This window comes from Panicum hallii, chromosome 8 (genome assembly GCF_002211085.1).
Source record: "Panicum hallii strain FIL2 chromosome 8, PHallii_v3.1, whole genome shotgun sequence".
NCBI classification, from domain to species: domain Eukaryota; kingdom Viridiplantae; phylum Streptophyta; class Magnoliopsida; order Poales; family Poaceae; genus Panicum; species Panicum hallii.
The window spans coordinates 43694221-43816116 of NC_038049.1; the positions used below are offsets into that span (position 1 = coordinate 43694221).

Below are 121896 nucleotides of genomic sequence, written 5' to 3' on the forward strand. Positions count from 1 at the left end.
AGAAAAAGAGAGCGTTAGATGGACAACCCAACAAAGGAGCAGGGCTCTCTATACTGAAAATGCAACAACTAATAAACTAATGCTCAACAAGTTTTGTTCATACCTTGTCGCTCTGACGCCCATCAAACCGGGTGTGTCTCATGTTCGAGGCCATGTGTAAATGTCCAGTGTTTCCCCATGAAGTTTTTGGCACTGCTCTTTGAGCCCAGGCACCCAATATGAGGAGAGGGACTCCATACCCTCGCCCAGCCACAGCCGCTCCAAATTGCAAAGCTCCTCAACACGCCTTAAATTTGGGCAGCGACTTACCCGCAGCTCCCTCATTTTGGGAATATTGGAGACCCTCCCTAGGCCTTCACATCCGGCAATTAAAAGTATCTCAGAGAGGAACGGGAGGTTCTCCACCACCTTAATGCTATCCACATCTCTTAAGTGGAACACCTTCAAGCTGGTGGCCTCCAGTCCAAGCTGCCGTGGGAGAGCTCTCAGATTGGGGCAGCGTGTAAGAAACAACTCCTTCAAACGTGGCAGCAGCTGCAGCCTTGGAGGAGGGGCTTCCCACTTTTGCTCTGCAGCAGCTCCGTCCTCTCCCCCTTCCTTACCTGCTGCTGCTGCTGTCGCTTCTTCTTCATCTTCAACAACAAAGGTCCACTCCTCCCAGTTGGGCATATCCTTGATGTACAGCGTTTCAAGCTTGGGGAAAGCAACTGCCTGTGCAGATCCGGGATTACCCACCCCGTAGCCAGCAAATTCGGGTCCAATCTTGATGACTGCAGTGGCTCCGTTGATTCTCAGATATTTCAGGTTGGGGAGCTGCCCAATTGGAGGAAGATGCACACATGATTTGCAATCAAGAAGATTCAAATACATCAATGATGGAAAATGTGTAGCAGTATTAAGCCAGGTGGGAAACCTCCGACCAAAGAAATCTACAATAACTATATCTTCAATGCTCTGTGGAGGGATTAGCTTCTCAAACGCCCTCTCTATATTGATTATATCCCTTTCACTATATGGTTCATCTGTACGTTCAGTACAATGTAAACAGAGTAGTTTGAGAAACTTTTTGTCCAGTAACAATGATTCTGTGCTACAAGGAGATGCTCTCTCCAATTTATCCATATCAAGCTTCCTCAGCTCAAAAAGAGGACCCAGCTCTTCTAGGCTCCATCCATCTTGCGTTCTGGCACTATTATCACTGCCACCACCAACCGGAAATCCTCCAATATCATTCAGGAGCTTCAATTTAGCAATCCCTTTTGGAACCTGGTTTATTGGTGTTCCAGCAAGACCAAGGCGTCTCAAGTTGCACAACCGAGTGATTCCTAAAGGGAGAGTATGCAAAGCATGGCACCGCTGCAAGTTCAATATCTGAAGGTTTATGAGACAACAAATGGACTCAGGAAGACAGGATATGTCAGTTCCATCAAGATCAAGTAACCGTAGATGGATCAATCTTCCAACACAATTTGGAATACTTTGTATAACTGACCCAGTTAGATCCAAAACTCGAATATATGGAAGTCTTCTAAATATTGTATTATCAACTCTCAGTGACTTTTCATAAGATGTTCTCCAAGCTCTAACTTTATATTGATCCTTATCCATGCTAGGTAGCACCACTATATCCTTCTCAGTGACTGCTGAAATACGTCTAAATTTACTCAAGACACTAACTCTTATTGATCCTGGATCACCAACAAAACATTCTTCTCTAGATAAATGACAAGCAAGCTGCCTTAATAGGTCATGCACTCTGCATCGACTAAGATCAGGAAATACATAATTTGGTTGGAGGAGATTCCGATATATCAACTCATAATAGTATTCTTCAGCTGTATCTTCCAATAGTTGGCCACCTAGCTCATCAATGAAGCCTTCAGCCACCCACATCCTGGTTATATCATCACGGTAAATAACTGCATGTTCAGGAAACATGGCACAATAGAGAAAACACGGCTTCAAACAGAGTGGTAGCTCTTCATAACTTATATATAAAGCACTTGGTATTTCAAGTTTGCTCACGGACCAAGCATCTTTTCTTGAAAACTTGTTCCATTCATTCTCAGTTTGTTCTTTCCTGGATAAAACCCTTGCAACAACCTTAATTGCAAGAGGAAGACAGCCACATCTGCGAACAATATCTATTCCTAAGTCTCGCAGATTTTGCACTTCTTTTTCTTGGTTGATTCCCATGCTCTTCCAAAGCAACTCCCATCCTACGTCCACCGACATTAAGTCAACTCGGTGTGTATGGTCCACCCCAATTTCTACAGCAACAGTGTCGAGTCGAGATGTCAACAGAATTATCCCTGTGGCTGCAGCATGCAATGGGGTGCTCAGTAAATTTTCCCAAATGTCAGACTGCCACGCATCATCCAACACAAGAAAGAAGCTCTTCTCTTGGATGGCTAATTTTAGCCTGCTTTGGAGCTCATCAATCGATTCATCTTGCATGTACTGTACTTCAAATTTTCGAAGAATCTCCTTCAGAATAGTAACCTCGGAGTAATCTTTGGAGACACAAACCCATGCTTGTTTGTCAAAGCACCCGTTTATTTTTTGGTCATTGTAAATTTTCTGTGCTAGTGTTGTCTTACCAACTCCTCCTGTTCCAACAATGGCAATCTTGTAAGACCTCTTATCCTTATGTTCAAGTAGCAAATCTACTAGTTTTCTGCAAGCATGTCTGACCTCCTTACCCACAAGGTTGGGTTCAACAAGGTTGGAACTTCTTATGTGTTTCGGTGCTGAAACTTTTTCAATAGATTGTCTACTTGCCAGTGATGAAAATACTTCATCCTTTGAAATATTGTCTATTCTTTTGTTCAGGCTTCGAATCTTAACAGCAACCTCATGACGTGTCTGGATATTAGAAAAGCAAGAGGAAAGGGAAAGGCCGGTGCATGTACTTGATTTGCTTGATAATGACAAAGAATGATCCGGCAATAGTTTGCTTCCTTTAGATCTAGCCAAGTCAATAACATCATCGGCGTCATACATGGCATCTCTTAGCTGATTGAGCCAATTATTAACAGCTGATTCTTTTGTGCTCCTTTGCTCCGCATCATTAACAAAGTGTCGTATTTGCTCCATTCTTCTCTGCAGTTCTGTGAGCTCTTCTTTTACCCCTAAAATTAGTATGGCCTCCTCTGAAATGACATCTTGCAACTTCTTAGCACACGATCCAACTAAAGATTCTAGTATGGTTGCCATCAGACAAAGATGCTGAAAGAGATTCACCAAATGAGTTGCAGGCTGGGAAATAAATGTGCAAATGTGTTAACTTGGGCTAAAAATTTGAAAGGGCTCACAAAATTGAAATGCGTATTGAAAGATATTAACATATACCAGTACTGATTTGTGGTGTAATGTTTACATGGCATGTAGGCTACTAGACATCCAAGAGACCAAGACGCTGGGGCACCTTGTTATTAAGCTAAATATCACTAAATTCTCCTTTATATCTTCAGTAAACATTACATAATGGCATAATGCTATTCCATATGGCTCAGGAACTAATAGACTTGGACAAGATGTTTTTTAGCAAATTGAGTAGTACGGTGAGGTATTGAGGTATAACTCCTGAGTTAGCTTGTACCTTTTTGTTTGAATTGCTAAATGTTGTAAGCGAACATGGACTGGATTGGATGTTATCAATTGGGAAAATATTTGCCATCATGCACAGAAAACCTAAAGAAATTCTGCCGGTAGTCAATTTTTTATCTGCTAGAGCGCAATGATTGTTTGATTCACCATTTCAACTTTAACACTAGAAGATTTCTTATTTTCTACATGCTACTATAGAAGTCACAATTACAGTAACTTAAAGGAAATGAAGATGCAATATAGCAGTAGCCTTGGAAGCTTACCTATTAACAAGAGAATGACTTATGACCAGATTCAATGTTAGTTATTTATTTGTTGAAAGAGACTAATCAGATGATAACCCATCAAGACTTCAAACATCCAGCAGACTGCGCCCAAGCTAGGAAGATGAAAAGTAATGGATTCTAAAACCCACTTTATAATGTGGATAGCAGAAGTTATCAGCCAATCACCAATGTAGAATCACAAATAACAGAGCTCATTAAACCTGCAAAAGTTTGAAGAAAGAATGAATAGGTTAGGTTTGCTCATCGAAAGAAAGGTTGTTTAATCACAGGCTACAGCTAGAATGGTTCAGCGGAAGAATTATCACTGAATTAAAGCCATGCTGGTGCATTAAGTACCTGCTTACAGGTGCATTGGTAAGCCTCTGATCAGATCACTACAGAAGAAGATCAGTACGTGTCAATGCAATTATTTTTTCTCACAACACTCTCTCTTTAATGAGAGTTTTCTTGATAAACTTAATGAGAGATTGAGAGGTCCACAGAAATTGGTCCACAGAGCATCAAGCTTCTGCTTACCAGGACATGAAAAATCTGAAGCACAACTCAAACCATCTTCCAAGAAGCATAATAGTCTCATAACAACCAATAGTAATCTTCTTGAACAAGCAGTTTGTTCATCAGATCATTACCCATGAGTACTATCACTTTATCGCTAGGAGAAACGAGAACCAGCAGATCCTACAGCAACTACTGCAAAAAGCGGGGACAACTAGAAGAGCTTAGCAGGTTAAATGACAGCCCGGGTTGATCAACACCTATAACTAGAACAGCTTAGTAGGTAATATAATTAGCAAGAAAAATTACTGCCCAAACTCAGTATTTCCATATCTATTAGAACTAGAAAGGGTACCTGAATACTAGAACAGCTTAGCAGGTAATATAATTAACAAGAATTACTGCTCATCTCAGAATTTTCAGATCTATTAGACTAGAAAGGGTACCTGAAAAAAGGTCAGCTGATAAGACACTGATTAGAGTGCTGCATATGGAGATTTGTATGTCTCAAGGCATATTATTTTGCTCCCAATAGGATCTCTTGAATCAATGATCCACGAGAAATTTGCACACTGCCAGCATAGCTTCTGCATGATTAGTCAATTCTTATGAGAACAGAAAGCTATGGTGGAAATCAGAACGTCTTCTTGATTAACCTGAGGCCATGAAGCTTTACATATCCAAAAACATACCTTCAGCAGAGCAGGGCCGCCCCGTGCCGCGCGGGCGCGGCCGCACTCGGCGCTGCCGCGCCGGGCGGCAGGAAGCGCGGGCCGCGGTCGCGACGCCTTGGCGGAGGGAGGACGTTGGCGGCCGGCCGGCGGGAGGAACAGCGAAAGGGGGCGGTGGCGCACAAGGACTCGGGGAGGAGCTTGTCGACGATGATGGGGACGGCGGCGCCAAGCCCGAGCGGCACAGGGAGGAGGGGGAAGGACCGAGGCGGCGCACAGGCCGGAGGAGGAGGAGAGGGGCGGCGGGCGGCGGCGCGCAGGAAGGGGAGAGGAGGACGAAGACTGGGTGCGGTTTGGCTGGTGGGATGGATGGAGATGGAGTGGAGCGGCAGTAAGGGAATATACCGTATGAGTTCGTTCCGAAAAAAGAACGGTTGGACGGCGTCAGCTCCTTTCTCCTTCCTCCGCGCCTCCTTCGTTCCGCGCTCGGTGCTCCACACGCGGGGGTGGGCCACGAGCAGGGCGGACGGCAAGCCGGAGGACAGCGAAGCTCTCCGCTGTCCGCTCGTCCGGCGCCGCAGAAATGGAGCGTCCCTTTATTGCTGTCACCGGCGGCGCAGGTGACTTGACTTGGATTCTGCTAATTGCTTCGGTAGAGAGAGGAACAGAGAGAGTGAGTGGCGCTAGCTGCTGTTGTTTGTTTCACAGGGGGAGTGGGCAAGAAGAAAGCTAGCTAGCTGGTAGCTGCCGTCGCCGATTGGAGAAGAACGGAAGAAGAAGAGCTGCTGGTGGAGGAGATAGATGGTGGCTGGTAGTGCTCGATGGAGAGAAGCAGCTAGGCTTCCGTGGTGGCGTGCTGGATTGGAGAGGGGAGACGGATGGTCGGATACACGGATGGACCTTGAGCGGCGGCTGTTGCGTGGATTCCACGACTAACAGGCGGGCCCCACAATAACAGTGGCTAACGGAGCTGTTATCTCGTCGTGCAAATTATAAGTGCATCATCATCTGTCACTGTCAGGCCGCGCTGGCTGAGCAGAGGAAATACCAAATCGCCAAGGCCGACCACCACGCGTGCATGTGCATCTGTCAGGGAGGGTTGGTGCGTGTGCAGGCCAGAACACTAAGGCCTGTTTGGTATCCTGCCTAAGGCGCCACAACTTGCCTAACCTTAGTCGTCCAAATTGAAGAACTAACCTTAGGCAGAAAAGTTAGGCAAACTGTGGCACCTTAGGCAGGATACCAAACAGGCCCTCTGTTCGCCATCTGCGCGGTTGCTCGGCGCCGGCGGGTTCCAACGCCATCGTGACGGCGCATCCTATGGTCGCTGCAAGCGGGGGATGGGCGGCACCACAGGGGGTGCCGGTGGACGGACCGTCCACCCCTTGGGTCCCCTTGCGGCCGTCCCATCGGCCACGGGCGGTCCGGATCGATTTGGAAAGATAGCAGCCGGACTTGGCGGCTTCCTGGCTCGGGCGTAGTAACCGAGCCGCTTCGCCTTCAAGACAAAGGGCCTGTTTAGATCAAAATGCAAAAACGCAAAATTTCACTGTAGTAAAAGAATCTTGCTAATTTGAAGTACTAAATGAAGTCTATTTGCAAAACTTTTTGCATGGATGGGTTGTAAATCACGAGACGAATCTAATAATGCTAATTAATCCATGATTAAGCAATAATTACCGGATGATTACTGTAGCATCACTGTTGCAAAACATGGATTAAGTAGGCTCATTAGATTCGTCTCGCGATTTACAGCCCATCCATGCAAAAGGTTTTGCAAATAGACTTCATTTAGTACTTCAAATTAGCAAGATTCCTTTAGCATCTTTGCGTTTACAGCTTTTTTGCGTTTTGGTGGCAGGAACTAAACAGGCCCAAAAGCGGCAGTGTCCGCCGCCGAGCAACTCCAGGAACTCGACTACTCGAGCCGGCGGCAGCGTACCTAACCTGAACGCCCAGAATCGATGGCGCCGTGGTTCCCAAGGGGCCGATTTGGATCGATTGTGATCGGTAGACGTCTAGACGATGCGTCGCAAGTAACGCCAGCTTTTATTTCACAGAAATGTTAGTGGTAGTTACAAAACAAGAGCTCACTTTTTTCATGTATAATTGTATATCCATAATAGCAACAGAAGGCATGCAACAGCAGATGCGGTTTCTTCACATTACATGTTCACAAACTACTAAAAGTCCAAACTCACCACAGAGTTATTCCAGAAACTCAAGTAGCACATGTTTTATTCAGACATGCACACTAGCCAAACACTTAAACAAACATTAAAAACGAGCCTTCCCATACATCAGCTCGTGTTGTGGTTCTTGATCAGCCATCCTTAGTCCATCGACGGCTCGAGACAGCCATCCAGGTCCACGAGCAGGCACTTACGTCGTCTTCGAGAGATGTCGCACCTTTATGGAAGCAAAAGAGGAAATAGCTTGTCAGCGGCTCATGACAATTAAGAAAACAGAGCACGAACGAAAACCAGGGGAGAGATAAATATGTAACAAAAGCCATCTAGGCCTTCACATGCAGCAATTATAAGCACCTCAGAGAGGAACGGGAGGTTCTCCGCCACCTTAATGCTATCCACATATCTTAAATGGAGCGCCTTCAACAAAAAGTTCTCTAAGTTTCAAAACCGAGTTATACCTAATGGCAGACTATGCAAAGCATCGCACCGCTGCATGTTTAATATCTGAAAGTTTATGAGACAACAAATGGACTCAGGAAGACAAGATATGTCAGTTCCATCAAGATCAAGTAACCTTAGATGGATCAATCTTCCAACACAATTTGGAATACTTTGTATAACAGACCAAGTTAGATCCAAAACTCGAATATGTGGAAGTCTTCTAAATATTGTATTATCAACTCTCAGTGACTTTTCATAAGATGTTCCAAGTTCTAACTTTATATTGATCCTTATCCATGCTAGGTAACACCATCGCATCCTTAATAGTGACTGCTGAAATAAGTCTAAATTTACTCAAGACATTAACTCTTATTGATTCTGAGTCACTGTTGTCGGTCGAAACCCACCGGCGAGCAGCGACAGGCAACACGAGGAGCCGGGAGGCTCCCGAGACTGCTGGTGGACCCTGGTACCTCGGTCAACGGCCCGAGATCCGGCACACGTCCTGGCTTTTAGGTTGCTAGGCGTGCCACCTGACCTTGTACCTGATCAGGAAGGTGTTATATGTTAGTTTCCTGCATGCACAGACACGTATAAACATTAGTCCGGACTGTGATTGGCTCATCAGATGTTTCCCGGTATCGGCTGTAAAGGGCCGATTGTGTTCAGTACTGGATTGGATCTATAAATAAAGCAAATATGTCCAATGGTAATATAAATCTTGCTCTGTAAACATTAAGCTAATCCAATCTACGGCGATTAAAGCTTTCACTGTGTAATCGGAATATCCTGCATGTAATTGAGCCTAACAGATACGGAAGGTAATGAAACAACAACCTAAACAGAGGCCTAAAAACCAACCAAAAGCCGATTCCCGGAACAATCCCTTTTTAATCTGTTATAAAATACCAAGCATACTGCCGGAACATTCAACCCGTTTGAAGGGCCTAATCAAGCAGATATTAAACTAAATCTTCGATTGATGAAGATTAACCATAACAGATTAGATCTACTAAACGAGAACAGAGCAAAGCGCTGCCCTTATACCCGAAAATCGAATACAGGGACAGCTAGACGTTTACAGATAACAAGCAATGCATGATTAAAGCACGGAAAAGCTGATGCTACTCTATAAACGTCAAGATAACTAGTGCTACTCGTCATCAATAATGCTTCAGAATGAGAAACACGAAAGGTAAATAAGCAAAGACAATGCTACCCCGATCACGCGGGCCGCACGGCACTTATCTGAGAAACCCTAGAACAGGGGTGGCGATGCGCCGAGAGTTGTTGACGAATGATAGATTCGATTCCTTTATTATTTATCCAGGGTACACATTTATAGTCCGTAGACTTACCTTCCCTAACCAATTCTAACTAAACATGACACAAATCTTAGCTATCTCTATCTAAACTGTTTAAACACATATGCCTTCCTAGATACACGGCCAACCTTGGCCTCAAACACCTGCAGAAGGTCCGATTCGCAAGCCCATTATGGCTATCCTTCGAGCCTATCTTGCTTCTCGGCCCACCTTTCTGGTCTGCCTAAATTATGGCGATAACACATGCCCCTCTGGTTTCGGCAATAATTATTTCGAAACCATTTTCCTTTTAATCGCCTCGCCTCTTCGACTTCCGAAATCCGTACAGGCGTGCCTCTTCAACTTCGAGGGGATGTGACTGCTCTGCATCAGGCTCCTTGGAAACCGTTATGGTCCCGATTCACCTTCCACTTCGTCTTTATATACCTATCCCCGGTAACTTTCTTTTAATCATCTTCTCCCTTCAGCCATTAGCAACCATACCTAGCACAATTTTCTTCCTCTCATAATGGCTTCTTCCTCTTCCTCTGCTTCTTCCGCCATCTCCTTCGAATCTGAATCCACTCGAGAGCCTACTCCAGAACATGACCCTACAGCCGCCTACGAAATCCTTGCCCCCCGCATTGGGATGCAGAGGAATAGGACTTCCAATCTTGGTTAGAGGATGATGACTCCCTGACCAATGGCGAAGACCTCCTCCTACTCCTTGGTGATGAGCTGGAAGAAGATGACGAAGACGATGCATCCTGGGAAGAGGACTTCTCCTCTTCTTCGGAAGAAGAAGAAGCCGATTCCTCCTCAACCGAGGAGGATTCAGTAGTAGGAAACTTCCTCCTTGGCGGATCATCGGAAGATGATAACGATGAAGAAACCGAAGACAACAGCGGCTTCACCAGCAGCAGCAGCGGAGATGATAGTAGCAACGACGATGGCAGCAGTGGCGAAAGCGACGTCAGCACGGCTCCACCAACCAAGCGCCGCAAGACCTCCGGCGTCTACTGGTGGTAGACTGTAGCATTAAGCCGATAGATCGGCTCTAGGAGTAATCGGCTCCCCTTTTGTACTTACTCCCTATCGTAAATAAGATCTTCTTTTTCCTACCGCGACTCATTTAAAAGCCGATCCGTTAAGAGCCGATGGCAACGCATCCGGACCTTTCCTCAAAATATGCCGATCCGGATTCAAACCAGTTCTTCAATTCATTTTATTTTCCGCTTAAATCCAGATCTTTCCCCAAAATAGATCTCTGAAGATTCCCTGAATCCAAGTTATTCTCCAAAAACCTTTTGCTCATAAACCCTAGCCACAAAACTCGCACCTGAGCTTTGAACACGAACTCGATCTTGCGCCGCCGACCCTAGATCTATCCCTCAAGTCCCCGATCTTCATCAGGGCTTCCGATGGTGGAGTCTTCGAACACCGATGCGAATGTCTTTGATCTGAAGGTAAGACTCCCACCCTTGCTAATTTAATGCAGCAATTACCAGATTCCCTGCGCCATTAAATGACCTCTCTCCGATTATTTGGCTTTCGTGGTTTTCTTCAGGTTTCCGATATCCTCTTGCCGCATCCTTCTTCCCCCAATTCTTTCTGTCTCGGGCCTCATTCTTACGAGAAACCCGTAGATCTGATTTCTTGCGAGGCCAATCGAATTCCATTCGTGAGCTAAAACATAGATCTAGACTCCTGGTCTGATAGCCTCCATGCCTGGCCGAACCTTCCCGAGGGCTGGGTAACTTAGTATAACAGAGTGGCGAACGCCTACCAGCCCATATGAGAGTCCATAGGGATAGCCGATGCTCTGTCCCTATCTTTATTCCCTCTTGAAAAGGATGAGAAATTTCTAAAGACAATCGGCTACTTTTGGTCCGACGCCTTGAACTGTTTTCTCTTTGGTCATGGACCGATGACTCCAACCCTTCTGGACATGATGATGATCATTGGTGTGGACATATCATCAACCTGTCCCTCTGCCTACAGACTACCTAAAGTTCCTTTCAAGTTGTCTTCCTCTCTGGAAGGGCCAACTGTCACCTCGTCGACTGTCAGTCTTCCTCCAAAAGGGGCGCGCCTGCAAGAGCCGACCGCTGCTTCATCGGCTGGTACTCCTCCTTCTGAAAGGGTAAGTCCCCAAGAGCCGATCATCGCTTCTCCCGCTGTCATCGCTCCTCCTCCAGAAAGGACGCGTCCTCAGGAGCCGATCATTACTTCATCGGCTGTCGTTACTCCTCCTCTAGAATAAGTATGTTTTATCACCAGATTGTTTACACCTTTCCTTGTGCTGCCCTACTCACATGCCTTCTTTCAGGGCCTGAACCTCTCGGAGTTGCTTGCATTTGATCCTGCATCTATCGGCTCGTCCATACTAGAAGTCGACGATCCTCAACCGGATTCGACCAGTGTTGCCAGTCAACTTCTCCGTGTGAAGGACCCTCTATCAGCTCAGATCGACGCCTTGGTCTAGGACTCCAGTGCAGTAAGGTAGATTCTCAAGGAGATTAACTCTCAACTACCTGTAGTTCTTCAGATCAAGCTCTGGCCGACCGGGCACCTCTCTTTCTTTCGGGCAAGAGTAGAACAGGCTCGTCACAGGATTGAGACCCGACGCTCTCAAACCCCCTTGAAGGCCAACATTGCCGAGAGGTGCCGGTCATTTAACAAGAAGAAGGCGGTTCTGGATGCCAAGACTGATACATCTGTGCATTCTCAACGGCTTCATCTTCTGGAAAAGGAATTAGAAGACCTCAAGGCTAGGGTCCGGGCCACCGAGCAGCGCATCCAAGAAGAGAAAGACCTTATTGCCAGCTCCAAACGGGAAGCAGAAGCCCTGACCGCTCAACTGAAGGTGGATCTTGCGGAGTTGAGCGCTTTGAGTAGGCAGGTGGTGCCAGGAGTGGCAAGGAGGATGCAGCAGTGATTGCTGAAGTTGATCGTGTCCGTCTTGAGGCCATTGCTGTCATCGACGGGTTCTCTCAGTAGGCTTACTTCTAACAGATAAACCTGCATATATATATTTAAAAATCTAAAGTCGATGGTCACACATCGGCTATTCGATCGACTCAATGTGTTAGGTACGAAGTACTTTTCTTTTTCTTTTATATATGTGGCCGACTGCATGCATCAGCCTTCTTTCCTTGTTCCTATCTTGGCACATATCATCAGCTCCGTCTGTACGAGCCATCGGGTTCTGTCAGCTCATATCCTTCCGCATAATTTTGTCTCTCTCTTATTCGGGCCCGTTGTTCATATCAGTTTACAGCCTGATGTGTAGCATCGGCTCTACTGCTCACCATCCCACGTGCTCAGGAAGTACTTCTTGAGATGTTGACCGTTGACCGCCACTGGGAACTTGACACCATCTAACTCTTCTAGCATATATGCATTCCCTAATAGGACTTGGTCAACCCTGTAAGGCCAGTCCCAGTTTGGAGACCATTTGCCATACGCTACATCTTTAGTCCCTAATGGTAGCACCGCTTCCCAAACCAGATCCCCGACTCGAAATTCCTTTGGCTTGACTTTCTTGTTGTATGCGCGGGCTACTTTAGGCTTATTTTCTTTGATCTTTTCAAGTGACCAAATCCTAAGCTCCGTGAGGTCCTTCACATTATCATTCATCAGTGTAGCATAATCTTCTGCTGTTAAGTCATTCTGGAACTCTACGCGCCTCGTGCCGGCTGTAATTTCCCACGGTAAAATAGCCTCCTGTCCGTACACTAGGTGATAAGGAGAAGTTTTCATCGCTCCATGGCAAGAGATACAGTAAGCCCATAATGCATCTGGTAAGACCTCGTGCCAACGCCTAGGATATTCATCAATCTTTCTCTTGATCAGCTTGATAAGGCTCTGATTGGATGCTTCAGCCTGTCCGTTTGCTTGGGCATAATATGGAGATGACCACATCAGCTTGATGCCCATGTCAGTGGCGAATTTTTTGAATTCCTCTGAAATAAAGACCGAACCTCCGTCTATTGTAATGGTCTGAGGGGTCCCGAACCTATAAATGACATGTTCCTTGACAAAATTAATAACATCTTTGGATGCTACCGACTTCATAGGGACCGCTTCTACCCACTTGGTAAAGTGGTCCATTATGGCCAAAATAAACTGGTGGCCTTTGCTGGATGGAGGATTAATTTTGCCGATCATGTCCATACCCCAGCCCCTGAACGGCCACGGTTTGATAATAGGGTTCATCACTGACGCTAGTACCATCTGAATCTTCACGAACCTCTGACACGCTTGACATCCTTTATAATATTTGAAGCAATCTTCAAGCATGGTGGGCCAGTAATACCCTGATCGCCTAATCAATCACTTCATCTTGTGAGCCGATTGGCGAGTCCTACAGGTTCCTTTGTGGACTTCATGTAAGAGCCGATTGGATTCAACCGGCCCCAGGCATTTGAGCAGCAGTCCTTCTAAAGTCCTGTAGAACATGTCATCTCCTATCAGGACATATCTCATAGCTTTGTAGCGTATCCTCTTGGGTGCCCCCCGAGCCGAATCCTTCAAGTAATTGAAGATATCGGCTCTCCAATCTCCTTGGTCCAGTAGGTGTACCTAAAGATCGGTTCTGTCTGCTACAACCTTGTACCCCGAAGCCATCTGTGCCAAGTCGTTGGCCTCAGAATTTCACGCCCTAGGTATCCAATAGAAATTTATGTACCTAAACTGGACCATCAGCTCTTGACATTGTACCCATAACGGGAAAAGCGGGAAAAGCAACTCGCTCTCACATCTGTATTCTTCTGTGAGCTGAGAGATTACCAATTTTGAGTCCCAAAAAATTTCCACTGCTTCAGCTCCGGCCTCCAGAAGCAATTCCATATCTTTACGCACCGCTTCATGTTCTGCGAGATTATTGGTGCAAGCGGTAGGCAATCTGATTGAAAAAGAATACGTTGCCCCCCGAGGCAATACAAGCAAGATACCTATGCCACATCCATCTCCGCAAACTGACCCGTCAAAGTACATGGCCCATGCACGTATGGAAATTGCTACTATGTTAGTGTTGACCCTTTCTGCAATAAGATCCGCCAATGCTTGCCCTTTGACCGCCTTCGCGGGTTGATATTGGATGTCAAATTCTGACAATGCAAACATCCATTTCCCAATCGGCCTTTCAACATAGGAGCCGATAGCATGTGTTTAATGATATCCGATTTGCAGATGATAATTATCTCAGCTGATAGCAGGATATGATGAAGCTTGGTCCATGTAAAGAATAAACAAAGGCATAACTTTTCGATATCAGGATGCCTCATCTCCGCTTCTAGCATCCTTCTGTTGAGGTAGAACACAACCCTCTCTTTGTTGTCATGCACTTGTATCACTACAGACACGATGGAGGTGTCACCTACTGATAGGTACACGTAAAATGGGCTATCTTGTTGAGGTGGAACAAGCACAGGTGGTTTGGATAGATACTCCTTGATTTCTTCAAATGCTCGTTGCTGCTCTGCCCCCTAGTGAAACTCTTCATTGGCTTTAATTTTTACCAACTCCATAAAAGGCTCAATCCGCCTAGAAAGATTGAAAATAAACATTCTAACAAGGTTGACCTTACCAATGAGCTGCTGGAGCTCCCTCTTCGTAGTAGGTGGCACCATGGTTCGCACAGCTTCTTAGCTTTTTAGGCCAATCTCGATTCCTCTTTCATGAACCAAGAAACCCAGAAACTGACCGGCCGAAACACCAAAAACGCACTTCTTCGGATTCATTCTAAGCCCGAACCTTCTAGTTCGTTCCAGAACTTGTCGTAAGTCCTCCAAGTGCCCTTTAACCGACGCAGACTTCACCACGACATCATCAATATAAATTTCCACTAGCTTGCCGACCAAGTCATGAAAAATGTAGTTCATGGCATGCTGATACGTTGTGCCAGCATTCTTCAACCCAAAAGTCATAACCACATATTCGAAAAGACCCACTGCCCCAGGTACTCTGAATGCAGTCTTGTTTATATCTTCAGGAGCCATAAAGATCTGGTTATAACCGGCGTTGCCATCCATGAAACTCAAGATCTTATGACCGGCAGCCGCGTTAATTAACGTTTCTGCAACAGGCATCGGATATTCATCCTTTGGAGTAGCCCTGTTGAGGTCTCTGAAGTCCACGTAGACTCGCCATCGGCCGTCCTTCTTCTGCACAGGTACAACACTTGAAATCTACTCGGCATACCTGCAAGGCCTGATAAATCCTGCTTCTAGCATTTTCTCCACTTCCTTTTTAACTTCAACTAAGACCTCAGCCTTCATCTGTCGCGCTCGCTGGCCGAAATCCATTCTTGAGAGGGAGCCGATGCTCGACTATACTCCTGTCCAATCCGGGCATCTCCGTGTAATCCCAGGCGAAACAATCTGCATATTCCTTTAGCAAAACTATCATCGGCTCTCGTAAACATGGGCGTAATTTTTTGCTGACAAATGTTGGTCGTGGCTTGTCCCCAGGACCAATATCTACTTCTTCGAGTTCGTCAGCCGATGTAAACCCATATCCTAGTTTCCCATCATCTGTTAAATCAACACTGCAGATGGACAAAGAAGATAATAAAAAGAATTTCGGCTGATCGTCGAGATCGGCCGCTTTACATCCTTCATTGCTTTTTGAAACTTTACAACAAGAGTATGGCCGGCTGTCAAAGCGGGCCTTCGTGTAACTGCTATGTACAACACTTGACATCAAAGATTTACACTTCATTTCTTGGGGCCGATTGCGGGGATCAGCCTCGTTAAGTGCGTCAGAGCAGTTCGTTCTCCGTGACTCATCTCCTCCGCATCCCAAATGCTCATAGCGGCATGTGAGATCTCAATCGAGTCATCTGCATGAACCACCTCTACCTCATCTCCATCCCACTGGATTAGACATTGGTGCATTGTGAAAGGGATGCAGCAGTTGGTATGGATCCAATCCCTGCCAAGTAGGATGTTGTATGTGCTCTTGCTGTTGACGATGAAGAAAGAGGTCGGGACAGTCTTGGTCAGATCCACACTGAGGACACCTTGAGCTTCCGATGTCTGCCCATTGAAATCACTTAGCGTGACGTTAGTCTTGATCAGATCTCCAGTGGACCGCCCCAAGCGGCGCAGCACTGAGTATGGCTGTATATTAACTACCGCTCCTGTGTCAACCAACATCTTGTTGATGGGTTGGCCGTTTATGTAACCCTTGAGATATAAAGCCTTCAAATGCTTGTAATTCTTTGCTTGTGGCTTCTCAAATATTACCGGCCGCGGCCCCAAGTCAAGCTGGGCTACCGATAACTCCTCATGGGCTCGAGCGTGGAATTCTGCAGGGAGCACAAACACCATATGCGTATCAGCCGATGTCTTCACATTGGCTCTTGTTGACTTCGGCCGCCACTGCTTCCTAGGAGGGCGCGACTCCCTTTTCTGCATATAGTGGACTTTGTCCGCTAAATCCGGGCGCGCCTTCCTTAGTGACTCAAGATATCTGGCCTCAGCTTCTTCCAGGCTGCGTAACTGCTGTACCTTGTGTTTCTGAGAACGGTTAAGTCTATCAGGCACCAGCGCAGACGGTGATATTTATCCTCTTCTTCTTCTTCGAAGTCCACCTTCCTTTGTGGTGGTTGAATCTACTCTTGCTGAGATGACACAGGACACAACCGCTGGAAAATCGAGACCCCCTTTGCATCTTGCTTCCCAGGTCCGCACTCTGGGCAGTCCTTGGTAGTAGGCAATCGACTCATGCCGGAATCCCAACAATACCTGAAGAACGGGCAATACCAATGATCACGTGCGTCTTCCTGTTTCTTCAAACGCTTTCCAGTACGGCGCTCATACTCCTCTTCCTCTGACTCATGCCGAAGACGCTGTTGGTACTGATATTCGTACTTCTTGAGGAGATCAGAAGCAGCCGGCCGCTGATTCCTGACATGCCTCACTTGTTCCTCTGTGATACATCCCTTTTCTTCTTTTTGGGGCCGATCGCAAGGATCAGCCTCTTCATTCTTGGTTTGGCGGCGTGATGCAAACCCTGCCATATTGATGCCGAGCGCGAAATCCAATTGCCGCCTCGCAGATCGGTCATAACCTTCCACCATGTTCACACTCGGGAAAGGCTGGGTATCGACCTTCATGGCTGTTTCTATCAGACCCGGGGCCACGGGACTGTGTACATAACGTAGTTTAAATAGGCTTAAGAGATAAAGCCCATCTTATCTCCTATTTATCTTATTTATCTCTTATTTATCCGGTATGAATAGGAGATAAAGCTAGTCAGTACAGAAGGAATCTACTCGAGTTGTATTCGGTTACGATTCCTTATCTAGTATTGGACTAGAATTCTTATAACCCTGACCTCCCAGATATATAAGGAGGGGCAGGGACCCATTCAAAACACAACATCAACACCCAAGAGAATATAAACCACCATACAGGACGTTGGGTATTACGCGCCTCGCGGCCTGAAGCTGTCGAAGATCCACCGGCGAACTCGATGGCATCTTTCCAGTTCACCAGGTCAGTTCCCTCTCAGGGCACGAGATTTGTTTTTGGCTCGTGGATTTGCATCGCAGATGGTGCAGGCAGTTTCCGTCGATTCCTCATCGACAAGAAGCCAAAAACTACCGCGGCGGGTCCTCGCAGCGATCTTGACAAGTTCATTGATGATCTCGACGACTTGTCAATCCATGCATCCACCGCGAGAACTGAGGTGGAGTCTGCTTCCGGTGCGGCTTCATCCGGCGCTGCGGCAACTTTCCTTGGGTTGGAGTTGTTCCAATCTAAGGATTTGCGTAACCGACCACGACTCGGTCCACGCAATTTGGCCACTGGTCTCCAGGAGGCTGACATCTCCGAGCCCCTCTCCGCATTAGAGAAGGACTTGGACTCTCTGCTCCAACTTGGAGGGTCCGAAGCCACCGCACATCGGGAGGCTTTGAGCTATTTTGGTGCCAGCGATCTGATGATCACCTCCACCCCGGAGGGGCATTTTGTGCATTGGAAGGGCATGAAACCTTCTGATCTACTCAAGGCTGAGGATCGGCTTGTGGCCCACCTCGAGCCTTTGCCTTTTCAGGAGGGCAGGCTGTTAGCCACCGTGATGGAGGAGTTGACTGAACTAGTTGACAAGAGCTCTGTGGAGCTCATCTCACGTCAGGTGCTGATGGCGGAAGAAGGCGAGGATGATGGCAACTTGCCCATCAACGAATGTGATGCGATCTCCAAAGACGAAGGAGGGTCAATGAGCGCATGCGATCCATGCATCGTGAGCTTGACGCCGAATTCGCTGCCGTAAGCGAGCGGGGCTTCAGGACTCCGGTGGCCAACATCACCAGGGTTACGGCCATACTCGAGCGCAGTAATGATCCGAACGTACATCAAGCGCTTCGTTACGCGCAGAGGGCCTGGATTCAGCTTGATCAGCAAAACCCGGCGTATACCCTCAGGGAGGAGCGCGTGGGCGAGAGCCGAAGCCAGGCTCACAGCCGAACGGCAGGTGGCCATCCTCGACCTCAGCGCGGCAACAACAACAACCCTCACGGGAGTCAGACTCCTGGCGGGAGGCAGCAGCCACCTCCAGGAGGTAATCCGCGACAGGCCAATCATCGATCTCCTCCAGAAGACCTGTGCCAGCACAACAATGAAGGCCGCGATGCGCGGTCCGTGATCGATTCCAGGCGCAAAGTATGCGAAGAAGTCGAGACGGAAGGCACTGACTGCAGTGACCATTTCCCAGCTTTCTCCGCGCGATTCAGCGACTACAAGTACCTTGAGGGCTTCAAGCTGATCGGCATCACCAAGTATGATGGTAAGCAACCTCCTCAGCAATGGCTACATTGCTACTCCATCGCCATTGATGTAGCAGGGGGCTCCAACATCACCAAGGTTGTCTACTTCCCGATGGCCTTACACCCTGCGCCGCTCATGTGGTTGGAGAGCCTCAGTAACAACTCAATCGACTCCTAGGAGCGGCTCAAGAAGGTCTTCATCGACAACTTCCAGGGGGTGATCGCTCGTGCATGTACTCGTCACGATCTTGCTCTGTGTAAACAGGAATATAACAAGCTCCTACAATCCTACACACGCCGTTTCTTCGATGTCCGTGCCACCATCGCGAATATCTCGGAGGAGGACATCATCGACTGCTTCTACAACGGCATCACCGATCCTGGCATCTATAGAGACTTCAGGCGGAATAGGCTGAAAACTGTTGCGGGGCTGCGTGACATGATGCACGACTGGTACAAGCAGGAGGAGAAGATGCAGGAGCGGTTCCCGAGGCGCCAAGATTGCAATCTGAGGCGTCCAAATGACAACCGCAACGACAAGAGCCAGCAGGACTATTCGGGTCCACCCCGAAAGCGCAAGCCACATGATCTCATCACGGCTGTGGATCGTCCCTCGCGAGGTAAGAAGTTGACGACGCAGGAGTTCGAGAAGCTCATACAGAAGAAATGCCCGTGGCATCCAGGTGCCAATCACGCGGCAATTGATTGTTACCACCTCCGGAGGACTTTCAGCAATTCCGGTGGTGGCAAGAAGAACAACAAGCTAATGGACAAAGAACCCGAAGACGACGACCAAGGGGACCAAGGACGCAACCCGAAGTTTTAGGATGCTTCGAAGACCGTCAACGTCATCTTCGGGGGGGATGGAGACTTCAGTTCCAGGCGGGAACAAAAACTGCTTCTCCGGGAGATCATGTCCGTCGAGCCGGCGGTACCACGACCACTCTGCTGGTCGGAGGTGCCCATCTCGTTCTCCCGCGACGATCAGTGGACAAGCTTTTCGGAGCCCGGTATGTGGTGGCAGAAGTCAGGCTCACCAAGGTGCTCATCGATGGTGGGAGTGGTCTCAACCTCATCTTCGCCAGCACTTTGAGGAAAATGGGTCTGGACTTCACGGACATGCTGGTTCCAAGCAAGTCTCATTTCTACAGCATTGTCCTAGGTAGTGCGGCGCACCCATTTGGTATGGTGGTTCTTCCAGTCACCTTCGGCACGAGGGAGAATTACCGTACCGAGTTCATTAAATTCGAAGTTGCTAACTTCGAATCTTCTTATCATGCTATACTGGGTCGTCCGGCACTCGCCAAATTCATGGCAGTGCTGCATTATGTTTATCTGCTTCTCAAGATGCCAGGACAAAGTGGGGTACTCACTCTCCGAGGTGACCTGAAGAAGTCATATGATTGCAACCAGGAGGCGATCCAATATGCTTCGACTACGCGTGTGCCAGATGCTTCAGGAGAAGTACTTACAGCCGCGCAGCAACTCTCCCAAGCCGGGCTGGAGATTCCTTCAAGAAAGGCCAGCAAGTCGAGTATTCACTCGACTGATGATGTGGCCCTCAAGTTGATCCAGCTCCAGGAGGGTAGGTCATCTAAGACCGTCGTCATCGGTGTGGTCTTAGATGAAAAATAGGAACTCGCGCTCGTCAGTTTCCTTTAGGCTAACCGAGACATATTCGCGTGGAAACTAGCGGATATGCCACGGGTGCCCAGGGAGCTGATCGAGCATAGTCTGAATGTACACCCAAAGGCTGTACCCAAACAGTAACGCCTTCGAAGATTTGCTCACGACAAGCGTGAGGCAATTTTGCGGGAAATAGCTAATCTCCTCGCGGCTGGCTTCATTAAAGAAGTGATTCATCCAGAGTGGATCGCTAATCCTGTTCTCGTAAGGAAAAAGAATAATGAATGGAGAATGTGTGTTGACTACACTGATCTCAACAAGCATTGCCTAAAAGATCACTTCGGGCTACCACGCATTGATCAAGTCGTCGACTCGACGGCGGGTTGTGTACTCCTTTATTTCCTTGACTGTTATTCAGGATATCATCAGATTGTTCTCAAGGAGGAGGATCAAATCAAGATCGCGTTCATTACCCCATTCGGGGCTTACGCCTACAAAACTATGTCTTTTGGTTTGAAAAATGCAAGAGCAACCTATCAGCGTGCTATTCAGATGTGCTTTGCCGACCAGCTGCATCGAAACGTTGAAGCCTACGTGGATGACATGGTCATCAAGACCAGGAATCCCGATGGCCTGATTGCAGACTTGGAAGAGACGTTCGGCAGCCTACGCAGGTTTCGGTGGAAGCTCAACCCAACTAAATGCGTTTTTGGAGTACCATCAGGGAAATTGCTCGGGTTCATCGTCAGCAACCGGGGAATTGAAGCCAACCCTGTGAAGATTTTGGCCATCACTGATATGGGGGTTCCGGCCACAATCAAAGATGTGCAGAAGCTAACAGGCTGTATGGTAGCCCTGAACAAGTTCATCTCCCGGCTCAGGGAAAGAGGACTACCCTTCTTCAAGTTCCCGAAGCGCCAAGACATGTTCCAATGGACGGATGAGGCCGAGCGAGCCTTACAAGACCTGAAGCATCACCTTCAGTCCCCTCCGGTCCTTACAGCACCATTGCCGGGAGAAGATCTACTACTCTACATTGCGGCAACAACTCATGTTGTCAGCAGTGCTATTGTAGTTGAGTGAGGCGAAGAAGGCCATGCATTTGGAGTGCAGAGGCCTGTATATTTTGTCAGCGAGGTACTCTCCGAATCCAAGGTACGATACCTGGTAGTCCAAAAACTTTTATATGCAATTTTGATTACATCAAGAAAATTGCGTCATTACTTCGACAAGTACAAGATCACTGTGATTACGGATTTTCCGTTGGCGGATATTCTCCATAATCAAGACGCCACGGGGCGTATATCAAAGTGGGCAGTGGAACTGGGGGCTTTGTCTATTGACTTCAAGCCACACACTGCAATCAAATCTCAAGCTCTAGTTGATTTTATGGCTGAGTGGAGGGAGAATCAAATTCCAACTCCAGTCGACAAGCTAGAGCACTGGACCATGTACTTTGATGGGTCTCTTAAGCTCGACGGCGGCGGTGCTGGAATTCTATTTATTTCTCCAAGAGGTGAACAATTGAAGTATGTCCTCCAGATCCTTTGGGAGGTATCCAACAATGAAGCCGAGTATGAAGCACTCCTTCACGGGCTATGTTTGGCGATATCACTAGGCATCAAGCGGCTTCTTGTATATGGTGACTCGCTTCTTGTCGTTCAGCAAGTCAACAAAGAATGGGATTGCAACAAGGAGACGATGGACGCTTATGTACAGGAAGTGCGCAAGCTGGAAAACAAGTTTTCCAGCCTGGAGGTTCATCACGTGTTACGAGAGCATAATGTGGGTGCAGATATTTTATCCAAGCTGGGATCTACTCGTGCACAGGTTCCAGCAGGAGTCTTTGTCCAGGAGTTAAAGCAGCCATCCATCAAATCTTCACCTCAGGTAATCACCGATGCGGGCCCTTAACAACCTGATCGGGAGGTTATGATGCTTGGTGAGGACTGGAGAGAGGCTTATATCGATTTCATCCGGGATCAAAGGCTACCAGCGGGGATGGATGCAAGGAGCGCAGAGGCAGTTCGTGTCATGCACAGAAGCAAGGGTTTCATCCTAGTCGACAATAAGCTCTACCGGCGTGGCGCTCGATCACGCGTTCTCCTGAAGTGCATCACGAAAGAAGACGGCTACGACATACTGCGGGAGATACATGAGGGTGTTTGCGGCAATCACGCAGCCTCAAGAACACTGGTGGGGAAAGCATATAGAGCTGGTTTCTGGTGGCCCACTGCAGTGTCCGATGCTGAGGATCTTGTGCGGAGATGTCAAAACTGCCAATTCTTCGGCAAGCAGTCTCACGTCCCAGCTCACAGTCTCATCACCATACCACCATCCTGGCCGTTTGCTTGCTGGAGCCTGGATATGATTGGGCCCTTCACAACGGCGCCAGGCGGCTTCACCCATATGTTGGTGGCTATCGATAAGTTTACCAAGTGGATTGAGTACAAGCCGATAGCCAAGTTCACACCAGGTCGAGTTGTTGATTTCATCTCCGATATCTTGCATCGCTTCGGCTTCTCAAATACCATCATCACGGACTTGGGATCAAACTTCACGGCCAACCAATTCTAGGAGTTCTATGAAAATGCGTGCATCGAGATTAAATATGTCTCTGTTGCACACCCAAGGGCCAATGGTCAAGTCGAGAGGGCGAACGGCATGATAATTGATGGCCCCAAGAAAAGACTCTATGATGAAAACAGCAAGAAAGGAGGCAAGTGGATACACGAATTGCCACATGTCATATGGGGGCTCCGGACTCAGCCGTCCAAAGCCACAGGACAAACACCATTCTTCCTCGTATATGGTTTTAAAGCTATCTTGCCGGCCGACATCATGTGAAAATCCCTAAGGGTCGAAATGTACAATGAAGGCGAGGCAGACGAGGCAAGGCAGTTAGAGCTCGATTCTGTCGAAGAGGCTCGCTGCACCGCTCTTGTTCAGTCAGCCCGATATCTCCAGGGGATCTGGCGATATCACGATCGCAACGTGAGGGAACGGTCATTCAACATAGGTGATCTGGTCCTATGCCGCATCCAAGATGAGTCCGGCTTACACAAGCTCAACTCAAGGTGGGAAGGTCCGTTCGTCATCAAGCAGGTTACAAGACCGGGGTCGTATCGACTACAATACCCCGAGGGCCAAGATGTCCTGAATTCTTGGAACATTCAGAACCTGCGCAAGTTCTACCCATGAGGAAGCGCGCGGGGATAGCTGTTCTCCGGGCACCTAGGTGGCCCTTCTTCCTTCCGAATCAATTTGGAGGCTACGTGTCACAAAATTCGGAATGAATATTTTTCTATTAACAAACGGAGGCTCAGGCCACGTCCATGTTTTATAAATTGACTTCTTGCCATGAGTTGTGACGGAGGCTACGGCCACGTTCATGTTTTATCGACTTCGTGTTATAAGTTTTGACGGAGGCCTAGGCTACATCCATGCTTTATATGAATCGACCTCCGCCGTGACCTTCAATGGTCGCTTGCGATGATGATCGCATTTTTTCCAACAAGTTCGATCTGTTCGATTGGTTTATACCTAACTTGTTGGACGTGCTCACATGAGGAGCGATTTCAACTACACCTAGAGTCGTTGCACCCGGGGTAGTTTCGATTTTCTTGCCATAAGCACGACAGTCATGCGATGATGCTCGCGTTCTTTCCCAACAAGTTCAAATCTGTTCGATTGGTTTTTACCTAACTTGTTGGACGCGCTCACATGAGGAGCGATCTCGTCTACACCCAGAGTCGTTGCACTCGGGGTAGCTTCGTTTTTTACCATAAGCACGGTAGTCTCGCGACGATGCTCACTTTCTTTCCTAACTGGTTAGACCCGCTCGATCGGGATATGTCTAACTTGTTGGACGGGTTCCTACTCGGAGCCACTACGACTACTTCCAGGGTCGTTGCACCCGGGGTGGTGTCTACTACTTCGCCTTCAAATCTGGATGACAATTCAGCTAAGGCACATACAAGTAGAGACATCACACAAAAATATATATACAAGGCAACAAGTACTTGTTTTTACATTCTAATCCTGCAGTACACTTTATACTATTTGTTCTGCTACAGGTTGGGCTTCTTGGAGGTACTCATTGAATTGATCTTTAGTACACTCCGCGCGCCACTCCCTGCGTGAACATTTCTAGTTGAGCTTCCGGCCAAAAGGATTTTACAAAGGTGAGGGCATGGCCGACACACGCGACCGGGGCATCTGTGAGGAACTTGACGACCTTCTGCGGTGCTCCGAGAAGTCGCTCCAGCAAGGGCCGCTTGCCTGCTTCGCCTTCTTCTGGTGGATCCACCATGTCCACAAGCTTTTTGGCGGCTCCCCTGAGGTCCTCCAACTCCTTTTGCTGCCGCTCCTTCTCCTCGCCCAGCATCTTGATCTGCTGAAGGCAGTCGGCGAACAGTTCTTCAGTGTCGGCGACTACCTTCTACAACCTCTTGACGTCATCTGTACGGTGATACAGCATATTCTTCACGTCAGTAAGCAGCTCTTCTTTATATGTTAAGATTTTCCTAAGCTCTGCGGTGAAGGTATTTTTAGAATACAAGATAAGTTGTTAAGTGGAAGTACATGAGGGAAACAAGGGCTTACCTTGGTGCGCCTTCTTTTGTTCCTTGAGCTGCTCCTCGAGATTGCGCAGATCGTTCTTGAGGAGCCATGTCTCTCGAGTCCGCTCTTGCTTCAGCATGTCAAGCTCTCTCTGAAGATAGCAGTTCTTCGTCTTCTCTTCGGATATGCGTTTTTCCTTGGCAGCAAGCTCCTGGTGACCACTCACAACTGCTTTCAACTTCTCGGACTTCTTTTGAGAGTGCGTGATCACGTTCTGCATAAAGGAGGGGATTAAGACAAGCAACTCGACAACGTATCCAAGCCGAAGAGCAATCACGTCTTACCATGGCAAAATCGTACAACTCCTTGTAGGCCTTCTTGAAGGTCTTTATGTTGCTGTCTGTCAGCATTGGATCATCCACCAGATTGGTGATGATGATATTCTGGTACCCGGGCCCGGCCATCAGCAGATCACCAGGACTCCTTGAGTTTCCTACGGCTTCTTCAGAAGGTGGTCGCTGGGCACCTGCAAGTCAAGATGCATTCAGTACATAATGCCCGGGGTCTAAGCAGCTAGCCGTGGGCGGTCAGATACTTACCTGCGCCATCTGCAGGAGCGGCATCAGGGGCCTCGACTTGTTCTTCACCACCAGCTCCGGCTTCGGCTTGTTGGGGCTCGGGGGGTGGCAGGTCGGGCAGCGTCGTGCTTGCCTCGGGGGCTGGCTCCTTGGGTGTGGGCTCCTCTAGGGCCGATGGCTCGGGGGTTGGGGTAGCTGCGGCCGGTTTCGGCTTGTGCCTCACGACGCTTGCAGACCTAATGAAGCAAAGTCAGTTATATCATTACAAGTCGAAAAGGATAGAATGTTCATTATGCAACAAGATGTACACTTACAGCGAAGACCTCTTCATGATAGCCTTCTTCACCCTCATGGCCCGTGGTGTCCCAACCATGGTACTTGTTGCTGGCGGTGGGGTAACTCCAACTGGTGGCGTGGTGCCCGCCACGGCAATGGTAACCGATCCTGTCGCCGAAGCTGCTGGATCTGTTCCCATCTCTTGGCGTCCGGGCTCGGGTGGAGAAGCGGGTGGACTGCAACCGGAAAACGTCAGCGTGCAACAATACTGATGTATGACAACAAGGCAGCATATTCATACCTGGAGGACTTGACTTCTTGCACTTTTCGTTTGCGCACAACTCGGCGACCCTGCGGGACCGAAGGCAGAGTATCGGTCAACTCCACGGATGGTCCGGGGAGTTGCCTCTTCTCACCTCCCTCTCGGCTTCCCTTTCTGCCAGGGGGCTTCGCCTTCAGTGGACTCACTGCCGGGCAGAGCCTCAGCTACTCGAGCCCTCTTCGCTTCGACCGCAGCGCTGGGGAGGAGATGGTCTGGTCGAGGGATGTCGGGTTGTGGAGGGTAGCTGCGGTACAACTCTGTGTGCCCCTACGGAAGGTTTTCAGTCAGCAGTGGCAGAACAGAATTTGTTTTCAACATAAAGTAGTCGAGCACTTACCGGCTTCAGAGGATTTTGCACAGCAAACAGCTGCGGGATGTAGGGAGCCGCATCCACACCCAGTAGTACTCGCCTGATCCGGGTGAGTGCAGCTTCGTCCGTCAGCTCCTCTGCACACATGCGAGATGGATCTTCAGCGCCCTTGTACTCGAATCCAAGTATATGGTGTTGCTGGATTGGCTGGACTCGGCGCTTGAAGAAGGAAAACATCACGGATGCGTCGGTCACTTCCATTTCCTTATGAGCTGCTATGGTGTCTAGCAACTCATCGACTTGATCCATGTCCCCCCTGGAAAGTTTGATATTCCACTCTGCCCTTACAACAGGTGGTTTATTTAATTTTTCTAGGAGTTGGGGGGCATGATTTTCGATATAAAACCAATGATTCTTCCACCCCGGAATGTTGGAGGGGAATTTGTACGAAAGGTACTTGTCGCTGGCTTGTTGTCAAAGTTGGATGCCGGCGCCCCCTACAATAGATGGATTTTTGGAGGTGGGTTGTGGTTTTACCCAAAAAAGAAAGCGGAAAAGATCCTAATGGGGTTCGATTCCTAAGAAGGCTTCGCAGAAATGGATAAAGATTGCAATATGGCAAATGGAATTTTGGATGAGATGATGGAGCTCAAGCCCGTAGTAGTAAAGAAGACCCGAAAAAAGGAGCAAGAGGGGAGGGCCAAATCCCGTTCAGCAAAATGGTAAAATGTGATGATTTTGTCCATATTTCCATGGGGAAAGGTTCGCGAAATAAGGGGCACCAATTGACAAGATTCTTATCTTGGAGCAATCCCTCGGAAACAAGCTTATTGAGGTCGTTGAGGGAGCACTTACTGCACGTCCACTCCTCGGACGGCGGCTGCGCCTCCTTCTTCTTTCCATTCTTCTCCGATCTCTTGGGCACCATTTCTAGATCCGCTCGCCACGAGTTGCTCGGGGGTTGCGGGGAAAGGGGCGGGGAGATTTGGGTGGTTTGGGGTTCTCCAAGAGGATGAAGGCGGAGTGCGGCTCTGTTTGGGGGATTTTGGCGGTTCTTGGCGAATTGCAGATTGGAAGCACAGTTTTCACTCAACGTTGCCGCGGGGTTAAATAACCAGCAGTTGGGGAAAGGTTTACTGTTTTGAAGTTGAAGAGTCGTTTCAGGGAATCTTCGGAAGATGAGGGGTCATTTGGTGGATTGTTTAGATAAAATATTCGATTAATTATTTTTTCAGGGTTAACTTTCCTGAAAAAAGGGGTTTTCCGAATTTCAAATCTAATTTTCATCATTTGTACCATCACACCAGTTATTTATTTGGGGACATTTTTACACTGCATGCCACGACTTTTGGATCCTTATTTCCAAACCTGAGAGATTTGGATTCAAGGCTCGGGGGTTGCAGGATACGTGACATCGATTACTTATTTTTCAAATAAATTTGAAAAGTAAGTAAGGAAGATTCAAGAGTAATGCGACCCTCAGCCTGATTCTCCGATTCAACCTAGAGCTCGGGGGTTACTCTATATGGAGTGCGATTTTTTAATCACACACTATACCAAAGAAATAATTCGGGGCATGAGCACCACATAGCTTCGATGCAGCCAAGTAAGTACTCGAAGAAGAACTTCAAGACGGAGCTTCAAAAGAAGCCGAAGACTACTTCAAAAGAACTCGAGAAGCCTGCAGTACTCAGCTACGAAGAGCTCGGGGCTTGTCAGACTCGGGGCCACGGGACTGTGTACATAACGTAGTTTAAATAGGCTTAAGAAATAAAGCCCGTCTTATCTCTTATTTATCTCACTTATCTCTTATTTATCCCGTATGAATAGGAGATAAAGCTAGTCGGTACAGAAGGAATCTACTCGAGTTGTATTCGGTTACGATTCCGTATCTAGTATTGGACTAGAATTCTTGTAACCCTGACCTCCCGGATATATAAGGGGGGGCAGGGATCCATTCAAAACACAACATCAACACCCAAGAGAATACAAACCACCATACAGGACATAGGGTATTACGCGCCTCGCGGCCCGAACCTATCTAAAATCTTGTGTTTCTTGCACCTTCGAGTTCCTGATCTCGGCGTCTCCTAACCTAAACTTACCATCTTGGGTATATCCCTCGGTGGGCAGCCGGTAAAATACCGACAAATTCGCCCAAGATCAATCGGCCTTGCTCGATAGCCGATTGGATCTGCCGACGGAGTTCCTTGCAGTCGCTTGTGTTGTGGGTGAAAGAGTCATGCCACTTGCAATATGATCTCCCCTTCAGTTCTTGCGCTGTAGGAGGCTTATAATCTTCAGGTAACTTCAACTGTTTTTCTTTCAATAACAGATCGAATATCTGTTCAACTTTGCTCATGTCCAAGTCAAAACCTTTCGCAGGCCCTTTTTGTTTCACCCACTTACAGGACATGGGGTTTGCCCCCCGAGTCCTTTCTGCGACTGCCACTTGTCGTTTGAACTTATCTTGGTATAGCTCTGGGTGGCGCTGCTCATACGTTGTTAACTTCTGTATCAAATGCGCCAAAGAATTAAACTCCAATTGAAAAGCCAGATCCCTAATCGGCTTTAGTAATCCCAAAGATGCCAACTCGACCGCCTCCTTCTCCGAAATCCGGGTCGAGTAACATCGGTTTTTCACCTCTTTGAAGAGTTGGATATATTCCGCCATAGTTTCCCCACGCTTCTGCCGCACTTGCGCCAAGTCGGCAATTCCTGCTTCTGCAACTTCTGAGTGATACTGAATATGAAATTGCTCCTCCAGCTGCTTCCAGGTGCGGATCGAATCAGGGCCTAATGATGTATACCACCCAAAGGCTGGCCCTGTGAGAGATTGCGAGAAAAACCTCACTCGCAAGGGATCCGACATCAAGATCATCCCTAATTGCGCTAAGTATCGGCTCACGTGCTTGATAGAGCTAGATCCTTCTGCTCCACTGAATTTGGTAAATTCAGAAAGCCGATACTTAGGCGGTAGGGGAATTAAATCATAGTCACTAGGATACATCTTAGTATAGCCGATCGCCCTCCTTTTTTGTAGAATGCCAAACTAATCTCTTAAGATGGCACTGATCTGATCTACTGTCTGCGCTCCTGGGGCCGAGTGTGCACTATCGTGACTCGGCACGGCGGCATAGGCAGCTAGCCATGCTTGTTTATCTGCATCCGCTCCAGAAACTCCTCCAGCCGCCCTCTGTACCGAATGTACCGGATTATTGCTATCTGGTATATAAGCACACATATATCCATGCGGGATCACCTTGGGCGGCTCGCTGAACAATTGGTGATCTACAGGATCACCTCCCACCTTGTAAACAACGTAGGCCGGAGAGCCATGTGATTCTGCAGCCGCAGGCGCATAAGGCAATTGTGGCCTAGCCTGGAATGGCAATTCTCCCTTGTAACTCCCCAAGGTAGGTCCCATTGGAGAGTATTGATGCTTCATAATTTCCTGGACCATGCGCAGCGCAACATGCTCGAAGGCATTAACCAAGCTCTCGGAATGTCGGTGTAGCGAGTGGGCCACCACGTAGTTTACTTCCTGACGTAGAGCTCTGGTACGATCTTCTGACGGGGTGGACAGATCCACGCCATCAAGAGCGCCTTCGGGTGAAAATCCTTTCCACCTGACGCAGTGGTGGCGGGTCTTCTCGAAAGAACAGATGAGATCGGCTTCGAAGAGAGCCTTAATCGCGTTGTATTTGTGCTTATGTTCAACAGGCAGCTCCTCGTAGGTGATCGGTTTATCCCTCGTCATCCCGTCAATGGAAGTCGATGGAGTCAAAGAAGATGATGAAGTTGATGAAGATGGTGAAGATGGTGAAGATGGTCCCATTAGGCGTGCCAGAATATGTTGTCAGTCGAAACCCGCCGGCGAGCAGCGACAGGCAACACGAGGAGCCGGGAGGCTCCCGGGACTGCTGGTGGGTCTCGATCCCTCGGTCAATGGCCCGAGATCCGGCACACGTCCACCTGACCTTGTACCTGATCAGGAAAGTGTTATATGTTAGTTTCCTGCATGCACAGACACGTATAAACATTAGTCCGAGCCGTGATCGGCTCATCGAATGTTTTCTGGTATTGGCTGTAAAGAGCCGATTGTGTTCAGTACCGGATTGGATCTATAAATAAAGCAAATATGTCCAATGGTAATATAAATCTTGCTCTGTAAACATTAAGCTAATCCAATCTACGACGATTAAAGCTTTCACTGCGCAATCAGAATATCCTGCATGTAATTGAGCCTAACAGATACGGAAGGTAACGAAACAACAACCTAAACAGAGGCCTAAAAATCAACCAAAACCTGATTCCCGGAACAATCCCTTTTTATGTTGTTATAAAATACCAAGCATACTGCCGGAACATTCAACCCGTTTGAAGGGCCTAATCAAGCAGATATTAAACTAAATCTTCAATTGACAAAGATTAACCATAACAGATTAGATCTACTAAACGAGAACAGAGCAAAGCGCTGCCCTTATACCCAAAAATTGAATACAGGGACAGCTAGACATTTACAGATAACAAGCAATGCATGATTAAAGCACGGAAAAGCTGATGCCACTCTATAAACGTCAAGATAACTAGTGCTACTCGTCATCAATAATGCTTCAGAATGAGAAACACGAAAGGTAAATAAGCAAGGACAATGCTGCCCCGATCACGCGGGGCGTGATCGGGGCCGCACGGCGCTTACCTGAGAAACCCAAGAACAGGGGTGGCGATGCGCCGAGAGTTGTTGATGAATGATTGATTTGATTCCTTTATTGTTTATCTAGGGTACATATTTATAGTCCGTAGACTTACCTTCCCTAACCAATTCTAACTAAACACGACACAAATCTTAGCTATCTCTATCTAAACTGATTAGACACACATGCCTTCCTAGATACATGGCCAACCTTGGCCTCAAACACCTGCATAAGGTCCGATTCGCAAGCCCATTATGGCTATCCTTCGAGCCCATCTTGCTTCTCGGCCCACCTTTCTGGCTTGCCTAAATTATGGCGATAACACAAGGGCATGACATAAATGGATACACATTCTACACCGAACGACAAGATAAGAAAAGCATGTATCAGAATAGTGGTGTACGTGTTGATGCTTACGATGTTAACGGAGAGGACAAAACCGCGTACTATGGTCAGATACAAGAGATATAGGAGCTTGACTTTCACGGTTTTAAAATAGCTCTTTTCCGTTGCAATTGTGTTGATGCAAATAGAGGTGTACAAAAAGACAAGTACGGGTTCAATTGTGTCGATCTTAGCCGTCACAGATACAAGACGGACCCTTTCGTGCTCGCACAACATGTGGCTCAAGTGTTTTATGTTTCTGACACAACAAACAAAAGACTCAAGGTGGTTATACCTGGAAAACGGCGAATCGTCGGTGTTGAGAATGCGGTCGATGATGAAGAGTTTGATTAGTTTGATGAGATACCTCCTTTCGCCACCTCAATGATCAAGCCAAGAACACCATCGGCCAACGAAACTCCCTACTTGCGCAACGACCATCAAAAAAAAGTCAAGAATTTCAAAAAACCAAGGGAGCAACGGAAAGTAGCAAAATGATTGGGCACACAATGTATATTAATTGTTCCTTTGTCAAATACGGTTATTTTGTGACTTTAATTGTTCGTTTGTGAAATATAGTAACTGTGTGACTTTAATTGTTCCTTTGTGAAATATGGTAATTTGTGTGACTTTAATTGTTCCTTTGTGAAATATGGTAATTGTGTGACTTTAATTGTTCCTTTGTGAAATATATATGGTAATTGTGTGACTTTAATTGTTCCTTTGTGAAATATGGTAATTGTGTGACTTTAATTGTTCCTTTGTGAAATATGGTAATGCGTGAATATTTGAATGAAAGTGTTGTGTTTTGATTTAAAATTGAGTGAAAAATTGAAAAGAATTCAGTTTCAGAACTGAATTTGTATGTTCAGTTCTGGAACTGAACAAATTCAGTTCTGGAGACTGAATTGTGTGAGTGGGTAGGGGGGAGAAAATCCGAGACGCGCATCAACAAAGGCGCGTCTTGCGAGACGCGCCTTAGTTGACGTGCGTCTCGCATTTGGTACACGGGGATGGCGCGGGTGTGAAAATTGGACTAAAGTCCCTAGTTGACGCGCGTCTCGCATTTGGTACCACCCCTCTGCCTTCTTGGGACTTTAGTCCAATTAGGGATGGCAATGGGTCAGGTTCGGGGTCGGGTGGAGCCAAAACCCGACCACATCGGGTCGAAAACTAAATCCACACCCACACCCATGGGTGAATCTTTGCACCCACGCCCGAATCCGTCGGGTTTCGGGTCGGGTGTGAGTGCCCATCGGGTTTTGTAATCAAATATGCAAGCAAGAGCGGCGGGGGGGGGGGGGCGGAGTAGGGGGGCGCGGGGCGGGGGGCGCTAGAGCAGGGGGCCGCCGGGCGCGGGGGGTGGGCCGGAGCAGGGGGGCCGCCGGAGCCAGGGGCGCCGGGCGAGGGGGGGCGGACCGCCGGAACAGGGGGCCGCCGGAGCAGAGGGGGCGCCAGGGTGGCCGCCGGAGCAGGGGCCCGCCGGAGCGGGGGGGGCCGGGTGCGGGGCGGGGGGGCGGACCACCGGAATAGGGGGCCGCCGGAGCAGAGGGGGCGTCGGGGGCCGCTGGAGCACGGGCCCGTCGGAGCGGGGGAGGGGGGGCGCCGGGCGCGGGGCGGGGGGGGGGGCGGACCGCCGGAACAGGGGGCCGCTGGAGCAGAGGGGGAGCCGGGGGGGCCGCCGGAGCATGTGCCCGCCAGAGCAGGGGGGCGCCGGGCGCGGGGCAGGGGGGCGGACCGCCGGAACAGGGAGCCGCCGGAGCAGAGGGGGCGCCGGGGGGGCCGCCGGAGCAGGGGCCCGCCGGAGCGGGGGGGGCACCGGGCGTGGGACGGCGGGGCCCGCCGGGCGGGGGCAGGGGGTGGCGGCCTGGCGGGTGGCAGCTGGACGGTGGGCAGGAGGGCAGCTGCGAGTGCGAGGGGGTCAGGGGGCAGGGGGTAGGGAGGAGGGAGTTAGGGTTTGTGAAGGTTTGTTGGGCTGGGCCAAAACATGTAATGGGCTGAATTTCGGGCGCCCGATGGGCATCCATGGGTCTCATTTAAAACCCGAATCCACGCCCGAAATTAAACGGGTCGGGTTCGGGCAGACCCATGGGTGTAAAACAGCACCCAAACCCACCCCTATCGGGTCCGAAACCCGACGGGCACCCGAACCCGTGGACCCGATTGCCATCCCTAAGTCCAATTTTCACACCCGCGCCATCCCCGTGCTCTGCTCCCCCCCCCCCACGCCGCCGCCATCCTCTCGCGCCATCTGTGGTCCCCGAGCCACCATCACTCCCTCGCGGCCGTTGTCCCCGGCCCCGCGGCGGCGCTCCGCTCTCTTGGCGCCGCCCCTAGCCCGAGCTCCCGTCCCCGCGAGTGTCGCCGCCGTCAAGCCTTCCCCAAGCCATTGCGCCGTCGTCCCCAGCCCCGCGGCGCCACCCCGAGCCCTTCCCCGAGCTCCCGGCCCCGCGGCACCCTCCACTGCTGCCGTCCTTGCCCTAGCGCTGTAACGAGAGTTTTCCTTTTCCTTTTCATCCATGTTAGCTAGATCACCTGTGGCAGAACCAACCTGAATTACACCGGCTCAAGTACGCGAGTCCCCTCTTGAGGGCTACCTCGTACTTCAAACGGTATAATTCCTTTGGCCTGTCGGGTAACGTCCCGATAAACCACCGAACGCAGGATCTAACAAGGTACCTCACACGAAGGTGAGTCCAGAGATATAATGCCAACACATTTTACACCACAGGCAGTTATATGACAAGAATATACAAAGTGTCATTAGCCCTTACAAGAAGGAAGATTATTACAACACAAGTTTAAGTTTAAAACAGCGGAGTTTGAAAAGCGTAGACAAATGTACACGTCGTCATTACAGATATTATGCTAGCCCTGGCATAATATCACTCGGTAGGATCTGTGTTGGCCGGGGACGGATCCCACTCCATGGACCAACCATCAGGCAGGGGGTAGGGCCACGGTGTAATAAAAGCTGGCTCATCAGGGAGATTATCTGAGGTGAAGCAACAAAAGCAAGGCTGAGTATACTAATACTCAGCAAGGCTTACCCGGAATTGGGTATACTTTAGCCCATAACTAGACTCATGCAAGCTTTTCAGGTTTTGGGTAAGGTTTTCAGCTGAAAAGCAATAAAGAGTAGGTCCTTATTTTTAATTTTTAACTTTCAGATTCTAGTTGATTAACCATTCTATGTAAGCACCTATAACTACTCAAAACATGGTAGAATTCTTAATCAAACACCATCTTTCATAATCACAAAGTTACTCTTGTTACTCTATGTGGTAAAGGGATCAAGCAGTCTCATACATCGTGAGAGGCGGACGATTCCTGAATCGAAATTCAACCTTGCAAGGATAACCTAACACACACGCTTGGAACACCAAAGGGTCGTTCCGAAGCAACCGTTTGCCTTTCATTCCGACTCGTGGATCAGAGCCACCACAAGCGACTGCAGGTCATACGCACTTCCAAAGTGCAGGACGTACGTCTGTAGCGCGACTACAAAACCCGTACTCCTGGTTGCCCAGCAACACGTATGCCTACACGTCGAATAAAGTAACCAAAAGAAGCAAATACATGTGGTGGGAGGTATGTCCACTCCTCGGGCTGATCGGTTACTAGGCTTACCGCTTACCATATTTCACGGCATGTGGCTAGTACTTTCAAATACTTAACCACCGCTACCACACACTGCGACCTTATCAAATTCATCAAAACAGATGGGGTATTATCTTGACCATGATAACTCATAAAACTCCCGTCCGTCATCCTTATAATGATAACAGGAATGTAAACATCACAATTCCTATATCGCGCGAGTGACAGGAAATCACTCGACTTCTACCGGTCCTATAAGCATAGCAGCTATTCGGACTCGAGTTCTAGTGTTCAATACATAGGTTCCTGGAATTATGCAATTAAGGTTTCCAAACAACTCCTAAGAACGTAATGCAAAAAGACATATATAAATAGTATAGGTTGCAGTGTAATAAAGTAGGGGTTATGTCCGGGGCTTGCCTTCGTTGGTAGGGCTGGGGTTAGTCAAGCTAATATCTCCCGAACTTTGGTTCGGGGCTTCAGAGAAATCCGTGACTGGATTCCCGGAGTCTTCAGAATAATTTCCTTCTTGTTCCGGAATCAGTTGATAATCCCCGTCAGCGAGAGTGGTCGATTCTACATGATGTGCAAAGGTATAACTTATGAAATGCATATACTTTTACTTTACTTCATGATAAAGTTGTAATCCAAATAAAAGAACATTATATTTCGATAAATATCCTAACTACCCTGTACTGGGCAGTCATTTATCGAGTACTAACTATCTTACTTAAGTACATTAAACAGTAAACTTAACTACATTAAGTATCTAACTAGTGACATGGGACAACAGGTGGGGTGGTTTCTAACCACTAGATTAAATGGCCTTCTTCATTGATTACACTAATTATTTATATGAATTTTAAGTTACTCTTATATTATGGACTACCTAAATTATGTTCAATTTGTTTGACATCTAATTCTTGGTTGGGAATTTAATCATATGTCACATTATTAAAGAACAGTATACACAAATATTTTCATGATTTTTGAGCAATAAAAATCTATAGAAATTAATTGTGTAAGATGAACTATACCTCATTTCTAATTTAAATTTGTACAGTAAGAAAATAGTACTTAAATATGGGAATAATTATTTTTATTCAATTCTATATGTTAAAAGAAAATTAACACAACTAGTTTTACCATTTTATCATTTTTCTATGAATTACTATGCATTTTCTAAGCCTACAAGTAACTAAACTTAATATTTAAATTAGATCATCAAACATTCAGAAACTGAAGTTGACTCTTTAAGTAAAGTTGTAGATCTTTAACTGAGGATTCCAATAAAATTTAGTTTGCATTTTTATGATTTTTCGCCGAATAGATACAGAATTTCTAAGTTGACAGCCTTATTTACACGAGGGGGCCCTTCGGTTACTATTTGCCTGGGTCTATGGCTTTGCAGAAAACCCCCTGGACTTCTATTCCTTCTAACCCGACGTCCTTGGCCGTGAACCAGAGCAGAGCAGGGCGGGGGCGGCCGTGTTCCGGCGACGGCGATCACCGGCGGCGAGGTCCAAGGGCAGGGAAAGATTCAGGGGCTTACGGTGGTCCTGTTGCTCCACTTGTCGAGGGCTAGGGTGGCCGGAATGGTAAAGTTCGACGGGGACCCGAAACGGCGGCGGAGGGGTCGACGGCGACGACGGTGTTCTGGTGGTGAACGTCAGTAAAGAACCTGCGCATGCGAACCAGTGAGTCCCGAGGAACGTGTACGTGCAATCAATTGGAGGAAAACATGCTAGATCAAGAGGGATCGACGGAGACCGAAGCGGCAGCGGCGAGGAAGAAATCCGGCGATCATCGGGGAGGCGATGTAAAGCCTTAGGATTCAAATTGATGGGTCGTGGAGCTTCCTAAGGATGTAAGAAAGCTCGAACCGGGATCAATTTGGGCTAGGGAAGGCCGGGAGAGGGAGTTCCACGGTGAGGCCGAAGCGGCGGCGGCGGCGCTCCGTTGGGAACTGGGTTCCGACCGGAATTGAGGAGCTCTGAGGGCTTGATGAGTATCAGCAAGGCACGGGGAAGCTTCTACGGCGATCGGTGGAGGCGAAGGGTGCTCGGTGAGGGCTGCCCACGGTGGTGCAGGGTGCGGCCGGAGCGGAAGAGGACGGCGGCGGCGGAATGCAGCTCGGATGCTCGGAATTGGGCACTGGGAGTAGCAGAATAGAGTGTAGGCGTTGAAGTGGTGCTGCTGCGCGCGCGAGAGAGAGAGTTAAGGCGCCGGGGTGGCCTATCCACGGCGACGAGGAGGTGGCGGCCGGCAATGGCTCGGGGCGTCGTGGCGCGCTCGCGCGAGGCTAGGGAGAGAGGGAAACAGCGGTGGGAGAGCATGAGGCGACACCTAGGCACGTATAGCAGCTTGAGGTGGAACCTAGGGCGCGGCACTGGCGGTGAGCGGCGACGGCAGAGCGGAGCAGAGGGAGGGAAGCGGTGGTGCCAGAGGTAGACGAAGCAGGGGGTGTCAGGGGGACTCGTTTGCAATTCCCACAAAGTTCAGGGGCCCCTCTATAAACTAAAATTTTCCACTAATACAAAATCCTAATGAGAAAAATGTCTAAAGCAAAGTTGTAGAGAATTTCAAATCCTACAAGAATGCTTTAGGGTTCAAGTTCAAAATCTTAAAGCAGACAGTTTTATTTTGAACTTTTGAACACAACTCAAATTATAAACTCTTTGTTATAATTCAAACAAATTGCTTTAATGATTGGGGTCTTTTTGCAAGTTTGCCTGCAGTAATCATGACTAGTCCTTTTTACATTTTAGCCCTTAAGTAAATCTGAGTTTTACTTTTGCCTTTTCACCATTTCACATGTAAATCCTTATACCTTTGTGTTAATTACGCATAGGTCCTTAGTTTCATATAAAGTTTATTCTTCTTAGGTTTTACTTAACTTTCGCACTGTTCTTTTGTATAATCATTTAAGTTTACCACTTAAGAGTATTTTTACACAATTACACTCAAGTTCTTACATAATTCCTAAATTACAATTATACCCCTAATGCTTTGTACAACTTGTATACACCATAACATGCATACATCCAATACATCCAAACTTACTATCTAGTTGTCTAATTACCTGGATATTACATCACCTGTATTTGAATGAGGTATTATATATATTTTCTGAATTGGTAGTCCCAGCATTTCTGGCCAGTGGCCACAATTGTTTAGACTTGGGGTGACAGCAAGGAAAGTTGTACTAAATCTTGCAACTACTGCGACAACCCTATTCCAAATTTTTCATTTTGGTAGTGCCTTTTGCTCTGCTTGCATTCATTAATCTTGTTGCACATTTGCAGCTTGTTGCAGCAGTAGATTGTGCTGGTGCCCTTGATGTCATCGATGACTTGCAAAATTTACTAGTAAGTTATGGAACTTGTTTAGCTTGATCTCATACAATGCACTGTTGATACATCATCTAGATTTTCAATTATAAATGACCATATGCATACAAGTACTCAATTTTTTTACTTAGCTATCATAGAAATATGCTGCATAAGTCACTTATACTATGACAATCCATAAACATTTTGTCTTGTCAATCAGGATACTGATGAACTTGCTGGGCTTTATTGCTTTTGCCATATTCGATATCAGCTCGGGACGTCACTAGATTCAGTGAACAAGTATGTTCTAATAAAGTATCATATATTCAGATACTCAACAGGATGCACATGTTTAACATAGAGACCTTTAGATTGCATGAATATTTGCAAGCTACTGCTAACATGCAAACGTATGTATTTCTGTGCTTTGAACCTTTAACATACATTGTGAATTCTGACTTGGAAGATAAGAATAATCTCTAAGCTACGTAGATAAACTGATTTTCTTTTTTTCTTTCTCGTGTAGCACGATGTCCAGTGGTGAGGACCGTGTGCAGCAACCTACAGACGACAGAGCAGCTGCAGAACGGCCGTCACGGTCGCAGTCAGGAGCTAGCACGTCTCGTACTGGCAGAAAGAAAAGTTCATAGACAACGTGGCCATCAGATGTGAAAAGTTGTGGCCGGGTCAATTTTGAGGCAGCACCCGAAGACCCGTCAGTCAAAGTGAGATTAGGACGGGTTTGTAGCCTCGCTGCCCGGCAAAGGGTGCCACTCACCTTGGAACATTTTGATGACTTGTCTTGGGACGACAAAAAGAATATCTTCGCAAACGATATTCAACCCTATGTTGAATATCCGAGAGAGTTGCACGATAAGGCTACGAAGCATGCTATGAAGATCATCTCTAAAGCCTGGAGGAGCTACATGAACAAGTAAAGTGATGTCACTTACTATTGTCATTTACTGTCATTTTTTCATTATCTACTGTCACTTATGCAGATTTATTGTTTTATTGTGCAGGATTTTAAAGTGTTGGAAGCAGAACGAGAACCCTTTTGACAAGTATGGGGATTTGACAACAGAAGCCTGGGAGGAGCTTGTTCAAAAGTGGTATACTCACGAGTTCCAACAGTCAAGTGAGTATTATCGATGGCTCCGAGCGCAGAATGAGCTTGACCACCACCTTGGCTCAACGGGATATGCTGGAAAGCAACGCAAGTGGGAGCAGGAGGATGAGATGCTGGCAGAGAGGGGCATTGAGAATCCCTATGACTCATTTGAGGGACGGCTGGCACCATTTATGCGTGCTAGGTCAAGGCTCATGGAGGATGGCAGTATCAGTTTCTACAGCACGAGCGCTGAGGAAATTGCTCAAAGGCTTTGATGGAGAGCAGCCAAGGTTGAAATGAAGGAGAGAGGGAGTTTGATGCACTCACCAGGGCTTTAGGAACCCGTGAGCAATGGGGTCGTGTCTGTGGTTTTTCCAGTAAGTTGACCTGGAAGGAGGGGTTCCCTGAACACAAAGGCAGCTACCGAAAGCGGACTCGAGTCTCCTCATCAAAGGTTGACATAGAGGAGATCAAAACGGAGCTGAAGATGGAGATGTTTGGAGAGCTGAAGCCCATCTTCGAGTCTCAGGATTTGTCATTCCCTGATTTGCCGGGGATGAGGATGAGTAAAGAGCGAAGGAGCAGCTTCACTTCTACTGCAGCGGGTGCTTCTCAGAGCAGAGGGATAGAGAGGCCATTAGTGCCTACATCAGTGGAGCCGGATACGATAGATGGCTTGGCTCGTCCGACCCGATGTAGTCTTCTCATGCAGGTCGGAGGATCATCTCGATTAGAGGTCGGGAAAGGGCTTGTGTATCCCGGTGTGTCCCAGCTTGACGATGTCCAGGTCAGTGCATTGGTCTTTACCTCTCTTTTCTTTTCTCCTGTTTCTTTGTTTTTTCCTTTTGGTTTGTCCAACTTGCTTGAGATTTAAAGGCTTTGTTGTTGTTGTTGCAGATCAGTGCTGATTGTGCTGTGGTCAAGATTGACTTACTGCATGAGTTTGCTAAGGATATCAAGCTGGATGTGCCACCAGATGACCTGACCACCACTTTGTGGGATGCAGTTGCGAGAAGGGTTCAATGGCGGAGAGCTGGTATTGATATTGATCCAGCAGATGCAGATTCAGTACGGACCACTGAACCTCAGCCACAGAGTCCTGCGTTGCCACCGACATTTTCTGAGCCACGACCACAGCTGCCGGATCCATGGGAAGCGTTTCCGGATCCGCATCCTCCTATCCCTACTCAGCCTCAGATTACCCCCCTCCACCTGTTCCGACAGAGCCAGCTATCGCTCCCAAGAAGCCAAGCAAGGCTAATCCTATGAGGAAGAAGCAGAGTAGGCCAATGCAGAGGAAGCAGGAGATCTCAGAGGGTAAGAAAAAGGTGGAGGAGATTAAAAAACCCGGTTCCAAGGGATTACACTTCTGAGAATCCAAAGTACAGGGTTGGAAAGGCCTTGCTTAGTTCCTCTGTATTGACCTGCACAACTACTACATACACAATGCCGATAAACTCCAGGATATCATAGTGGCATACAAAGAGCGGCACTTTCTGCAGCTTGAGGGCACTGAAGGCATCTTTACTGTTGCCTTCTCCGATTTGTTCGACCTTTTCAACCTCGATGCTTTGGATCTTTCTCTTGTTCAGTGCTTTGCATTGTAAGTCGATTAAGACTTGTTTCCATTTCAATGCATTTGATATACGTTCAACAATTTAACACATTTCTATTTCAATGCATATGGATCGTGTAGGCACATGCAACAAGAGACAAGGCGTCGAACCGGAAAAAAGTGTGGGTACATTGACCCACAGATGATGACAGTGACACTAATGACTTTAGATAGAGATGGCCTGATCAGGTACGCACATGCAACAGTTAAACTTGTTTTTATTTCAACTTGTAGCCACATGTAGTCACTTGTTTCCATTTAACACATGTAACCGCTTGTTTCCATTTCAACTTGGTCACGTACATGATGAAGTGCATGCGAGAACATGCTGACAAGGAGCACATTGGGGTACCATACAACCCAGGCAACTATTGGCTTACACTCGTCATCAATGTCAAGAGCAAGCAAGTCTTTTACCTTGACTCGAGAATTCCATCAGATGAGTGGGGAAAGCTAAAGATACGTGATTATTCTCTAGTCATCTCAATCCTTGACGAGTAAGTTTGTTGTTTGCTCTAGTTTTTTATCGTTTGCCCATTTCACAATCATTTTTAATATAACATCCGGATGTCTGTGTTTAGGTCTCTTGACAGGCATCTTAGGACCGCAGAAGGATACAAAGAGCAACATCGAGTTGCGTTTACACATCACACCGCGTGGATGGTAACTAATATAACTAAATCGCTTAACTATTACGATGTTTTCTTGGTTCTAAGTGTCGCAAAATACTAATTTCTATCTATCTTTGACATGTAGTGCACACAGCAACCCTCGGGTAACGCATGTGGGTTCTATGTTTGCAACAACATGCTTCTAGTGGCAGAGGTACCGGATTTCACGGTAAGAATTCTCACGTGCTCTAATTAAGTATATCTGTCTTCATCTTGTATTCTAACTGCTTGTAATTATTTTTTGAAGGACGAAGATGATTATTTCAATCATACGATGATTGATAACGTGAAGGATATCCGAGAGAGGCTAGCGGGGTTCCTCACGATCGAGGTGATCAATCCAAAGGGGGAGTTCCATTTCTCACAGCACGGCAGGCGAAATTGAGCTAGTTTGAGACTTGCTTTGCTTTTCTTCTATTGTTCCTGTCGATGATTGTTGTTTTGAGTTAGGTTGAGCCTTATTTTGAGTTTTGGACGAGGCTAATTGATGTGGATGATTGTACATGTGTTATATAATACTATCTTTGCTTGTGTGTCTTGCACTGTGTGAATTGTATGGATGCGTGCGATGATTGCGATGAATTCTGTGAATTGAAATCTTTTACAGGTATTTGATTGCGGCTGCCAAATCCTGGCTAGTTCCAGGATGCAGCCGGGAAGAAAAAAGACCCCTGTTGGGGGTAGACTAATGCGAGACGCGCCTTACTTAAGGCGCGTCTCGCAATTGGCTCCCAGGAAAGCCTGTGTGAAGCAAAATGAGAGACGCGCCTTAAGGGAGGCGCGTCTCGCATCTCAGTCTAATGAGAGACGCGCCTCCCCTAGGACGCGTCTCGCATTTGGCTCCCCCGGCTCGCAGGGGGAGGAAAATGCGAGACGCGCCCTAGGGGAGGCGCGTCTCTCAGGGGAGGCGCGTCTCTCATTTGCGTAATCTGAGACGCAATAGTGGGGGACGCGACCCCTGCTCGTCTCGCATTTTGCCTAGGGCGCGTCTCAGATTAGGGATTCTGGCGTAGTGGGTGTTGCTTGATATACAGTGATTAGTGATTGTCTTCACTGAACGAGCTGGTTGTTGATAAATTAACAATAGTACCCTATTGTCTGAAAAAAAAATCACTGTGAAGATAATTCTGGTACCAATGTTTTTTTAGGATCAATTTAATTGTTAATTTGCTTATAGTTGTCGTAGAAAAAATTGATTTCTTATCATAGAACTGTTATATTTAGCACAGCACCCTCTGCGCCCAAATTATTTACTTCTCGTATATGAAAAACGGATTGAAGTGAAAAAATATGTTGGTAGTTTCATCATTGCTACAAAAATGGCTACTCGTCACACGAAAAAGTGTGTCAGATACCGTCAAGGTGGTCGGTATTCCAAACACCGTCCACCCCCTTCGATGCGACGTGGGCGGGAGTTTGCCGGCGCTCTGCTTCGTCAGAGTAGGAAGCAGACCGAGAGAACAGCTTGGCCGCCGTCGAGAGCGCCACCAGCATCGGCGCTCTTGTCGCCTGCAACCTGACTGGCTTCTTGTCGCAAGCTTCGGCGCTCTTCCTCCTCCCCTGGAGCAGTGGCATGCTGAGCATCTGCAAACAGACTGGGGATCGTCCGTCGTCGTCAACTCGTCATGCTCAGATGTTCGCCGCCGCCACCAGCCAGCACGCGCTTCGACGCCTCTGGCCGTCTGGTCGGAGACTGTTCGTGCTCCATCTGAAGCAACAGATGTTTTCTATTCACCAGCATCGATTCCTCAATCTTGGGTTTTCCTAGTCACAATTTGATGGATAGACCTTCAAAAAGGATATGAAAGCAAGGTTGCAATGTGCAGGAGCGCAGAGGGGAAGAGCCGCCCCAGCACGCCGCAGCCGTTTCAGGAGAAGCCGAGCTGGGGCTGCTGCCTCCATGGCCGCCGGCCAAGAACCTCCATCTGCACGCGCCGCCTTGATTGGATGTGACGCGGATGGTGGGTTTTCTGGCGGCGCGGAGGTCCCCGGCCGCGGCGCCGACATCACCGGCTGCCGTGACGGCGGCGGAGAATGGATTGTCATATTTATAAAATAACCCCCGGATTGGATCGCGATTAACAACCGCGATCCGAATATGTTCAGATAACCCCCTACATTAATAATCGTGATCCGAATATTTGCAATAAGATCCCTAGTATTTTACACATACGCCCCTGGTCGGGGTTGCCTCCTCCTCACGCGCCCACGGTCCAGGGTGACCGGCCCAGGTCAAGGGCTCAAGGCTCGGCAGCCCGCCATTGCCGCGCCGTTCCTCGCCGGCGACGAGGTCGGCCGGTGGCGGACCAGAATGCAGCATGCCAAGGCGCGTTACGGCTCCGGCGCCCATGCCGGCCACGACGGCAAGCCGGCGTTGCGGAGCGACCAAGGACGAGCGCGCGATATTAGCGAGCCCCTGAGCAAGAGGTGCTCACCAGAAATCCATTTTCGGGGTCGGACAAAGTGGAAGGAGGCTGGAGGTGCGTCGGCGGCGGTGAGGTCCAACCGTCCAAGGGCGGCGCTAATGGTGGTCGGCGGCCCGGGATTTGATAGGAGAAGCCATGGACGCAAGGGATTTGATTTTGATGGAGAAGCTCGCCGGGAATTGTAGCCCGCAGCGGTACTGCTCAGTCAGGTAGTTCGTGCGAGAAGGAGAGGGAGAAAATGCAAGGGAGAAGGAGGCGGCCGTCCGGGCAGATTGAAACGCGAGCGAGATGAGGGAGGGACACGGGCCGCGGGCGTGGCTGCGGGGTGTCGCGGCTGCAGCACGCCGGCAGACGACGGCCGCCGCGTGTCGCACGATCCCTGACGAGCACGACCAGAACGAGTCGATTCAGGTACCGTTCGCGTATATCCAAAACGACAGCGTCTGACCAGCCAAAACTCCCATAAATCGTGTATACCCGATCTAAAGGCCAGTCTCAGCAGAAGTTTGACGGAGAATTTTATAGTATTAAATTCTATATCATATTATTAATTTTACTGATATGGCGGAAAGAGAGGAGAAAGTTTTATGGAATGTGGAAGAAGTTTTATCATGATAAAACTTATCTAACACACAGTTACATAATTCCCGATCTTGATAACTGTACCACAAAATTATTATGTACTGACCTATACAAACGTTGTAGCAAAGTTTCAGTAGGGGCACTTGGATCAAAAACGCACGTTTTGAAAGATATAGAGCTCCAAAGTTGGGCAAAAAATATGCATTTTGCTGAAAATTCAGAGATGTGCAGAGAGTGATTTTTTGCAAACTTTGGGCTGGATTCGAGGGCCAATGTGTTGTAGATTATGGTTAAAATTGCTTTGAATGTCAAGTTGGAACATAGGAATATGAGTTGTAGAAAGAAACTTTGGAGAGTTTACGAGCAAAGTTTGGAGAAAAACTAGTGTCTAAGGGGTGGGTTCAGGCTGTTTTCCAGACATGGACGATTTTCAGGTTAAGGCTGAATGCATGGGTCTGACTAGATTTTGACTGAATTTTTGCAAGTTTAAACTAACTTCTCACACGTCCACAACAGAACTAGATCAGAGGATATATGTTGGGCTACAAACTTTGTATTGGCCAAGAGCGAAGTGTTTAGGCAAAATCAATTTTAATGAGCACTCAAACATGGCTCGTTTCAAATATGGCTCTGCAGCTCTGCTCACATGTCAGTGCCACAACAGTCTCCTCCAGCTCTCTGGCTGACGCTGTCAACCTCAAGTCCATGCCTGTATAGCCAATTAGGCCTGCTTAAGGTCAAGGCAAATTTAGTCAGGCATTATGTGCAGTGGACACTAAAGAGGAACCGGGCAAAGTGAGCGCTGGGTGCAATACAGAACTCTGTGACACTGGAGCTCTCTCATCCTCATGAAACAAAATGTAAAACTTTGGGTGCAAATAGCACATCCAGCAACCTGAACAAAAAATAGAACACCTGAGAGTTGGTCAAAATAGCACATCCACAACTAAGAAATATGTCCTACATCATGGGTGCCTACACAAATAACAGATGATATGACAACCATACATGTTCAGACATAGGTGTCACTTTGTTCGGTGGAGATTCAGGAATTCAGCATTGATGCAAACACATGATAAAATCTGAAGAATGCCACAATGGCATCACTGCTGGTCTGGACTCTCTGGAGGTCCTGCGAGCCATTAGCCATCTCGGTTGAGCTTGGGACTGCCAGCCATTTCCCTGCCATGCCCTGCTTCCTTGCTGCAGCTAGCCATTCCTTCTCCCTTCAGCGGGCGGGCGAACAGAGCAATGACAGTGCCTCGTGTTGTACGAGATGGTGCTCCAAGCTGCCGCCGGCCGGCACACAGCTGCAGATGCATTAATTAGGAAGGTGCAGCTCTGCAGAGTTGCTGCAGCCTTTGAGAGACGGCTGGATCGCGCCGGTGCTCCGGCGAGTCTCGTCGTGAAGCGACAGAGTGCGTTTGTCGAGACGGTTCAGGTTGCTAGGTTCGCACGCCGGTGCCCCTGGCCGCCGGCGGAGAGCCGTTCTTGCTCCTCCTGCCTTGGCTGGAGGCTTCCCGGGGCAAGGACCTGCTGCATTTTCTTCCAGCGTAGGGTCGCCGGCGGCAGCGCGGTCGCCGGCGGCGTTCGCAAAGACCTAAGGATTAGATCGCGATATTTGCAAAATGCTCCCTAATTCGAATCGCGACTGTTAATCGCGATCCGCATATTTTCATATACCCCCCTACAATGTACATATAACCCCTAGATCGGGTCGCGATTAATAAACGCGATCCGGATATTTGCATTTACATCCCTTTGCCATATAGCACCCCGGTCGGGGTTGACTTGTCCTCCCGTGTGTCCGCCGCGACGCCGTCCTCCGCGCATGTTCGTGTGTTCGTCCTCCAGCTGGCGCACAGAGCAAGCCACCGCCGGCCGGCACGCGGCTGCAGATGCATTGAGGAGGCGCAGTGGCAGGCTGCCAGCAGATCGAGCTTACCGGGAAAGCTGAGGCCCAAAGGCGTGCGTGGTCCTCTGGCGGGAAGAGTGCGAGAGATGGCCGGAACCCGACGGCGCGACGAGGAGCCGCAGCGAGAGGGCAGAGCCGTCAGCCGTGGCACGGTGGTCCGCCGTCCCATCAGGAGAAGCAGAGCAGTGCTGCCGCCTGCCGACCTGGCCGCCGGCCATGAGCCGCCTCTGCACGCACCCTCCCTGAAGGCTGGCCTGTTGTATGGTGGCACGGAGAGCGGAGGCCGCCGGCCGCCGCGCCGACCTCGCCGGCTGTCGTGAGGACGGCGGAGAATGGCCAGCTGGATTGAATTGCCATTTTTTAAATCGGAGCCGAGAAACAGAGGAGGGTCCGCTCGCTCGCACCAAGAAAATCAGCACGGCTGGTGTTCGTTCAGGTTCAGGTGAGCCCCAACTTCAGAGCTGCTCGAGTACAGATCACAATACATGGAGCAGTGATGTTCAACACAGCTCATCTGAAGCCTTCTCTGCCTGACACTGCCAACCTGAAGGCAATGCCTTTTTTTTTTTAGATTAAGAAGACAATGCCTGTATATCGTTGGTTTGGTCTGCTCAAGATCAAGACAAATCTAGTCGTGCCGTGCATCATTGTGCAGTGGGCACTAAAAAAGAGGAACTGGCAAAAATGAATGATTGGTCCAACGCAAAACTGTGTGACAAAGCCTGACAGTTGTGTTCTGTCCAAGAAGAATACTAGCTCTGTACAAAGAAGCCCATTCTGAATCGTGAATGAAAGAGAATACTCATGGTGAGTTCAATGCTCTACAGAAGAATACCTGCAGATCTTTGCACCTGAGAAGGAAGAATACCACACAAAAGGGTTAAATTTGCAACATCTTTTCCATCAGAAAAAACAAGTAAACAGAAAAGAGTTTGAGTCCGTTTACTGTGGGAAAACCACAAATCCGTTAGGTAGGAGATAAAAGTAGTTTCAAGAAGCCGTTCAGATTTGTAATTAGATTGCCATCTAATCCGCAGCACCGTGCGACGCTAGGGCTACTCGAAAGTCGAAACCCTCGTCGAGGACGGGCAGCCAAGGCTTCCAGCCGGCAGCCCGGCATGGCATCCGGCGATGACAGCGTTGGCGGCGAGAGCTCCCGCTACAGGAGGCACGAAAGAGACAGCGGCTGCGTGGGAGACGATGGCGAGAGCGGCAGCCACAGTGGAGGCGCGATTTCCGGCGACTGTTGTAGCGACGACGAGGATGACGCGTACGACTACGAACACGACGACGGCGGCGGCGGCAGCGACTACGGCGACATCAGTGACGCGGAGGACACGAAGGTCGAAGCCGCCGCACCGAGGACGTACCTTGTTCTGACGGAGGATGAGGTACTGAGGCGGCAGGCGGACGACACGGCCAAGGTCGCGGAGGTCCTGTCGATCCCGCCGGCGTTCGCGGCCTTCCTCCTGCGGCGCTACAAGTGGGTAGCCTCGAGCCTCCAGGACGACTGGTTCTCGGACGAACGGCGCGTCCGGGACGCCGCCGGCCTGCCGGCGGACGGCGGCGTCCCGGTCGCCACGGCGCTCAGCGCCTCGCCGCTCGCCTGCGCCATATGCTTCGACACGTTCCCCGCCGGGCGGACGAGGTCGGCCGGGTGCTCCCACTACTACTGCGACGACTGCTGGCGCGGGTACGTCCGCGCCGCCGTGGGCGACGGCCCGCGGTGCCTGTCGCTGCGGTGCCCGGACCCGGGCTGCTCGGCGGCCGTCGTCCGCGACCTCGTCGACGCGGTCGCCGGCGGCGGCGACGACGGGGAGCGCTACGCGCGGTTCGCGCTCCGGTCGTACGTGGAGGAGAGCGGCGAGCGGATCAAGTGGTGCCCCGGCCGCGGGTGCGCCCACGCCGTGGAGTTCGTGGGCTGCGCCGGCGACGACGCGGCGGACGTGCTCTGCCGGTGCCGGCACGGCTTCTGCTGGAGCTGCGGCGAGGAGGCGCACCGGCCGGTGTCGTGCGGCACGGTGCGCGCGTGGCTGGCCAAGAACAAGTCGGACTCGGAGACAGCGAACTGGGTGCTGGCCAACACCAAGCACTGCCCCAAGTGCCGGCGCGCCATCGAGAAGAACCAGGGCTGCAACCACATCTCGTGCCCGCCCCCCTGCGGCCACCACTTCTGCTGGCTCTGCTTCAAGCCGGCGGGGACGCGGGAGCACTACGCCTGCTACGTCTACAGCCCGCCGCCGCCGGACGCCGGCGGCAAGGTCGAGACCAAGGAGGAGGCGACGGCGCGGCAGGCCAGGGCGTCGCTGGACAGGTACCTGTTCCACTACGAGCGCTGGGCGGGCAACCTCAGGTCGCTGGAGAAGGCGCGGCATGACATGGACGAGCTGGAGCGGCCGTCGGTGCTCGAGGGGATGGCCGCCGCGGTCGGGCTCAACTCCGTGATGGAGCTCCACTTCATTGTCGAGGCGTACGAGCAGATCGCCCACGGCCGGCGGGTGCTCCGGTGGTCGCACGCGTACGGGTACTACCTGGACCCGGCGCGCGACGGCAAGAAGCGCGAGCTCTTCAACTACCTGCAGGGCGAGGCCAACGCGGCGCTGGAGCGGCTGCACAAACTGGCCGAGGTGGACAGGAAGGAGGTCTTCTGCTCCGAGGTCGGCGAGGCCGACGTCGCCAAGAGGTTCAAGGACTATAGGGACACGGTGGTGAACTTAACCGTGGCGACGCGAACCTTCATGGGGAACCTTGTGAAGGCCTTTGAGACTGACCTGTGCGAGGTCTCTATGAGGTGAACTTCTAGCTAGCCTTCTAGCCTTCTACGGGGATCAGAGTGATGGTCTTTGCTAGCACATTAATACATTAAGGATACAATGCAATGTCGTTGGATGAACACAATGTTACCTTCCTCCTCTTGTATCTCTCTATGTATAATGTGTGTCAGACTACCACAGCAAACAACCTGAAAATTTATTTCATTATAATTTATTGCTGATTTTCGCGTCCGTCCCTCCCACCTCATCTGCTACTCCGTCGATGGCCTCCCCGCTCTGTTTCATCAACTTTTCTCTACTGCAACCCCGCTGCTCCTTTCCGCCAAGATCTCTCTCTCTCTCCCTGCTGCTTCATCTCATGTGGATCTAGGTATCTCTCTCTCTCTCTCAACGAGGATGATGGAATCCATGTCTCTCCCCATGACTGGAGCATGGAAGCTTTGCGATGGTTGAGTAGCGACTCGATCCAGTATGGAGGACACCACTTTCAACGTTTGGTTGGTTCATACTTCAAAGTGGATAGTGGACATCTCAATCTGAACACCTAGATCTGCATATGCATGTCCATCAGATGTTGCGACATTCTACTCGATCGAGATGTTGCACGTGTTTGTTTCAGTTTTCTTCTTCTCCTGTTGGGGATATGTGTTCCCAATTTCATCTATATGCCCGCAAGATGTTGCATGCAAATTATCTTATTGTTGCAATATAAACTTTTGTTTGTAACATTGCAATAGTAGAAATTTCCACAGTAGTGATTTCATGTGATATGAGACATGTTTTATAGGATTTTGCTCCTTGGCATGTTGGGTGGAGCAGGGTATTCGTTAACGGCACGAGCACTCAAGACGAAGATGATATGGCGAAAAAAGGAATCGTTTGAATGATGCATCTAAAACGAGTTAATGTTTCAGTGGGAAAATTTTCTAACTACCATCGGATGGTTATAGAAGCGTCCGACACAGTGCCCGGATGTCGGACGTCCGGGTGCTAGCGATTCCAATATTGTCATGGCTTCATTATATTGTACATGGACAAATGGTGAATTGGCACTGTGGACTGTTTCTCTAAATTTATCTGATATTTGTGTTCTTATTTTTTCAAAAAAAGAATATTTATTCACACAAACTGTTTGGAAAGAGGGATCATACATGGCAGGTGAGGCAGCTTTGCAAATTTTTTGCCCTTGTATACTTTTTCATACGGGTACTACCTGCAGGACCCGTATCTGTCTTGAACCATTTTTTAAGGTTATAGTATCACGTTTTGGTAATATTTCTCGGTTATACTATCTCGTTGTCATGGTTGTTGATTTTTAGTGTTGTTTATTATGGGTTCATGTTCCTTGTTTCTTGATGCTGTTTTAGTGTTGTGGGTGTTCGAAGTCCTATTTTTAACGCACACCATGTGATGAACGCACCAGCCTTCAGGAGTTCATATCTTCCTTAATGTTAGAGCAAATTTCAAAAATCTATAATACATGTTGTAGTAGAAACTATACCATCTCCCAAACCTATAACTGTTTTTGATGCTTTGTTCACAGAAACTACAATTTTTGAACAAAATACGTGGTTGACACCATGGGTCCACCTGCTATGTGGCGCAAATACTGACGAGTGGGTCCATAGTTGAGAGGTGCGCAAGAGTCATTGCGGTGTCACTTTGAGAACGGTGGCCGAGGTGTGAACGTCACCCAGTATCATGCTGGAAATGGTCACTTTTGTTTGGAAACAATCACTTAATTTGGTGTGAAAAGGTTATTGTCGCGCTGGAAAATGATGTTGCCTAGCTGTAATCAACATTCATACTACCGTTTTTAGTACCCGTTCTGGCTATATACGTCCGTCTTCACCTCTTTCTGTTTCACCCCCACCATTGCGCCATTGTTAGACATGGCTAACCCACCAACAATTGTACTCGCACTGCGTGCAGAAGCTCCATTAGCCAACACCGTTCATCCTGGTGTCAAGGATGTTGTCGATGTGCCTAAGTGGAGTCCGAAGGATGTCTTGCCAAGGCGGAGCTCACGGCGCCGTCGTGGGAGAGCTGGAGGCCGCTTTCAACCAATAGGGTTGAACTTCTCACTGGAGCTCACGGAGGATGAGATCAATGAGGACATCTACGCCTTGACTGGTGCACTCCCGCACCACCATCTTCGTCAGCGACCGGTCCCTCTGCAGGAGATGCTCAAAGTAAGGACCCTTCCCTTGTTCCCCCCACTCCGCCCCCTCCCCCCTCCCTCCCCTTTCTACTCAGTCTCCCCTTATTTTTACTATAATTCGATTTCTCCCTGCCAACTAATTACTTATATGTTTACCTTATATATTTATATATTTGGATAAATATAAGTATTTTGATTAATTTAATCTAGTACATCTACGACTGCATATAAACTTGAGATAACAATAGCTATGCCATTTAAGAGGACTTTTTTTAACATGCCATTTGGATTATTTGCACCAATTGGGAAGATGGGATATTTTTTTATGCAAATCCCCCTTGCCATAAAAAAGGTAGAAGCGAGAGGAAGGTGATTGTACTATCGAAGGTGAAAGGGAACTAGATGGATTACTGTATGCGTAATCATATTTATGATTTTGCTAATACCATGGAAGTGAGGAATAAACCAGTGGATTTCAAGGTTGGTTGTAGGTGGTACCAGTGCCAGGCCCATCCCTAGGGCAGGGCAACTGCCCTAGGCCACAAATCACAGGAGGGCTCTAAATTAGCAATGTACATTCTTTTTTTTTTGGTTTTACTTTTTTAGATAATGGATAGAGTTCTGACTTTATCCTCTTCGAGAGGAATAAGAGGAATCTGTCCCAAAATATTGCAAAGTATAACTCAAATTACAAAAAGCCTGCCATGCATGAACAACAAACATCACATAGGTTCCACATTTTTGGTCAATCCTAAAACCGGAAGACCATCCATGGGAGGCGAAAAAGCGCATCATTGCCGACTTCAGTTTTCAGCAAACTCCAATTAGCAACTCCTTCTGGTCATCATTTCGTTGTATGATACTTGTATTAATATATGATATACATCCAAGTTGGATTGTTTTGCTTGTATAACCCAAGGCCAGGCAACTGAACCTTAAGCACTTGTGGTAGCAAAAATAAGTGAGGGCATGTTTGAATGGACTAAAACTAAAGTTTAGCCATGGCTAAAGTTTAGATGTCTAAACTTTAGCGGGCTAAAATTAGCCTTGTCCTGTTTGCATACTTTGGCTAAACTTTAGCTGCAGTACTGAGAAAAGTCGTTTATATGTGTACCAAGCTAACGCTCTGAGAGGATAAAGTTTCGGAAGGGTGTCTTAGTATTTTACTATTCACTATCTGAAATTAGTCCTTACGAGCTGGGTTTGAAGGGTTAATGGATCAAATTTTAGTTAGGGGTTGGCCAATTTATAGCCCATGTTTGGATCATCTAGAACTAACTTTTAGCTAACTAAAAATTATCCCCTTAATCCAAACAGGTCATAAACAACCTTAGATCATGATTTCAATGTTTTAGGTTCCCGTATTAACCCCTCTCATATTTTAGTCTTCTCATTCGTGCATAGCTCTTTGATGTAAGTTTATCATCTCACTCAGATTCTAGTACCAATTAAAACTGGAATATGGACTCAAGATGAAACGTAGAGAAGGAATACAATTTGTTTGGAATAGAGAAGCCCGGATATTGATTGAATGATTCTAGCTAATAATAATAACTAGGTGTTAATTTTGTGGGATTTCTTTATTGAAGTGCATATCCACGCAAATACATTTTTTTTAACGCCGCAAATACATATTTTTGGTTTAGCAATAACATTGGTTCTGACTAAATAACTAGGGTTTTGTGGTGGGTTCCCTTATTGAAGAACTCTCCATATACTGACTACGTACTTTTGGTTGGATGATTTGGTTCTGACCTGTAATACCGGGTTCGTTATGTGGGATCTCTTTAATGAGGTGCCTCTCCTCTCAGCCTCATATTTTTGGTTGGAGGTTACAAAACATTGGCAGTAGGGCATAGCAGAATGGAGGTGTATGGGAGAACTACATGCTTCCTATTGATGAAAAACATACACGCTGTCATTATGAATCATCTCTATATTGGGATTATTTGTGAAAATAATTAACTCGTTTTAATTGCAGAAGCTGGTTCCTGGAGGTCCACTGGCTAGTCTGACGCCAGAGACTTACCCGCTGCGTCAACAGGATCCCTAGCTTTGCCTCCTGGCGCACAAATGATGGAGACAACATCTGTTACTGCGCTGCTTGATGCTGCAGCATGTTGTGTACCCGATCGAACTCTGTTTGTTTTATCGCTACTAGTGTTCAAAGAAGCCTGGTTGGGTTAATTAAGAATGCAGTTATGCTTATGGCTGTCACTCCTGGGTAGGAAAAGCGTGTGGAGATCAGAAATGAAAACAAAACATATTATCTGATAATACCGTGTGGTTGTTGTCGACTGTCTTTCAGTCAGTGAATGATTTATTGGTTAATTAGAATGTGTTTGTGTTTATATGTGCTGCTATTTTTTTTCTTTGTAATTGTTTTGTTCCTATGTCTTATGTTTGTCGTTTATGTGCTTTGTCTTACAATCGGAAAGAACAGTGATTGTCCCAACAGTTACCAAATGGCAAGCTTGTGGAATCAGGATCCCGTTGTCAAAAAATTGTTATCACTTTTGGTTGCTGCTAAAGTAAGTTGCTTATATGTGGTATTTCTTTGTGACATTGTGTTGTTTTGAAAGCTACATTCTTCGTGAGTTACATCCTGTCCACGTTCACCATCAAAGTATATACTCCCTTCGCTCCAAACTATAGTTCGTTTTGGTATTTCTATCGTTTCGGTATTTCTAGATTATAGTTTTTACTATGCATCTAGACATAATCTAAATATCTAGGTTTATAGCAAAAAATTATGCACATAGAAATGCCAAAACGATCTATAATTTGGAACGAAGGGAGTATTTATTTTAAGAAGGAAATGCAGTTTATTATATTTTACGGTTCCATAGAAGTCAATTAGTGTAAACTTAACATTGTAGCTCCGCGTATTCATGATGTTGCCAAGTATATAATGTAGCCTTTCAGCTACTTGGGATGCAAGTCAATGGATTTTGATTGATAGAGTAGGATAGCTTCAGGAATTTTTAGAATTTCATGAAAGTAGAATTCCAACAAATAGGCCTTCTTGGAACATAGAGGGGAAGGCGCAGTGTGATCCTGAAACCAAGTAGGCTGAAGAACACAACATACAAGTCGATCATTTGATAGCAGCATTGCGAGGACCAATACTGGTCACCTTTGGAGGATGAGTTATTGACAACGTTAGGTGAATTTGATGAATCTCTTAGCTCGTGATGTGCAGGTGCAGGATGCGATGTGACGTTCGACGGATGTGGTGAAGGTCAAATGAAAGGTTTGTATTAATGGACCAAGGATGGTGAAGAATGAACGCCAGTAGGCTTGGACTGAGGGACCCGAGGAGTTCGAGCAAAGTCACGGGCGATCCACATGGTGCACAGAAGAGCAAGAGTATATAGACATGATGAAAATGTCATCAGTTTAGTCAAGAAGGAAGGCGATGGCAAGTTCGAGTAGGCTGCCCTTGCGATGGGAGTGCAAAAAAACTTGAAGGCGTCATGGCACTTGGCGGAGGTCGGACACATGTCGATATCATGGTCGTGCAGTGACTAAGTGGAAGATGGATGGTTTTGGTCGCAGAACCAACCACCGTGCATGCAGATTTTTTGATTTAGGTCTCAAAACCGGAGGACTGCAATCGGATAGTGGTGATGGAGAGCACGTGGCGTGATCGTGAAGCTTGCGTCGAAGCGAAGTAAAGTCGTGAATGTGGTGTGCCCGTCCGAGGTTTTTATAAAATGATGGACCATTTTGCCCCTGCATGGGTATGTAGCGTAGTTTTTTTATGCAGGGGTATTTGTATCTTTTATCGTGGACCAGTATTTGAAGTACTTTTTAAAACTTTTTCTCTAGCATAGAAAAGGGGTTCGTAGAGATGAGAGAGAAGGAGAGTTGATTCGACAATAAAGGGAGGATGACGGTGGTTTCCTAGCTACATTATAAGATGATCTTTTAATGTCCAATTGGTCGGCTCTTTTGGTGCATCCCGAGCGTTTCTTTCCCCATTTTTGGGTTATTTTCGGATGATTTTTCGTTCTTCGCGTTTGGCCGCGATTTAGGTCGGATTTCTTGAGGGGATTTTTGCTAGGATCTTCGTGAGCGACCTTGGTTCCATCTCCCATCAAATCCATCACTAACTTGGCTCTAATTTGGGTTTTTCCGCAGGACATGTTCTTCGTAGAAGCGTTTGGTCTTTCGCTCGATTCGCAGTGGATACTCAATCTTTTCAGGATTTTTTTCATGGATCTGTGAGCTCTCGGGGTAGTGCATCTACGGTTCCATCTTCGTTCGAATCCGTTCACTTTTGAGGGAGTTAATTTGAATCGAAGTTTCGTTTGGCTTCTTGTTCCTCCTCTTCTGCCTCTGCTCGTGCACAGAACCATCCAGCAGGCTCGCGCACGCGGGCAGGGGGCAGCGGCGGCGCGCGCGTGCACGTGGGCGAAGGCGGGCAGGCGGCCCAGCCAGCGCACGCAGGCCGGCGGCGGGAGGCAGCAGAAGGCCACGGCGGCGAGCAGCCGAGCGCGGCGCGCAGGCGCACGAGCGCTGCACGCGCGGCTGGCAGGCCGGCGCGCGCAGCAGGCGGCCCAGCAGCGCGTAGGTGCGCGCGGCTCAGCCCAGGTAGCCGGCTAGGCTCAGCAGGCCGCTCGGCTGGGCCCAGGAGCGAGGCTGGTTCATGCATAGTGAGTTTTTTTCCTGCTGACTCATTCTATTTTCTCCATGTTTGTTACCTCCTGATGTCGTGCTTAGACTAGTAAATTAGTATTAGCTTTTGTTCTTCTTGCTAATCTCTATTAGATCTTTGCATGCTTAGTTGATTTGAGTCAAGTAGTTCTTTTGGTTAGTCCAGTAGTCCTTGCATGCTTAAGTCAAGTAATCCTGAGCTGCTCTATCCAAATTATTCAGATTAATTAGTATATGCACCACTTGCATAGTAACACAAAGTCATCTCTAAATCGGAATTACACATAAAAGCCACGATCCTCTTTGCAAACTATGCTAAATCTAAATTTATCACCATAAATGCTAAACATTGACGTCCACACTAACAAAGTTGAGCATGAATGCCAAATGAACAATCGACGCTTCATGGCATACCGGTCAATACTTCTACTACAGCTGAATATACATAGCCTTTGACAGAGCGTCGCTACGAAGATACTCCCTCCGTTTCCTTCCGTTTCAAAATATAAGTTGTTTTGACTTTTCTAGATTTAGTAATTCTAAAATTAGTAGACGGAAGATAGAGTCCTTTTAGGTATATATTTCAGTTATATATCCTACGCCTCCTTGGGTTTCACCCACGATTGTTTTTTTTTGAAACACAGCACACACGCACATTCACCTTACGAAGATGCATGCAAACCCTACTCCTATCAGCATCTTTAAGAGACTGAGTAGGTAGATCCTCGAGATTGACAAAGTCACCATATGCGTCTCGCTGTCCACGGGCACGTCACCTGCCATTGAAAAAATAGTGCATGTTGAATCCTAAAATAAATTTAAAAAATACGAGCACCTATGGACATATGCTAAGTCGAGGACTTAACCCAAAACCACCCACCGATTTTTCCTTGCTCCCCGTCACGAAACATGTTGAACCCGCCTACTACTCTAATGGCACTCCATGCACAAGCTCAACTAGCCAACATCATTGAGGCTCCTATAAAATATGCTAATGTGCCTAGCACACATACTTAGGTGGGACAAAAGCTAAGCAATTTTATTTTTCAAATATGGGCCATTGTTCATCTTAATAAAAATCGATTGACACTGAGTGAACTTATATATTACAGGTAGACCATTCTTTAATCCATCAAACAATAGTTTTAGGTTTCAATAATGTCATTCTCCAAATATTAATACTTTATCAATCCTTGGCTGCAGGTGTTGCGTGGGTCCAGGATGGACTGGAATTCAGAATCCGTCAAACGAGGATTGTATTAGTTTAGAAAATCAGATCGCTTTTCACCGAAATTAACGATCTTGGCAAGAGTTCGTTATGCACGGATGCACCAAATCCTAGATTTCAGGAGATTGAGAGCAGATCGTGGATAGGCTTCGTCCAAACCCTCGGCAGGGCTACTAGCGTCTAGCGGCGGCGCGCGGCATGGCCCGAGGCGACGGCGAAGAGGGCGGCCACTGCAAAAGAGGCCGAGGAGCCGGCGATTGCAAGGACAACGATGATGGAGAGAACGGCCCCGACAAAAGATGCCGGGTCGCCGCCGGCTCTACGTGCGATGATGGCGAGGCCGGCGACGACGGCACGGGAGATTACAACATAAGCGGCGACGAGACCGACGGCGACGGCGACGGCAACGACGAGGATTTGATCTACTACTACAGCGACGACGACGAGGAAGCGGAGGTCGGCGCCTCGACGATCCGATGCGACGATAAGAGGTACGTCGTTCTGAGCGAGGATGATGTCCACGATCGGCAGGCCAAGGACACGGCGGAGGTCGCCGAGGTCCTGTCCGTCCCGCCGGGCTTCGCTGCCGTCCTGCTGCGGCACTACAAGTGGGGGAAAATGCGGCTCAAGGAGGAGTGGTTCTCGGACGACCGGCGAATCCGCGACGCAGTCGGCCTGCCGGCGGACGGCATCCCCGTGCCCATGGCGCGCAGCCGTCGGGAGCTCGTCTGCGGCATATGCTTCGGCAGATTCAGCCCCGGCGAGATGAGATCGGCGGGGTGCTCCCACTACTACTGCGATGAGTGCTGGCGCGGGTACATCCACGCCGCCGTGGACGAGGGCCCGCGGTGCCTGTCGCTGCGGTGCCCGAACCCGGCCTGCGCGGCGGCCGTCGTCCGGGAGCTTGTCGACGCGGTGGCCGACGGCGCGGACAAGGACCGGTACGCGCGGTTCGCCCTCGGGTCGTACGTGGACGAGAGCGGCGGCCGGATCAAGTGGTGCCCCGGCCCCGGGTGCACCCACGCCGTGGAGTTCGTCGGCTGCGCCGGCGACGACGCGACGGACGTGCTCTGCAGGTGCCGGCACGGCTTCTGCTGGAGCTGCGGCGAGGAGGCGCACAGGCCGGTGTCCTGCGCCACGGTGCGCGCGTGGCTGTCCAAGAACAACTCTGACTCGGCGTCGGCGATCTGGGTGCTGGTCAACACGAAGCACTGCCCCAAGTGCCGGCGGCCGATCGAGAAGAACCAAGGCTGCAACAACATGACCTGCCGCGCCCCCTGCGGCCACCGGTTCTGCTGGATCTGCCTCGAGCCGCTGGGAGTCGGCCACACCACCTGCCACGCCTACCGGCCGCGGCTGGACAATGTCGTCGTCGCCGGCGGCAACGGCGTGCCCGCGGAGGAGCAGAGACGGCAGCAGGCCAAGGCGTCTCTGGACAGGTACCTGTACCACTACGAGCGCTGGGCTGCCAACCACAGGTCACTGCAGCAGGTGCTCAAGGACATGGCCGCGCTGGATCGATCGGAGCTGGGGAAGATGGCCGACACGGTGCGCGCCTCGGCCACGGACCTCAGGTTCCTGACCAGGGCGTACGAGCAGATCGCCGGCTGCCGGCGGGTGCTGCGGTGGGCGTACGCGTACGGGTACTTCCTGGACCCGGTGCGCGACGCAGCCAAGCGCCGCCTGTTCGACCACCTGCAGAGCGACGCCAACAGATCGCTGGAGCGCCTCCACGGCTGCGCCGAGCGGGAGAGGAAGCAGCTCTGCGCCGTCGCTAAGTGCGCGTCCTCTGCCGACATCGCCGGGAGGTACAGGAGCTACAAGAAGAAGCTCGAGAACCTCACCGAGGTGACGCAGCGCTACTTCGAGAACCTCGTGAAGGCGTTCGAGACCGACCTGGCCGAGGTGAAGCCGGCGAAGTAGGACACTGGTGGATCCCAGTTCCATGTTCTTTCATCAGATCTTGATTTCATCAGATCTATCGCCTCCAAGACTTGTGTCTGTGTGCTTTGCTTTTGATACACTTGTGCTTTGTACTTGTTTCGATCGTATGCAAGCCAAAATGTTCTAGTTGAATACAAGAGGTTGTGCTAACCTTAGAAGGACTTTGTTCAAAGACTGTCGCATAATTGTTCCGAAATTTTGTAGGTAATTCCTATTGATCATTGCGTGCTAGATCATGAAGAAAAAGAAATGGAACAAGAAAATTTCATGGGCTGAATCCATTGTCATAATGGGTCGTGGGATATGGACTACCTGGAACAGATGAACAGAGGAAGGTTATACCAAACATTGGTTGTTCTCTCGCACTTATCTATTGGCAAGAAATAAGTTATATCAAACATGTCACTTTTAGATCCTTGGGAACGAGCCGTAGCACGGGCGGCAATCGCTCTAGAGCTGCCGGTTGTGAGTTTGAGCGCTGCTCGACTCGCGATTCCCACCGGGGTTTTTTCCTAGTTTGTTTTCTCCGGCATGTGTGTACCGCAGCTGCCTCACACATGGATGCGCCATAATGGTCAGGGTGACATGCCCGTCACGTGCGCTACAGCTTGTACTTTAAGGTTGAGGCATCAAAAACATGTCAATTTTAGTTCCAGAGGTCAAAATGCCAAAAACTATTTTGCAAAAAAGAAATGGGAAGTAGAAATAGAAAAAAAAATCTGCTGCAAGTATTTTCTTTAAAAAAAAAACTTGGACAACCTACTTGCGTCAAGAGGGAACCATCCTACAATCTTAGCTAGCAGATGTTCTCATGCCGCACCATAATAAAAATTAGTTAGTTATTTGAAATATAATCCTTTTATATTCAGTTAAAATTTTGATGTATTCATTCTTTTCTATCCCTCCAAAAATTAGTTTTTAAGATCACGATTAAATCATTCACTTAGGAACGTATTGTGTTTCACTTGACAATTTCAATTTATGCAGCAATCTAAATCTTTGTCTTTAAACCGTGTGTTCACTAAGGTTACCGACAAATTAACTAAGTAGAGTGAATGCTTTCTATTGTGCAATGCAAATTTGATGGAAAACTAGAAGTTTAAATAGCCTCTGTTATTTTTTTAGATATTTGCATTATGCAAGCCGGTCCCACATAAAAACTAGTATAAGGCCATGTTTAATCACCTAGAACTAGTATAAGACCATGTTTGGCTCACTTAGAATTAAAATTTAGTCTGGACTAAACTTTAGGTGCCTAGATGCATGTCATATTCGTCATATTTGGTTCCTAGGACTAAAAGGTATATGAGAGACATAAAGTTCGTTTTATTCTTTCTTTCTATGTATGTCAGGAGACAAGGTGGATAGATAAACTGATCATTTCTTGGATGGTTGGCTCCTTTTAGGCTATGTTTGATCAATGGACTACACTTTAGGTCTAAAGTTTAGTCCTAAGGTGATCCAAACATATTGACTAAATGATAGACTCAAAATTAGTTCAACTCCAACTAAACTTTAGTCCATTAATTCTAAAAACTCACCTAATTTGAACTAAAATCAACCTAGATGAGTCAGCAGACCATGAAAAGACCAGAATACCCCCCTCCCTTCCACCTTATCCCCTTGCCCTCATCCGCCCGCACGTAAGGGAAAAGTGGATATGCGTGTATTCCCATGTGTCTACACCTAATTTTTAGTCTTAGGATCCAAACACGTATGCACTAACTTTAATTCTAGGTGATCCAAATACGATCTTAGATATTTTTAGTCTGAATTAGATTTGGAGGACTAATGAACTAATAATTAGTTGGGATAAGACTAAAGTTTAATCCACCATTAAGTCATGTTTGGATTATCTGATGGACTAAAGTTTAGATCTAAAGTTTAGTTCTAGGATCCAAATAGGGCCTAAACTGTTTGTGTAAACAAGAAGGGCAAACATTACTTTTTTTCACATTCTTACATATAATAAATGATCTACTAAATCCTTTATAATATTTTGAAAATCCAAATATATCCACCTACGTTTAATCTAATGTGGAAAAAATGCAAACTGAATGCGAATTCCTTTAAATAGTCACTGCATTCACACGGGAGAGGTGAAGAATTTTATCGCGTGTTCACACCCATCCAAATGTTGCATCAATTGTAAAATACGGATGTCGGCGCCAAGGAAACGGGGTCCCCAAGCCCTGGACAAATCAAGGATAAATAGGCTAAAAGGCTCTTCTGGCCCATTAGCAGTAATGGGCACCAAACAAAGGCACGAGAACCCAAGACCATGGGAGGCCAAGCGCCTTCCCAGGATGGAGCGGTTCCTTCGTGGGGAAGGGATCGCCTGATGGCGCATTTAATGAGCCCGCCCTGCTGCAACCGGGTGAGGCGCGCCTTTCCTGTAAAACCACATAATTAAGGGGCAGGCGTGCTTTCAGACGGCACGGAGGATCGGGACAGAGGGAGCCTCCCCGCTTGGGTCACGTCGTGTCATCTAACGATGGACGGTGGGGTGGCCCCCGCCACTCGCACCACCCGTCACATCAGGTGGACATGGAGAGGAGCACCCACAGCCCCAGGCAACGTACAGGAAAGACTCTGGGCGATGCGTAGAGCCCGGGAGAGACCTTGGAGCATCCCGGGGTCCCCCTTGCAGGCCGGCGTCCCTCATCAGGCGCCGCATTCACACTAAGGCGGTAAGCCTCTTCCCGAAGCCCACGGGAAAGCCTATAAATAGAATGGATGGGCAATGTGTAAAGGGATCGAATCCAATCGACCCAACTCAGATCCAACTAAATACAACTACCGGCTCCATACAAGACATAGGGTGTTACGCTCACACCAGCCCGAACCTGTCTAAACTCCCTTCTCCTAATCGTCACACTGTCAGAATCCTAGTGCGTGTTACACCCCTGGCCGAATCCCTAAACGGGGGTTCCCACGAATCGCTGCTTGCGGTACTCACCCTCCGATAACGGAGACTTCAAGTAACGGAATAGGAGTTATTAAATAATAACAAATGATAAAAATGTACCAATTTATTAGATGAATGTTTATATCTTGATAGAAAATTATCTTCATGATAAATTTCCTCCTCAAATCTATCAAATTTATTAGATTCTCTATCGGACGACTCATAACAAATCATTCCAATATATATAAACTTCTAACCCTAACCTTCATGTTATTCTACCTGTCGCCGCCGTCTCACTCATCTTGTATCTTTCCATCTTTCCTCCACCTCCTCTTCCACTCCTTATACTCATTCCTCCTTATTATATGTGCTATCCCACCTCCGCCGCTATCCCTCCTGCCTTTAGTGGTGCCACCATTGTCGGAGCTGCTAGCCATTGCTGCCGTTGCCAACCACGAGCCACCGCCACTATCCCCATCCAACTGCCGCCGCCTACCACCACTCTTTGCCATCAAGCTCCCCGGCAATCAAATCTAGCCCTAGCCCGTTTCCCCACCTCCGTGAACCCTAACTCTGAGAAGCACTCCTGTATAAATCTTGCCAAAAAATCGTGAGGTGAGGAAATTTGCAGATCTCTCCCCATGAATCTGTGTAAATAGGATTTCTTCCAAAGAAAATCAACAATTTTTCAGAGTTTGTTACGCAGAAAATCCGATTGGTATCTAAACCATACGCAACAAGAGGCGCAACGATCTTCCAAAGAAAACCATACGTGGCCAGGATTGGGATCTAAATCGCCGCCAAGAGTTCGCCGCCCGATACTACCGCCACCGCGCCGCATGGCAAGAGCTGACAGCGGCGACGATGGCTGCGGCCGCCGCAACAAGAGGCGCTGTGGATCTGAAGGCGATGAAGACGACGAGAGCTGCCGAGTTGCCGCTGGCGAGCATCCGGATGCCGGCAACGGCGGGGCTCGCGACGGCTCCGGCGATGACGACATGGACAACGAAGACGGCAGCGACGTTTATGGAACGGACGACGACGGGGACTACGCCGGCGAGGATGACATCTACGACTGCAGCGACGATTCCGAAGAGTATCTGGAGGAGGAAGAAACGAAGGTCGATGAGCTGCCGGCCGCCGCCGCTCCCAAGAAGGGGTACACCGTTCTAACTGAAGCCGATATCCTCGACCGGCAACAGGAGGCCGCCGCGGATGTCGCCGAGGTCCTGTCGATCCCATGTAGCCTCGCCGCCGTCCTGCTCCGGCACTTCAAGTGGAGAACCAGCCGGGTGAAGGACGAGTGGTTCTCCGACGACCGGCGCGTCCGCGACGCCGTCGGCCTGCCGGCGGAGGGCGTCCCCGTGCCCATGGCGCTCAGCCGCCGGGTGCTCGTCTGCGGCATATGCTCCGGCGGATTCAGCGCCGGTAAGATGAGATCGCCGGGGTGTGCCCCCACTACTACTGCGACGAGTGCTGGCGCGGGTACATCCACGCCGCCGTGGGCGACGGCCCGCGGTGGCTGTCGCTGCGGTGCCCGGACCCGGCCTGCCCGGCGGCCGTCGTCCAGGACCTCGTCGACGCGGCGGCCGACGCCGCGGACAGGGACCGGTACGCGCGGTTCGCGCTCCGGTCGTACGTGGAGCAGAGCGGCGGCGACGTCAAGTGGTGCCCCGCCGCCGGCTGCACCCGCGCCGTGGAGTTCGCCGGCTGCGGCGGCGCCGGCGCGCGGGACGTGTTCTGCGACTGCTGGCACGGCTTCTGCTGGGGCTGCGGCGAGGAGGCGCACCGGCCGGTGTCGTGCGACACGGTGCGCCCGTGGCTGGAAAAGAACAAGTCGGACTCGGAGACGGCGAACTGGGTGCTGGCCAACACGAAGCACTGCCCCAAGTGCCGGCGGCCGATCGAGAAGAACCAGGGCTGCAACCACATGACCTGCCGCGCCCCCTGCTACCACCAGTTCTGCTGGCTCTGCTCCGACCCGTGGAACCGCCACAGCCAGTGCTCGCGCTACGACTACGACGACCAGCCGCGGGAGGTCGGCGGCGACAAGCCCGCCGCCGGTGGCCAGGGCAAGGCCGCCAGGCAGGAGGAGATGCTGCGTCGGCAGCAGGCCAAGGCATCGCTGGACAGGTACCTGTACCACTACGAGCGGTGGGCGGGGGGAACCGCGCGTCGCTGCGCAGGGCGCACGAGGACATGGACCAGCTGCGGCTCTCGGGGCTGGAGAAGATGGCCGCCGCGCTGGAGGTCCCGGCGGCGGACCTCGGCTTCCTGACCAGGGCGTACGAGCTGGTCGCCGACGGCCGGCGGGTGATGCGGTGGGTACGCGTACGGGTACTTCGTGGACCCGGTGCGCGACACGGCCAAGCGCCGCCTGTTCGACCACCTGCGGGACGACGCTAACTCGAGGCTGGAGAGCCTGCACTCGTGCGCCGAGCTGGAGAGGATGAAGTTGGCCGCCGGCGCCGCCGAGGAGCGGGCGGACGCCATGAACGGGATGTACAGGGCGTACAAGAAGAAGCTCGAGGACCTCACCAGCGCGACGAGGCACTACTTTGGGAACCTCGTGAAAGCGTTCGAGGCCGACATGCCCGAGTTCAATTTGGTGAAGAACTAGTAAGAAGTAGTAGCTGGGTAGGTGATGGGGAATGGATTCGGTTTGCTACTCATCAGATTGATTCATCAGGACTTGATTCGTGTGCTACAGTTCTGCTTTTGTTTGGATTCCGTGTGCTTGTTACTTTGGACAGGGACAATATTTTCTATAAACATCTTTAAGTTTGGTTCATTTAAATAGGGAAATTTAAATCTGTTTGGTGAGACTGATGTACCGTCTTTTATCATGGCTTTACTTATCTCGGATGTATGGTGACAGAGGTATTGTTTATGCCTCTTTCATCAGATCAATCGCCTTCCTCAGGACTTAATATCATTCATGCTTCAGTTTTGCTTTATATTAGGGGTTATATGTACTTGTGATTCAGCATATCTTCATGTTTGGAGCATTTAATTAGGGAATTTAAATTTGTTTGGTGAGACTGGTACCAAGATTTACCTTCTTGTATCTTGGTGTCTCCTTGTATTTGTGACTGAGCTATGAACTATTGGATTGTAATCGAACCGTCCAGATTAGCCCCTTTTTCCGAGCATGTACCTTGTAATGTGACTTGAACCTGAATTTGCGCAGGTCACATTATTATTCGATTCTGATTAATTAGTTTAAGTGCAAAATTGGCACCTGTATCAATGTCACATTGACTTCCATGCCATTTTACCTATTTTATTCATTTTTATTTCCTTTTTTCAATGCAGGAATGTGGAGGCTGTGGGCATGCAGGAGATTGCGCCCCTGTCTGCCACGACTGAAGAGGATGCGGCAGCTAGAGCTTGTTCAGGGAGACAATGCTTGCAATTTTCAGAATGCACAAATTTGGTGCTTGTGCAGGTGTTTGTAACTTTCAGAATGCACAAATTTGGTGGAATGTGAAAATGCAGATGTCAAAGGTGCTTGAAATGGTGCCATTTTGGTACAATGTAGTATTGACAATGATTCAGTAGATTTGCACATGCCATTGGATGCTTGTGGTTGAGGCATGACACTTGGTTCAGGACTTCCATAAAAAAATAGATCATGCATTGTATACAATGCAGTGTAACATACCATGTTGATCTGTGGAAAAAACAAACAAACTCTGAATCTGATAAGAGAAGAAGGCGATCGGATTTTGAGTCCGCTAGAGGAGGAAAAGGAAAGTAGAACATTTAAACTGAGTCCTTTAAAGAAGGAGCTCATGCGCCGGACCTTACGTTTAGGGTGGTTACTAAGCGTCGACTCGATCTACAAACCCCCCGCGCCCCCGCGCCGCCCCGGGCTCCTAGCAGCGCGGCGCGCGGCACGGCATGGCGACCAACGGCGACGGCGTCTCTGAGAACGGTCGCAGCAAGAGATTCCGTGCTACCGCCGGCTCTACGGGCCACCACGACGACGGCGACAACACCTCTGATGGCACCGGTGAGGACTACGATGCCGGCAGCGACGACTACGGAGGCTACGACGAGGAAACCGTCGGGTACGCCTCCGGCGAGGATTACTTCTTCAACGACGACTGCAACGGCGAGGAAACCTGGGTGACGAGCGTCGTCGACGACTGCGACAGGAGGAGGCGGCAGGAGCGCGTCGTCGTCGTCCTGACCGAGGACGACGTCCGCCGCCGGCAGGACGAGGTGACGGCGAAGGTTGCCGAGATCCTGTCGTTCCCGGCGGGCTTCGCGGCCGCGGTGCTGCGGCACTGCGGGTGGGACGCCGGGCGCGTCGAGGACCAGTGGTTCTCGGACGACCGCCGCGTCCGCGGCGCCGTGGGCCTGCCGCCGACGGATGGCGCCGTCCCGGTCCCTACGGCGCTCAGCGCGGCCGAGGCCCCGTGCGGCATCTGCTTCACCCGGCACCCCGCCGGGCAGATGCGGTCGGCGGCGTGCCGTGCCCACTTCTACTGCGGCGAGTGCTGGCGCGGGTACATCGCCGCGGCGGTGGGCGAGGGCGGCGCGCGGTGCCTGTCGCTCCGGTGCCCGGAGCCGGCCTGCGCGGCGGCCGTCGTCAGGGAGCTCGTCGACGCGGCGGCCGGCGCCGCCGACCGCTCCCGGTACGCGCGGTTCGCGCTCCGGTCGTTCGTGGAGGAGGGCGCCGGGCACCGGATCAAGTGGTGCCCCGGGCCCGGGTGCACCCGCGCCGTGGAGCTTGCGGCGGGCGGCGCCGACGCCGACGCGGACGTGTTCTGCGACTGCCGGCACGGCTTCTGCTGGCGGTGCGGCGAGGAGGCGCACCGGCCGCTCTCGTGCGAGACGGTGCGCGCGTGGCTGGAGAAGAACAGCTCCTTCTCGGAGACGGCCAACTGGGTGCTGGCCAACACCAAGCCCTGCCCCAGTTGCCGGCGGCCGATGGAGAAGGACCAGGGCTGCATGCACATGACCTGCCCGCCCCCCTGCGGCCACCAATTCTGCTGGGTCTGCCTGGACCCCTGGGACCGGCACCGGGGCTGCGTGGGGTTCCGGCCGGACGGAGACGAGGAGGACGCCGCCGCCGACCCCGGCAGCCAGGAGAAGGTGGCGGCGGACCTGAGCCGCCGCCGGCTGGCCAGCGCGTCGGACAGGTACCTGTACCACTACGAGCGGTGGGTGGCCAACTTCTCGTCGCTGGAGAGCGTGTTCAGGGACATGGCGGAGCTGGAGGGCTCGGAGATCGCGCGGATCGCCGCCGTGGCGGGGCTGCCGGAGACGGAGTTCGGCTTCCTGACGCGGGCGTACGAGGTGGTCGCCGGCGGGCGGCGGGTGCTCAAGTGGGCGCACGCGTACGGGTACTACCTGGACCCGGGCCGCGACGCGGCGAGGCGCGGCCTGCTCGAGGACCTGCTGGACCAGGCGAACGCGTGGCTGGAGAGGCTGCACGCCAGCGCCGAGCTGGAGCGGAGGGAGACCTTCTGCTCCAGCGCCGAGCCCGCCGTGATCCGCGAGGTGCTCCTGGGGTACTACAAGGGCAGGGTCGAGAACCTCACCGCCGTGACGCGGACGTTCCTGGGCAACCTGGTGAAGGCGTTCGAGTCCGACGACCTGCCCAAGCTGAGCCATTGATGATCCAACTTGTTATATGTATGGAGGATTATCTCGTTACTTATCGTTTTGGGCATTACTGATGAATTGTTTAGTTTGGACCGTTTGAATTTGATTTTGGCTACTCTTGAAGATCATCTCAGTTTATGGTTGGTACTCAAGGATGCAAGTGGGTACTAATAGTATTTTTTGAATCAGCTAATTAATTAGGATGAAATGCCACTCTAGTTCATTTTTTCTTCCAAATTATTTACACAGAATACCATTCTAGTTCAAATAATCTTTTTTATCGACCTAATGACCCAAAATATATAACTTGCAATCTCTATTTATACTACTGAAAAGAAGGTCATCTTCAACCTGACGCTAGCCACGGTGATTCCAATTGATCCACAACCCTGCTCGGTCGACTTCCTTCGACTTTGACTTTGGTGTGTTATGCCTATATTAAGATTTTTTTTGCTAGAACAAGGCTAGTTTTTAAAACAGTTTGCAATAATTATATTTTTTGAAAGAAGCATTCAACATAATGGTTGGATGTGCAGATACTCTAGATCCCCCTAAACGAAGCAACAAACAATTACTAACTGTGATTTAGTATATTTTTTACGATCTATCTAGAACATAAAAATTTTGAAACTGCTAGCGACGTCCGTCCGGGCCTAGCACCCGGACGCACCACCCACCGTACATCTCTCCTCTTCCTGAATCCCAATTCACTTTTCCTTATCGATTCTTTTCAGATTCAATACTGCACACCGAACAGCAGGATGTGTAACAGCAAAACTAAAATAAAAGTAGGTGACAGCTCTGTCAAAAAACACAAATCAACCTGCAACATCTCGAATCACCAAGTACAACATCAAAAATCAATTGCTGCAACATCATGGATGAAACAACTCGAATCAACCCTGCGACATCAATATCATCTAATACAACATCTAATCAAAACTATAGTAACATGTAAACAATCCCAATGCAACAAATTCAGAGACTTACAAAAACCGTTCCAAGCAACAAATAGAAACAACTAATGAAACAAACTTGTCCAATTGCTGCAACATCCAACTAAAACTTATGCAACAAATCAAAACAAGTTGTCAAATAAAATTTTAAAACAATTGCAACATTCGCCCAAAAATGTATGCAACATCCAAATAAATGCTGCTGCAACATGAACAGGGCATCAAAGGTGCCGATGGTGTCGCTCGTCGCAGATGAGAAGCTACCACCGCCTATGCTAGTGTGCTCTTACTACTTTCATTGCGCCGTCCTCCACCTTGCCCCTTCCGCATGGGCTGGCCAGCCACCAGCGACCATGGTCGCAGCCCTCTCCTTGCACGAACTATGGTGGTGGCATGGATAGGTGTAGGATCGAGATGCTGATGCTTGGTTCTCCCCGTATCCGGATTTCAGCGGTGCCGCCGCTGCATCGCGACGCCGACCCGGCGGGGCTCCACCGCGAGGAATCGCCACCGTTGGAACTTGAAATGCCGATCCCGTCTCTGCCGGGTGGGGTACCACCAGAGCCGTCGACCTCTGTCCCCTCCGCCTGAGCTCAACAAGGAACGGCCCCCCCGTGGAAAACGCCTCCGCTCGAGCAGGACGAGAAGCAGCACAGAGAGCTCGAGACCAGCGGTGCTAAAGGAAATGGATGTCCCTTCGTGCTGCGGCTGCGAGATGAGAAGCAGCAAACGTGTGGACAAGGGATTCCAGTGCGTCCGGACACAAGCCTACGCATCGGACGCCTGAGCCCAAGCATTTCCGTAAAAATTTTGCAGAGGACAGCTTTAACAAAACATTAAAACATAGAAATTTTGCAGCGGACTGCTTTAACAAAGCATTAGAACATAGAATTTTTTCCAGGATAGCTTTAACAAAACATTTGTACGTAGATATTTTCCGGTCTGCATATCGAACTCGATCGAGGAGGAGGGTTGAGTCCAGCATCCAAGGGAAAAAAAAAAACCTCCAGAAACGGCTCCGAATCCATGCCTCGCCGTCGCAGGTGAGCGACCTGGTGGCGCGCGTGCATGCAGCTGCCGCCGGAACGAAAGAGGGAGGTGGCAACGGTGGACGCGTGCGGCGGCGGAGGCGGCACGGTCTGCAGGAGGAAAGACGCCTTAGGCGGTGGCCGCCGGGAGTCGCCGGCGCTCGGGCGAGCCATGGCGAGCGCGGGGACGGCGTTCTCGCGACCCCGCGGGGTGGACGGTGTTTGAGATACCGACCGGGCGGACGGTATTGCAAATACGGTCCACCCCCTGGGTGCCTACCAGCCGTTGAGGAGCTGTCAACGTGAGGGCACCATGGTCATTTTCTCCTCTTATAGTGTCCTTTAGACAAACTATGAATTCACAATGTCCTACACCCAAAATTAATCACATCAGTGTCTTAGAGATGAACTCAATCTCTTCTGGTGTCCTAGAGACAAATATCGGTTCCACTTCCTCTCATAGAAAATATAGGTACATTAGGACATCGACATGGTCTCTAATTTTGTAGTTTGATTAGCAGTATTTTGAAAAACTTACTATACAAAATAGAATCAAACACTGCCAATGTTGTCTTGTTTATCTCTATAAAATTTTATATATTTATTTATATATGGCCATAGATAAAAAAGTCTCACCAGCGGAACAAATAAAATATGTCCGCTAGTCCTATGTACAGTGCAAAGGGATCATGCCTGCTGAAAACAGTTCAGCCAAGGGTTTCTTATCACTGGAATTCATTATTTTTATGTGTAGGACAAGGGGAAAAGACCATTAGGCCCCCTCCCTTCTTCTCTTCATTTTACAAATTTTCTGTGAAAAATCTGTTAAATAAACACACACAAATGGGAATTATTGCACTGCATCATTCATAAAAAATGCAGGATGAGTTATAATCTATGCACGGAGAAAAAAATGTTGAGGAGCTGTGAACATGAGGCCTTAGGGAATCATGATCATTCCCCCCTCTTATACTGACTACTGACAATGCAGACAAAATCATAAATTTACATTGTCCTACAACCAAAATTGAACATAATGGTATCCTAGACATAAAGCCACACTCTTTTAGTGTCCTACGGACAAATATCCCTTCTACTCGCTCTGATAGGAAATATAAATACATCAGGACATTCACATGGTCTCCAAGATTGTACTTGGACTAGAAATCTTTATAGAAACATACTATGCAAAAAAAAGAAAAATTATGTTAGCAATTTGCGTTACCCATCTGCTATTCTACACCTTAGGTGTAGCAGCTCATTCTACACCAATAGCTAAACTGAGCAGAATTATTCAACAAATTTTCAGTATTTCAGTAACCGGCTTGTTCAGTAACATGGTAAATTTAGTTCAGTATTTTAACGATTATTTTTGTTAGTAATAGAAGGTGGATGTAGAGTAGCATTGCTGCTTGCATTATCTATTTCTATAAATTTTTATATATTTATTTATGGCTATAGACTTAAAAAAATTTGACTTAGGATAGTCATAGCTGTCATTTCTGATTGGAGGAAGTAATAAATATGTCCGCGGTATAATGTGAAAAGGGATCATCATGTCATGTCTGAAGAAAAGAGTTGGGCCAAGGATTTTCTAATACATTTGTAAAAGTTTCCACGACTAGTCCCTTCATCTTTCACGTTGCTTTCCATGCTGTACGTGTGGGCCTGACCCCACATGTCAGTGACTCAGTTGGAGCGGCAGTTTCATTTCACACGGTTTGACTTGACCTGATGACGCGGCTCCCATCCACTGCGTTCTGTTTCCTTGCAGAGACCTCGCCATGAGTCTGCAGGTCTAAAGTGATTGTTAGTGACGAACTCGGAATTGGAGTAGTGGTTTCCAGGGAAAAAGGAGTGATTGCTAAGTGACAGAGTCTTGCTCGGCCGCCATCGATAGCTTGGTACTACATCCCAGCTAGAGGAAGCTATTGGTGAGAAGAATAGCCTCCGCTCCGGCTGCCAGAGGTGCCATTACTTACCAGCACAGCTGTTACTGACACTCTTTTTCTGAACAGTGGTTCCTGTGAACCATGTTGGAATCTGGAGCAACTTGCTACATATATATGTGTGTTGTTTCCACATCAAGCTTGAGAGAGTTCAAGTTATCTGAGTTGGATATGATGCTGCTACAAGTAACTTTTCGCATGGCAACATCATTGGACAAGGTGGTCATTCTATTGTCTTGAAGGTGTGTATCTGAATAAACTTATTATGACATTACCTCAAATGTGAGACTATTTGAATTAAGATGTTGGACTTCTTATGATTTCACGAGCTCCACAAATGGAGGCTTCCTTTCCCGATTCTTTTGCTCTGTGACGTTTCTTGAAAACGCTGTTTTACCCCTGCGTGGGTTCAAGCTCAGTGGGAGCTGTAAACAAAATACGCTGTTATGTTTCTGTTGCTTGGAAGAAATTTCAAGCGGAAGCTCGCGAATGCGGGCTTCTAGAACTCTAAAAAATGTATACCTGTTAACGAAAATTTCAAATTAGGAAAAAAAACATTCTTATGAATTAGTAGGATTTTTGCAGAATTTCAAGGTGCTGTCTCCTAATTCATGAATCGTCGTGAAATTGATTAGTAGAAACTAAAAAGAGCAGGCAACCAAAATACAAGACGGAAACACTATGGTCCCATTTTGCATGCCTCTGGCTTCTTAAGAAATGGCCTTGGCTCTGTTTTCTTCAGAAACGGCTTCTCCTATGGAGCAGCTTTTATGGTTCAGCTGCTAAAGCTAATTGAATTTTTCTTGGCATTATATGGGTTCTCCAGTTTTTACTGTAGAAAAAAATCTTGTATTCTAGCTAGTATATCGCTTCAGTCCATGAGCACTCAAGAAGACAACAACCTACTTTATGATTTTAGCCTTAGAATTTAGCCGCAACGTGAACCAAACTGGTTACTGAATGCTAAGAAAACTTACATATTTGCTTGTTGTGTAATACTAGTGTTGCAACAAATATAACTTACGTGGCTTTCCAACCCTTGCAAGTTGCAAGAGTTTCACGGCCACATTCCATCGAGCAGGTCACGGTCGCATTCGTTCTGTGATGACAGGAATGGAGACCAAGAACAGGAGCTCCTACCCTCTCTCTGCTAGCACGCGCGCGCAAGCGGGTGCGGCGCGAACCGAAGGCCACCTTCTTCAGCCGCCTCATCGTGCATCCGCGGCGGTGCCCAGCTCCTGCGTCAGCTCAGGAATAGCAGCTGAGCTGCGTGTTGAGTGTTAATGCAGTTGGCCGTTGGCCCACGCGACGACCGCCTGGAGTTTGGTTTGTAAAAGCGCTACTTTAGTACTTGGATTGAGCTTGGCTCGTGAAAGCTTGTTATGAATGTAAAAAAAAAATCAAAACTTCTTTTAAAAAAGATACAGTACTTGAAGAAGTCCTGAAATTTCCTTGTGTCCGTGTCCTTGGGGAGGATTTGAGAAAAAGAAAAATAAAGTTAACATGGTCCTCGTCAACTCGTCAAGGAAGTCTACGCCCTTCTTCTGGTTCACTGATGCGATGGTACCACATGGGCTGCTCTAGGCTGTCTCCAGCGATATCCTCTAAATCCCATCCTCTACATCCTTCATTTACAGAATTCTCTACAAGATTCTCTCCTCTATATCTCATTTCTCTCCAACAATGTTCTCTAAATCTCGTTCTCTATACATTAAACCCTATATTAGAAACGTATTTTGTTCCAAATTTTTGTACGTACGTATTTATCATACCTCAAACGCTATGGACATATTTTATTTTTATTTAATTCAGTGTCTGAAACGTAAAGAAAAAATAGAGAAGAGGAGAGAGAATCTCTATATATAGAGGAAACCTGTAGCGTTCTCTATTTTAGAGGACCATTTAGAGAACGGTGCTGGAGCAGAACGGAATCTTCCTCTATATATAGAGTACAGAACGCTTTACAGGCTGCCGATGGAGACAGCCTTATGGTTGGAATAATACCCTATAGATATATACTAGATGGAATAGGTGCGGAGGAATTGACTTAGAGGTGATGAATAGGGAAAAGATATTGTTTTGGAGATGGAGTTTAGAGGTTCACGAGTGTAGAGATATCTATGTAGTGTCACACACAGAACCCAAAATAAGTCTCTCAACTATGGGTAACATGCATAGGAGATGTTAAAGTGACATTTTGTATGCATTGGTGTCACTAACGGTAGATTTAACTCTATTTTACAGAGATTATGCTTTACATCCTGGTTCTGAAAAATAATAAAGCTGGGCCTGCCCCTTCGTAAGACCTTCATTCCTTCTCCGACAGTTCATGTGCTTGTGTTCTTGAGAAGACTTGGAGCCCCGTCAAGCAAGTCTCCGCCTCTGTTCCAGATGGCCGATGGTACTGTGCCACTGTGGCAGGGAGACTCCCCGTCAAGCAAGTTGCACTCTAATTTTAACTAGACTCAAATAATGATGAGGTACCCCATGGTTATGACTATAAAGGCATCGCAAGTGCTTAGTGTCTTTCAAAAATTGAAGCTCGTCCAGCATCAACATGCATGCCACAACCAGTCCAGCGCTAGTCCTCCTTTTTTCCATATGCACCACTTTCTTCCTTACCGGCAGTGATGGGAGAAGAAGCTGCCTCCCTGTCGAGAGGGACGCCTTGCTAGACTTCAAGAAGGGCATCACAAGTGACCCCGTCAACCTCCTATCTTCATGGCATGGTGAAGACTGCTGCCAGTGGAGAGGCGTCAGGTGCAGCAACGAGACAGGCCACGTCCTCAAGCTTTCCATCCGTAATCAGAACGCCGACACTCCCAATGGTTGTGAGGATGACAATGCTTTATCCGGCAAGATAAGTCCCTCTTTACTTTCCTTGACACAACTAGTGCACATGGACCTTAGCATGAATTGCTTCACGGGACATGTACCGTCGTTCTTGGGCTCAATGAAAAGGTTGCAATATCTCAACCTCTCTGGTTTAGTATTCAATGGTGAAGTGCCGCCTCAGCTTGGAAACCTATCTAGGTTGCAGTATCTGGACATTAGCTCCAAATATACCGAATTGGACATTTACTCAACGGACATCACCTGGTTAAAAAATCTACCTATGCTACAATACCTAAGCATGTGTGGTGTAAATCTCTCAAGAATATCAGACTGGCCACATGTGCTAAATAATATTCCATCTCTAAAGGTCATTGATCTTTCGTGCTGCGCCCTTGATAGTGCAAACCAGTCCATTCCATATCTGAATCTCACAAAAGTCGAGATTCTTCGTCTCCAAGGGAATTCTTTTCACCATGAAATTGCATCTTGTTGGTTTTGGAAGGTGACAAGCCTTAGATACCTTGATCTTAGATTTAACAAGTTTTTTGGCCAATTTCATAATGCATTAGAAAATATGAGATTCCTCCGAATCCTTGATTTGTCATCGAATCTAGACAACAACATTGAGATGAAAGGAAACTTTAAGAATCTCTGCAGTTTGGAAATCCTATACCTTACTCAGAACTTTATGAATGGGGAGATAGCAGTGTTGATGGAGTGGTTGTCACATTGTGCACAGGATATACTAAAGGAGCTGCATCTTGATTATAATAATTTCATTGGAGCCTTGCCAAATTTGATTGGGCGCTTCACCAGCTTGACCTTACTTGACCTTTCCCATAACAACCTCACTGGGAGTATTCCACCGGAGCTTGGTAACTGTTCTTCTTTGGTCACCCTTGATCTCTCCAACAACAACCTCACCGGGAGTATTCCACCAGAGCTTGCTAATTGTTCTTCTCTAGTCACCCTTGATATATCCACTAATCAGCTGAGGGGTACTGTACCGACTGAACTTGGTGCATATGCTAATTTGACTTCGCTGGTTCTAAGCAGCAACAATTTCACTAGTGTCATCACTGAAGAGCATTTTGCTGGTTTAACAAGCTTAAAAAAAGTTGACCTTTCATCAAACAAATTGAAGGTTGTAGTTGATAAAAGTTGGCTTGCTCCCTTCAGCCTGAATGTTGCACTATTTGGATCTTGCCAGATGGGTCATGTGTTCCCTGCTTGGCTTCAGCAGCAGCTAGAAATAACTAAACTTGACCTTTCAAGATCAGGTCTAGAGGACAACATTCCAGATTGGTTCTGGTCTACGTTTTCACAGGCCATATATATCGACATCTCCAACAACAAATTAGGTGGCAGCTTGCCAGCACATTTCAGTGATATGGCTGTTGAACAATTGTACCTTAGTTCGAACAGGCTTATTGGACCAGTACCACCACTGCCAAGAAATATCTATATTTTAGACATTTCCAACAATTCATTTTCAGGAACACTGCCATCTGATCTTGAAGCGCAAAAACTCCAGACCTTGCTTATGTACTCAAATCAAATTGGTGGCACCATTCCGGGATCCTTGTGTAAATTGGGTGGGTTGGTAGACTTGGATCTGTCCAACAATCTTTTCGAGGGTGAAATACCCCGATGTGTTGAGACTGAATCCAGTCCATCCTTAGAATTTCTGCTGGTAAGCAATAACAGTTTGTCAGGACCATTCCCAACATTTTTGTATAACTGCCCAGGTTTGCAGTTCTTGGACCTTGCAAGGAATAACTTCTCTGGAAGCTTACCTCCATGGATTGGGAATCTGAGTAGACTACAATTTCTGCAACTAAGTGGCAATACATTTTCTGGTAATATTCCAGATGAAATCAGAAACCTCAGCCAACTGCAATATTTGGATCTATCAAGCAATAACTTGTCTAGTGTTATACCTCAGCATCTATCAAATTTGACAGCAATGACATTGAAGAGGAAGAGCTACATATCATCATTTAAAGGACAATGGAGGCCTTATATTATTGGAGATAAAAATAGTCTGTTGATGGTACATGTATCTGGTCAATTTGGAGAAATCATTTCAATAATTACAAAGGGACAACAACTTAGATATGGTGGAGAATTGGCATATTTTGTGAGCATTGATTTGTCAGGAAACTCCTTGACCGGTGAGATTCCCTCATGTATTACTTACCTAGATGGTTTAAGAAACCTAAATCTATCATCAAACTTGCTGCGTGGAAATATTCCTAGCAATATTGGGGCCATGCGGACATTGGAATCACTTGACCTGTCCAAGAACAAAATTTCTGGTGAAATCCCACCGAGCATATCAAATCTGACATCCCTGAGCTACATGAACTTGTCCTACAACAATTTATCTGGAAGGATACCATCAGGCCGGCAACTTGACACCATCAGTGCGGACAACCCCTCGCTTATGTATATCGGAAACAGTGAGCTTTGCGGACCCCCTCTTCAAAATAGTTGTTCAGGAGAAGATGATGTCATCCATGGCGATCAAAGAAGTAGGCAGGAACATGACCCGATGTCCTTTTATCTTGGCCTTGTACTGGGACTTGTTGTGGGGTTGTGGGTGGTATTTTGCGCCCTGCTGTTCAAAAAGACATGGAGAATATCTTATTTCCAGTTCATTGATAAGTTGTATGACAGAATATATGTTTTTGTGTTTGTAAAGTGGGCGGTCTTGACTAGGAAGCAAGATAAATAAACAAAGGAGGCTGTCCATGCATTGCACGCCATGACGAATAAAAATTAGGGGGCTCTGTATGATGGGTGAACAAAGGCCAGGTGTTGTTTAATCCCTTCAGTTGCAGTGGATCTTGCAAACAATGTACTACGTATTGTCTTTAATGGAATATAGATCTGTCATCCATAATTTCATATTACATTTTTTTCTAACGAATTAATAGGATTTGTTTTGCACAATTTCATGGTACACTCTCCTAATTCGTGAATTGTTGTGAAAACGATTAATAATGGGTTAATTAGTTAGAGGCCACTGAACTTTAAACTAAAGGAGCAGACAAACAAAATACTACACGTAGAAAAAATAAGGTCCCATTTTGCAGGGCTATGGGTTGTCCTATGAAGCAACTTTTATAGTGAAGGTGCTAAAACCGCTTGAAAATTGTTTGGCAAAACACATGATCTCCAGATTTTTAGATAAAAAACTTGTATTTTATATTGCTTTAGACTAGTAGTATCATTCAATAAGACAACAACCTACTTTTTGATTTTAGCTGCAATGTGAATCAAACAGGTTACTAAATCCCAAAAAAGTTAGACGGACCTTAACACTTGCCCACTTTTCTTTTCTTTTAGAAAACCACCAGAAAATAGATCAGGAAATTAAGCCTTATTAATTCACCCATGTTGGTTACAGCTTGGTTATAATTAGTTTAATCATGTAGCATGTGAATGTGGTAAAAAAAAGTAACGAAAAGAAGGTAGATCTGATTAATTTTTAAGAAAATGGATCGGAATATGGATGCTCACATTGGTATTTTTATTTGTTTTCTTTCAAGTATTGAGGAATACACAGCAGCAGTATGGTGTATATCTTGTCAGATATCTGATATCTCCTTTATCATGGCGCACCGCTATATTCCTTCCCTACGTTTATGTGCCATTTGAGATTATTCTTTTTATACAGTAAATAATGTTGGCTATAAAAATAGTCAATACAACAGCAATTTTTAATTATGAGTTTAGAATTCCAAATAAAATTTTACCAGGTGTGCTGCATTGCCTGTCAGAAATCTAATTTCAGAACTAAGAGTTTTTGTTCTACAGCAGGAATCGACCACCTGACAGGTGAGAGACTACCTTCAGATATTACTCAACCAGTTCACTCAGAAGTACCATGTAGAGCAGCCCTGCGGCGTCACCAGGCACCTTCTGCGTCAGCACAACAGGATGAATGGGACCTTCTATTATCCGACGCAGCTACCGCCAAGACCCGTAACTTTCTTTCTTGGTTCTTGCATTGACGAATGTCATCGCTGAAGTGTTGTGGGAGTCCAACTCTTTATCTCGACTTAGTTTGCCTTTTCAGATGAATTTGCACAACCTAACTCTTGTGCTTTGACATTGCTGTGTATGGGGATATTTTTTTATGATAGGTTTTACAATATTCAGCTTGTCAAAGCTGGAGGAGGCTACAGATAATTTTTTGGAGGACAACATCATTGGACGTGGTGCCTTCGCTACTGTCTATAGGGTACTCCGTGCAGTTTGCTAATTTTATTTTGGATCGATTTCCTATAATGGATTCTTCTTGCTAATATGATACTGTTCATTTTACTCCTGGCCCAAGGGAAACATACATGCATGATTTCACTTTCCTATATATGTAAGGTTTGACATGGCATATCCAATATAATTTTAGCAGCCCTGTCAAAAATAGTAATATAAACATCTCTTTTTAATTAATGCAACTTTCTTGAGATCACTTGAGACCTCCAAATATTTTGGCCTTCCTGCTTTCAGGGTGTTTTACATGATGGACTTGTGGTTGCCATCAAGAAAATTCAATATCCATATCAACTTTCCAGGAAGCACATATGTGATAAACTCACTCATGTTTCAAAGCTTGAGCACAAGAATATAGTTCAACTTCTTGGATATGGACATGGAGTCCTAGAGACGACAGAGAGGTTCCAAGACAAAAAAGGTAGTGGTTTCGAAGATGATCTGTTTTTTGGTGGAAGAGTACATGCCAAATGGAAACTTGGACAACATTATCCAAGGTATATGCATTTCCATTGGCATATTACATTGAATTTTTTTTCACCTATGATAACTCCCGTATCTTGAACCAATAGTTATTTTCGCATGTTCATTTCTATTTTGCAGGTTCTCAACTTGATTGGTCCTCTCGCCTCTTGCTAATTCAGGGGATAGCAAACGGCCTACAATACCTGCACGAGCAACAATTTGTCCATTTGGATCTAAAACCAAACAATGTCCTCATAGACTCTGGCATGAATCCAAAGATAACTGACTTTGGTACGGTAGAGCCAGAATGCTGGGCCAAGGTGATGGTGCGACAATTCATGACACCCACTACCTATTAGCAGGCACAATGTAAGTCTACCATTCCGAAGTATTTTTAGTAACAAAAACTTGACAATGTGCCACCTGGACTAACACGAGTGGCACTGTATACTGTATATTGAATTTTTTAATATAATACTGTAGAGTTGGTTGTATGCACCGACTAGTTCAGCCTAAAAGTTTAAGTTCATAGGAACAAGGTGGACAATGCAGTTATGCTTCAACAGACATGATGCTCAATGAGGATATAAGCTGAATAATGATTCTAGTGGAAAATGAGAATTTGTTATTTTGGATTAAAGGACTGGTGTAAAACGCAATGAAACCTCATTAATAATGCGATATTATGCTAATAGCAGAATGCTACACACACATGAGGTTTTGTGCGGCTCATAGAAAATTAGGTGGTTCGGTGTCCAATCCTTTTCCTTCCATTTCCCCTAAGATTACTAATTTTCACTTGACCATCCAGGGGATATATGCCTCCAGAATATATCATGGAAGGCATTGTGTCCAAAATGTATGATGTGTAAGTTTTGGTGTCATCCTCCTTGAGACCATTAGCGGTATGTGCGGATCTAAGCCCACTCGGCGCCAATCTTCAATTGCATGGGTAAGTATAAGGGATTAGAAAAAAACAATTGTGTCATCCTAGCTACAAACTTTATCGCCCTTCTACAATGATTTCTTTCAGGCTTGGGTAGCGCGAGAAGCTGGACGTATGGAGGGGTTACTTGATCCGTCCCTGTGTTTTGAGTCACAGCTACATGAGGCAAGAAGATGCTTGGAGATAGGGCTACTGTGCACTTAATCTGATCGGGCAGACCGGCCCAGTATGCTGGATGTTGTCGAAATGCTGGACACTGAGAAAGAGTTACCGACCCCAAAGCAACCAAAATACACCGAAGGAAGAAGTGCCTGATGATCACACAGATTTTCATCTGCTCCATGTTCTTCGCTATGTCCTGTTCCTACACAACATAAATATTTAAACTTTCAATAAACCAAAACTCCATGGCACATGAATGGCCAGATGAGAATATGTATGTGCACTTCTCTGCAAGCTTGATTGTGTTGTGTTCTTCCCTTATAAACCATAAAAAAAGAAGTTCTTCCCTTTCATGTAAACTGAAGAGGAAGCTTCTTGAATTCTGACAGCAGCATCAATCATATTGCTGCTTGTTCAAAGATTTGCACTGTTATAAATTTATTGTGCGTACTAAAGTCGAGCTTCCAAGCAGATATGTCGTGAATAATGTTGCAATCTAAAAATTTTGTATTCTTGAGGAAAGCCGGATCCTTGACCTGTTCACTGATCAAGAACTCGATTGTTTTGATTGGATTAGCAATTGGGCTTCCGATGATCTCTGTCCAGCGAACTAGCTCAAGAAGTAGAACGGATCCACCGTTCCTGAGGAAGCAGTTTGCACTTTGCGCAGAGAGTATTCTGAAGCCATATGTTGCTCGCTCATCGTCGCTGCCCATGAGCGGTGAACTGCTCAATGCGGTTGCAGAAGGGCTAAGAGGAGGGATCGGAGCGCACGACGCCAGTCTTCTATGGGTAGACTCGTTTGGCAGCGGCGGCGGCGGCAAGGTCTCCAGGAGGAAGGACGTCGCCGTCGGGGGGCCGCCGGGACTCGCCGGGGCCCAGGCGAGCCGCGGCGTGCGGCGGGGACGGTGGCATGGCGATCCCATGGGGTGGACGGTGTTTGAGATACCGACCGGGTGGACGGTATTTCAAATACCGTCCACCCCCTGGCTGCCTAGGAGTCGTCAGATCGAGCATGTGCGGCTCAGATCGGCGCTTCGTCAGAGAGTCTTCCTCTTCCTCGCGAGACTTGGAGGCTTGGAGTTCGATCATCAGGCCGCCGTTCCCCGGCCGGCCCGGCTCATGAGTCATGAGGCTCCCTCGCTGCTGCACAGCACGGCGCCATGTCTGCCGGCCGCGTACAGCGTCCGCCCCCGGTGCTCCCGCGCAGGAGAGAAGGAGCACCGCCGTGATCATGAGCGTACGCGGGAGCCCGTACCGCGTCACGACTCAGGAGGGCCTCGCCGCCTCGGAGGCGTACTCAGCGGCGACGCGGCCGGCGTAGTTCCATATGCTGATGAGGGAGACGAAGGCTTCCACGCTCTTGGACGGGTATTCCAGCAACGTACTGCCCGATCTGCCCCATGTTGTCGATCGCCGTCAGCGTGCCGCCGGCGCCGCAGGTGATGGCCTTGAACTTGAACAGGATCAGCATGTCCACGCTCACCAGAGCCTGCGGGATGGAGTAGTCCTCGCCGTGCGCCGGGGAATGTGCGTGTCAACCAGGAGCCGGGACAGGAAGACGACGGCAGCGGCGAAGGTCTCCAGGAGGAAGGACGTTGCAGGCGATGCCCGCCGGGACTCGCCGGCGCCCAGGCGATCTGCAGCGTGCGGCGGAGACGGCATTCTGGCGATCCCAGGGGTGGACGGTATTTGAAACACCGTCCACCCCCTGGGTGCTTATCTGCCGTCCGATGGAGCCTGTCTTCCTCTTCCTCGCGAGGCCTGGGAGTTCGACGGGTCACGTACGCCAAGGCCAATGAATCAGGGCCGCTCGCTCCGCCGCCCGTCCCCTGGCCGGTCGGAGACGCGGCGGGCGCGGCGTGGGGCGGCGGGGGTGCGAGTTTCTGGTGCTCCGGCCGGTGTGCCGTGTATAGGAGAGGGGACGGAAGGTGCTTGTAGAAATTCCCTTGCCCTTTTGAAGCCTTCCGTGGCGCTGCCGGCGCCTCAGCTTGCCATCCGGTTACCTTCTTCTCGGCTTCTGCTGTTCTTGGCTATAGTTGATCATGGAGGCAGGGTTGGGCACGTACGGATGGTTCCTTCAGCAGAATTTTGCGTCAGCTTTTCTCATGCACGAACGTGTAGTAATTACGCCTCTAAGTCAGAAATTACCATTTAGCAGTAGCGTTTCAAAAATTGCATCATCAGATGCATGATCAACCGTCATATTTGTTTCAGAAATCTTGGCATGCATGTTTCATAGTTCTTCACCTTTGTTTCACATACGCAAAGAATTTATACAAGCACATATCTAAATTAAACTCAGCTTCTGTCCCTATTTCTTCCCTGATCAATATTATTACTAGCTTTCAAAAAAAAATATTATTACTTTATCTAGATGTGCTTTACATCCCACAACAGTATTTCTTATCATTTCTTTGTCATTTACAATTGGCTGTTCTTCTCATTATGATATATTTAACCAAAAGATACAGCGCCCCCGTTACAACCGATCATCGTGGCCACCAGACTGGAGGAATTCTTCGTCAAGGGTCTCATGGAGCTGCCACAACAACCACCCCAACCTTTCTTCCTTGACCTTCCCCAGAATTCCAATGGCAGGAGCGAGGGCTGCCATCATGTCCCTAATGACATGACGCTCCCTTACATCTCTCGCGTGCTCTTGGAGGATGACGTTGACGATAAGCTCGATGATCACCCTGCTCTACTCCAGGTGCAGCAGCCCTTTGCTCAAATCCTCTCCTCCTCTTCCTATGGCACCAGCACCGGTAACGCGGAAGGTGCCAAAGAGTTGTTGCAAGATGGCAGCGACGATGAAAGCACTTTCAACCTCAACTCAGCCTTATCCAAGGGCACCGACGCAGTGCGGGCGTTCTTGAAAGGCATGGAAGAGGCAAACATGCTCTTGCCCAAAGACAACAAGTTTAGAGGGGATGTGCCGGTGAATCAGATGGTCCAGGAAAGCAGCAATCATAGTGGGGACAAGAAGAGGTATGATAGGGATAACCATACGGAGGAAGAAATAAGGACCAGCAAAACTGCAAAGATGATCAAGGATCCAGAGGAGAATTGTGCCAATGAGATGCTTGACGAAATGATGTTGCATGCCTACGAGACATGCATCAGGGGCATGGACGAGCTGCGTGCCTCCATGGACAGTAAGGTGGAGAAGGAAAACAGGAAGAACTGTAGCAAGGCGGCCAAGGGCAATGTGGTGGACATACGGACATTGCTGATCTCTTGTGCGCAGGCAGTGGCAACAAACAACCACATGGGGGCGTGTGAGCTGCTGAAGAAAATCAAGCGACATGCATCGGCAACAGGCGATGCCACACAACGGGTAGCTCAGTGTTCACCAAGGGGCTAGAGGCACGGCTAGTGGGCACAGGTAGCCAGCTTTGGCAGTTGCTCATGGCAGAGCGTCCCTCAGTAGTGGAGTTCCTCAAGGCCTACAGACTTTACTTCGCAGCCTGCTGCTTCAACAAGGTGGCGCTCAGTTTTTCGACGATGACCATCTATCATGCCATGGTGGGTAAGAGGAAGCTGCACATTGTGGATTACGGTATGCATTTCGGGTTCCAATGGGCAGGCTTTCTCCGCTTGCTAGCGGGTAGAGAAGGGTGGCCCGACAGAGGTGAAGATCACCGCCATAGCAGGCCCTCCCAAGCTCAAGTCCTGTCCAGCAGAGCGGATTGAGGAACTAGGGTGCCGGCTCAGCAAATGTGCCCATGAGTTTGGCTTGGCTTCTTTCAAGTTCCACACAATCACGATGAAGTGGGAGGATGTTCGCATCGAAGACTTGAACACCGACGCAGGTGAGGTGCTCGTCGTGAACGACCTCTTCAATTTCAGCACCTTGATGGACGAGAGCGTGTTTTTTGACAGCCAAAGCCCTAGGGACACCGTCCTCAGTAACATCAGGAAGATGAGGCCGGACGTGTTCATCCAGAGAGTTTTGAATTGTTCATGCGGTTCCTCATTCTTGACACGGTTTCGAGAGGTGATGTCCTATTACCTGGCACTATTTGACATACTGGATGCAACCATGCCAAGGGAGAGCAAATCTCGAGTGGTGCTGGAGCAGTTCGTGCTTGGTCGTCCTGCACTGAACATCATTGCCTGCGAGGGCCCAGATTTGGTGGAACGCCCTGAGAAGTATAGGCAGTGGCAGGTGAGAAACCAACGGGCAGGGTTGAGGCAGCTGCCACTGAGATCAAGAATTGTAGAGGTAGTGAAAGATTCAGTCCAGAAGCACCACCACAAGGACTTTTTGATCAGTGAGGATGGCCAATGGCTTCTACAAGGGTGGATGGGGCGCGTCCTCTTTGCCCACTCGACATGGGTGGCCGAAGACATCTCTTCTCGATGATTCTTTAGTTTTTTGAGAGAGAAACACGAGGGGGGCGCCCCGACATACTGTGCTAGAATATATTAAAAAAAGGGAAAGAGAGTTTTGGTGAGTACACTTTAGTTCTTATGATGCTGAAAGATATAGCATGGTGTTCAGCAGCTCCCTGTGAAGTAGATCTACATATATCCATGAATATAGGTTGATTGAACTGTTTACTCACTCAGGCTTGCTGCTGATAGTAACGTTGATCACTGCGTGTTGTTGAAGTATCTGTATGATCAAGTATTGTGGGCTAATATAGACAATAAGTGTGGGTGCCATTGGGAAAGTATTTGTGACTTCATGTTATCAATGATGATTTTTTAGAAAAAGGAATATCTCCAACCTCTGCGGCCGCATATGGCCCAATCCTTACACCATTCTTAGCACAAGTGCTGTCAATATATAAATCAACACATAACACGAGAAAAATTAAAAGCAGAGTTTATTATTGCTTCTTCATTCGTTTTTAGCAAAAATATCGAAGGCAACAATCTCCAGCGCTGTCACACCCCAAAATCTCACTATTGACAACCTAATAATGAGCAAGTCCAATTAGATCCACATCAAAAAATCTTGCTCAATACAATCAATCAGACCTGGACGCACAACTACTCTTTACTGTACTCCCAATCTGAGGTGTCAACAATGAACGGGCACGTACACTTGGATCTACAGCTCAGCACGAGCAAGAAATTATCGAAACATATGCGTACAATCATAACAAACCAACCAACTTTGTCTTACTCATTCATGGATAGTAGATGTTGTATGTAATAACTGAAAAGCTAAATGGAGTTATATATGGAGAGGTTTCAGACTTAACTAGAAAAAAATATTTCACTATTTTTTCATAAAGGAAATATTTTCTTTCTATTAGTTTATCTCACACTCAGCTAGGAGTATCTGGTATGCGCAAATTCGCTTCTTAAATTTTGTCATGAGAAAAGCAACATCTAACAAATTGAAACGTAACCTATTAATCCATTGCTATAGTATGCGGATCTAACAAAAAAGAAAAGGAACTTTATAGCCCGTAATATAATTTGCGCACCTGCGGACTTCCCTTGCATGTCCAGGTTACTGGGCTGACATGCAAGGAGATTTAGCGGGGATGTTATTCATAGCACGTGCGACTGGCTGCCGTATCATCGCATATGTCCGTTGGAGATAATAATATTCTAAAATATTTTATCTTATTTTAAAATATTTTATTTTATTTTAGAATATTATTATCTCTAGCGGACATGTGCGATGATAAAACAGCTAGACGCAGTGCGATGAATAACGTCCCCCGAGATCGAGAGACAATTAAAAACGAAAGGAGTTGAGCGCGCTGGCCCACGTGTCCGTGTACTGCAGAGGAGCCTCGTACAATTATGTTATAGAGCATCAAAGGGCACGGGAGCAGAGACAGTGACCCTATTGGAGGTGTGCTAGATTATCTCTTTGTCGCTCGCTAGCGTGATTCTTTTCCTAGTTCTCTCTCCTCTAAGTTGAATAAATTTTGACCTGAGCCGTCATTTCGACAGCCATTGGAGATACCCTAAGAGAAAAGGTAACTTAGTAGTTCATGGATGTAATAAGTTCATGGATTTAAGAAAAGTGACTTTGTGATGCGTTGATGCAACTTGTGCATCAAATTAAATTCTCAAGAGGTCAACTCATTGTTCGTATATGTAACTTACGTAATAAGTAAATTTTTAGTTCATCATACTTGCGGACCATAGGATATAATATCTGGTTTATTCAACATAATTATACGAGAAGATGTAATTTTTTTAGTCCATTGATACATGTAAGTTGTTGAAACCAAGTTCCAAGCTATGTGCATGCGTCCTTAGTACGAAGGCGATTTGAGTAAATAATTTCCCCGCCTCTCGAGGGCAGATTTTCACAAGGGAAGGATGGTGACAACCCGTGTTTCTATCCATGCAATTCATTTTGTGAAAATGTGTTTCTTTAAATAAAATTTGGTTAAATGTAAAACCTTGGTTGTGAGTGTTGCTAGGACCTCGCAATCATAAGCCAAATCCAATTATCTAATTCAAAACTTTCCATAAATTTATTTGAGAGTTGCTTGTGTTGTTTGAAGTGAGATTCGAAACCAAGTCAAATCTGGCTTCTAAACTAATGGGAAAAGTATCTGGTTAAATATATTTGTTTTGTTTCCTTTAATGAATAGTAGAGCTGCGCCTTTGTTGCTTATGAACTTCCCAGATCAGAGGCGGTTAATTGATCCCAAGTTTATAGATGCTGCTTTCAGTTTCAGGGGATGGTATAAGCGTAGCAGATATCTGTTATCTGTACATCAAAATCCTGAAACCAGCAGGCTGCATCTTCTGACTTTTGGTACTGCACGATCCATCTTGCAAGCAGAAACCCGATCAGAACTTAAGGTGGAGCAAGCAAGGAACGGAGCTCAGGCCGGCGTTCAGCAGCAGGCTCGCCTCGCCAGACGGAACCCCGGATGGTGTAAGCTGTTCCCGCCGCTGGACGGCCGCCGACACGTGCAGCCCGCCAGCTCGCCGCGCGTGCGCCGTGACCAAGCACCAAGCCCGCCTTCGTCTTCGCCGCGCTCCCGCCTCCGTGCACGGTCCCAGCGCGCGCGCAGCCCCACACGGGCACACGTGCTCCACTGCTGCCGGAGCCCTGCGGCGCCCGGGGAGTTGATGGTTGATTCCCTCCCGCCCCTTCGTCCAGGTCCCTTCTCCGGTGACGACACCAGGTCGCGTCGCACCGGCCATGGCCGCGGGCAACACGTCAGCACGGCACAGAGTTCAGCCTGGCACTGAATCGCCTGCCAGACGGAGGCCAGGAGGCGGCATTTGTGCAGCTCTTCGCCAATTCGTAGCATTTGTGCATTTCTTCGCCAAAATGAAAAAGGAAGCGCGGCTGCAGGCCGTACGGAAGAGCGCGAGGGATCATCACGGAGGCTCCATGGTTGCATCCACGTTGAGCGAGAGGCAAGAAAGCCGGGAGCGGATTCCGGCGGGGCGTCTATGCTGTGCAGGTGGAAAGGTAGGCGAGCGGAAGGTGTTTGGGGAAATGCCGCTGCCAGTGAGAGTCTCCCGGAGCGCAGCTGGTGCGTTGGCTCGCCATACCATCAGCATGGTGAACCATTGCCCTTGTTGTATGCCACAAGTGAACTGCGAATGGAGTTAAATTGCATTGGCCGTCAGTTGGTGTCAGTAGAGGTTGAATGGTTCTGCAGTGCCAGTGTGTGCTGAAATTCTGCAAGACTTAAGTCAATTTGGTCCTTCAGATGCTGCTGGCACAATAAAATGAGCTCGACGCGTTTGTGGAAATGCCACAACCTACCAGAGTACCATATGTTTCGTAGAGAAGAGAGGCCAGTAAGCTGTGGTTCAGTTTCTGCGTTCAATGGAGTTGATACCATTCGTGGAAGTCAACAGCTCGAATATGGCCATTCAAGTCATATCATTGGACATTCAGTGCTTCGGGTGACTGGGTCAATAGTGAACGGCCATATTTTCTCAATTGGTCACTTTCGGTTCACTGTCAAAGTCAGTGTCTTTTGAAGAAGTTAGCTCCCAGGTACTTTGGCTTCATTTCAGGAAGCTCGGTCTTCTTCCTCTTCTAGCGTCTCTAAGGTAGGCCTGCCAGAAAACCAACCGCGAAGAAGATGGCACTGTGGAATGCAGTGAGTCAGGTGGCCACCGTCACGCAGCTCGCTGGGGTCGATGCCTATGGGCTGATCTCGATGATCGTGGAGGCTGCGCGGACGGTTAAGAGGAACCGGGAGATCTGCCAGCTGCTGGCACGCCGTGCAAGGATGATAGGGGACCTTCTGCAGCAGCTTGAAAGGACACAGCTGATGCAGCACATGGAGACGAGGAATCCAGTGGAGCAGCTAGAGGCGACGCTTCGGCACGCGTACGTTCTCATCGCGTCCTGTCGTGATGGTAGCTATCTGTATAGCTGCTGTATGGGAGTGAAGCGGGCTGATCAGCTCCGTGAGGTGCAGAATGAGATCACCTTCTACCTCCAGCTTTTCCCCCTTGTCAGCTTTGTCGACAACACCCGAAGTTGGGAGCAGCTTCTGAGCAGGGCTTGTCCTTTGTGCTCAAGGGTATGGATTTCATTGTGTGATTTTTTCTAAGACTTTGTTGTGTTTCAGAAAAAAAACCTTTTTTCCCCAAGAAAAAGAGCCAGTTTTTGTAGCAGAGGAGATTCTGTTTCTAAATGCATTTTTCTTTTGCTGACTTTGTTGGCCAGTGTCTACACAACTTAAAGTCTCAAGATTATGCAAATGCTGAAATTTATATAGGTTATATAATCAATATCTAATTTAAGGGAACTTTTATAAGAAGCACTGTCCAATAGCTACATATTATGTCAAGGGAAACAAGTCAATATTTATTCCATTTACCATGCCTCTTATTAAGATTAAGATTCAAAATGTTGATGCCAGTTTATTGCTAGAATATTTGCTAAGATATAACTTACGATCAAAGGATCTTACTTTCCTTATTTTTTTCTTTGTACATCATTAGGAAGCTACAGATGATTTACATGCAGTACATCGTGTGGAACATGAAGATAGGTATGGTATATCTATGTCATCCCTTTTTTCATGTCAAATTTTGGACTCCCTTTGGTTGTGCATTGAGACATTGTAAACCTGCTTCATTTTTCTGCTATATATTTGGAGTGTAGAATGATGCACCAAATATCTTCTTACTCCAAAGTCATACCTCTCTTAAAATTAAAACCAACGCAAGGACTGTGATTGCTCAATATGAAATTTGTGCTCATGCTTGCAGAATATGGCTCCATGTACAATTCAGGTGCTCATGCTTTTCCTTAGAACATAGTCATCACCATATGTGATACTCGAATAAAGAAAATTGTGACCTCATCCACCCTTCCCACAAACACAAATGTAAATTCCTTTTCAACAGCCAATCTCTTGAATTCCTTTATTCATACAGCCTATCACATTTACATGTGTGCTACTATATCAGGCTCGGAACAGAGGCCCTCATGGCCAATGGATTTGAAAATTTGGGAACTCATCCTCCCTCAAAATCCGAGGAAGAGAAAACAGAAGGTATGCTCATGCACTTACTCCACAGTTATGCAATATTGTCTAATAGCTGCCAAATTTTCTGGCCCTTTTTTGAGTTACTAAGCTATTTTAAAGTACTTCAAAGGACATGCACATCTATGTAACATTTGGAAGATAACTCGCATCAATATATGAAAAATATACATTCAGTATACATTGATGCCTTCCCTTTGGATACAGGCATACAGTGGTATGATATATCATAATCTTCTAGAAATAATCATGGCACTAATTTATCTCCTAGGGCATGAACCAATCACCGACTTTTCCTATTTGCCATAAATTATATTTAAAGATAATATGTTTGAAGTTACTCAAATGCCTTAACATAAATACTTTCCATATATGTTCCTTTATGAATCAATCGAGTACGTGCATTTGATTATAGACAGGACCGGGAAGCTTCAAGCTATTGTTGTAGTTCAGTCATACTGTAGGCTTCATTTCTGACTATATGGATACTTCAAGTCCCATACATGCATATTTTTAACTCTTTCAAACAATTTTGGCGTCAACACTAGTATATGCTATAATCAGTGATAAGGTGCTGTTTCCTTTGAATCAGGCCAAGTCATGAACATGAGAGGATTAGCAAATCTCATTGGCGGTGCAAAAGGAGCAGAATTATTGCATTTTAGCTTCTCTCAGATTTTGGCTGCTACAGACAACTTATCAGATGGAAATTTGGTGGGAAATGGTGGATTTGGCTGTGTTTACAAGGTAATGTTTTCTCAAGATAATCTTTAACTTAAGTTCTTTAACTGCTTAAGTATAACACCTAGATCAAAAAACTTCTCTAAATGCGTCTCGACTTGGGATGGGGCTACTCAATCATAGCACCTTGCTTCATGTTAAAGGTTAATCCAATGGATGTGCTCCGGTTCTACTAGTCACTGACACAAGAAGTTTATATTACCATATACCTGAAAGTTTCTTTAAGCTGCCTCATACATCTTTAGATGTGTTCTTTTAACACTGGCATTCACTCTTTTTAGGGCAAACTCTCTAATGGTGTTGATATCGCAGTCAAAAGACATGATGTGTCTTCATTTCAAGGTCCACATGAGTTCAGAACTGAGATTGAATCTATTCCAAATCTTCGGCATAGAAACATAATTTCTCTACTTGGGTGTTGTGTTCAAGCAGAAGAAAGCATACTTATATATGAATACATGCCAAATAAATGCTTGGCATCTATCATTGCTGGCAAGTTTACATTAACATTAATGTCTCTTTAATCTTTTGAGTTCATTGTTCAGCAAGTACCACTCAATGATTTCTGATACCAATGTATTGGTGTTTTCCTTTTGTAGATGAAACAAAAAGGGAGTTGCTAAATTGGTCTAAGCGTCTTCGAATAATCAAAGGGATAGCAGATGGTCTTGTTTATCTGCATGGGCATTCTCAGATGTGTATTGTGCACAGGGACATAAAAGCAAGCAACATCCTGTTGGACCATGAAATGAATGCTAAGATTACTGATTTTGGTCTGGCACTAATGTTGGCTCCAAATACGAGTGCAGAGGTGGTTGTTATGGGCACATAGTAAGAGCTCATCTGACACAGCAATCAAGTTATAGACACAACCTTCTTATTTTTCATTTTCATGTGTTTGCACGTGCATTGGAATGATAATTTCTTTCCATCTGTAGTGGTTATGCAGATCCTGAATATGTTGCTACTGGAGTTATCTCAGAGAAGGCAGATGTATATGGTTTTGGTATAGTACTTCTTGAGATAATAAGTGGAAAGCTTTTTCGGTCCCATAAATTGGAGGCGAAGGGCTATCCAGGGCTTCCACTTCCTGATTATGTAAGTTTTGGTCTATTTTTCTTAAAAAAAGCATCATGCCTACTGTAATGTATTGACAAATAATGATTATAAATATATAGATATGACACTTTTCTGAGTCCCTTCTCTAGACAACGAGATTTGTTGTGCGCTTGAAGAACTATGATGGATCATAATTGTAACTATGAAATTTCGCCTGATTGGAACTCTATTTCAGGCACACAAGTACAAAGCGGAACTATTGCTACACAAGCTTGTTGATCCGTTATTGCATGCAGAAGAGCACGAAAGCTCTCAGATAATGGAATGTCTGAAGGTGGCGCTGTTATGCATTCACCATCTTGCCAAGCATCGGCCTACCATGTCGGAAGTTGTTACCATGCTTGGCAGAACGTAGCACCCTGGCAATAGATCATCAGCCTGTTGGTGAGACTACATCCGGTTGTACTTTTGGAAGAACCACAGGGATAGTTGCTATAACCAAAGTGTCATGTAATAAACTACTGCAACTAATGTTTCTTTTCCATAGACCTGTATGGAGAGAGTAAGTATGTGATCATGATCGTGTGAACACCACCGAGAGATAGTTGCAGTCAAATATTTGGCAAGTTGTTCAGATCTCACACGCAGTGGTGAGTTGAGTGACTCAGTCCAACTTAGAGAGCTGGTCAGAGGTCTCTTTCATGGGGTCCTTTTGCAGCAACGTTTGTTAATGTAGTACTTGGGGGCATCTGCATGACTGCATTTGCAATTCCTCGGCACAAATTGTGCCGGGAGGATGATTGGGAGCTTCTCGGAAGGCGCCTACCCTTTTTGCGCTGGCTGAGTTATGCTTTGTTGAAATGTCACTGCAACCTGCCCTTTTGTGTAGCTGGAAATGTTGGCCCTATTAGAGTCCATGCATGTGTTGGTGATGAAGCCTAGCTCTAGATGACTGAGACCATGAGCATGAAGAGACATCGACCGGCCACCCCTCCCTGGTGGACAAATCAGGTTCAGGCAGGCTGGCATTGCTGTTCAGCGAAGACTGAAGACTGATGAGAAACCAACCAAATCATGGGTCCAACTTCGAATCTGTCAAAGCTTGAAAGTTCAGTCTCAAATTCGAACAATGCAAAGTTTGTACAAGCTTGAGGTGAAGCTTCCTGGAAACCCGGCCACCTCCACGTTTGGCGCCATCTATATGTTTTGGTCAAAAATGTCAGCATCACAATTCAAAAAAATAAAACATTTTCAAGTGGCGTTGTCTCTTTCGCACCAGTCAAGATCTTGGACTTCTCTGCCACTCCCAAATCAAAGCCTTTTATATGCTCCCTCTCAGCCGCACCACCTTTTTCCTCCCCTCCATCTTTGATTCTTTGCTCAAAGCAAAACCAAAGGCAAGAAGATGGCTCTGGTCGGGGAGGTCGCCACGGTGGCGCAGCTGGTGGGGCTCGACGCCTCCAGCCTCATCACGATGATCGCCGAGGCGGCGCGCACGGTGCGCCGGAACCGCGCCACCTGCCGGCAGCTCGCGCGGCGGGTGGAGATGATCGGCGCGCTGCTCCGGCGGCTCCAGGACGCGCAGCCGATGCGGCAGCCGGAGACGCGGGCGCCCGTGGAGGAGCTCGAGGAGACGCTCCGGCGGGCGTACCTGCTCGTGCGCTCCTGCCAGCGCCGCGGGTACGCGTACCGGTGCTTCATGGGGGCGCGCCACGCCGACGAGCTCCGCGAGGTGCAGGGTGAGATCGGCTTCTACCTCCAGCTCTTCCCCCTTGTCAGCTACGTCGACGCCACGCTCAACTGGGTGAGGCTTGTCAACAAGGCCGATGAAACTTCGTCTTGCCAAGAGGTACAACCACCTGCTCCTCGCAACTAGTTCAGTAGTTCTTGTTTCTGTGATATCTCGTATCTAGCAGAAACACAACCTGGCACAGTTTGGAGCACGGGAAATTTCCCTGAAATTTTACTGGATGAACTGTCTAGTAGTACCAAATTTCTGTGAATTTCCCATGGAATTTCCAACTTCCAAATAGGCCCTCAAGGCCTCAACTAAGTCCTTTTACTATGCTTCTGTACATATTCAAATCAAAACCTGGCTTCTAATAAGTAGAAGAGTCCTTTTACTAATTTTGGAGTGTGAGAGACATGGTAATAGCCTAATTGCTAGGATTCAAATCAAAATCTGGCTTCTAGATGTTATGTTGCGTATGCCTTTTTGGCACAACAGATCACTGCACAGGATCTTTGGATTTTCATTGTTATCTGAATTCTGAAAGTAAAAGGTTGAGATCTGAATGATCTGTAAAACTTGATTCTGGATTATGAATTACAGTTTTACTGTTTTGCTAAATTGTGGAGAGCTTATGCGTTTGCCATCTGCTATTTGTACAGGCACCTGTGGTAAGACCATATCTCGTGCCGCTCCTGTTACTCTCGTGCGATGGATGCTGCTTAGCATTTGTTCAGGGAGTATGCCTTGGTAATTGGTATAGTACACACACAGTTTGCACCTCCTCTGCTATTGTTTTCTGTGTTCGTATCTGTGAAGTTTTCATGTGTCACTGCAGGAGTCAAAACACATTACTGACTTATTCCTATATAACCCAACACACTAACAATGATCTAGCTAGCACCCTGTTTTTTTCTTTGGGAACAGCTAGCTAGTATGCAACGGTTGATCCTCTTTGTCAGATTTCCTAGCTGTCAGGTCCAGGTGAAAATGAATTCATTGTGTGGAATAGGTATGTTGGAATTTTCTTTTCCTCACGGGATCATCAAACAAGAGTTATTCCTGACCAACTCTCGGGTGTTGTTTTTTATCGCTCGAGAGTGTTTGGATGATCTGTTTGCACCCATAGCTTACCTTTTGGTTCATCAGGACTGCAAAGTTCCACAGTCGCTGGCTCTGATGCCGGCACAATCGGTCAAGCCCTTGAGCCTTCCACCATTGAGGAAGGACGAGTAGGGCCAACATATCATTTCCCTGGACATGTACTTCAATCTTTCAGGTTCCAAATTTAACAAATTCAGTTCAGTATTGTTAGTCTTCAGTAACCTCATCATCTGATTCAATCTTTTTTCAGCATATCTTCAGATTTTTTGAGACGCAGTAGCAACTAATTTGAGTGTTGCCATCTCGTCTGGAAGAGCAACCAAGGATTACTTGTCATCTTGAACTGTCAACTACTGTCAAAAACCTTTCCTCTTCAGTCCACAGGAGAACAACTGAACCATTCGTTTCAAAAAATAACTGAACCATGAAAACATCAAAAAGATCGACGAACTGCGGTCCCCGACCAAAATAATCATTGCAGAGAGAAGGATAACCAGAGATGTCAGCCTGTCAGACGTCTTGATATCAATTTTTGCCTTGCGTTTGTGAATACCCATTGATGAACCACCTGAATCTCTCATTCTTCAATCTGAACACAGTTACTCTTCCTATTCCATTCCTTCGAAGCGGTTTGGAACTGTGGACTATATTCAGAATAAGGCAGTTTTCAAGATGTCCGCCAACATCCCCACACGCAGCTTCTCTGAAAGATGCAACCTGTACTGCAAAGCATTTGTTATTGATCAGCCTCATAGATCCAAGGCTTTGACACATTCCAAGTTGGAATGGCATTTCAACCAGTTTCTTCACTGCATAGGAATGGATGATTGAATTGAATACAGAGACTTCTCTCCCTGACAACGTAAGCTCTGCTTGAGAAAGGGGAGGAGGTTGTATTCAGATTCAGTACTTGTTGTATTGTACTTGCGCTCTCGTGTGAACGAAGCGTAGTTACGGAAGCAAGCAGGGAAGGTGGAGAGCTCCGATCATTCAGCCGGACTTCTGGTCGCTCCTTGCCGGCAAGATGAGGAGGCCGCGGTAGTCTTCCACTTCCAGACTATAGTGCCGGCCAGCGCGCCGCCGTCAGCGTGAACTGGAGACGGGGAATGACGGATTTGAAGACGGGGAGGACGCGGCTCCGCGGTTCCGGAGGGGAGGATGGCGGCGGCGGCCGCCGCGCGCGGGAGACGAGCGGGCGGAAGAGCCAAACCGGGTCAGGGTGCTATTTGTAAACTTCTGGACCCGAAATAGGGGGTTATATGAAAATAATCGGATCGCGATTATTACGTATATTCCGATCGCGATTCATAATCACGATCCAAACCAGGGGGCTTTTTAAAAAGTGTCAAGGGGTCCCTTCTGCAAATCTTCCGGCCCGGCCCCAAGGCAGCCGGCGAGCTCCGGCGCGAGCCTCCGTCGACTCAAAGCCCCAGATGGCAGATGCAGTGGAGATTCGCCGCTCACGTCCCTAGCTACCACGCAGAGATGCTCATGCCGCCCCCTCACGGCCCTAGCCCCCACCCCCCAGGACGAGAGGAAACGCACCTGGGCATCCAGCGGCTGCTCGCCGGTGCGTCGCGGCGTTCGAGCCGGTTCCATTCCTCTTTGGAGGCCTCGCAGCGTTGCTACCGGCATTCGTCAACCTACGGCCAAGCTCCTTTTGCTACCGTTGCTGGAAGCCTGAAATGAGTTGCTACTGTAATAATCGTTGCAGAGATCAGATCAACGTACTGCAGACCCAACCAAAATAATCGTTGCAGAGATGTCAGACATGTCTTTTTGACAGTTTTTGCCTGCGTTTGTGAATACTGAATACCCATTGATGAACAATCTGAGTAGTCAGGACTGTGCAATCCTCAACATGTCTGTCAACATCTCCACACACGCTGCTTCTCTGAAGATGCTAATTGTACCCAGCATTTGTTCATGTCTGAAAAAGCTATCAAGAGATTCCAGGCCATGACATATTCCACATTGGACAAAGACATTCCAGGCTTTGGCACATTCTCTGAACTTTTCATTTCCCCTCCACATGCTTCAATCATTTAATTCAGTCTCTTGTCCTGTGTATCATCAGATTTTCTAGGATGGAGCAACTGTTGTGCTGCTGTAAGGTGTTGAGATGAAATATGAACTCTGAAAAAGCAATAAAGATAAAATTTTGTTGTCGTCGACCTTAAGTGCCTAATACTGACAAACTCCCTCTTCATTCTACAAGAGAACCATGGAAACCTAAAGAAAAAAGGATAGCAAAAAATGGTTCCGAGTTCCAACCAAAATCCTTTTAGCAGAGGTAACCATAATCAATATGTCAGACGTGTGTTGATTGCATTTTTGCCTTGAAATTGCTAATACCCATGGATGTACTACTATCTAGTTTCAAATACATCAAATCTGTACAGTGCCTATTTGTAGCTCTCTGCATTCCTTATTTCCTTAGCAGTGCTGTAGACTGTAGTCAGAATCATGCAGCATTCAAGATGTCTGTTAGAGTGTCAGAGTCAGTTACACACACTGCTTCTCTGAAGATTCAACTTTACAGAGAATTTGTTTTTTATTAGCTACATAAACTCCAGGCTTTTACTCACAACACATTCTCTGAAGCTTGTGTTCAGTGCTAGATCACTATTTACATAATTATATTACCATTTGTTGTTCATGTATTTCTCTGACTGTCTTGTCAGTCTAATGATCTGACTCCAGCTACTAACGAGAAGCTAGCTTCCTTTGCTCATTCGTTTAATGACCTGAACTGAGCTTGATCGTGATGTTCATGATGCTAACCACACAGTAGTAGTTCTGTAGTTGAGTCCAACCTAGAGAGCTGGTCAGAGTTGTCTTTCAGGTTTCGTGATGGGCATCTGGAAATCTTGTTAACAGAGAGGAGCTCGCTTGGAAGCTTCTCAGAAGGCACTTTCAGCGCGCCTTTCTGTGGTAGCAAAAATGTATGTTCTTCTCATATCAGGCCATCAGGGTCAGGGTGGTATTATGCAGCTATAGTCACCTCTTTAAACAAGTGACTTGTAGGAGAGAAAAAAAACCAAACAAAGACATTGCAGAGGGGTCACTATAACAAAATCGACTTATTTAGAGGATTCTAAAATCTAAGTGACTTATTTTTTTCCTCCCTCTTTCTCTGCCCTCTCCCCCTTCTTTTGTATATAAATTTTATTTCCTTATTTATTTATATATACTCCATCCAGTAGGAGCGAGCTTGCTCCTCTGTTTCCTTTAAAAAAAAATCTAAGTGACTTGTAAGGGGCTTAATGTTCCTCGTCGCTGGCTACTCCATGTTTGGTCAAGAGCACGCAGTCAAAGATATCGACCATTCTTGATTCCTGTGCTCCTGGTCAGTCAGGGAGTCAAAGTAGTAAAAGGTCATCTTTTTTATGCTTGTTTTTTTCTGAATCAAAATTTACGTGTGAATGGGTTCATATTTGAAAGCGAAAAGGTCTTCTTTTTATTTTATTTCTAAAGACAGTGAGCTGTGCCAGTCTTCGTTTTGTTCTGCCGCATAGGGTGAGGACTGAAGAGGCAGGCAGGCAGTTGCCGGGTCAGTTCCTTCTTGCGAAGACGAGTAGACGTCTCTCTCTATGCATTGTATGCTACTTGCCACTTGCCACTTGCCAGAGTAGGTAATCACCAGCCCCATATCTCCAGAGCAGAGCCGACTATGAGTTGCTCCAATCCCCAGCAAAAAGGCCTTTGATTTCTCCCAGAGTTCAGAGAAGTTTCTCGACCGACATCCATTCAGTTCTGCGTTCTTTTGGATTGCATTGTTCATCAGGGATGGCCGATCCGGTAGCCAGCGTGGAGACGATCGTGAGGATCGCCCTGGCGATCAGCAAGGCCGTCGGCACTGCTCAGAGGAACATCGACCAGTGCAAGGACGTCCAGGCTCAGGTGAGCGTAGCCAAGGACAGCCTGCTGGTTCTGCAGAGGAAGGGGCTGATGGACGACAAGGGCTCCGCGGTGGGCCGCGCGCTGGGCCACCTGAAGACGACGCTCAGGCGCGCCCTCGAGCTCGTCAGGGCCTGCCAGCAGGAGGACCAGAGCTTCGTGCAGCGCGTCCTCAGGGCGGAGGACCTGTCGAGCCAGCTGCGCCAGGTGAAGCAGGACATCCTGCAGGAACTGTCCATGGCGACCTTCGCCATCAACGCCCACATGGCGCCCGACGCGCATCACGATGGCCAGCGGCAGCTTCAGGTGCCATTCCTTAATCACCTGCATGCACCTGTCGTGTATGACAAGTAGTATTAAAATTGACATGTAGGAGTAGATTATAATTCCTGATAAAGTAGCATATGATGTTCCTCTTCCTGCTATGTTTTTGTTCCTATGTATAAATCTGCCTCGTGCAGGTTCAGCATCGGAGGCATGAGACACCAGCACACCAGAAGCATGAGCATGGACAGGGCAAGATGCCTGAACATCGACGGATCACAGATTCTGAGCATAGGAGGACCAAGACGTCTGAACACCGCACAACCAAGACACCTGAATGTCGGAGGAACAAGACGCCTGAACATCGGACGCCCAACGCACGTGAGCATCGACGGGCCACGGATCCTGAACATCGAAGGACCAAGACGCCTGAACATCGGAGGCCCAAGACACCCGAACGCCGAAGGCCCGACACACCTAAACATCAGAGGCCCGACACATCTGAGCATCGAAGGGCTGGTACGCATGTCCATCAGAGGCCCAAAATGGTAGAGAAACAAAGGCCCAAAACGCCTGCACATTAGGGCCGGAAATGGGCGAACATCTAATGCCCAAGACACTTGCACAACGCAGGTGGTGAACGGAATTTTTTAAATATCTCCTGCACACCATGTTTGCACTCACTTTTCGATGGATGTCACTGTATCAAGATCTGTGTTTGTGTTCTGGTGGAATGGGGAAGAGGTGGAGAGATCTGAGTGATTTTATTGTTGCTTTTCATTCACCTTTTATTATGTGTTGTATCTTGCTATTTTTTTTATCAATTCTGAGTGATTTTTTTTTACCATGTCCTAACTGAGCCAATTAATTTGTTCAAGCAGAAGAAAACATACCTGCGTATGGATGCATGCCAAACAAATACCACAGAGAGATTGTTGCCATAAAATATTGGAAAAAATTCGGTTTACACCCGTGAACTATTATAAAAGTCCTATTTTCAATCTTCAACTACAAAACCGGATAACCGAGACCATCCAATTGTCGAAACCGGGCAAATTTGGCCCTTTGGATGGTTTCAAAGATGGTTTTTCATTTTGTGAAAATTAAAATTATTCAAATTTAAACTTAAATATTCATAAGTATTCATTTTAAATAAAAAATATGAAATCGATATCAAAAGGTTTCTAAAAATATAACCTATCTATTGGTACTCTAATTGCCAGTTATTCGGATCTAATATTTTTATGTTCATAATATTTAGTTGCTTGCAGTTATGCCTATTATTTTTTAATAAAAAATATTCAAATAGAGCAATAATAGATAGGTTACATTTTTAGAAAAAATTTAGTACTAGTTTCATATTTTCTGATTTGAAATGAATTAGTTTTAGTTTTTTAATCTAATTAGAACTTTTTTATTTTTTTAAAAAATATAAAACCACTTTCGAAACTACCCAAAGGGGCAAACTTGTCCAGTTTCAACAGTTGGATGGCCCTCGTTATCCAGTTTTGTAGTTAAAGATTGAAAATAGAACTTTTCCCTAATATTTAGCTGGTTGGTCAGAGTGCAGAGATGCGAATAGTGGTGAGTTGAGTGACACGGTCCAACTTAAGTAGTTATAAGTGAGCTAGTCAGAGGTCCCTTTCTTGGGTATGATTTGGGCATCTGGAAATCTTGTTGACAGATTGAGCATCAGAAAAGGAGCTTAAATTCATAAGCTTCTTAGAAGGCGCCTACCTTCAGCGCGGCCGAATTATATATTTTTTTTGGCGGGTTGCCCTCTGTTGTTTGTACAACAACACCTGTTGTAAGGCCATGTCTTATGCCGTTTCCTGTTTCTCTCGGGCGATGGATGCTGCTTAGCGATTGTTCTGGGACTATGCTTTGGTGATTAGTGCAGTACACACACAGTTTTCTGTTGTGCTTCTGCAGGAGTCGATACAGATTACACACTACTATCTGAGCCTAAGATTCTTCAGATACGTTCAGTTCGTCTTTGTAGCTCTCTTCATTCCTTGCCAGCGCTGTGCAGAGTCTTGCAATTTTCAGAGATGTCTGTCAATGTCCACACGCGCTGCTTCTCTGTCCCTTAAGATGCAAGCTGTACACAGAACTTGTTCTTGATCAGCTACAGAAACTCTGGTCTCCACTGCACAGCAATGCATGACTGAATTAAAACACAAAAGCTTGAACTTTCTCCTTGACAACGTAAGCTCTGATGGAAAAAGGAGGAGGCTATACTGGCGCTGACATGTGAACGAGATGTAATTACGACGGCCAGCAGTGAGGGTAGGAGATCTCTGATGACTCTGCCGGATTGCCGGACTTGCACCATGCACTTGCCGGCAAGATGAGGAGGCGCAGGAAAACTGCTCGGGAACCAGAGCAGAGGCCATCAAAGAGTCTTCCTGTGCCAGCCAGCCGGCGCGCCGCCGTCAGTACGAATTGGAGCAAGGCTTGCCGGATTCAAAGAGGGAGAGGGTGGGGCCTCGTGATTCCGATGGGCAGCGGCAGCGGCGGCAGGTGGTCGTCGGACGGGCAAGAGGCTGAGCATAACCGGCGGAGCAGGGTGCTATTTGTAAATGTTCAGACCCGAACAGGGGGTTATATGAAAATAATCGGATCGCGACTATTAATCACGATCCAATATAGGGATTATTTTGCGTATATTTGGATCGCGATTATCAATCGCGATCCAAATAAGGGGTCTTTCTGCAAAGTTTGAAGGGTCTGTCTGCAAGATCTTCCGGCCTGCCGCGAGACAGCCAGCGAGGCCGCGCAGCCGCCGGTGACCTCGAGCGCGAGCTTCCATCCACTCAACGCCCGAGTCATGGAGGCAATTTTCCTCTCACGGCCCTAGCTTGCTCTCGGAGATGCTCCTCACGGCGCTATCCTCTAGGACTAGAAGAAAGCACCTGTTTTTCCATCCAGCCGCGGCTCGCCGGAGCGTCGCCGCGTTCGACCGGTTCCGTTCCTCTTGGAGGCCTCGCGGCTGTCCCCGGCGTTCGTCAACCGATGGCCAAACTCCTTTTTTTTACCCTGCTGCAATCCTGCCGGGAACTCATTTCTCCGCAACCATGAGGAGCAAGAGCAACACAGGTTCAGATCCTTCTGCAGGTTGACCCTGAAAATGGTTGACAAGGAAGCGACAAGTACTCAAATGACGAGCAGCCAGTCATCCCTACTAATGGAGAGAAATCAGGACAGGTAGCAGCGTTGCTGAGTTGAAGACCGAGGATTAGTCTGACAGAGCTAATCAAGAATAATGGTACAGTCGTTGTGCTATGTAGAAAGCAGTGCACTCTGATTCTGATTTTTGGAAGAGAGAGGGGACAAGAAAGTGCAGTTTGAATGTTCAGAGAAGCAGCATGTGCGGATTTGAGCAGATATCCTGGAAATTTCCAGGATTCTGAATCAAATTCATGGAAGACAAATGACAAAAGTATGTACCGTTTCAATCTTCAGAGAAGCAGCATATGAACACGCGTACTGAATTGCAGGATTGTGATTCAGTGTACGTAATACAGTGATGGCCGGAAGTACAAAGAACTGTACAAATTTGTTTTGTGCACCTTAAGTAAAAAATCTCCTCCTGCCTCAAGTGAAAAAACCGGGTTTTAGCTTTGCTGAGTAGGAGCTCCACGTTGGCAAGACCTGACACGTGGCGCTCGGGCCCGCTTGTCAAGCCAGATCAGTTCGTTATAAGTTTCTATAAGAAGGAAAGATGGATGTTTTTATGTGATTATCAATTATATATATTATATGTTTAATTTGACACTCCAAAATTTGTTTCAAAAATTATTTATTTCGTTAGTAAGTTTTTAAGGGCAAATAAACTTCTATCAAATTTACATCATCCATCAAGATAGCAAAATAGTCATCTGGGGCTCACGATCCGTCTGACCAGGCAGAAGGGCTGGAAGGTATTTCTCCATCAGATTGATCTGCCGACGATCTCTCTTCGTCGGATAAGATGTACGCTGGTTTCTTTGGGTTTGGCAACTCTCTGTCTCCATTTAGCATCTCAAGAACATCTGCCATGCTGGGGCGATATGCCCGACGATCCTGAGCACACAGCAGTCCTACCATCACACACCTTTTAATCTCCGTAAGCTCAGACCCGTCAAACAATGACAGATCAAACTCCTCATCTATTCGGCCAGCTTCCCAAGCCTTCCAAGCCTGACAAGTCAAATAAAAGAATTACCTCTATCTTCTTTGTATTCTAGAAGCTCACCAAAAGATAATAACAAATCTGTGCTGCCTGCGCTATAGATACATTATTCATGCATATGAAAATACTTACCCATTGATCTAATGGGTATGCCGCTGTAGATTTACATCTGCGGATACTGCGGACTGTCTCGAGGAGGGTAATGCCAAAACCATACACATCATTCTTTGTTGTCACAGTAGACCCTGCCAGAAATTCTGGATCTATATATCCCCTGAATAATTAAATAAAACATGACATAACTCAGAAAAGGGTTAAAAAGAAAAAGAAAGGAAAATATTCATGTATGTGATGCACACATGCATTGGATGAAGTATTTGCGTGGAATGATGTCTTACAGTGTGCCTGCTATAACATCCAGAGTGACCTCATTATCGTCCACAGTTACAGATAAATCGAAATCAGTAATCTTAGCATTCATATTAGAATCCAAGAGAATATTTGGGGGTTTCAGATCCAAATGGATAACGCCCTGCTCATGTAGGTAATGGACACCCTGGGCTATTCCCTGAATTATCCTGAACATGGATGACCAATTAAGTTGGGACTCTGCAAAATACAAATCCACATCATGGGGAAGCAACTATTAATTCATATGTATATACAACAAAGTTAATTAAGAGAAATGTTGTGCAAGAGGAAACTATGGTCAATATTTTAGTGGAAACGTACCGTGGATGACCTTGTCCAAGCTTCCGTTTGGCATGTATTCTTCGACTAAAAAATATTCTGTTTCTTTATCTCGATCTGTTTTGCGATTCCACAGCCGCATCATAGAAGAAGATTTGACTTTGTGTCCATATCCCAGAACTTTCACAATGTTTTTGTGCTGAAGCTTTGAAACTATACGATGTTGATCATAAGAACTATCATAAGTGAAGTGGTATGCTCTCTTGATGGTGACCACAGTTCCATCATTTAATATACCCTGAAAAATTATAACAAAAAAACAGATTTACATATAGGCGTGGCCATGCCTTGTTTTCCTGTGCTTTATTGCTCATTTTTTTCCCCTTTCCTTGTTGGGGTATTGTATTTGGAAACGTTTCAACTTATTCCATAGTGCCATGACAGGCAGTTTAATTTGGAAACTTGAATGGATGGAATTTAAATTTTTAATTGAAGCAAGAGTATCTCATCATCAATTAAAAATTTAACTTCTTGCTTTGAAGCAAGAGTATCTCATCATCAATTAAAATTTTAACTTCCATCCATTCAAGTTTCTGTTCCATATGATAGGGTCACATTAAAACTGGGCTTTGGATATTAATATGGTCTCCAAAATATTACTTTCCAACAAATTCCCACTACAATATATTTTTGATGTCTCTGTAATTTGGCCCATCCGGCTCTTCCGGCTTTTTAATATCCTGCCGGTTCGTTTCAAATAATATATATATTTTTTATGTCTATTGAATGTGTAAATGCTTTTTTTTCTTGGCCAACTGATTCTGTATGTCCACTCTGTCCCCTTTTAGGGAAAATGTCGGCAAGAAAATGCCTGGAGTAACACAAAGGGAACAAGCTTTCAAAATCTTTGGGATTCATCCACATGATGAACTACAAATTCTTTAGGACTTAATCTTCAAAATAGGGGCACGAACACAAAAGCCCCTTTTTATCTTGCTAAGAGTTAATCTTGAACTTGATAACCTGTTAAGTTACACTTAGATCATGTTGTATACATTTCCAAGCATAGCAAATGGATCAGTGTGAGTCATTTCTTAGGGATAATCAAGGTGCTATTGTAGTGATAATGAAGATTCATTACATAGGTAGTAACAATGAGAAGCAGATGGGGAACCTTTCATGCTGATATTATCTTTGCACTTTGCAGGTAATCTTGGGCGCTTTAAAACCTTTGGTAGACTTGTGATACATTTATTTCTCAAAAATTCATTTAATTTATACTGTAAATATGTACAATCCATGGATGGGAGTGCAGGCATGATCTCCACCATGCTGGATGCCACTTTGTTGTGGAGTGGCGATCCATCACAATCTGTGCCCTCATCCTCGATCATGTCGAGTGTAGCCACAAAGCATAGGATTATGATCTGTTTTATTTTATCCTATACTAACGTTACTTCGATCAAGTCTAATGGCAGGTTTCTGATATAATATGATTTTATATTTTGTTTGCCCATAGCAACACACGAGCACATACCTAGAGCCTGTTTGGTAGAGCTCCATCTGATTCTGATTCTCTATAGGAGCTGATTCTTTGAGAGAGGTGATTCTACGACTGAAAGTGATTCTCTTTGATTCTCTAGTATAAACTCTAAAAATCAGGGTGGAGAATCACTTTACAGAATCACGAGAAGCTAATTTTTTCAGCTCCCAGCCTCTTAGTTCATTTTACATAATCACTTTACAGAATCAGCAGAGAATCACTTCTCTCTGAAAAATTGTTTGGCAGAGCTCCTGCTGGATTCAGCAGAGAATTAGCTCTGGGAGCTCTACCTAACGCACCCCTAGTATGTACTAAGTAAGTTCCAAGACAATGAAGCCTAGATTTGGCTGATTTGTTTTTTTTCTAATATCATCATAAAAGGGAATGCCTCATGAGCAGTGATAGATTATATTTTGTCCACTATGATCAAATCTTGGAGGGCACCTTGTACACAAGCTGCTTTGGGTGGTAAAACTCTTGCAGGTCTGTGAAGTATGGGGATGCACTCTTTGTGTCAGAGTGTGGTGTGTGAGACTGTTAGTGTGTGTCTGTGTCCTTTTTATGATTAGAAAAATGAAGGTAAGAAACAATATTCTTTAAAGGGAGTGTTAATCAAGTGCTCCATGTAAAATATATTATAATTTTTTCTATAAAATAAGAAAGTGTGGGTTATGTGTGTGTAAGTCATGTAGAGTGTCTCATAAGGGACCTCATCCCTCTATGTGTAGGGACCTAATTAACCTCTATATTTGTTGGAATTGTATAAGGGTATACCTAGGATTGCTAATAAAAAGAATGATCCAAGACTACTTTCTGCCTTTTTCCCTCTGTTCTTCTACAATCATGTGATTATTTAACATGATCTATGTAGGTTGATAGCGTGATCATTGTTGAACAATGGTTTTGCCATGAAAAACAATTGTATTGTCAGAAGAACCCAAATAAAAAATATAGCAAACAAATCATATTAAGTACCTTGTAGACATTGGAAAAGCCACCTCTTCCAATGGTGTTTCCATCCTTTATAGCAGCCTTTAACTCAGATAAACTGAATTTTTTTAAGCCTGCCATAGAAAAAGTAAATATCACGTAGCTTAGGTTATGCAAGCTTGAAACAATGGTCGTCGTATTCAGTCTGAAAGGAGCAAAGTGGTAAACACTGATAGGTTTGAAAAAGAAGAGATAACATTTGTAATAATAGGTACAAGGCAGAAGATACTACTAACTAGCTAGCCTGATAATACGTGGACAGGAATTATGATGAAGTGACAATATTGAATCACACACTGGTTTAGGATTGTTAAAACCTGTCCATGGCAAATTTAAAATAAAAGCATACCTTGTCTCACATTTTACTTCCTGTACTTCTATTAGCAATTTAGCATGCTGTGTTTTTCTTTGTAAACATGTAAACTTTACCTTCCAAGGTCATGACTTTATGTAAGGTAATTGTTAAATGTAGTTTTTATGTAAAAAAATAAAAGTGATTTATGCTGAAACCCACTAAAGGAACAAGCTAGTAGAAATACCATCTTACCTACTAAAGGAGCAAAGGGGGGATCATTTCCTGTTAGTACAATGTTTTCCTCACCGTTCAAATCAGACCTGCCATTATTACCATATATTGATAAGAAGCTATATTTTAGGTCGGTGAAAACTAAAAAATGATTGATGCTGCAAAGCTTGCAAGTCATTATAAGTTTAGTTTATCAACTTCAACATCCAGTAGAGAATAAAAGGATGGAATTTGATAAAAGACAGGTAAATTTGGAAAGGCTCCAGGGCAAGAAGTGTACATATCTTCCCTGCATATTCTTTTTAGTGCCGTCGAATAGGTTTTTGTAGATAATACAGTTTAATAGCTCAAAGGATGGTGACACAACATAGCGGAGGAACAAAATTAGTACCCAGTTAGATAATGATTCAGTTAGTTTATAACGTCACTCAGAGTTTATATGCCAAAACAGCGTAAGCCATAATATCCAAAAAGTTTAAGGTAACTTCCAGTATGCTTTACTTGTACTTGCTCTATAGTCATGATAATATGACGGTAGGGCCTGTCATGTTATCATGACTGAAGGGAGTATCTAATAACACACCATAATGGCTCTAACAATAAGGAGGGGTACTCATCTTCAGTTGAACTATGGAAGTACCACCTCCAGTCTCTCTGCACTAACAAGCCGTCAAGACGCTGAGAATACAAACAGCCATATGTACCTAGCATCTTCAGTTGAATGAATGCTAGTTGATATATCCGGCAGTCCTGCATCCTGAAATATGAAAAATAATTCAATTATTGTGGTGTCATAGTGAAGCTTTTACAAGAAGATATGTGCCGTCATCTCTAATTATGTGGGTAAACTATTAACATATTAGAAACACTGAAAAATAAGAGTTTTTGCTAGATTCTACTACCCCATCTCAAATTACAATTCGTTTTGACTTTTTAGATTTATAATTTTTGCTTCATATCTAGATATAGTGTACATCTAGGTCTAGGTGCATAGAAAAAATATATATATTTAGAAAAATCAAAACGAATTGTAATTTGAGATGGAGGGAGTAGGTAACTTGGTGTACCGCTCGTTGGCTGCAGACATTCGCCCGTGAATGTTTAAGGTTAGGATTTTCATTAATCTAAAAAGAATTTGGTGTACCGCTTGCTGCTGCCGGGGCGGAGGATGACCACCAGCCTGAATAGTAAGCAACACGATGGTGGTGTGGGCGTTGATGGCGAAAGACGCCAGCATCACTTTATTCAAGATGTCATCTTTTACCCGGCGCAGCTGCCTCGACAGGTCCCCGGCCGCAACGAGGCGGCGGATGGTGCTCCTCTCCTGGCAGGCCGTGACCAGCTCGAGGGCACGCTGCAGGGTCTCCTCCAGGTCCTCCAGCGCGCCGGCCATCGCCGGGCTGTCAGCCACCGTCCCCGTCTGCTGCAGCTGCGACAGGATGGCGCTGAACCTCAGCACGCGCCTCGTGATCTCGCGGCAATCCTCCTCGTTGTGGCGAGCCTTGTCCACGGCCTCCTTGATCTTGAGCCCGATTTTGACGATCTTCTCCACGGTGGCCACCGGATCGGCCATCGATCCTTCCTGCGGCACGCAGCTGCACACAAGATCAAGCAGATCAGGTAGGTTCTTGGACCTTTTTGGATCTTCTCGTAGCAACAATCAGAGCAAACAAATCTTCCCACCTCGAGCTTCCTCCTACAATGCGGAGACTGAGGAATTGCCGGGCCCTCTATTCACTCGGCAGCAACTCTGCTCTGACGACGAGTTGCTGAAGCATGGACTCTGTTTTTCTCTGGGCGCGGCGGCGCGGTGACCACTGTATCGTTTACTTGCGAAACCGTGTGGGGGAAAAAAGTATGGAGCGGCTATTGATTGTTGGGGATGACTTGACCACTGTATCGTTTACTTGCGAAACCGTGGGGGGAAAAAAAAGTATGGAGCGGCTATTGATTGTTGGGGACGACTTGACCACTGTATCATTTACTTGCGAAACCGTGTGGGGGAAAAAAAAGTATGGAGCGGCTATTGATTGATGGGGATGACTTTTTGTGCCAAGTGCCAACATGAATGCACGATTTTGCCAGGTAAGGGTCTGTTTGTTTCCTACTCTCTAAATTTTAGACCCATCACATTAAAGAGAATCTTGCTATTTAGAAGTATTAAATAAAATCTGTTTATAAAACTTTTTCACAGCTGGGTGCTAATTCGCGAGACAAATTTAATGAGCCTAATTAATCCATAATTTACCACAGTGATGCTACAGTAATCATCCGCTAATCATGAACTAATATACCTCATTAGATTCGTCTCGCGAATTAGTTTTATAATTAGACTTTATTTAATACTTCTAAATAACAAGATTCTCTTTGACGTGACCCCTCTAAACTTTACACCCCTAGAAACAAACACACCTGTCGGTACATACAGATAGGGGTACCTCCCGCTAGGGTGTCCAGGCCTTTGGCTTCTCATAATCCATGCTCCCCCTCGCCTCTGGGTCACGTGGCATACGGCCTCCGGGCCTGACAGCTGGGGCCGCGGTCTCCAGACCCTCCCCCGGGCTCCATGAGGTCCGGGGTCTCTGCACACCCAGGTGGGCGGGAGAGCTCTCGGGTAGCCCCTGCGGACCCGGCCTCCCATGGGAGGTCCGGGGCCGCCACGTGTGATGACCGGACCATCACAGGCCAGCCCGCTCCGACCGGTCTCGGCGGCCCCGGGCCCCCCTTCCCCCGGGAAGGGGTCCGGTGCCGCCATGTGTTGCCCAGCGGGAGGAGCGGGGCTGGCCCCGCCGCGTGCCTGCGGCCGGAGGCCCCTTGCGGGTCGCCTCTCCACCTACCAGCATTTAATGCGGTAACTGTGTCGGGCGCGCCAAAGTCAAAAGGTGCGGCCTGCCACTGACACACGGGGCAGGTAAGCTGACACCACGGTAAGCCCGCCTGTTCTGAAGGCGGCGCGTCATGTCACCGTGCACAGTGCGCGGACTGTGTACAGTCCCGTCACGGCGCTGCACGCGTGATGATGGTCTGTAATAGGCAAAGCCAAGGCGTGCGCTGTAACAGTGCACACGCACCGGGTCAGCGCTGCTTCACCGCCTGACAGGAGATCCCATCCTAACAGAGACAGCACGGCTTCACTGTTATGCAACGCTGACGCCGGATACTGTGCAAGACAAGGCTGTACAGGGCCGTATCCAAGTGATGGATACGCACATCAACTTCCCGATTGAGAGGACTACGGAGAGGAGCTGGAGATGAAGATCTCCATATCTCTCTTAGAACAAGCTTCTGCTGGCCGGACCCACATGTCGGGGTCAGGCTCAGTGTAAGCACCCCCCTTGGACTATAAAAGGGAGGGTGTACTCGTTAGAAAAGGGGGTTCCAACATCCAGGATCACACAAACACAAGTCCAGGCTAGGTTCCATCCAAGGCTCTCACAATCAATACAATACCATAGTGGACGTAGGGTATTACGCTCCGGCGGCCCGAACCACTCTAAAATCTCCGTGTCCCTCCTGTGTTCATCTGACCACCGATCGAGCGCTCCTAAGCCCCCTCCAAACCCATCCTTAACTTAGGATTAGGCGGGTACTTTCCGCCACCCGGCTGGAGAATTCTTCCGACATTTGGCGCGCCAGGTAGGGGTGCTTTAGGTTTGGTTCGTGTTTGATCAAAGTGTAAGGCCGCGATGGCACAGGAAAACGGTCACCATGACCTCCTGGTTGGAGAAGAGGTGGCGTCCACGGCGCCACACGCCTCTCGCCGTCTCGCCTCCAGAGCGGCACCGCGTGTTGCTCCACCTTGTGCGGCGGAGCGGGTCTTAGTGGCCCAATCGGTGCCCGCACCGAGCGGGCCCCTCATGGCAGCCAGGGAGTTGCTCCGCAACCCCCCGGGAGAGGCGGCTTCTCCAGACGTGCACAGACAATGGCGTGACGACGTCGACCGTCTCCTCAACCTGGCACAGGCTTCCCCAGGCTCTGCGGGGGGGTCTGTTTCCAGGCAGCGCCGTCGCCAGGGCGGTGCATCCGGTTTCGTGCACGGACCGAAGACCTCCGGGCGGAGCTCAACCGTAGGCATGTGGGAGAGGACGCCAGGGTCTCCATCAAGCGGGCGCGCAACCGACGGCTCAATATTGAGGGTCGGAACCTCGCGCCCGAGCTCGATGCGGCTGCGGCCAGGCCGCAGGGACTCCCCCAGGCGCCGGTGTCGGGCGTGGGCTGCGCAGCGCTCGCAGACCACCTCCGCGCAGTCGCCTGGCCGTCCAAGTTTCGGCCCCACCTGCCGGAAAAATATGACGGTTCCACCAACCCGTCAGAGTTCCTGCAGGTTTACATCACCGCCATCACGGTGGCCGGAGGTAACGAAGCCGTCATGGCAAGTTACTTTCATGTAGCCTTGACCGGGCCAGCCCGGACCTGGCTCATGAATCTTACCCCAGGAACCATCCAGTCCTGGGGTGAGCTCTACGCACAGTTCACGGCAAACTTCGCCAGTGCGTACCAGCAGCATGGCGTGGAGGCCCACCTCCACGCCGTGAGGCAACAACCCGGAGAAACCCTCCGGGCCTTCATCTCCCGCTTCACCAAGGTACGTGAAACTATCCCACGTATCTCTGATGCGTCTATTATCACGGCCTTCCGACAGGGGTCCGAGACGAGAAGATGCTAGAGAAGCTGGCGACCCACCAAGTGGAAGCCGTCACCACCCTGTTCGCTCTGGCGGACAAATGCGCCCGGGCTGCAGAAGGCCGTGCATGGCACTCTGCAATCCAGGCAGGTCCTGCTTAGACGAGTGGACCCAGCGTCGCTGCCCCCGGCAGCGGCAAGAAGAAGAACAAGAAGGCCCGTGGCTTCGACAAGTCACGGATTGGGGGTCCGGCCGTTGCAGCTGCGACGACCGGGGGCCAGAACTCCCGTGGCAAGCGCCCGCGACAGCAGCGCACCGACCCCGGGTCGTGCCCTGTTCATCCGGGGGCTCGCCACAGCGCCACCGAGTGCCGCGAGATCCAGAATCTCGCGGAGCGCCTCAGCAAGAGGCGAGACCAAGCCTCCAAGGAGGCCTCCTCCCCACCGTGCCGGTCCGGTAAGGAGAAAGCCTCCGAGGCCGACGCAGCGGCGGCGGAGAGGGAGTTGGGGTATCAAGCCCCAACAAAGACCTCAAGGGACTTTTCCAGCAGTCCGATTCTGAGTCCGGCGGGGACGAGCGCCGCAAGAAGCTGTACGTTATGTACGGCGGCAGTTCGGAGCTCGTCTCCCGGCGGGACGTCAAGGCCCTTCGCCGGGAGGTCCTCTCGGTGAAGCCAGGGGTGCCGAGAGCGGCGCCCCATCAGCGGTGGAAAGGCACCACCATCTCCTTTGGGCCATCTGATTGCCCAGAGAACATGGCGGGCGCCGGAGTGCTGCCGCTCGTTACAGCACCCACCATCGCCAATGTCCGCCTCCACCATGTGCTGATCGACGGAGGTGCCGGCCTCAGCGTCATCAGCTATGCAGCGTTCAAGCACCTGCAGATCCCGGAGTCCAAGTTGGCTCCATCACGCCCATTCTCAGGAGTGGGCCCGGATCCCGTATACCCGGTAGGGACCATCGCCCTACCGGTTACATTCGGGACAGAGGACAACTTCCGTACCGAGAACGTGCAGTTCGAGGTTGCGGAAGTTAACCTCCCCTTCAACGCCATCATCGGCAGACCGGCTCTGTACCGGTTCATGGCCGTTGCCCACTACGGGTACCTGGTCCTGAAGATGCCTTCTCCGGCAGGCGTCCTCACCGTCCAGAGCGATCGGGCCACTGCTGTTGTGGCGGTCGAAAAGCTCCATGCGCTGGCCACAGGACTTGCCCCTGTAGCAGGCGCCCAGGGGTCCGACCCCTCAACCTCGCGTGCCAAGGTTCCGGCCAAGGCACCGAGGGTCTGTCCGTCTGACACGGACAACGTTCCCGTAAAGACCATCCAGGTCGGAGCGGAGACCTCCCAGACCACCCGCATCGGTGGCAACCTGGGAGAGAAATAAGAAAGCGCGCTCATCGCCTTCCTCCAGGCAAATGTTGATGTGTTCGCCTGGGAGCCGTCACAAATGCCCGGGATCCCCAGGGAGGTGATTGAGCATCATCTGAAGATCCACCCCGACGCCAGACCGGTCCGGCAGAAACCACGCAAGCAATCCATCGAGCGGCAAAACTTCATCCGTGAAGAGGTCCGCAAGCTGCTGCAGGCTGGCTTCATCGAGGAGGTCTACCATCCTGTATGGTTGGCCAACCCGGTGGTGGTCCCAAAGGCCAACGGGAAGCTTCGGATGTGCATCGACTACACCAATCTTAATAAGGCATGTCCAAAAGACCCTTATCCACTCCAGCGTATAGATCAGATTGTAGACTCCACCTCCGGGTGTGATTTGCTGTCCTTCATAGATGCCTATTCTGGTTTTCATCAAATCAAAATGGCTAGAGATGATAGGAAGCATACAGCTTTTGTAACAGTGGATGGGCTTTATTGTTATATAGTGATGCCTTATGGATTGCTTAATGCTCTACCCACCTTTGCTCATGCAATGAATATCACTCTAGATGATTTGGTTAAAGATATTGTGGAGGTGTATGTCGATGACATCGTTGTCAAGACTAGGGAGTCGTGTTCTCTATTAGAAAATTTAGCTCGAGTTTTTGACAAGTTACGGGCAACCTCCACCAAGCTTAACCCCGAGAAGTGCGTCTTTGGCGTATCGGCGGGGAAGCTCCTTGGATTCCTGGTCTCCCACCGGGGAATCGAAGCCAACCCGGATATGGTCCGGGCAATCGAGGCAATGAGACCCCCTGCGCGCCTCAAGGATGTACAAAGGTTGACGGGGTCCCTGGCAGCTCTCAGCCGCTTCATTTCGAGGCTAGCCGAGAGGGCACTTCCCTTCTTCAAGTTGATGAGGGGGTCCGGCCCATTCACATGGACCGAAGAGGCAGAGTGTGCCTTCCAAGAGATGAAGCAGTACCTTACCTCCTTACCGGTCCTGGTCGCACCAGACCCAGGTGAGACACTGTTCCTTTATCTTGCAGCAACGACCGAAGTGATCAGCATGGTGTTGGTCACCGAGAGGTCCGAGCCTCTCTCGCAGGGGGCCCCCGTGGACCCCCCTGCAAGAGAAGGAGGTCCGGCCTCCACCACTCCGGAAACTAGCTCTACTTCGGAGGGTCCGGCCGGGTCCCGACCCGGACAAGCGCTAAGCAGCCTGGGGGCCGACGGGTACCCAGCTGAAGCCGAAGGGTCTAATCCACCTGGCAGAGTCAGGACCATCCAAAAGCCGGTCTACTATGTCAGCGAGGTCCTTCACGAGGCAAAGGCCAGGTATCCCGAGACGCATAAGTTTCTTTATGCCATACTCGTTGCGTCCAGAAAACTCCGCCATTATTTTCAGGCCCACAAGATTGTGGTGGTAACCTCCTACCCTTTGAGGGCCATCCTCCACAACTCCAACGCCACAGGCAATATCGCCAAGTGGGCAGCTGAGCTCGCAGGATTCCAACTCGACTTCCAGCCGCGCCACACCGTCAAGAGTCAGGTCCTAGCTGACTTCGTGGCGGAATGGACACCAGCGCCAAGCGCCTCTGGGGGTCCGGACCATGGGACGGACCCCCCACGTCCGGAAGCCAGGGCCCCGGTGTTCACCGGACCCCACTGGACCCTCTTCTTTGACGGGTCCGCCCGCAGCAAGAGGGCCGGGGCTGGCGTGGTCCTCGTCAACCCACGAGGCGAGCAATTGAAGTACATGGTGCACCTCGATTTTGAGGCCACCAACAACATGGCGGAGTATGAGGCCTTAATCTTTGGGCTCACGGCGGCTCTGTCCCTGGGGGTCCGGGAGCTCCTGGTCAAAGGGGACTCTCAGCTCATCATCAGGCAAGTCCGGGGGGACTGTTGCTGCAACAACCCCCAGCTCGCAGCCTACCTCATTCATGTGAAGAGGCTGGAGAAGGACTTCGACGTGCTGGAACTGCAACATGTTCCACACGAAGGCAACACAGCAGCTGATGCCCTCTCCACGAGCGCATCGACTCAGGCACCCGTGCCGGAGGGCGTCTTCCAAAGGCGTCTGCTGAAGCCTTCCGCCCAGCCTGCCGAGCTGGGCGAGGGGGGCCGGACTAGCACCTCGAAGCTAGCGGTCCCGGCAGTGCTCCATCCGTGGTGCCCGCCAAGGGCCGTGTGCTCCCTTGAGGGTCCCGAAGACCTCAGGGAGCCACGCCCAGTTTCTCAGGAAGGCCCCGATGCATGGATCTCTAAGATCCGGGACTACCTGAAGGATAATTACCTTCCTGAAGATCAAGCATCTGCTGAGCGCATTGTCCGGATGGCTAAGCGATACACGGTACTAGAAGGGGATCTCTATCGCCGTGGCGCCAACAGCATCCTCATGCGGTGCATCACCCAGGAAGAGGGCCGCGACTTGCTTGCGAAGATCCATGGAGGCGAGTGCGGAAGTCATTTTTCATCCCGCACGCTGGTTGGTAAAGCTTTCCGGCATGGTTTTTACTGGCCGACAGCACTCCAGGATGCAGCTGAGTTGGTAAGGACCTGTAAAGCGTGCCAGTTCCACGCAAAGCAGATACACACTCCAGCTCAGGCACTGCAGATGATTCCTCCCTCTTGGTCTTTTGCGGTATGGGGGTTGGATATCTTGGGACCTTTCCCTAGGGCCGTCGGCGGGTACCGGTACCTCTATGTCGCCATTGACAAGTTCACCAAGTGGCCAGAGGCAACCCCAGTGGTCAACATTACCAAGGCGTCGGCAGCTGCTTTCCTCAGGTCAATTGTGTGCCGGTTCGGGGTCCCGAACCGGGTCATCACCGATAATGGGACCCAGTTCACGAGCCAGTACTTCCAGGAGTACTGTGAGGATATGGGCATCCAGCTCTGTTTCGCCTCAGTGGCATATCCCAGGAGCAATGGCCAAGTTGAGCGGGCCAATGCCGAAATCCTCAGAGGGCTCAAGATCCGAACCTACTGTGACCTTGAGAAGCATGGCGCAAGGTGGATTGAAGAGCTTCCGAGTGTGTTATGAGGGAATCGGACCACACCCAGCCGCGCAACAGGGGAAACCCCTTTCTTCCTAGTTTACGGGGCCGAAGCGTGCCTTCCCCCGGAGATCACCATGGGCTCTCTGCGAGTCCGGTCTTTTGATGAGGAAATGCAGGAACAGGAGCGTCGCCAAGACGTGGACCTCATCGACGAGCGTAGGTGGCGAGCAGCAGTCCGCAACGCACGGTACAACCAAGCGCTCCGGCGCTACCACCAACGGTTCGTGCGAGGTAGGGAGCTCTGGGTCGGGGACCTAGTCCTAAGGCGAATCTTGAACCGGGAGGGTATGCACAGGCTCTCCCCCAACTGGGAGGGGCCCTTCAAGGTGACAAAGGTGTGCCGACCCGGATCTGTTCGTCTGGCAGCGGAGGATGGAATGCAACTACCCAATCCATGTAACATTGAGCACCTCCATAAGTTCTACCCCTAGGACCTAGTTGAGAGGAATTTTTTCCTTTGTAATTGGTAGCCCCAACGTGCGGGCAAGGGCGGTGGAGGTCCGCCCTCGTAAACCCGGCCCCTGGCGTGCATCGCACAACTTTTCTGTGCCAATTCGTTAAGGAAAAAATTTGTTTCTCAATCTGTCCTTGATATCTATGCAATTCTGTTTATCCCTGTTTTCCGTTGCCCTAACCCCCCACGTGGTTTTTCGCGTCTGTGCCATTCGAAGGCCCTGCCAAAGTTGCTACGCTACGTCTCTGCCCGGAACCTCTGTTTCATAGGAGAAAAGGAACCGGACCCCTGTGAACTGGCTTCAGGGAGACGCGCTCGCCCTTTGCTGGGGTCCAGGGTTGTGTAGCCGCTTAGCCTGGTTCCGTACCCTAAGCCTACACGCCCTGCCCTCCTAGGGTGAGCGCCGTTGTACCTCGAACCATGTACCAAGGGACCGGGACCCCTTTTAGCCCTGAACATGGGTCCTAGAGCTCTGACTTGCTACGCAACTTAGGAGGACTCCGCTGGCCAGACCGGGAACCTGTGGGGACGTCTACTAAGCGTCGATCCTAAGTCATGTGCAGGACCTCGGTTCTATGGCAGCTAGTCCCGACCTATCGCGACTACCTCCCAGGGGGCCACAGGACCTCGGTGTGCCCAAAAGCACTTTGCAGATCGACAACCAGGAAAACAGCTAAGTTTTTCGCAAAAAGTAGACATATGGAATACTTAAACACATTACTGAAAATGTGCACAACAATATAAAGTTATCTTACAATAACAAAAGTTATATTGCAAAAGAAATAACAAAAAGATACTAGCACTACTGCTCTGGTGGCCCGGAGGCACTCCCACTCTCTGCAGGTTCGGGACGTCGCCGGAGGCGGGCCGCGACCAGGTCCACTACCTCCTGGACTCCTTCCCGCGCAGCGGCTGCCGTTGCCCGGAGGGGTCCGACCAGGACGTGAGTCAGCTGGACGGCAGGATCATGGCTCCGGAAGCTGGTGAGGATGTACTCCGCCATCTCCTGGGCAACTACTCGACCCTCTGCCTCCAGGAGGTCCTGGAGGCCGGCCTCCGCATCCTGTAGCCGCCTGGCGGTGGAGTCCAGCAGCTGGAGTGCGGCGCCATATGGTGAAGGAGCCTCCGGTACCCAGATGGGGTTGGCCCCGAGCGCTTCTAGCAGAGGGTTCACCACACCAACCCATCTTGTTAATTGGTTGATGCCGGCGCGCTGCTCTGCCAGGAGCCCCTCCACCTTGGCCTCCCTCTCCTGGAGCGCTGCCTCGCGTTCCTGGAGCCTCCGGTTCCCGGCTGCCAGCTCCTCCTCCACGGCCTCTTCCCGCTTCTGGAGCTCCTGCAGCCGGGCCACCTCCTCTGCTTCTCGGGCGGCCAGCTCTTCTTCTTTCTTTGCTGCCGCCGCCGCCTGATCCGCGAGGGCGGCCTGTTGCGCCTCGGCCGTTGCAAACGCTTCCCTCGCCGCGTCTGCCAGCTCCCGGGCGGCCCGCTCCCTGTCCGCCGCCGCCTCCTTCAGCCTCTCCACGGCGATCAGCCCCTGAAGAGCCTCTGCTTCCCGCCGTGTGGCCGCCTTCTCCCGCTGGAGCGCTGCTGCCTCTCGATCGCGCGCCTGCTCCAGCTCCTCCCGCAGGAGCTCGCGCCCCAGTACGAGCTTGGCGTGCTCCTCGACGTAGCGGGCGGAGACGGTGTTGATGCGGTCCCCCAGGCGGACCTCCCAGTCGGAGAGCCGCTGGCGCTCCGACTCCAGCTTCTCCCACTCCCGGCGCATGCCAGCCTCTAGCTCCTGTTGAGCTTGCTGGCATTTGGCTATGAGCCGGGGGAGAGGGACCTCCGCTGTGCTCGGGAGGAGGTGCCTTCCCAGCACCACCTCCGGTTCCTCCTCCTCTGCTGGTGGGGCGGCGCTGCTGGCAACTTCGGCGACCTCCGGTGCCGCTCTCTCTGCTGGCTCCGGTGCCGCCGCCTCTGTCGCCTCCGGTACAGCCACCTCCGGTGCCGCGACCTCCACCGCCTCCGCTGCCTCTGGTGCTGCAGCCTCCACCGTGGCAGCGGCCCCCTCTGCTGCTAGCTCAGCTGGAGAGGGCCCGACCTCGACACCCGGCGCTGTCGCCGGCGCCTCGGTCGTTGCAGCGGACCTGGTGTCCTCCTCCTGAGGGGCAGCTTCGGGTCGTGGCGGTGTGGCGGCCCCCGGCTCCGGATCCATGGGTTCGGGGACTTCTGGAGCTAACTCTGGCAGGGGACCTGCCGGGGTCGGCGCTGAGGGTCCCGACGCTGGCTGGGGGCTGGCCCCCCCAGTGGGAGCATCCGAAGACTGCGGCCTGTCGTATCACCTGTATGGTTGAGGACCAGAGGCCAGGAGAGATAATGAAAAACTATGAGAAGGATGCTTACGCGTAGTCACACCACTCCCATCTGCCCCGGGCGGCCGGGGGGACCTTCCTCCCTGCCGAGGACCCCCCGGACCTCTGGTGGGAGTCCCCGGCCGTCGGAGCTTCAGATGGCGGCGGTGGGGACTGCGGCTTGGCCTTGGGCGGTGGTGGTGGCGTCGCCGGTCGCCGTCCTGGTGGTGGTGGCGGTGGAGTCTGCTGCCTCGGGGGAGACCGACGCGCCTCCTCCGGTCCCCTCTCCATCTGCCGGTGTTGTGGTGGAGGTGGAGGAGCTCCACTCTGCTCCTCTGCCCCCGCCGTCCTCTGGCGTTTGGGCGCCGGCTCCCCGACAAAAGAGCCATCGCCACGCTGGAGCCTCCGGGATTTCGACCCCTTCGGGTGGTCTTTCTGCCGGTGCTCTGGCGCCGGCGCCTTCTCCTTTCCTCTCCCGCTGGGGGCCGGACCTCTGGGCCCCGGCACCCCGGGACCTTCGACGGCGTGTTGCTGGCGGTCCGGTGTGGAACCAGGGATCTAGAGCCCGCGGTTGGGATCGCCCCCCAGTTGCCGGACCGCCAGGCCGCCCTCGTCCAGGGTCGGCATCGACACCAGGACCGATGACCGCAGTGCCTGGTCCTCGCACAGGGCCTTCACCCCGCTCGGGAGGACCAGGAACTCTGGAGCAAACGCCTCACCGGTCATCGCCCGGATCGCCGCCTCCAGCTCCACCCTGGTGAAGTCGCCGCCGGGCCCGCGCGCGATCCTGCAGCAGTCGTTTAGCCCCGTGTACACGTAGGCCATCCAGGACCGCTGCTGCAGGGGGGCGATTCGCCGCTTCAGGAAGTCGCCCAGCACCATCATGGAAGTCAGGCCGCTCCTAGCCAGCTTCTTGATCCGGCTCAGTACCGGGTCGAGCTCCACCAGTATTGTTGGCCTGGCCTTCCACGTGCTCCGATCGCTTTGGGGACCCTCTGCCGGCAGTTCCAGGCGGTCGTGGGGGTCGGTTACCGCGATGACCCAGCCTTCACGCCAGTCCTCCCACTTGGAGCTGGAGAAGGCGGCGATGTAGGCGCCCGCCATCCCGTGACGGAGCTGGAAGTAATAAGCGCCAATCTCGCCGCGCTTCTTCCCGGTCCCAACCAGGGAGTAGAAATGTTTGAAGATAGTGGTGCAGGGGCGCACCCCCACGAACATCTCCATAAAGTGGGCGAAGACCGCCGCGAGGAGGACGGAGTGGGGGGTGAGATGATGAAGTTGGAGGCCAAACTCCTCCAGGAGCAGGAGGAAGAAGGAGAAGATCGGAGGAACCAACCCGCACATAATGTACGAATTGAAAAGGACGAACTCCCCCGTGGCAAGGTCGCGGAGGGGAACCTGGCCGGCCCTGACCTTCCCGGCGTTCGCCGGCGCGGTCCACCCCAGAAGGCGCCGCACCGCGTCCAACTGTTCCTGGCTCTGGAAGCGGCGCGGGAAAGGAAGCGAAGCCATGGTGATTATTGGGGTGGATTGCGAAGGAGCAAGGAAGAGAGAGGAGCCGGGCGCAAGGAAGCCGATCGCGAGAAGGGATGCGGAAACGAAGGGGCGCTACGGCGTCTGTTGTTGGCAAGAGCGAAAAGGTAGCCGTTCCCTTCGGCGCATACCTTTTATGCAAAAGGCTGCTCCCACCTTAGCGTCCTGCGGCGACCGAGGAGAAGTCGAGCGGTCGCCAGCGCCGCCTTCCCCTTCCCTCACACTCTATGACCAGTGGGCTCGGGCCCACCAGTCATTGGCGTGGGTGCTGGAGGGTCGTGGGAAGGGCAGAATCCGAACCGCCCGAGCCGCGCGACGGGCTCGAATAAGACAAGAATCTGAACCGTCTGATGCGCACGGTGCGTGCGGAGGACGGGCCCCTCGGGGATCCCGCTACGGGCGAAAGGACATCCATGCCCTCGCCCGGCGGGAACGAGCTGTCCACCCGGCGCGATGCTGGGATTTGGCCCCACCTGCGGGTTCATCCCTCTCCCAAGGTGGGCCCGGGGGCCTCTGCCGGTACATACAGATAGGGGTACCTCCCGCTAGGGTGTCCAGGCCTTTGGCTTCTCATAATCCATGCTCCCCCTCGCCTCTGGGTCACGTGGCATACGGCCTCCGGGCCTGACAGCTGGGGCCGCGGTCTCCGGACCCTCCCCCGGGCTCCATGAGGTCCGGGGTCTCTGCACACCCAGGTGGGCGGGAGAGCTCTCGGGTAGCCCCTGCGGACCCGGCCTCCCCTGGGAGGTCCGGGGCCGCCACGTGTGATGACCGGACCATCACAGGCCATCCCGCTCCGACCGGTCTCGGCGGCCCCGGGCTCCCCTTCCCCCGGGAAGGGGTCCGGTGCCGCCATGTGTTGCCCAGCGGGAGGAGCGGGGCTGGCCCCGCCGCGTGCCTGCGGCCGGAGGCCCCTTGCGGGTCGCCTCTCCACCTACCAGCATTTAATGCGGTAACTGTGTCAGGCGCGCCAAAGTCAAAAGGTGCGGCCTGCCACTGACACACGGGGCAGGTAAGCTGACACCACGGTAAGCCCGCCTGTTCTGAAGGCGGCGCGTCATGTCACCGTGCACAGTGCGCGGACTGTGTACAGTCCCGTCACGGCGCTGCACGCGTGATGATGGTCTGTAATAGGCAAAGCCAAGGCGTGCGCTGTAACAGTGCACACGCACCGGGTCAGCGCTGCTTCACCGCCTGACAGGAGATCCCATCCTAACAGAGACAGCACGGCTTCACTGTTATGCAACGCTGACGCCGGATACTGTGCAAGACAAGGCTGTACAGGGCCGTATCCAAGTGATGGATACGCACATCAACTTCCCGATTGAGAGGACTACGGAGAGGAGCTGGAGATGAAGATCTCCATATCTCTCTTAGAACAAGCTTCTGCTGGCCGGACCCACATGTCAGGGTCAGGCTCAGTGTAAGCACCCCCTTGGACTATAAAAGGGAGGGTGTACTCGTTAGAAAAGGGGTTTCCAACATCCAGGATCACACAAACACAAGTCCAGGCTAGGTTCCATCCAAGGCTCTCACAATCAATACAATACCATAGTGGACGTAGGGTATTACGCTCCGGCGGCCCGAACCACTCTAAAATCTCCGTGTCCCTCCTGTGTTCATCTGACCACCGATCGAGCGCTCCTAAGT

The 121896-nt window shown here is 48.7% G+C and overlaps 8 protein-coding genes and 3 pseudogenes across 17 annotated transcripts in view; 8 read left to right on the forward strand and 3 right to left on the reverse strand.

The window, feature by feature from the left end:
* The window catches only part of LOC112902089 (putative disease resistance protein RGA3), a 6270-nt gene extending 232 nt beyond the window's left edge, over window positions 1-6038 (reverse strand). The window contains exons 1-6 of one of the 8 annotated variants that reach the window (XM_025971008.1): window positions 5084-6038; window positions 4838-4963; window positions 4413-4586; window positions 4233-4270; window positions 3873-4096; window positions 104-3258 (exon numbers count right to left, since the gene is read on the reverse strand). In XM_025971008.1, coding sequence (XP_025826793.1) covers window positions 139-3216 — 3078 coding nt within the window. In that variant the 5' untranslated portion in view covers window positions 3217-3258; window positions 3873-4096; window positions 4233-4270; ... (1 more) ...; window positions 4838-4963; window positions 5084-6038 and the 3' untranslated portion in view covers window positions 104-138. The other 7 variants (XM_025971003.1, XM_025971005.1, XM_025971010.1 and 4 more) reach the window with 7 other exon arrangements.
* Window positions 6039-45509: 39471 nt separating this feature from the next.
* LOC112872395 lies at window positions 45510-48925 on the reverse strand (annotated as a pseudogene).
* Window positions 48926-55519: 6594 nt separating this feature from the next.
* Window positions 55520-59779, forward strand: LOC112902108 (probable E3 ubiquitin-protein ligase ARI10). 2 transcript variants are annotated; one of them, XM_025971031.1, is made up of 4 exons: window positions 55520-55754; window positions 55861-55956; window positions 56073-56375; window positions 57580-59779. In XM_025971031.1, exon 4 carries the CDS (start codon window positions 57803-57805, stop codon window positions 59525-59527), a length of 1725 nt encoding a protein of 574 aa, XP_025826816.1. In that variant the 5' UTR covers window positions 55520-55754; window positions 55861-55956; window positions 56073-56375; window positions 57580-57802; the 3' UTR covers window positions 59528-59779. The 2 variants fall into 2 exon arrangements, with proteins under 2 accessions (XP_025826816.1, XP_025826818.1); XM_025971033.1 differs by having other exon boundaries at window positions 55597-55615.
* Window positions 59780-63295: 3516 nt separating this feature from the next.
* Window positions 63296-65153, forward strand: LOC112872396 (annotated as a pseudogene).
* Window positions 65154-66359: 1206 nt separating this feature from the next.
* Window positions 66360-68084, forward strand: LOC112872397 (probable E3 ubiquitin-protein ligase ARI5). Its single transcript, XM_025935475.1, has one exon. The coding sequence runs from the start codon at window positions 66360-66362 to the stop codon at window positions 68082-68084; it is 1725 nt and encodes a 574-aa protein (XP_025791260.1).
* Window positions 68085-74562: 6478 nt separating this feature from the next.
* LOC112872398 (receptor-like protein EIX1) lies at window positions 74563-77577 on the forward strand. The gene has a single exon (XM_025935476.1). It carries the CDS (start codon window positions 74563-74565, stop codon window positions 77575-77577), a length of 3015 nt encoding a protein of 1004 aa, XP_025791261.1.
* Window positions 77578-78727: 1150 nt separating this feature from the next.
* LOC112872400 lies at window positions 78728-81047 on the forward strand (annotated as a pseudogene).
* A 6493-nt stretch (window positions 81048-87540) lies between these two features.
* On the forward strand, window positions 87541-92562 carry LOC112902116 (putative receptor-like protein kinase At4g00960). The gene is made up of 8 exons (XM_025971044.1): window positions 87541-89177; window positions 89602-89651; window positions 90073-90158; window positions 90742-90896; window positions 91172-91382; window positions 91490-91721; window positions 91829-91988; window positions 92185-92562. The coding sequence occupies exons 1-8, from the start codon at window positions 88731-88733 to the stop codon at window positions 92362-92364; spliced, it is 1521 nt and encodes a 506-aa protein (XP_025826829.1). The 5' UTR covers window positions 87541-88730; the 3' UTR covers window positions 92365-92562.
* Window positions 92563-93291: 729 nt separating this feature from the next.
* On the forward strand, window positions 93292-96093 carry LOC112902125 (cell number regulator 13-like). Of its 2 annotated transcripts, XM_025971055.1 has the most exons (4): window positions 93292-93798; window positions 94341-94690; window positions 94828-94957; window positions 95033-96093. In XM_025971055.1, exons 1-2 carry the CDS (start codon window positions 93355-93357, stop codon window positions 94611-94613), a joined length of 717 nt encoding a protein of 238 aa, XP_025826840.1. In that variant the 5' UTR covers window positions 93292-93354; the 3' UTR covers window positions 94614-94690; window positions 94828-94957; window positions 95033-96093. The 2 variants fall into 2 exon arrangements, with proteins under 2 accessions (XP_025826840.1, XP_025826839.1); XM_025971054.1 differs by having other exon boundaries at window positions 94341-94957.
* Window positions 96094-97605: 1512 nt separating this feature from the next.
* LOC112902124 (serine/arginine-rich splicing factor SR45-like) lies at window positions 97606-99549 on the forward strand. The gene is made up of 4 exons (XM_025971053.1): window positions 97606-97727; window positions 98301-98417; window positions 98570-98988; window positions 99144-99549. The coding sequence occupies exons 3-4, from the start codon at window positions 98572-98574 to the stop codon at window positions 99528-99530; spliced, it is 804 nt and encodes a 267-aa protein (XP_025826838.1). The 5' UTR covers window positions 97606-97727; window positions 98301-98417; window positions 98570-98571; the 3' UTR covers window positions 99531-99549.
* A 3182-nt stretch (window positions 99550-102731) lies between these two features.
* On the reverse strand, window positions 102732-108805 carry LOC112902114 (cysteine-rich receptor-like protein kinase 45). The gene is made up of 9 exons (XM_025971042.1): window positions 108553-108805; window positions 108014-108464; window positions 107574-107626; window positions 106891-106958; window positions 106329-106417; window positions 103853-104108; window positions 103519-103729; window positions 103253-103394; window positions 102732-103128 (listed from the first exon to the last, which is right to left on the reverse strand). Exons 2-9 carry the CDS (start codon window positions 108440-108442, stop codon window positions 102835-102837), a joined length of 1542 nt encoding a protein of 513 aa, XP_025826827.1. The 5' UTR covers window positions 108443-108464; window positions 108553-108805; the 3' UTR covers window positions 102732-102834.
* Window positions 108806-121896: the final 13091 nt, after the last annotated feature.

Bases quoted from the DNA above. Each gene is read 5' to 3' on its own strand.
- LOC112872397 (XM_025935475.1), top strand. From the start codon at position 66,360: ATGGCGACCAACGGCGACGGCGTCTCTGAGAACGGTCGCAGCAAGAGA.
- LOC112902114 (XM_025971042.1), bottom strand. From the start codon at position 108,442: ATGGCCGATCCGGTGGCCACCGTGGAGAAGATCGTCAAAATCGGGCTC. The intron at 103,730-103,852 runs GTACGTTTCCAC...TGTATTTTGCAG, and splicing joins CTTGGACAAGGTCATCCACG to AGTCCCAACTTAATTGGTCA. The intron at 103,395-103,518 runs GTAAGACATCAT...TTAATTATTCAG, and splicing joins GATGTTATAGCAGGCACACT to GGGATATATAGATCCAGAAT.
- LOC112902116 (XM_025971044.1), top strand. From the start codon at position 88,731: ATGGCACTGTGGAATGCAGTGAGTCAGGTGGCCACCGTCACGCAGCTC. The intron at 91,383-91,489 runs GCAAGTTTACAT...TTCCTTTTGTAG, and splicing joins CTTGGCATCTATCATTGCTG to ATGAAACAAAAAGGGAGTTG. The intron at 91,989-92,184 runs GTAAGTTTTGGT...ACTCTATTTCAG, and splicing joins GGCTTCCACTTCCTGATTAT to GCACACAAGTACAAAGCGGA.
- LOC112902124 (XM_025971053.1), top strand. From the start codon at position 98,572: ATGGCCGATCCGGTAGCCAGCGTGGAGACGATCGTGAGGATCGCCCTG. The intron at 98,989-99,143 runs GTGCCATTCCTT...TGCCTCGTGCAG, and splicing joins ATGGCCAGCGGCAGCTTCAG to GTTCAGCATCGGAGGCATGA.
- LOC112872398 (XM_025935476.1), top strand. From the start codon at position 74,563: ATGCATGCCACAACCAGTCCAGCGCTAGTCCTCCTTTTTTCCATATGC.
- LOC112902108 (XM_025971031.1), top strand. From the start codon at position 57,803: ATGGCCCGAGGCGACGGCGAAGAGGGCGGCCACTGCAAAAGAGGCCGA.
- LOC112902125 (XM_025971054.1), top strand. From the start codon at position 93,355: ATGGCTCTGGTCGGGGAGGTCGCCACGGTGGCGCAGCTGGTGGGGCTC. The intron at 93,799-94,340 runs GTACAACCACCT...CTATTTGTACAG, and splicing joins AAACTTCGTCTTGCCAAGAG to GCACCTGTGGTAAGACCATA.